Genomic DNA, 144,179 nt, shown 5'->3' with positions numbered 1-144,179 from the left:
TGGGACCAAAAAAGGGCTAAAGTATCCCCTGCCTGCATAAGAGGTAAAAGGGGGATTATAGGGTCGCAGGCGACAAGAGTGGGAGCACGAACCGCCCGGCCAGCGGCCCGAGGAAGGACGGTGGTATTTGCGGTCGCATGCCGTCGTACGCACCAGATGGTGTGGCGAGCGTCAAGCTCACCTGGGCGGAGCACGACGGAGCAACCGGCTAAGACTACTCCGGTTGCGTACCTTTTTAGATCTCGGAGCCCTCTACGCAACGCCGAGGATAGCCACCAGGGAGGGTTTTCGTGCGGTAAGAATCCCACATAACTCCGCGTCGCTCGAAAGGCACCGGGTATTTATTTATTTATTTATGCACATATAGATCACTGATACAAAAGACTTATAAATAACATTTTAAACCTTTTGAAGGTTCCCATCTTAAACAAAAAAAAAGGTTATTGTTGCCTACTACGGTTCGGGAGGTTAATCCCAGTGACAGACAGACGGATGGACAGATAGCGGAGGGTAAGTAGCAAATAGGTTTCCGTTTTTATCTTTTGCGTACGGAATCCTAAAAGAGACCAAAACAGATGGACATTCCAACAAGTAATATGAGTCAACCAAAGATTCTGACAAGGCCAAAAATTAACAGCAAACTTAAAACAGATCTATAGTTTCCTTAGAAATTTTATTAACAAAAGGATAACGATAATATTAATATAATAAAACCAAATTATAACCTTTATACATTTGTATACCTACTTAGGAAAAATAAGCTGGACTAGGTTACATTCTACTCTTATAACATAAATAATTATAGTTTAAAGACTAAAAACCACGCTAAAATCGCACAATGTAAGTCGTTAATCCTGATTCTTGACGATCCTGATGAGGAAAATGGGATAAAATTATTAAAATCGTGTATTTTCATCGGTTCTTGATAATTGTTCAAAGTTTTAAATTAATCGAACCGTTCAAATTGGGTAAAAATCGAGTTCAAAGATTCCGTCACATACAAACATACATACATACATACAACCCAAGCTAATATAAAAGCGTGATAAAAATATAATAAATTGTATAACTTTATTGTTTTAAAAAGTTTAAGTTTTCAGCAACATAAAGACCTTGAAAATTTATCTTTCTGCGTATTGTGAGAATCATAAACTCATATCTACTGTGAAGTTGCGTAAATTCAAGTTATAGTACCCCTTTTAGTACCTAATTTCAAGGAAATAACCCATTAACAAGTTTGCTTTATCGGCTTCTCAGAACATACGATTAAAATACTAAGAACGATTTGATTATGTAGTAATTAAAATTGTTGCCTACTTCTGTTATCGTTATCAGTAGCTGACATAATAAACGTTTCTGGTTCACAAGTCAATGACTCCTTATATCAACAACCGGTGTCTTTACCACTGCAGGGAAGGGTGTTGGTCTCCATCCAGAATGGGAAGAGGTTTTAGCCACAGCTCATCATGCTTTACATACTTTTGAGAACTTTTTTAAACATATAAATAGTTCAGGGCGAATTTTTCAGCTGGGCAGAGCGCTGAGAGCTGAGAAAAAACCTTTTTTATCATGTCATAAAGTCGTCCTTAATAATGAAAATTAACAAATTAAACGTATACTAGAGATGTTATATTAGGGTTATTTTTAGGTAATCCTATTATTTAATATATTAGCTATCGTAAATTATGATACCATACCTATTACTGGATATTAGTCAAATATTAGTGAACCGATCATTATTAGCTACTTAATGTAATATGTAATATGATACCTGCGTAGATAACATTATCTACAATAATTAATATGAAATACAAGATCTCCAGAATATGCACGTAAGGTGATTAAATTTTCCTTCATGCTTCAACAGGCTTAATTGTTTTCAGGCACATGTTTGTGTGAGTTTCGAACGGTTGTAGGGAGTTTCCATATTTCTACTGTGGTCGCTCGGCGAGTGAATGAGAGGAGATGACCGCGGCCGACAAACAATATTATCATAACAAGGCGACTCGCCTGCTCGCCTCGCTATTACGCGTCTCTATTATTTGACTAGCACCTTTTACTCTATATTCGCCTATCCTAATATGAATATACATTATATTATAATACCTGTAGCTATTATTAATATATTAGTTACACCTCTAACTTATACGGTCGAATTGAGAAACCTCCTTCTTTTTTGAAGTCGGTTAATTAATTTAAAAAGATATTAAAACACCCAACTGTTAACAAATATACGTTAAATCCATCAAGCCGTTTGTGCTGTGAGGCGTACCAAAGAATCAACCCCAGATAAGACTAGATTCCTATCTGAGATAAGCCACATATCCCTGAAGTAAGTTGGAGCGCCTCAGATAAGTTTGTACTTCAAAGCGGAGGACAGCGGCACTTAACACAGCTATAGACAGGAATTAAATAGGGGTCACGGTGGTGCCTCCGGAGTCAACAAAAGTTTCTACCACCTTTTGAAGCAGGTGCAATAAATATAATATATGTTTCTACTTTCTTCAGGTAGTACACATAGATTAGTAAAGATACTTCGCCGCCTTGATTGAATGAAGCCACAAACGGCTTATTAGTAAGTTCTTTGTTTGAATTCTTGACAAATAAAAACATTTTTAGAGAAAATTTACGAATAAATAACTAATACTGCGTAGTTTACATAATAAATAAATAATTATTTCAAATATTTTAGGGACATTTTAGCACGGAGACGTGGCAAAACTTTTTTACGCAACTATTTCAATTCTCAAAACTGGGTACATTTTCTCGTTAGGAGTGAGTAATCTTTACTAATATATGGTAGTACATTAGTAAGTATGGTAGATGTATATAACTAACAACTGAAAATAAACTCTGATCAGGTTTTCCAAATTATTCTCAAAATTGTGTAATTAAACATGTTGATGATTTATGCGGTTAATTTCGATTTGATTGGATGGCCTGGATGGCAACGATTCCCAGAAATTGGCTTGTGATTATGTGATTTTCATGTTTATAGCATTTAATTATTATACCCATAGATTAGTAAAGATTACTCACTCCTAACAAGAAAATGTACCCAGTTTTGAGAATTGAAATACTTGCGTAAAAAAGTTTTGCCACGTCTCCGTGCTAAAATATCCCTAAAATGTTTGAAATAATTATTTATTTATTATGTAAATTCATGTTAATTACGCAGTATTACTTATTTATTCGCAAATTTTCTCTAAAAATGTTTTTATTTGTCAAGAATTCAAAAAAAGAACTTACGATAATAAGCCGGTTGTGGCTTCATTCAATTTCAAGGCGGCGAAGTATCTTTACTAATCTATGATTATACCTAAAGATATTCGTAATATTGGCTTATAACGAGCTTATTAAAAACGTACAAAAAAAACATTTAAACTTACTTGAACAAACGTTATTGAAGGTGGTAGAACCCTTTGTGGTTCGAAACCGTCGGCACCACCGCCACACTTATTTCTGCCTAATAAAAGCAGTGTTAGGCACTGCTGTGTTCCGGTTTGAAGGGTGTGGTAAGGGACACATACTTTTTCGAGACTTTCCAGCTTAGTCCTCAGGGGTAGCGGCGCATCTGTGGCCGACCTCAGGTAGGAATATCTAATCCTATCTGGGATTCATCACAGATGTCCATGGGCGGCGGTAGCCACTTAAAATCAGGTGGACTACATGCTCGTCTGCTACTCCTATATTATAAAAAAAAATCTCTTTCATATGATTTCATTTTCATAATTATAACTAGGTTACTATACTCTTTGATTATATTGTACCTAATCCTAACGAAGTTTTTTAACACTATATATGATAATTATTTCATTTTCATTATTTCATACCTAAATGATAAATACGTAGTTAGTAACGACCGTCTAGTTTTAATGTACAATTACGGAGTTAACTAATTAGTTAAGGCAATTACCATACGTCAAAATAATTACTTTGTAATAATAGTTAATCATTGCTGACATAATTTAATTATTACGAAACCCATGATTCAAAAACGTGGTTCAGATTAACCAAATATTTGGAAAATAATACAACAATAATAATAATGGCCATACAACGTGGCGACGCGGCCAGCATTCTTGGGACTCTACCGGGAGGCAGTGATTTGGACTCATTGTTGTTTTATATTTAATTTTTTATATTTCCTTAAGTTTTAATATTTCTTTTTTTGTTAAAATTATATTTTTTGTATATATTGTATATAGATTTATAGCTTGTAAATAGTTAGATAGATAATGTTTTGTAAATTTAATTAATTGTGATAAAAATAAATGATTATTAAACCGAAAATAATTGGACTGAAAAACAATCGTCTACATTTTTTTTAAATTAACGGCGTCTAAAGGATGCACTGTTTGTGGTGAGACTCCGGTGGCACCACCGTCACATCTATTTCTCCCAAACAACATTAGTATTCAGCGTTGTTGTGTTCCGCTTTGAAAGGCGTGGTAAGGGAGACATACTTTTCCGAAGCGTTCCAGCTTAGTCCTCAGGGTTAGCAGCGCATCTGTGGCCAACCTCCGGTACGAATATCGAATACTATCTGGAGTCGATTACAGATGTTCATGGGCGGCAGAAGCCACTTACCATCAGGTGGACTGCATACTCGTCTGCTACTCCATATTATAAAAAATACTTATCAGACGCGTTCCAACTTAGTCCTCAGGTAGGAATCTTATCTGGGGTTGATCACAGGTGTACAAGGGTAGCAGCAATATAGTAACGGTTATTTGCAATGTAAGACTTCCTTTACAGATACCTCAACGTTACTGTACTACTGTTATATCATACTACTGAATTCCAAAACCATCAACATACGCCTTTCCCACCATAATTGCCTAAAATCGTCAGAATGATTTTTACTATGGAGGTATATAATATGTTATGTATGTTATTATAGATTCAAGTGAAAGAGATTGTAAAATTCTCTTTCTTTATTTTTTTAACAAAACTAAACTAAACTAAAACGCTTTCTACACTCACAGCCCCACACTAGGATTCCCTGTGTCGTGGGTGCTATGAACACACACAGAGACAAATACACAAACACCCAGACCCAGAAACAGAAATCTAAATTCATCATTTAGAAATCTGTCTGGCCGGGGATCGAACCCGGGACCCTCTGCGTGTCAGACCGGCATGGTGACCACTCCGCCACGCGGGTCGTCGAATGTCGTCGAAAAAAAAATACTTATATATAGGTTCTCACCTACTTTAACGTTTTTGGAATATTGATTTATAAGCATGGTGGAAATTTAGATACAGTGTTCGCAATAGTACGAATCCTTGTAAAAACTGATATGTGGTACCTCTTCATTTAAGCAGACATTGTCAATGATAATTTTTTAGAAAGACGTACTTAATTTACATTTTCATAATAAATATGTTTTTGTTAGCACTTTAATAAGCGTATAATTATTTCCAATTTGCGATTTCTCAAAACTGAGTGACGCCATATTTAAATCTTTGTTCTAAGATTGAGGTAATAATATTATTTTATGATTATGTTAATTACTTGAAGCTTATAATACCCTTAGATTGTTCTGTGAATTGAAAAACGAACAATAACGTGAGGTTTACGGAGAAGTGATAAAGATCTTGGTACGTAATAGCGCGTATCTAATGGTATGAATAACCTACATACAAAACAGACAATAAATTCAAGTAAAAATGCTCGAACATGGCAAAATATGAGGTAGCTTAGAAATGCAACAGTTGCCGAAACAGCAACATGATTAAATTATAAATACTGACTTATATATACCGCATGAAAAATAGATAGTAGCCGATTCTCAGACCTACTGAATATGCATATAAAATTTGGTGAAAATCGGTAAAGCTGTTTCGGAGGAGTACGGTAACATTGTGATACGAGAATTTTATATACAGTTAATAATATAGTAGGAAAGTAATTTTTTCGTAGGTAAATACATTCTTGATAATTATTACAAAAATAGCAAAAGCTTGATGTGTATAAAGGCAAACACAAAAAATGTTTCCGTACCGCCATAACCGGCGACGTCGTGTGTCGTAACGTAAAAATTTGCGTCGTGCAACGAGCCGCGCGTTTCGGCGTTTGCTTCAAAAATGGTTTTGGAATGCCATACGACAGGGTGACGCAACGGTCGTTCACACATGGTTGGATATCCACCAGAATTCAGAAGTATCTACTCGTGAGCCATCAATAGGATTGCTTGATTTTTATTGTTTAGCTTAGCCTAGCTTTTTATAATAATATAGGAGTAGCAGACGAGCATGCAATCCACCTGATGGTAAGTGGCTACAGCCGCCCATGGACATCTGGAATCAACCCCAGATAGGATTATATATTCCTAACTGCGGGCTATCCTGGAACGCCTCGGAAAATTATGTCTCCCATACCATACCCATCAAACCAGATCTCAACAGCGCTTAACACTGCTGTTATTAGGCAGAAATAGGTGTGGCGGTGGTACTGCCAGACTCGAACCACAAAGGGTTCTCCCACCTTCAAATTGTGTGATATAAAGATTATTATAGCATAGGGTTGATTAGATCGTCGTACCGCGAATAAATACGATCACTGTCAATAAAATCCATTATAAGTCTATGTAATTTCGTATGTGACTTACAAGAGTAAACGCAAAATTCTGATATTCCTGCTCGATTTAATTATAAACAATTGTCATTGAATTGAGATGCTTCTTACAGGGCAACGCGAGCTAAAGACTGGAGTTACGGAAGCGAGCTGTACGAAGAAAAGAAAAGAAAGACACGTCTGTGGGTAACTTTAACTGGCGGGCGGAAAGTTGAATGGATGTGTGCAGTAAAAACTTCGCCTGTGATCCGGTGACCTATTTTTTCGCTTCTGATACACATTTCATAAATTGTTTGCTTCTGACGATCTTTTTTTTAGCAACTGTGTTTGGATGCCCCCCAGGATTACGGGCCCGGGGCGGAGCGCCCCTTGCCCCCCCCCCCCTCTCCCACCCCCTTAGCTAAAGCCCTTAAATGTCTACAAAACCCTAAAACCCTGAGGCATTACGCTACGTAATCACGCCTCCCTTGATTTGAGTCCCACAGACGTCCCGGATTAAAAGCCCGGATTGTATTCTCTATTTCTGCCATTAGAGACAGCTCCATTAAGGTCTGGATGTAATTTATTATAACTCGAGCATATTCGCAGAACGCCAGCAGTCAATTGCAACTTTACGTTTTATAGGTTTAGAGAGTATAAGAATGTAGCAGGCTGACTAGGGCTGCCTCTTAAAAACGAAAAGTAAAACTGTAATAAAATGTACGAAACATTTTTTTTCTCTCGAGGGGTAAACCTTCAAAAGGTACCGGAGTTATGTGGGACTTTTACCGCACTAAAACCCCCCCGGTGGCCATCCTCGGCGCTGCGTAGAGGACTCCGGGATCTCCAAAGGAACGTGACCGGAGTCTTCTCAGCGCACTGCCCCATCGGGCTCCGCCCAGGACTCACCTTGGATTTGTCACCAGGATTGTGTCACCAAACCGTCTGATGTATACGCCGGAATGCGACCACACATACCGCCGTCTTTCCCGGGGTCGTTGGCCGGGCGGTTCGAGCTCATACTCTTGCCACCCGTAACCCCGAAAGCCCCTTTTTGTCGCCTCTTACGACAGGCAGGGGATAACGTAACCCTATTCTGGTTCCGAAACTACAGGGACAAGGCTATCACTGTTATCTTATATGTTTACCAACATATTTTTGATACACATATTTGTCAAAAAAGTTAATGTTTTCATATGTATAAATGCAAATATACAACACTCATGAGTGGTAACCCTAAGTTGATGTAAACAACTACCCAAAGAAACTTTTCGCAGAAGAATTCTTGTTTGTATTTATAAGTCCGGCGTAAGACATTTGTTATACCCCTAGCGACTGGCGAGTAGACATTAAGGAAAAGAGAGGCGTTGACGTGTTGACAACACATACTATCTTTTTATAAACTGTCCCACTTGGAGAATCTTTTCTCGAGCTGGGTTTAGATCTGAAATGTATCAGAATAGATTATATAATCACAAATACATTTGTGGAGCTTCTTCAATATACTTTCTTTCATCGTGAAAGAAAGCGATGACTATTTTTTTATATTTGTGAGACGGATAAATAAATATAGTAAAGCCATATTTCTTAACTGTTTTTGTAGCCATTTTTCGTGTTAGTACTGGTATAGACCGCGCAAAACTTCTAGTCCGCTCTAAAGTTGTTGCGCGCAGGTTTAGTTAGCATATACTCCGTAAGGGAACACTAACACAGCAATGTCCCGCGCTGTTTTCGTCCCACTAATATCTACAATTTGCTATTGCGACGCGACTGCTTTCTATATCCGGAGCGAAATAGCAGTTTGGCGCGGACTCTACTCAAGGGTAATATTCCTATCGCTAATATTAATATCGCTTATCGCGTCAAATGCGACAGGGTATCGTGACGGGAGCGCGGCGGGAAGCCCAGAACGCATTCTTCAGGGAAATTCGCGGACTAATTTCTAGTTGTTTATTTTCCAATACGTTACCCCATTTTGTATCTTCTCTGGTTTTGAGTATTCGACCTACAACCTTCAATAATTCGCAAGTGTGAAATACGAGTACATCCCAAGAAAGAAGGAAAATTTTATGAATTACTAGCGGTATTTTCTAGTATCATTTTTACAAGCTTTTATTTAACTTTAGTACTAGTTCATATTATGTATCAGTATGGTAGGGCCAAATCTTGTAAATAAGACCCCCTTACCTGTATTCGATTGAGCTAAAACTTTGAAAATATAAGGTTAGTGACGTCATTATAACTCAATATGGCCGGCGCCCTAAGATTGCGAACCAATTTATTACTACGCACCCTTTGATATGGGTATCAAATGAAAGGGGTTTTTACTTTACTAGAAAGCTTATTATAAAAAATATTTTTATATAAAATTTATTTGAAATTATAATGTATGAATCTTATTTTTTTTTTTTTTTTGCTAAAATTTAATTAAATTCTGGGGTTAAAAGTCGTTGCCACTCTTGAATAACTGGGGGCAGAATATAACACCCTGAGGCGAGTTCGACTACGACTCAGTTGGTCGAATCGCGGAAGTATGCGCAAGTGTTCCCGCGTCTCCACTCCCGCAGTGATGCGGAGGCACACCGTCAGGTGATGTCGATTGGAGCCCGACATCACCATCCGTCGGCCCCTAAGGCTGAAGGTACTCGTGCCGAGTTTTCCTAACGATCAAAAAAAGCCCTTGAATAACTGTAAATCATCCTAGATATTAAAATTCTGATTATACTCGGCCACATGTGCGTTGCTTACCCTCAAGACTAAATTGGAACGCCTCTTGCGTCCTCTCGTGTACTTGGCACTGCTGTGGTTAAGCCCTTGATAAGTAAAGATACTTCGCTGCCTTGAAATTGAAAGAAACCACAAAAGGCTGATTTTACAGTTATGTTTTTTAATTCTTAACAAATAAAAAACATTTTTAGAGAAAATTTACGAATAAATAATTAATACTGCGTAATTTACATAATAAATAAATAAGTATTTCAAACATTTTAGCACGGAGCCGTGGCAAAACTTTTTTACGCAACTATTTCAATTCTCATAACTGGTTATATTATCTTGTTAGGAGTGAGTAATCTTTACTAATCTATGGGTTAAGCCGGAATTACCGAAGTCCAACTACAAAGAATTCTGCCATTCGTAACCTGAAGAATGTTTACTGTAAATTTTACGATAATTAAGTTTACGAGTAAAATATTGTATTGCAACATTCATAGATTTTCATTTTCATTATATTCGATTAGAACCTGGTTCATTCCGAGTTCATGAGCCAATATTTGAACAGGTGACATTGATTTCAATGGTCATTCACCTTCTCACATTTTTCTGGTAAAGATTTACATTTATTTATTTATACAAACAATCAAACTGTCTGTTACAAAATATTTATTAAAGTAAGTAACACTACTACAAAATTTATATTTCTGTAAGCAGCCGTTTGTAGTGTGCCTAAGACTCTTAGTTATATAAGTTAGGTTAGGTTAGGTTAGTATTAGGACAGTTATAATAAAGACATTAAACTAACATGCCTCTTACTATACGAGCCTGCTTCATTTACTATATTTACACTACAGTTATGTGGTTTGATTACATTTAGTAGTAATACATCTATGGGTTTGGTCGACGGTTTCTGCTTTAATTCCCGTTATAAACATATCATTGTAATAAATATATGGTGGTAGTCTCTAATTTCAAGGTTCAGGGTTTGTTCTGGTTGGAATCTTCTCCTATTTGGGGTAGATACCTACAAATGTCCAAGGGCTTAGTCATTTGCCATAGATAGATTAGCTCTTATACAAACCTGGCTAAATTTGAAGGTGGTAGAACCTGTGAGGTTTGACTGGCACCATTGGTACACCTATTTCTGTCTAATAACAAACAAATGTCCATAAGAGCAATGTTAAGGGCTGCTGTGTTTTAGTTTGAAAGGTGTGGTAAGAGAGACATGCTTTTCCGAGGCATTTAGTCCCAGAGAACTCGCCGGAGGAAGAGAGATGCACCGCTATCCCAGAGGATAGAGAGAGATCTGTAGCCGACCTCAGGTAGGAATCTGATCTTACTTGGGGTTGGTTACAGATGTCCATGGGCGGCAGTAGCCACTTACCATCAGATGGACTGCAAGCTCGTCTGCTACTCCTATATTGTAAAAAAGATAAAAATGTCTGTTACGATAAATTATGATAGTTAATTTTGCAAGAATTTTCCACGGACAGTTAGTAGAAATGTAAGAATTACGAGAAATTGGTAATTCGGTTAAACCAACAATCGAGTCATTGACTCCCGCGATACCGAGTACATTTGAGTCGAAAACGAAATTGGTACACATTTTTTATCATCTATCTGTATTTTCATATTCTTGGAAACATTGCGAAGTTATCTATACTAATATTATAAAGAGGAAAACTTTGTTTTATTGTAATGAATAGGCTCAAAAACTACTGGACCGATTTTAAAAATTCTTTCACCATTCGAAAGCTACATTATCCACGAGTAACATAGGCTATATTTTATATGAAATATATTTGATAAATAGATTTTGAGGCGGTACAAAGTTTGCCGGGTCAGCTAGTATCTTATATGTATTTAAAATTCTCGTGTCACATGTCAGTTACCGTACTCCTCCGAAACGGCTTTACCGATTTTCACCAAATTATATATGCATATTCTGTAGGTCTGAGAATAGGCTACTATCTATTTTTCATACCCCTAAGGGTTGTTCACCCTTAACATTATTTTATTTATACGGCAACACAACGTTTGCCGGGTCAGCTAGTGTATAGTAAAATATTGAAAAGTATCTTTACAGAGATGATAACTGGAGTAAAGAGTATGTCATCATCAACCCATTACTGTCCCACTGCTGGGCACCGGTCTCCTCTCAGAATGAGAAGGATTAAGTCATAGCCCACCGCGCTGCCAAGTGCGAATTGGTACATTTCGTATACCTTTGACAACTTTTCTTAAGATTTCTCAGGTATACCAGTTTCGTCGCGATTTTTCTTGACCATTTAAGCAAGTGATAATTAATTTCTAAAATGCACATAACTTGAAAAATCAGAGGCGTTCCTGGGATTTGAACCACGGACCGGCGTCTAGGCTATTACGTCACCAGGCTATCACTGCCTTTTTTATTGACGAGGGGGAAATCTCTAAAAGGTACAGGAGGCCATGGTGGCGACGCCGGATATGTGGGACTTTTACCGCTCAAAAAACCCCTCCGGTGGCCAGCCTCGGCGTTTGGTGGAAAACTCCGGCATCTCCAACGGTATATATATACCATTAGATCCAAAGGAATTTACGCTCCTCTCACATCCCCTGGTGATTACAGCGATATGCGACCACACAAACCGCTGTCCTTCCCGGGGTCGCTTACTGGACGGTTTGAGTTTAACTCCCACTCTTGCCACCCGTAACCCCGGAAGCCCCTTTTAGTCGCCTCTTACGATATGCAGGGGAAACCGTAGCCCTGTTCTGGTCCCGAAACTACAGGGAGTAATAGCCTACAAGGCTATCACTGTCTTCTAGGCTATTACTCCCTGCCTATTACGCAAATAAAATTTTAAAATAATGCTACAAGAACGGATAATCTGAGTAAGTGTAAAGCAATTTCGCCCGCTCTTTCCCAGAGTTTCAATGCAATCCAAATGAAGCGACTTCGAAGAATCATTAATATCAAGTATAATTCTAGAAACACGTTATAATAAATGTTACCGAGAACTCTATACAATACTTTTCCGAGCATACATCAAACGGTAACAAATGACTCAGCTTGAAAAATGATCCCCGGACCAGAATACAGTGTTAGGGTTCCGTAACATTATCTATATTTAAATACATTTTAAAGGTAGAACCCTAAGCCTCAGTGGTTCGACTCTAGCGGCAACACCGCCACACCTAAATAACAACAGTACTAAGCGCCTCTGTGTTGTAGTTTGAAGGGTATGCTAAAGGACATATTTTTTCTGCGCATTCCAGCTTAGCCCACAGTGCTAGCAGCGCATCTGTGGCCCACCTCAGATAGGAATCTAATCTTATAAAATATAAATAAAAATAGTTTATTTCTTTCAAATGGTGTCTACAAAACAAGTGGCAAGGGCCCCTGAACTGGGTCGAAAAACCTGTGTTACTGGGTACCACCTATCTACTGTTGATTGCAGTCCACGGGCGGTAGTAGCCATACCATCAGGTGGACTGCTCGTCTGTCTTATGTTATAAAAAAAAACAAGAAGCGAAAACTTTGGAAGGCTGTATATCGGTTTGTTGTTTGACTAATAAGGTACCACGCCACACCTGTTCCTGGCGAATAACAGCTGTGTTAAGCGCTTCTATATGGTGGTTTGAAGGGTGTGGGTATCTTATCCATATATACATATCCAAGGTGTATTTATTTAGTATTCAGGGGTCAATCCAATCCATACTCCAGCTGCCCGGTTGATCGCTCTTGAGTATAGATCTCCATAGATTTTGGAAGACTTCAAACTTAACGTCCAGTCTTAACGCTGATCTCCACATCTGGTCTCCGTAAATCACCAAGAGGACGCTCTGATCAAAGACCTCGGTCATCAAACTATGCGGTATACTCAGTTACGTATAGATATCACAATCACGACTTTAGTTTTAAACCTTATGTGTTTAACCTGGTTGTAAGTATTTAATGGTTAACTTCTAACAACCATAAGGATAATTACACATCCGCCCACTCAAAATCGAATTAGTCGCTATAGATAAGTTCCCAACGGGTCCATTACAAAGCGCCCGCTCGCACCTAACCTGTTTGTGATCTATCATAAGTACTATTGTCATTACCCTCCGCGGGCGTGTTTATTTTTATATTTTCAGTGAAAGGGGCCACTCGAAGTACTGAATGGCGCCAAATTTTAACGAGCATTAGGCAACCGTGTACGGCTACCATACTTTACGGTGCTATTTGGACATTCCCTGTATCAAATATGGTGCAAATATTTCTTCAAGAAACAAAAAATATATATATAATTTTAAACAATCAATCCGTCCCAACTCCAACTGAAATAGAAGATAGCATAGAACACAGTCCAGTAGGTTGCCTCTTAATCGAGTTTTGTTTAGGAGATACAATGCCACAGATAGCCATACAGATACGCGTATAAATCATAATTGTACATAACAAACTATCTCATTGATATCTAGTACCCTTACACACACAAACACACTTGAAAAAGTACCACGAATAGAATAATAACACATAAACACACGCCGTAACTGAATACTGCAGCCAAAGTGAAAAATAGGTCCCGTTGAATATTTTCCCGTGAATGCCACAGATTAAATATATTTTTTCTACAACTTTTCGGAGTATCCTAGATTAATCACATTTCATAGTGGTATTATCCAAGCTCTCTACTTTTATTATCCGACCATTATTGACGAAATATGGCGCCCGGCTCTCGAAACACACGTGTAAGCCAGCTGTCTCTGTGTACTGTCGAATATAAAAGTGATATTCTGAATTGCACTTTTTAATAAATAGGCAAATCAAACCCGTTTTTATTTCAATTAATAGCCATTAAAAAGCTTAAATATTTTTAATTTTGGAGTCATAAAATTTACATTTAATAAAATAACAAAAAATCACTAAAAGTACGAAGTACCTAATTTAAGTATAAAAGTCTCTGATATCGAAGAGTAAAAACTGGTACAAGTGATATTACAATTATTACGTAAGTATTACTTTTTACATTCATGATATCACCATTAAAAAAATTATAATGAAATGAATTTGGAATGGTTAAATTTCGGCTACCATACGAACAATATTAGTACCTACCTAAAAATGATTTCGTTTGCTCGAACGAGGTCACCTTTCACATACGCCAATAAAACGCTTTAATAGCTTTTAGTTGCTATTATAACGCCAAGACAGTTTTATATTCAACTAATATTTATGTAAGTATTAAAGAATGAAAGATTAAACGATGAGGCACTGCAAATAAACATAATTTGGAATGTAAATTATAAAATTAGGTTAATAATGATAGCTAGAATCATTTTTACTCATTTTTGATTATTTTCGGAAAATTTCGATCCTGTTTAACGGCTTTCCGGCCTGTATGGCCGCTTTCCAAATTGATTTTGGTTTAAGCTCGATTAATCGAAAATACTATTATATATACTTTGGAGACTATTTACTCTACATGGATGAAACTTTATATTTAAGTTTACGCTAAAGATTATTAAAATTTATTTCTATGAAAACGTGTTTCAATTTAACGCTTTATATTTAATCGCTGACAGAATCGTAATACCAATGTACAAAAAAAAAATTTCTTTTTTATATAACAAGAGTAGCAGACTCAGTTCAGTATTGTGAGTGAGTGTACCCACGCGATATTTTTTTTTACTTCTTTTATTTATGAAGTGTGGCACATGTCAAATGTCATGTTCAAAGGACCCCATTATTGCCTATTGACTACTATTTTTCTAGAAGCACGGTTTTTATATTTAAAAAAATATGTACGCGTTCGGGAGACAACGTCAAGAAAATTAATTAAGTACTTATCGATTATTCAATTTCCTACTTTATTTTTTTACATTAAACTATTCATATAAAAACAAGAAATCCGACTGGCCAAAAATAATTAATTGAAAAGGAAAAAAAGATTTGTCTATAGGTACGTAATATTTTTTTAATTGAAAAAAAGAATTGCTGCTATGAAAGAGGTAAGTAATTGCGATAGAATTTTCCGTATTTTTTGTTCCTTTATGTAATCTAAAATTACAGAAATGTGATCTAAAATTACAATAATTACATTCACGAGAACGGCATTCACTGACAAAATGTAAACTTACATTACCAATAACAAATTGCACGTGTTATAATTTTCGTCGTAGAAATTGTGATTCCAGGAAACGCGCCATAACTTGCGTCACTTTCACGGAAAAACCATTATCTGCTTTGTAACCTGTAGTTTATGAGAGATATACAATGATACGAGTATTAATTACCAGGGTTCACAGATGATGTTACGATTCTCATATTTTGCAACATTCGCGAATATGAATATGAACGGTAGGGCATTCAATCAGATTGATTTTTAATCATTTTAAGAATAATCATATAATCAATTATAGCCTAGTGGTTTTCAGCTTATTCGGGGGTCTGAGGTTCAAACCTCAGGCAGGCACCTCTGATTTTTCAAAGTTATGCGCGTATCAGAAAGAAATACTTTTTCAAATTACGAATTAATTCATCATTTTATGTGTTTGGCCGCGAATCGAACCCGGACCCTCTGTGTATCAGACCGATATGGCGACCACTCCCCCAGGCCAATCTTCAATCCAAAAAAACTGTACGCATGAAACCAGTTATTCAGAATTATTTTAAGTGGCAACTTTCAACCTTATTCGTTAATAAATATTCGAGGAATCGAAGCACGTGCCACCCGCCCTCCAAAGACACAATTTTCCTTATCGATTTCTGCCCCTCGTGGGTGTAGGGTGGTCCCCATCCCTCAGAATAGATACTTTTGTACACATATCTTTACAGATATTCAGTTACATCCGATTTAAGCTTGTTGGGAAGAAAAATATTTCCACTTAGATCCATAGAATGTTTTGCTATCATGAAAGACTCTATTCAGTGTTAAGGGACATGAACATTTTGTTTGAGAATAATTGCAATGTCCGCTTTACGTCTATGGCTATTTAATCTATTTAGCTGTCACCAATAATATACTATAATTAAAGACTCTCAATTATTTATTATACACATAATTATACACAGTTTAAAAACTAAAAACCACGCTAAAATCGCACAAGTAAACCCGTAATCCTGATTCCTGGCGATCCTGATGAGGAGAATGGGATAAAATTATTAAAATCGTGTATTGTTATCGGTTCTTGACAATTGTTTAAAATTTTAAATTATTTGGACCGTTCAAAGGGAGTAAAAATTGAGTTCAAAGATTCTGTTACATACGTACATACATAGATACGTACATACATACATACATACATACATACATACATACATACGCTCGAATTACATTACCCTCCGCAAAGGTATATCCTAAGCCAAAAAAAACAAACAGAAAATAAAAAAGAGAATTTCATAAAGATAAGTAAAACTGATAAAAATATACTATTTATGTGAATCAAGTCAATTTAATAGTATCAGTTGATTATATCGGAGGAATAATACAACAGAAATTGTTAAACCTATGAAGTACTTTTTAAGGTTCCGTACCCAAGGGTCAAAACGGAATCCTATTACTAAGACTCTGCCGTCTGTCCGTCTGTCACAGGACTTTATCTCCTGAACCCTAATAGATAGACTTGATTTTTTACAGAATATGTATAACAACAAATACTAATAATAAAAAAAAAATGAAAATAAACGGGTGTCGCCATACAATTAACCACTATTTTTTACGTTTATCGCTTTATCTATTGAACCGTAATAGGTAGACAGTTCAAATTTTCACAATGTATTTACTTCAGGGGCTGCTATAAAAACAAATACTAAAAATAAAAAAATATGAAAATTTTGTCCGTGCGAGTTCGAGCAACACTTGGCCAATTATTCTATACTTAGTCTCAGTAACGGTCAATATAATTATGATATTTAATATCTATAGTTCTTTAATTAATATTTCAATTCTAATATTAGGTATGTTGCTTTTAAAAATCAGAGTTATTGAAACCCACATGTAACAGAAGTCTGTATAGGCGTCCGATGGTCTGCCAATACGATTATGTTCTTATCAGTACTATTATAGACTGATTCGATTGGTGTGATAAGGACAAACACGTGGTGTAGTAGGGTTGACAGAAGTCAAGCTTAGAGAGAAAATATTATATAATTTTATATAATAGTTATAACCGGAAAGTTTTAGGTAATAATATTTAATATAATATCAAATCAAATCAAATCAGTCTTTATTTGCTATTAATACAATTATCTCTTATGTTGCTAAAAAGTATGCAAATATTAATATACGGTTAGTATTAGGTACAATTATTAATTATGTTTATAAAATTAATTAATTTATAAAATATATTTTAGAGTCAATTTTTAACAATGTCAATATATATTGACGTTGCAAAGTAGTATGCTGTTTTCAAATCCACATAAAGTTAAATATCTACCTGAGGTTGATCACAATTACGTCATAACTCCTGAGAACTAAGTTAGAACGCCTTAGATTAGTAACTACTCCCTTCAAATCGGAATACAGCAGCAATTAACACTGCCGTAATATAGCAATGCCCTATGCATTAGAAGGTGTGGCGGTGCCTCCATAGTCGAAGTATAAAGGTTTGTATCACCCTCAATTTTACAGTTATATCCGACCATATATTTTTGTTTTTATACCGAATAACTGACCCGGCAAACTTTGTACCGCCTCAAAATCTATTTATCAAATATATTTCATATATATGGTGAAAGAATTTTTAAAATCGTTCCAGTAGTTTTTGAGCCTATTCATTACAACCAAACAAAGTTTTCCTCTTTATAATATTAGTGTAGAAAAATATTGACCGATCAGAATATTAAGTCATAAAATTACGTTCCATTTCAAGTAAAACTACTGTTAAAAATTAAAGTCACTTAATATTTTGTTGTTCAAACAAAGCTGAGTTCGCCTTTTTATTTGACTGATAATCATAAGCAGTCATCCCTATGTTTAAGGCATAATATTTGAACAAATATATCACGGAGGTCATTTTTTTTGCCTGGTTTACCATATTTACATTCAATGGCAGTTGTAAATCAAAATGATAACACTATAAGTACCTTGCTTTTCTTGTTATCGTACTGGCCAAAATTCTCAGCTGGGTGTAAATACTGCTATTTATTTACCTACTTAATATTACTAGGAGTTATTTCTTGAGTAAGGCAGTTCTTCTGTTCAGGTGGATGGATGTGGATATGGTCTAACTTAAATATGAGACAACCATCTTGATTCTTAGCCACCAGAAGATCACTTATCGATATTACGTAACTCCTGTTCTAAGTGGAGCTGGTTTCACATTTCCATGAGCAGTGACCTCTTACTTTCGTTGCAACTGTAATCTTATAAAAAGTAGCAATTAATTCTGCAGCACACAACGATAAGGTGACAATGGACATTCTATTAAGATTCTTATCTAAAAAACCCGGTTGCTACCTCTGAGAATAAAGTTTGAGCTCCTCTAGATAACAAGCGCTCCGGTTAGTTATCTGGTTCACTTAAATAGCCGCCTGACCTTGACACTACATCAAAACAGAAAATTGAAAGTTGATGCCACGTGAATGCAGAAAACTGTGATGCTAATGCTGGGATGAGATTTTGTGTAGCAAAGGTTTTCCCTTTCGAGTGCAAGCGGTTCCAAATCCCAATTCTTGTGATGTGAAGTCACATCTCAATTTTGTGTTATTATGATCCAACTGCATGAATTAACACGAATATGACATAATCTTTAGCTGTTATACTTTATCATCAACCCATTCCTGTACCATTGCTGGACTCGAGTCTCCTCTCAGAATGTGAAGATTAGAGTCGTCTTATCTTCTATCGAATCCACCGCACTTGCCACGTGTTAATTGGTAGACTTGACATACTACTGAAATCTTTTAAAGATATCTCATGCAGGTTTCCTCAAGATGTTTTCCTTCACGGTTAAAGGAAGTGGTGATAAATTTCTAATACACACATAATTGAAAAAGTTGAGGTGAACGCCTGGGATTTCCTCGGACCTCTCAATTGAGAGGCTCAGTTCCAAGTGTTCCAACCAGTAGTTTTAGCAGCGGAACTAGGTTATTATTGCTCTATGTGTAAAGATGTTATTATTTACAAAAATAACCATTAAGTACGAGTATACAGGGTGAATTTTTAAAACGGGCCTTCAGGGCCAAATCCGAAACTATAAGGATTAACGAAAAATGCTGAAAGGAGTTACGAGGCCGATTTTGATAAAAACTAAAACTGCATCATTACTTTTTTAAAATAACTTTTTACCTAGCCGGGAATCGAACGAGTTCATTTTGAAAAAAAATGCACCCTCTATATTATTCCACTATCTGATAGTGTTGCTTATAAGGATCAAAATCTGGAAAGTAATGATAAATAACAAACTAAAGGAAAAGCCTCAATTTTAAAAAAATACATATTTTTCCATATTAATTTGGCAGTTAAGTTCCCGCCATTCATCAATTTAAACATTTCGTGTATTGACATTTTTTTGGCTCAATGTTTCTAATCATTCGAAATGGACGTTTTGTTTCCCAATAATTTATATTTTTATGTCCGACTTAGCTATGGGCGGAGTTTCGTTTAATACAGTTGTAAAGTTGACAATTTGCGAGAATTACTTTTTAGAGTCGAATCTGAGTGATTATTAAAAAAAGAGATATAGAAAATCATATTTAACGTTGAAACGAAGTTGTAAACAACAAACAATAAGAATTTACTATTTAAACAGTTATCTATTTTCATTAAAAAATAAATCCTAAAAACGGCGGTAACTTATTTGCCAAACTATTACTTTCTCATACTAAGCCATATCTCATAGTTATAGCATTGAATAATTAGTTTTTTAACCAACAAATTCTTCAATGGTATGACTTACGTATGTTTCTAAAGAATTATACATAAATCATTTGTTATGTATAATCCTTAAGGATTAGTATGCCAATGTATGGAAAAATACGTTTTTTCTTCAAAATTTTCCTTTTCCTTTAATTTGTTACATAACATTACTTCCCAGAATTTGATCCTTATAAGCGACACTATCAGATAGTGAATAAATATAGAGGTGTATATTTTTTCAAAATGAACTCGTTCGATTCCCGGCTAAGGAAAAAAATATTTAAAAAAAACTAATGATGCAGTTTTAGTTTTTATCAAAATCGGCCTCGTAACTCCTTTCAGCATTTTTCGATAATCCTTATAGTTTCGGATATGGCCCTGAAGGCCCGTTTTAAAAATTCACCCTGTATACTGTATTTCTGGCGAATATATTTACGACAATACTTTACTTATTGTTGCTCACAACATTTCATTTATCAAGAATCCTTCTGTTTATTCTAAAACGTCTGTAAATAAATTTAATTGCCCTCCCAACAGCTGTCCATGAAAGGTTGGCTAACGGCCAAGTGTTTTCCGTTTTTCCTCTAGAACTACTTTAAACATTGATAGCAGTTACCTTGTAATAAAAAACTTGTTGGTTTAAAAAACAATGTTGAATACAATATTTTATGGTGGTTGAACCGTTTCTGGCTCAACTCGAGGCACCACCGCCACACCTAGTTCAGCCTAATAACAGCAGTGTTAAGCGCTGCTGTGTTCCGCTTTGAAGGGTGTGGTAAGAGAGACATACTTATCCAGGAATGCAGTGGTTAGTTTATGCAAGTCACAAATAGTGCAAATTACGGTGCGTAAGGATATTGTTAGTGTTGTGTGTCGTGATATGAAACCTAGAAAATAAAAACGAACTAGACGTAGGGTAGATAGATTAATCTACCACTAGTACTTGTCAACGGTTTCTCCCCTCCACTTCAGTTTCGCCGTGACCACGATCTATGCAACTGGGTCGAAATATCGGCAATAAAAAATGCATATTGTGAGTACCCGTTACATAATAAAATGTCTCAATTCCGCGATAATTTTAGTCTAAATCATAATAATATGAGACATACTTATCCGGGGCGTGGGACGTTCTGACTTCCTCAGGGGTAGCAACGCACCTGTAGCCCACCTTAGGTAGGAATCTAATCTTATCTGGGGTTGATCACAGATGTCCATAGGAGGCAATGGCCAAATGCCATCGCGTGGACTGCGTGGTTTAATAAAAAAATAATTTATATATAATTCAAAATTGACACTAGAACCACAAAGCTCTATTTCAATCACGGGCCTATTCCCGTGATTCTAGGTAAATTAGTCATATTGAAATCAATAGAGTCTAATCAAGCCTAATGCTTGGATGGTTCAATTTAATTGTCGCTGTGATCGGCCCGGATTATCTATATATTATTTAGTATGATATAGAAATGACGTCAATCACACACTCAGACATCTATACTATAGCATATGTATATATTATAGGATTTATTGAATCCCGTGGTTTTCAGAGCTAACGAGTAAACTAGTTATATTGACATCAATAGAGTCCAATTATCCACGGCTGCACAGTTAGCTATTATGCTTAGATGGTTCAATTTAATCGATGCTGTGATCGGCCCCGATCATCTCTATATAATTTAGTATGATATAGAGATGACGTAAAATCAATCACCTACTCCGCATACCTATAATATAGGATATATATGCATCAGTTTGGTACCACGACAGTATCTTTTTTGTATGCATTGATAGCCTAGTATTTTGAAATTCGGCCTCGTAGAGTCTGAGGTTCGATGTTAAGGCCTCTAATTTTTCGAAGTTACGTGTATGTTAGAACTAAATTATGACTTTATTACTGAAGAAAACATCTAAGGAACCCTATACACAAATAATTATTTAAGACAGATATACAGAGAACAAAAATCCTAACTCATCATATAAAATGTTCTTGACAGGGATCGATCCTGAAACCTGCGAGTCGAATATATACAAATATATATGTACAAAATTCAAGTGTGTGGACAGTTACGAACAATACGACATCAACAGAGTGAACAGTTTAAAACAAGTTGTGATAATAAAACTGAGTGTGTCGCTATGCACAGCTGTAGTAAGCCGACAAAGGCTCTACCCCTTATTATTATGGGGAAGGGAACTTGGGAACATGTGTCTGATAAGTTGGGAGTATTTTATGTGTTTTAAATTGTCTGGTGGAACGTAGCAAGTTCCACTCGAGAGGTCAAGTTACGAAGGGAACTACTTTCCCTTATACCATAGGAGACCCGTGGCAACTTCATTGCATGGGGTCCTAATAAAATTTTGCTCACGAATACGTGCATTAGTGATTGTTTGGTCATAGCGATCTTCTTCTTTTTGATGATGAACATTTCATGACAATCTATTATCCGCTTATTTATACACATTTTGTTTTTGTTCACTTTTGAGCTCGCAGCCTCTCGGGTCGGGGGCCTCATCAGTCCTAGGGCCCGTGGCATTTTGCCAGTTCTGCCATCCTATAGTTACGCCACTAAGGGAAAGACAATTATACGAGGCATTCCAACATAGTCTTTGGGGGCAGCAGGTAGAGACGTAACTGTGGTCGACTTAAGTACCTTTAGTATGAGTATTTACGTTTTGACAAAAATGACTGTTATTGTTTTTGTTTACGTATTTCCCATATATTTGCAATTAGTTCTGATACAATCCGCTAGAAGCGCTATTTGGAAAAGTATGGGCAAATACGTAAACAAATACCAAAACAGTAATTTTTGTAAAAACTTAAAAACTCATACTAAGGGTACAGGTATGATATGTAGAGTTGATTAAGGATGTTCATGGCCAGCATTGGCCATTAACCATCAAACGAAATGTGTGATCGATTACTGCTTCTATCCTACCGAAAGCTAGTGTTTTGAGTATCTTGAAAAAAGGGACCTTCTTTCCGCATATATAAATTCATACAGTAAGTAGATAAAAGGTAGAGTTTTATTTTTTGAGTTTTACGCATTCTGCAAATCATATTTCGAACTAACGATATGCCACTATTTAGGACCCCTTCCTTAAGATACAGCTAATCTAAATGACGATTTTGAAAGTGATAGAGATAAAAATAATGAATTAATCTTATCTGTTTCACTCACATTTGTATTCTGTTTCACTGTTGTTTCAATTTCAGGAATCAGTAATATAAATATATCTTCCTAATACTATAAAAAGGAAAACTTTGTTTGTTTGTTTGATTGTAATGAATAGGCTCACTGGACCGATTTTAAAAATTCTTCCACCATTCGAAATCTACATTATCCACGAGTAACATATTTTATATGAAATAATTTGATAAATAGATTTTGAGGCGGTACAAGGTTTACCGGGTCAGCTAGTACTATATAAAGCATAGAAGGTCTCTTTGGAAATTTCGGTGTTCTTGCCAGTTGGTGGTCCTTCGATTGTAGACAATACACGCTTCTCTAAGAAGTCAAACGGGTTACGCTAGTACTACGGCGTTCCTGCCCAAAGACTAGTATTCGTATCTCTGTAAGTCTCCATTATTAGTGAGCTAAAAGTAATATATTGTCTGAATGTCGGATTTATTAGCCTCTGTTTTGTACAACTTGAAGACAGACTTACGGGCACGGCCATCATCACAAAATAGATCAAGAGTGAATGACCTCTCTGACTTTTATTACTTCCACGTTTGATAGGAATAGGGGCGGCACGAATGATGAATAGACGACGATGCCATAATAATAAGTCACCGTAATTAGATTCACGAATCTAAAACACGGGTATTAGTACTGCACGCCGGCGTGCTTATATGCTTAAGTTTTATATAAATTAGTGACAATGGCACGAGTTAGTTCTTAGAAGCGCCAAGGTTGGTAATTCTGGGAAGTGCGGGCGCGTCGCTCACGGCCTCACTAGGCGGTGCCGGTGCTGCGTACAGCGCACGGCGAGCGAGGGAGCGAGCGGCGTGTGTCCGCGTATATACATAAACTATAGCTCGGTGCGGCGTACACGGTACACGGCGCGCTGCCAGTCGACTTTCGTTCATGAGAGAGGAACTACGTTGCGTCGGCTCACCACGCCGAACTTTCACCTCCCGCGGCGATATCGTTATCTGTGATAAATACACCGACATTGAGTGAAATTGAATGTGCGCGTTCTTAGAAAACGTTTCTGCGACGGCACGCGGACGGACGGCCGCCGGCGGCGTCGATTTCTGCAAATTAATTTCTCCTGTGCACTTCGCTTCTACGAAACTGCTTATAAAGAGTTTACCGAGAAGCGAAACGGTAATAAAGTGGATTTGAGGAAATATTAGTAATTACCAGTGGTACTGTGTGTTTCCGTGTTCTGTTGTTACTCAAGGCGTTTACATTGGATCCCAATCATCCCCTCGCACCTCCAATGGTGGTCAAACTACCAGGTAAGCTAGTTTCTTTGTAATTTGAGTTATAGTAGGTATTACGACATTAACATTCCATCGAGTCAGTTGAAAGTCGTTACGATCACGACGGCGTTGGTCGTTTAAATGGAATAAACAGCTAGCTCACATACATATGGCGCCAACCGATATCGCTAAGGTCTTCGGGTCATCAACTTGCATTACGTACGAGATGATACGCATACTCATCGCTCGAGGTTTCTATAGAGATCAACGTTCGTAATTACCTATACAAACAAATAAAAGAATAACATTATATTTTTAATTATTTGTTTGTAATTTTAAAATAACTGCCTTTTTTAAAGGACATGCTTATTATCGTATACTAAAACTATAAAACTCGTTTTTTTATTTATGCACATCTTAATCTTATAACACTGGATTGATTATAAGGTGACTTTCACTGTAAGGTAGCGCACTTTGTGAGGATAAACAATGGCTACTATTTATCTAGGGGGTAAGGTTAGGATAATGGGGTGAGGATGCTCGTATGAACTCATGAATCTATTGACTCTACCGTCTCTACCACAAGTAGATTAAGCAAATCTCACATTCTGATTGGAAGTAACGGTAACCAAAAGATGGGTATTGGTGTAATAACCTCAATAATTCTTTTCCTGTTAACTATAACTAATGGTTGATAGATTTGAGTTGCCAAATTTGAAACCGGTATTCTGTGGATGACCTCACTTGTTTGAGAAATTTTATGGCCTACACGTAGTCTCTATAAGTGGTAAAGCTGTTATTTTAAACTCACTTTGTCTCACGGTTTTGTCCATAAATATAAATGTTTAATTATAAGGTATAGAAATAATTGCATGCCTATATTTAGTAAAGCACTGTTCGCTCAATAGTCGACTCTATTTCATTCATAGATTAGTAAAGATTACTCACTCCTAACAAGAAAATGTAACCAGTTTTGACAACTGAAATTGTCACTGTCATCTATTTTCGTGTTTGAAAAATATTTAAAAATCTAGTTTTTAGATCATTTACGAATGATACGATATTTCTGCGCACTTTTTCTTCGATTTCGTGTACACCACTTAACTGCACATGTCGGCATTGTTCCGCGTAAATTACACCATGACAGCCATTAAACGGCAGACACATAATTCTAGTACGAACATTTATTTCAATAGTAATATATTTCCTAAGTGCTACCTACATACCTATATTCCATTGTTTATGTGTACAACTCTCATTAGACAGATTGCAAGCTAATGCATATTCTCGCATAATTAACGCATTGCGAAACCATTGCACTATTTCAACGATAGCAAAGCAATTACATAATTTGCCAGTGACAGACCTAGTACGTCAGATTATCTATATATCGACGATGTAGTAGCAATAACTCGTATCTCGTTTTTTTTACGAAAAAGCGATTTTTGCATATTTGTACTTAAAATGACGTATCACAGGTCGTCCTTACGACACCAGATCCTTAAGTTCAAATTTGAGCAAAATATTAAAGTGTGCCAATACGTTCTGTCTTTTTAAAGTAGCGTTTCTTCTTATGTAAAGTAGCGTTTTTTGAGTTACGATATTACCAATTTGTCGTCGATATATAAAAATGAATGTTTGTCTGTGTGTTCTTTCTAGAATCGTAAATTATACATCTGATCATGTGATGATCTTTAGCAAACTTATTGTACATGAGCCCACGAAGATTTTTGAGTTGGTACGACCAATTTTCGACAGATGGCGATGTATGTCATGTTATTTTTTTAGGAGGGTTCTTCAAACTGTAGATCCATTTTTTTGTTTTTCGCCGAAAACTTTCAGTCTTTATTAAGGACGACAACAGGTTGAAAAAAACTCACAGACTAGCCCAGTTTTTTGTCCACATCGCTTATGGACTACTGTTGGACCATTCACTAAATCTATAGCTACTCCCATGGTTGTGTGTATTAGAAACAGCAAAAACACATCGAGAGGAAATCTAAAGGCGGTAGAGTTCTTGGAAAAAGTCTCAAAAGTAAGTCTACCAACGCAGACGAAAGCTGACATAAGCACTACCTAATACGTTTAAAATATGCACATGACTTCAAAAACGAGCTGAATGAACCCGGACTTGCATTGTGAAAGGCGAAGCGATACTACCAACACTATCAAGCTATGCTCAGGGCCGGACTTAGGGAAGGGCGAACCTTTCCATGAGGTACCCCCACCATAGACAAAAAAATCCCGTCCGACCCGTCGAAATGGATCAGCAACTTACAATTTTTTTTTTCAAACAGCTATAGATATTAATAGCTGGTTTTTTCCAGAGAATTTTGAAATATTTAGCAGTATTTTTTTTAAAGACTTGACGAATACTTGTTTATTTTGATTCAGCAAATATAGGGGCCTCTTCGTTTTCACACCTCCAACTCCGGCCCTGTCCGTGCTATTTATAACTGCTAAATGCGGGTCAATAATAGGAAACGGTAAAATATGTTAATGTTTACACGAGTTGAGTTAATGACACCGCGGTTCATTCGAAAACAATTAGCGCGCCATCACGCGACGTTTCCTCAGAACGAAACGGTGGTAATCGTTGCAAACGAGATATTAATTTGTTTATTCAGTCATCGATTCTTGGAGCGTTTCAGCTAACGTCTCGGAAAGGCTTACACAACCTATGTCTGCGTTTATTAAATCGTTTTGTTTGCAATATTTCTTACTAAAGTCGTCCCTTTTTTAAGTTTTTTTTTGTATAATATAGAAGTAGCAGATGTGCCTGCAATCCACCTGATGGTAAGTACTGCCGCCCATGGGCATCGATAATCAACCCAGATAGGATTAGATATTCCTACATGATGTCGGCCACAGATGCGCCACTATCGCTGAGAACAAAGTTGATACGCCTTGGCAAAGTATGCCTCTCTTATTTGCCACATACTTCAAACAAGGACACAGCAGTCCTTAACACTGTTGTCATTAGATAGATAGGTGTGGCGGTGGTGTCGCCGGAGTCGAACCATAAAGGATTCTACCACCTTTATAGGTCGCAAAATCCTTTGGGTCACATTCTAAAGACACTAATAAGCATGAAGGGAATTTAATCATTGTTTTTACGCTTTTGGGTGGGCTGATGTACGTTTTACTTTAGTGGACGGACTTCATGGTTCATAGAAGACAATTATCCTGAATCTTAATGATCCTATTTTTAGGGTTCCGTACATAAAGGGTAAAAACGGTACCCCGTTACTAAGACTCCGCCGTCTGTCCGTCTGTCACAGGGCTCTATCTCCTGAATCCTAATAAACACTTGATTTTTTACGGAGTATGTATAAGGTAGCCGCTATAACAAAAAATACTAAAAATAAAAATAAAGTTGAAAATAAACGGGGGTTTCCATACAATAAACTAACCTTAACCTTAATAGGTAGACAGTTCAAATTTCCACAATGTATTTACTTCAATGGCTGCTATAATAACAAATCCCAAAAAAAAAACAATACAAACATTTTGGTGGCACGGAACCCGTGTGCGAGTTCGACTTGCACTAGGCCAATTATTTAAACTGAAACAACCCAATTAACGTCCAACCTCATGCTTATTAGCGTCTTTAGACCCCGCTCCGATCCCGCTTGGCTTACCTGGACCGCATTGTTCACTTCTCACGATTCGCTACTTGTCTTATCCACCTCACCAACAATCGCACATTGTTCAATACCGGGAACATCAGAGGTAAATCGCCTACCGGGAATTGATACCTTTGTTTATCCAAGGAGACAATGCATCGCGGCTATTTTAAGCGCCGCCTGCTATTGTTAGCGTTAATGTTCTACGACCAGTTTCCAAGAAGTTTATGTCTAATTTTATTGTAATAATGAAATATTTATTACCTACAACGGCACTTTTATCGACTTGTAGTGCCCGCGGCGTCGCCTGCGTTTAAATAAATAAACGCTTTCTACACTCACAACCCCACACTAGGATTCCCTGTGTCGTGGGTGCTATAGACGCACACATAGACAAATACACCACCATCCAGACCCAAGAAAAGATATCTAAACTCATCATTCAGATATCTGTCTGGCTGGGGATCGAATCTCGGACCTTCTACGCGTCAGACCGGTATGGTGACCGCTCCGTCTTGCGGGTCGCTATAAATAAAAGGACTTTGGTGAGAATTATTGCATCATTTGTTATTGTCTGAATCGCGGAAATCCTTAAATGCGGTAACGCGGAAATATTATTCTTTAACGCGTTTAATCATTATTTTCGTTATATTTTTCATAGTTGCTTTGTGCTCGAAATAGGTGGTAGCTATGGTACCTTCCCAGTTGAACTATACTAGCTCTTCCACGTTGTGTGGTGGCTACCACAGATATAGAAAGACCAGTACATAGAAACCATAGATTAGTAAAGATTACTCACTCCTAACAAGACAATGTAACCAGTTTTGACAACTGAAATTGTCACTGTCATCTATTTTCATGTTTGAAATATGTTAAAAATGTAGTTTTAGGTCATTTACAAATAAAACGATATTTCTCCGCACCTTTCCTTCGATTTCGTGTCTTAACTGCGCATGTCGGCATTGCTACCGCATAAATTACACCATGACAGCAATTAAATGGCTGACAAAATTGTCAGCCGTTAAGCCTTTTAATGGCTTTCTTCAATTACAAGGGGGTGAGATATCTATACTTTACTATGATAGAAACTCAGACAAGAGAAATCTATTCATCCCTTATTGTTTGCCTCGCCGCGAATCAAACCTGGTACTTTGCTAGTGAGACCGGCATGGTAGCCGCTCTACCGCAAAAGTCGAATAATTTCATACCTCATCATAATTAAATGGTTTTGTATAATTTTCCCCAACTATTTTATATTAATCAGCTTACACACAATAAATATAATGTGGGTACCTATTTAATTACCTCATTATACATATTTAATTTAAAGCTGCAATTTAAATAATTAATACCACAATTATTTTGTTTTTCCCACCTCTCTAATAATGGTATGGCCAATCTGCTTGTCCACAATTAAATTGCGTTAATTATTTAAAATTACTGTTCGTTCGGTGGTACCACCACCATCATGGTATCGTTCGATTTGTCTTGAGCGCAAAAGTGCTCAGATAGGTGGCCCACTGCTGGGCACTTCACCACACCTGAAGGACGCCTGAATCTACCACACGAGATTCATCGCATAATCCATATAAAAACTAGAAACAATGGAGTTGTTAAAACAATGAAGGAAAACATCGCGAGATAACCTACCGGTCAGAGATTTTAAAAAAAAGTTTCAAGAAGTCTTTGAATTCGCACTCGGACAGTGTAGTGGACCTAACCTGACCCATTTCATTCTGAGAGAGAGCCGTGCCGAGCAGTAGAACAATAATGGATTGATGTCGACAGTAATTCGTCCTTAACTGACGTCACTGTATATATTACTCTCACTATTTACTACATATTTAACTAATTCAATTCAATAAAAAAATCGCAATTAAAACGAAATTTTTAATATTACATACGAACCATATAGTTTATGATATTGGTAGCAATTTGCATGCCTATCTAAAGTAAGGCTACTGTTACACATGGACATCTGTAATCAACCAGACAAGATTCGATTCCTACCTGTACCCTTACCATGAGTTTTCAAAACATCCCACAATTTTACGTTACGTTTACTCAATCCATTATTCTGTTCCGTTTGCTTCAGTAGACTGAGTAAACGTAACAATAAGTAAGTGCTCAAGTCTTATTGTCTGCCTCACATGTTCGCAAAAAATAGAGACACAACATAAAGCGCCATTTTGTCAATTTAGACATTTAATGTTACGTTACTGACACTATAGTTCTGCTACAATCCGCTAGGGGCGCTGATCGTAATTTGTAAGGGCAAATACGTGAACAAATACCAAAACAGTCATATTTGTCAAAGCTCATGGTAAGGGTATTGAAGTCGGCCTCAAACATTACTACCCGACTCCCGAGGATTAAGTTAGAACGTCTCGGTTAAGTATGTCTGTACCGCACCATTTGCATAAAATGAAAACAATTTTATTATAACGTTTTATATCGCATTCATTGTTGCTTAATGCATTCTGGCCATCATGCATGTATTCTCGGAAGCCTGTACTATCGACGCCGACTATGCATGCTACCAGGTAAACTTTATCTCGAAAACGATGTATACTTACAATGCATTTATAACAAATATTCGACGACCGATGTGGCGGAGCGGTCGTACCGGGCTGGAGTGGGATCCGAGTTCCATCCCCGGCCAGACAGATATCAAAATGATGATAAAATCTTTTTTGTTTCGAATGTTTGTAGATTTGTCTTTGTTCATGGTTACATACAAATGTACATGGTTGTCCATGGATGTGAAGGTTTTGTGTGTGTAATGGTAACCATAGGATATATCCTAGTGTAAGGCTTTCAGTGAACAAACCGTTATTTATTACTATTGTTCAAGAATCGGGGCGTAAATATCTGAAGTTTAATGTCTAATTATCAGTTATTTCCGTATGCTGTGACATTTCTGCACTTCGATAAAACCATTTCCAACGGTTTCCATAATACTATTTCTTTCTCGTTCCAAGAATACTACGTACATAATCCGAGACAAAGGAAATTATGATAAAATCGGGGAAAATTTACCATTAAATACTCTAAGAACACTTGGATAACTCTACGTGTATACTATTGCTTTAGTACATATTCTTGTTTCAATCTGGATTTACACTTTAAGTACCTATTTATTTACTGTACGAAGCCAAGGAATAAGTCACAATTTGCTTACAAACAAAATGTCTACTCGACAACAATTTCTATTTCAATAACCATCGCGATCGCGCAGAACTCAATAAACAAGAAATAGAAAAAAAAACAAACAGGAATATGAAAAAGAGATATTCGCTCGAACAAGAACTACTAGGAAAATGTGCGTTGGATCGAAACATCGGAACAAGGTGGGATGGTTGCGCGGGCGCAGGTATGCGTGTTCTCGGAACGCGCCGCTCCGTTTTTGCTCCTTTTTCGATTCGAGTTTACCAAGAATCGAATGGGCCCGGTGGCGGCCCTACTCGGAACGCGTAATTAATCCTTGGAAGCCTCCGAGCCTCGGAACCCGAGGGTTGTTATGAGAAATCACCAGCATTATGGTTATTTTTTTCACCTTTTTTGCATTGTATCATTTTGAAAATTGTCCGCGGGTTATTGTTCGCAGAAGGACGGTATTATGCACAGCTGTTAAATTTTATGTAGCTCGCCTCTGACCTCTACCTCTTAGAAACCTTCGCTTATATATTACCGCTTCTAAGAAACGTATTGCCTTTAATAACTGTTGTAGTTAGTCACTGATGGATGGAATGGAGCTTGAGACTCGATTTTGCTATTAGAATTCATTAGCATTCAAGATCTTATTAAGATAAAATGGCGATGTTATTATGAAACTCGATACAAGAAATATCAATAAAGGATACGATAATATTTAAATTATGTTATGATTCACTGTTGTTTGAACACATTACACACCTGCATCGTTTGTTGTAGTGTAAATATTTACCTGCGTGACCGAATTCTTCGTGTTAAAGAATTTTCGCTTTAATTTTACGTCATCATACATGAAAAACAACTCAGTGTACCTAGATTAAAAACAAGATTTATTTTTTTAAAAGGAAATATTTTTTAAGAAGCAACTATAAATATATTTCTAAATATTTTCAAAATAATACCCGCTGTTTGGCGAAAAATATTAAGGTTTTTAGCCATGATTATATTATTGATGTTACTTGGTTTATTTTTTCACTTTTTAAGTATTTTTTTCTTTTTTTCATTCGAAATTACTGGCCGGCTAAAATTTATGTAATTATTAGCTGATCCTGCAAAAGTTGTGTTGCCATATAAATAAAAAAATGTTAAGGGTGAACAACCCTTATCACTTAGGTGTATGAAAAATAGATAGTAGTCGATTCTCAGACCTACTGAATATGCATATAAAATTTGGTGAAAATCGGTAAAGCCGTTTCGGAGAAGTACGGTAACTAACATTGTGACACGAGAATTTTATATATAAGATATGTAACTATAGTCCGTTTTATTACTTCTAAAATTAGAAGTTCAAACATTATCACTACGTGATCTAATTTTGTATCGATATTCTGTTATTTAAAGCGAATGCAACATTATAAGTGCACTAAGGAGATTAGATTACTTAAAGCAAACTACCTGTAGTTAGTAGTCTTGTCTCGGAAATAGGTTATCTAAGTATTAAACTATGTCACAACGGCTTAATGTCATTTTAAGATTTTTTTAAATTTTAGTGTAAAGGTTTTCATATCTAAGCTAGGATTTTCTGTGTATTATGGCACTAACCATGGACACACACAAAGATAGTATACAACACCGAATTTACAAAAAAAAATACCATTTAGATTTAAGTTTGGTCAAGAATCAAACCTGAAACTTTCTGTGTGTCAAATCGGTATGGTCACTGCTCTTTTATTTTCGGCATAAAAATAAATATGATAATAATATAATAAGTTTGAAAATAGGCAATGTATTGTTCAGTTCAGCTAATTATACAACAATTCAAACTATGTGTGAATACTACCAGTTGTTGCGAATCATTAATAAACTCGCAAATTCCAATATTCATTTGAATTCAATACCTTTCGGGGAATACAATTTGAAGTGATTATAATATTGTTATAGTTAATAATAGTTATAGAGTATAGAGCAATAATTATGCAATTCTATGCTCGCCAATTCTGTACCTACAAAAAGGCACAAGTTTTCATTCGAAACTATGAAAAGCTTATATTAGCTCACTACTGCTCCAATACGGATTTACTGACATTAAGCAAAAGATAGGCATTAAACTAGAAAAAAGCGTGTTAAAAAGAAGAGATTCGTCTCAGACTTCGAGTTTAACAAACTACGTAGTCAAAAATTACAAAACTATAACAAAATTCTACGAAAAATCAACACTTCCTAAAACAAAAAAAAAATAGAACTAGACTAGACTAGACTAGTAGAAAAATTGGCCAAGAACGAGTCGAACTCGCACATGAAGGTTTCCGTACCACGAACATTTTTTTTTTTTTTATTTTTTATTATAGCAGCCACTGAAGTTAATACATTGTGAAAATTTGAACTGTCTATCTATTACGGTTCAATAGATAAAGCGATAAACTTCGAGAAATAGCGGTTTCTTGTATGGCGATCCCCAGTTATTTTCAATATTCTTTTATTTTTAGTATTTGTTGTTATAGTGGCAGTCATTATGTATCCTATGTAAAAAAATCAACTGTCTACCTATTACGGTTCCAGAGATACAGCCCTGTGACAGACGGACAGACAGACAGCGAAGTCTTAGTAATAGGGTTCCGTTTTTACCCTTTGAGTACGGAACCCTAGAAACGAAAGACAACAAAAATGAAGTATCGTTTTACACGTGTATTAGCGATGCATCAACTGGATTGGTATATCCAATATTGCATAGAATTCCCCGTACAACCAGGGTAGGTTACACGACAACAAAGGAAGGGTTTCCCATCCACTCACTATAATTATTGGCTCGACGACAATCATTCGAATGAAAAATTGAAAGGCGCGATACGAGTAGTATTTCCTTTAAAATGCTGACACAAACCTTCTTGGAATTGTAAATTTGAGAATTATATAAGTAAATTATATTAAACTCTGAAATTTTATATATTTAACATAGTTGAGGAAAGAAATGAAAATAAGTTTTACTTTTAATTGGCCTTCAATTAAAGACAAGATAAAAAGTAGAATCAGTAATTAAAGGATAAAGGTAAATAAGAAACCTTGAGAGAAGGCATTTCATTCTAACAATTGGTTGTTAGACAATAAAATTGACAAGGGAAAGTTTTATAAAAGCGTTAGAGTTAAAGGTGCACAAAAAATCGAGAAATAAAAAGAGAATTAAGCATTAATTTCGTTTGTACCTGTACAGGTACTACTGGTATATTTGCTATCAGCGTCTTTTTATCCGACTCTCCGACGTGTGTTAACAATTCGTTCCCGATTTTTATTTACAAAAAGCTATACATTTCTCTTTACACAAGCAAATTGGAATCACAAAATCCCGATTAGGTTCGTCCACAGGATATTAGGGTTAAAAAAATGTATTTTTATTTCAAATTCAAATTCAAATCTCATATATTCAAAATTGATTCATATAGAATACTTTTTAAAAGCAACAAACTACCACCGCTTCGGAACGTGTTTCGCTATGGAGAAGAAGCGGCGCAAGAAACTCCATACGTGTGCAAATTGGCATCTTTTAAATTTATACCAAAATACTTCCTCTCCACAAGTAAATTGGATTCGCAAAATCCCGAATCCGGATTAGATTCGTGCGCAGCTGGACTTCACTGTGGGGATAGGGCACAAACAAAAAGGCCTCGCTTCGCAGAATAGCGCTAGTTTAAATTTCAATGGCCAACTACTGCGAACCGCCAGTTTCGTCTAACGAACCGATTGAAATACTGCTTTGATCTGCTCTGGTTCGGTGGGCTATTTTAAACCCTATTGTGCGGGCGCTGGGTCGCTTAACCAACGGCCGAGCGATCCTTAATTTGCCGATTTGTAACTTTCCTCCTATTTTTTACGAATCAAAAGCTCTGACGTGGTTTTAGGAATACGTGGTTGGTCTACACGTAAAAATTTAAGTCTGTGATTTATTGTATATAACGTATTGTATTGTATTAAAAATTGTATTTAGATAAAAGTTTTTTATCTTCTGTTCTCTTGTTGGATGATTCAGACTTATACCTGATAATATTAATCATATTTTAGTCTGATATTCACGGGACGGTTGAAGATTTTGTAGAGAGACACTCAAATCTTTCTAAAAGAAGGACAGGATAAAATGTATGATGGGAAACACTATTGTAACAGATATTCCTGTAGGTCTTTAAAAAATAAAGAATTTCGTTTCAAGCAGGCGAAACCACGAGCAAAACCTGTCGTTTCATAAAATAAAAATATAACAGCGTTGGCCTTTATAAACTGTCGTAATTGTATTCTTAAGTATTTAAATGATTATGGGTTCTTGAAAGTGACAATAAGGAAGTTAGGAAAAAACTCGCTTGACCATGTGCCGGCCGAGGAGGGTCGTGGGTTCGATCAGTTCTCCTTCATTCTGTACTGAATTATCCTGTTTTTAGTTCTGTTTTCAATATCTTTTTTGGGAACCAAAGTCTGAAGGAAATACTAGGATATTCCTTAGAATATAGTATAGTAGTCCTTAGACTACTGGGAAAATATTCAGGATAAGCCAAAAAGCAAAACATATCCTTAAAACCTCCTTTCCGATGTGGTTGGAAACTCTACCTTAGATATATATGTGAAGGGTTTTTTTTATTATATTAGAGTATAAAGCGACCATGCCGTCTGTAATCAACCCCAAAAAGTTTAGAATATCGGCCACAGGTGAGTTGCTATCCTGAGGACTTGAAACACCTCGGAAACGCCATCTTCCATACAAAACCCTTCCCTTGCTACTTCAATATGAACGACATAAAAGCGACACTAAAAGTCACTTATTTTAATAACAAACGCTACGATACAAATTAGATCACCGGTAAGGGCCGGTCAATCGGTCTGAGCGTAGTGACGTCACCGAGTAGGTATAGACGACACATGAATAATACATGTATCGGCTGATAACACGCCACATGCGAGCGGTACGCCATCACATCGTTACGTACGGAACGGAACGCGTAACTAAATTATTAACGTATTTCGTACGAGAAACTGTTTCCTCGGAAAGGAGTGAAAATTGCCTTTGTTTTGGTTATTTTATTGGTTGCCTTCACGGCACCACTGACACACGTATTTCTGCCTTTTAAGATGTAGACATTGTCACTTAATATTTAGCTTAACTTATTATACCGTACATACAACGTAAGGATAAAATTGTATATTATTATGAAATTTTGTAAAGGATGTGTAATGAGTTCCTTTCGCCGCTTATTCTCCACAAAGAACACTTTTTGAATTGATGGTAAATTTTATGGCTCAAAGAGAATTCTGTACTTTGATTAATTTTTTTGAATTTCGTTTTGTAATAACGGGTGTCGCCAACCTCATGTAGTCTATTTGGGTTTGATTAAAGATGTCCATGATCGACAGACACCCACCATCAGGTGACTACTCCTAAATCATAAAATGGATCGTCCATAAATCCAACCATAGTGGTAACTGGTAACGGAACGGAACGTTTATTTAAAAATCGAACGGATCGTCGTTCCGAGAAACGCAACGTCAACCAAACGACCGGTCGCGAGTTCTCGGAAGGCGCGAAGGTTGACGCTAATACAGTCGAAACGTATCGCCAAACTTCTTGCTCACTAAAATCCGTATACAGCAACTTTAGCAAGCAGTTAACGTGGCTTCGAATGGGTCATGCTGGAGATCTGGGCTTCAAATACTTTGGAACTCGCTGTACATATCGTACCGGAGATTTATTATAAAGTTCTGAAAAGTGTATCAGTCTCAAGCCTTATGTTGATCCATTTAATTAGGATTTAGAAATAATTCAGAGAGGAGACCCGTACCCAACAGTGGGACAAAAATAATTATAGTTATTATAAAAACTAAAAACTCGTTACAAGGAAAATCGTTAATTCTGATTCCTGACGATCCTAATGAGGAGACTGGGATAAAATTATTAAAATCGTGTATTGTCATCGGTTCTTGATAATTGTTAAAAATTTTAAATTAATCGCACCGTTCAAAGTGGGTAAAACTAGAGTTCAAACATTCCGTTACATACATACATATATACATACATACATACAACCCAAGCTAATAAAAGCGTGATAATAATAAATTGATTGTAAGGACTAAGTAGCTTTGTACGTTTCTTTCTTATCACACCCTTTAAATCAGACAACGCTAAACACTGCTTTTTAAAGCAGAAATAGGTGGTTAGTTGTACTCCTAGAGTCGAACCACGTTCTACCCATTCAACTGTGGAGACTGGATAAGGGGAGGAAGTAGCCCCGATTTACCAATTGGTCATAAGTTGTTCTGATATGTAAACAAACACTTGTTGGACCTTAAACAATCCGAGATGGTGTCACTGTGAAGCGGGATAAAAAAAAATGTATGAAAATTTTGACGATGTCCGCTTTATGGCTCTAGGTATTTAATCTTTCTCGTTTTACTACCTTTAAATTAACTTAAAAAGTATGTAAACTATACACTATTTTAACAAAATAAATCTTTATATAGGCTAATGCATTCAGTTGGAACTACAGACCTGTATTTGTTATGTACCCAACAGTACGTTTAGTATGAGTTTTTACGTTTTTAACAAAAAAATACTGTTTTATATTTGTTTACGTATTACCCATACATTTCCTATCAGTTCTGATACAGTCCGCTAGGAGCGCTGATTGGAAATGTATGGGCAAATACATAAACAAATACTAAAACAGTAATTTTTGTAATAACGTAAAAACTCATACTAAGGGTACAGGTCTGTGGTTGGAACAGCTGAAATTTGCGAACGGACGGAAAAGAAACTGAAATATTAATAAACATATTTTTTTCCCCTAAATATTTTCTAGTGTTGTCTATCACAAATTACCAGACAAAATCTTAAAGGATTATTATGATTTTATACAATATCAATGTTATCAATGTAATTTATCAAATATTATAAATGACTGATTACTAATATCCAATTATAGAATATTTTTATCTTGTATTCTATTATTATTACTATTTGCATTATTGAGTTGTGTAGCGATGTATAGAATTGACATTTATAAGTTATGATCAGTAAATTAACATTAAGAAGCAATAAAGGCGTTCATCACGACTACTGCAAGAAAGCAGTTACAATATATATCGAATACGTTGAGGGTTCGATCTCTGGCAAGACATTTAATGCATTTCAATTTTCTGATTCAAGGTACGTGTTTTTGTATCCCGATCACCCACAACACAAGGACCCTAGTGTAGAAAGGGAATATGAGTGTAGAAAGCGTCATTGACCTAAATATGACGTCATTCTTGAGTAATCTTGACGTCATAACTACTTCTCTGTAGAGGAAATGTTTTACAAATATCGATTACGATCTTAAGTCGGTATGCACATTCGGTAAAATCTCCGTGCTTACACGACGTACACTGTACAGTCACGATCTTTTATCGTCTGTATCGAGGTCAATACGAGCATTACGACGAATCGTGTCGTATACGTGTGGGAGAATGCTTCATTTCATATACATATATAAATATTCCGTTTTTAAAATCACATGATATTAATTTCGAACTACCGCTCCGTATTAACAATTGGCTACCCGTATCATGGTATAAAAAAGGGGCGCGCAACTGTCAACAGATCAGAAGTTGTCCAATAGTGGGCACGGCACGGTGGTGCTCTGAACTGTTTGGTGTTTTGCTTGGGTGTTATTGTTACTATGGTGGCATTAACGCTTATTCATTTAATTATTTTAACTATATTTTTATAAATATTGGTTAAATTAGTTGAATCGAAATACCATTGTAGATCTACCTACCGGCGCGCCCACATACGCTAAAGACACGTTCCGTATTTCGGGCGATCTAGATTCCTCGAGTGCTCCACAGGTGCCACTAGAGATGGGCAGAGGGTTTAAACCCAATGGGTGGATACGGGTTTAAACCGGGTATTTTGGGTGAAATAGGGTTTAAACCCAAATAAACACCCAAACAGCGGGTGTAAACTATTGTCATTCATATTTTTATTTTCTTCGTGTAATATCATTTTTAAAATAATATTGTAAACAATTCACTAAATATGCGCTCTAAAAGCACATATTTCATTTAACTACGCTGTTATAGTCATGTTATAGTCCATTTGGATGTGTTACATTTGGGTTGCAATTTTCGAAGACCCGATTTTATTTTATAGATGTGAATGATTAGTGTAAAGGGCTTAGTGTACAGTTAAATCCTAATTTGTGGAGTCCCAACTGTTGTCCCTCGGCCGCCATCTTGAAAAAAGGGGCACTAAGCGTTTTTACGCTCTACCAGGCAAACTATTCGTCGCACAGAAATTTAGTAAGAACAATTATGGTTTCAAATTGATTTATCTATAATTTTAGTTCTATAACTTTTTGTCGTTAAACCAAAAATAACAAAGATAATAACAGTAATAGATTAAACTTTGGGAAGACTTTTTTTAACTTTTTTCTAATTAATTTACAGAAAATGACATTGAAACATTTTGATAGAGGAGTTTTTATAGTCCGGTCAATTTAGACATAAAAATAGTAATCAAATAACATAAAGCTAAATTTCCGTAGAGACCTTGGGTTTACCATCACAAGTAGAGTTCTAAAAGTCCTCATTGATGTGTGTGTCGGCACTTATTCGGGGTCAAACGTCAAAATTTTCGGCTTTCTGGATTTTTCTCGAAAACGGTAAATTTTATCGAAAAGTACCTTGGACCAAAGTTGTAGCACTTAAAATTTTCTATAAAATAATGTTTATATTTTTTTTCTTAAAGCTATAATTATTAAGATATTACGTAAGAATTACATTTTACATTATATGCCCATATTCCCACACCACCTGTGCAATAGTATACGAGAGGTATATTTATTTGTTTTAGTTGTGCAATATTTGTTGTAAAAATGTAATAAAAATAGATGAACCCCTAAAAATGTTATATTTAAAAATGTAAAAACATTAGAAATACAGTAAAAACCTACAAGTACATTTGAACTATTTTAAAAGCTTTGTGTAGATTTTATTAACTCATTTTATAAACACCCAGATAAATACCCAGTGGGAGGAAATAAACGGGTATTTATTGGGTTTAAACCCTGCACAGGGTTTAAACCGGGTTCTTTGCCCATCTCTAGGTGCCACCCACATACCTACATCTATGATAAAGGTCACGGAAGATGAAAAGTCACTTTATACAAAACGATACTGCAGTTAATAAACTTTGCCGCATTACTTTTGTAGGCTGTAATATGTAATATGACTATGGTTTATTCATAGCCTCTCATATTTCAAAATTGTGGAAGTAATGTTTGAGCTTCTTGTTCTGATTTCATAGGACTGGTAAGCGTAATTCACTTCAATGTCTTCAGGTGTTACAACGCACATATATACGCACACATATATAACCGCCTTAAGTAGTAAATAAAGCAAGCATTGCGCCCCGGCTTAGGTTAGGTTAGGTTGCTTACAATTAATTTCCTTCACAATCCGCTTTGGAGTAACATTAAGGTTGCAAATAAAAACACTTTACTTTACGCCAATGTTATCCATCAACAGTACCTTTATATCAGGTTTACTTTTTTATAATATAGGAGTAGCAGACTAGCATGTGGTCCACTTGATGGTAAGTGGCTACTGCCGCCTATGGACATCTGTAATCAACCCCAGATAGGATTAGATATTCCTACCTGAGATCGACCACAGATGCGCCGCTACGCGTGAGGACTAAGCTGGAACGCCTCGAAAAAGAATGTCTCCCTTACCGCACCTTCAAAGCAAAACACAGCGCTTAACACTGCTGTTATGAGGCAGAAATAGGTGTGACGGTGGTGCCGCCGGAGTCGAACCACAGATTGCAGATAGCCTGCAATACGTGCAAAATTTCCATTAATCGCTGGTGGGGCAGCGATTTGTGTATCCATTAGTACTATCTACGCGAAACGTTAAAAACGTTAGCGTGTTAGCGGAAAACTATTTCGGGAATATTCTAGACACGCTAACGGTGATTCGACGCTAAATAGCTACGGTACCGGCGATGGAAGCCCACGCGTTTTCAATATCATCTGCTACGAAAATAGTTTCGGTGCGGTATTTATAACCGGGCGCGCTTCCGAGAATCCGAGCGACCACAATTCGTGCGGCCAAATATACGGATCTTTCGCGGTTTGTACAAATGTTTGAAGTTATTATTCATTAGCCCACTGGTGGGCCTGGATTACAATGCCTCTAAACAGTTTAAACAATTGATTTCGATTGTTAACCCGTTACTGTCCTGCGGCTCCAGTCCCTCATAATTGTGGTTCATGGTTAAAGGTCCGCGCTGGCCAATTGCTCCGGTCTCCTTTCTGAGTCCATTCTTAAGTATAACGTAAATAGAATGTTAGTAATTTTAACCTCACCCCCACCCCCTTTCCTTGTCAGCTTTTTCATCTACGCTTGCGTACACATGGGATTGAACCTACTAACTTTTCAAATAAATTCAGAAATAGAAATATTTGTCGACCCAGCTCCCATGTCTAAAAAATAAGTAAAGGAAAGACCCACTCCCTTTGGTGCTTACGTAATATTTGTGACCGCAAATATGCCTCGAGCATTTTGTGGCGAACCCACCGTACGAACATCTCTACTATGTACGAACACTGTATGTACCCTTACCATGAGTTTTCAAAGTCCCACAATTTTACGTTACGTTCACTCAATCCATTATTCTGTTCCGTTTGCTTCAGTAGACTGAGTAAACGTAACAATAAGTAAGTGCTCAAGTGACGACGTTTTTGTCTCCCTCACATGTTCGCAAAAAGAGACAAAACATAAAGCGCCATTTTGTCAATTTAGACATTTTTTAACGTTACTGACTCTATAGTTCTGATACAATCCGCTAGGGGCGCTGATTGGAAATTGTATGGACAAGTACATAAACAAATACCAAAACAGTCATATTTGTCAAACGTAAAAACTCATGGTAAGGGTACTGAACAAGCCTTTCTAAACCTCGCACACAGCTAGCATAATCTAAAATTCCCACTGGCTTTGCATGCGATATTCCTAGAATTCTCGCTGTATCGAAATGCGAATAATGGCAGAATATTACATAATCGCTGCCTAATACTCGTATAACGGCAATTGTACATTAGTTAGTAGATTTTGCGCATTACTGTAATATTACTGTTTATCATGACTCAATTCAATACCGCAGCTATTTTAGTTCCAGTTTGGAAGGACTTGCTAACTGATAGCGAAATGGTTTCGTGGCTAGTTAATTTTCATTTGTGTCCACCTTTCAATATGTGATCTAAAGATAGACATATAAAACACATCAACTTTAACACTGGCATTTTGAGGTTGATATTAAGATACCTAGGTATGGCGATGGTGTCGACAAGTTTAGGTAATTCAGGAGTGGAAAGGAAACACGAACATCTTTAAATCATTCATATTTTCAACCATTTAATTATAAGGATCTTATGTACTCGTATGAATTACTTATTTTAAAAATATACCTTAATCTATTTTCATTGTACGCAGACTTGTGCGACTTTAACAAAGAAACCTTTGTGCGATTACCACCTAAGTTTAAAATCCGTCAAAGTAAAGTTTAAATCAGTCTTTGTTATTTCTCGTAATCCCAGACTAGACAGCTAAAATAGGCTGTATGTAAAGGTTCCCTTTGCGTTTTATATCACAATGTGTCTTTATTTAAACCGTGTTTAACTTCAAAAACGTTTAATCTCTAGCTTTTAATCTCTAGCTTTAAATCAATTTAATCGAAAAGAATAAAAATACCACACCACATACTAAAGAAGTCTGAAAAACTATTGATGCAAAAAAAAAACAAATTACCCGTCTATAAATAACGTTAACATTATATTAATAAAAAATCCCTTTTTATGAAAACTAGAGTTGTTTAGACTCTGAACAAAAATCATCTTATTCAAGAAAAGCAAACTAAACACCTTTTAAGTGCCTGAAAGTGTTGCTGCACAAAAAAATAAATGTCCGAGACCAAAGCAGTAATATAAGAGAAAAATGAGTCGTCATTTGAAAGCGGAAGAGCGAAATGAGTTCTTAAAATAATTGCCGGCGAAAGGCGCCTATAATGGTTGGAAGCGGCACCTCCGCTATGGACGTCCATTTTTCTTGCTTTTGCTCTTCCGGCGTTCGTGAAATTGTTGGAGCAAAAAATCTACAGGTTGCACCATTATCTCCACGCTTTAAGAGTGTACCACCAGCGATTTTTATTTTAAGGAGAGAACCGTTTGTGATTCGACTCCGGCGGCACTACCCGCTTCACCTATTCTACTTATTCTCAATATTATACAAAAGGGCGTTACCTATATAATAATCTCTTACTTTGAAACAGAAATAATAGAAAAGAATAATTTATTTGCATAGAATAGGTACATAATCAGGTGGTACAAAATTTAGGTCCTCTTATTCTGCTAATAATATGGTAGCATGCAAATTAAAGAAAATAAAATAAAAAATAGTTATCATAAAAAATATACAATTATAAAAAAAAATGACAATGATAACGTTTACATACTCTGTTAAAATTTCAAGTACTATCTGTAAAAGTTCAAGAAATAGAGTCCTATGACAAACAGCGAAGACTGAAGGAAGGGTTTCGTTTTACCTTTTGGGTACAGCACTCTAAAAACAAAAGTTAAAGTAATGATCTTTATTTTAAATCCTTATTTCAGAGGAATATCTTACTTACCTCAGCTTCCGTGTATTTAAGACTATTGTATTCCGTGTATTGTAGACGTGGAACTTCACGAAGTTTCCCTCGTTAAATAGAATGTTAGCGAGGCTCGGATCTTAATTAAAGCTTGGAAAATGTTGAGACTTAATTAAGCTTCTCTCCTAGCGCCGTCTTCGAATCATTTGGTAGGAAAATAATAATTACGAGTATGATAAGTCTGTAAATAATAGAAGTAAAATTTATTTATTGTGTAGTTATTGATGATGATTTTTTTAATATTTTGAATCTTTGTATATCTAAACAATCTTTAAAATATTTCTTAAATATATTAAACCCTTTTGTGTTTCAACACCGGAGACGTTTTTCTGTCTAATAACAGCAGTGTTAAACGCTCCTGTATTTTGTTTGAAGGGTGTTGTAAGGGAGAGACATACGAGTATAACAAACGTTTGGCCATCAAAGGTAGCATCTGTCACCATCAGATAGGACGCTAAATCTATCTAGGGTAAGTACCATAGTCTTTATTACTTACCATCGTCTTAATTACTATTGCTTACAAATTGCTACTTTGCCACAACCGAACCGCAATCCGAAACTTCGAGAATAACAGTAATTGTGACCGTTAGCTGTTGAAATCTAAACTAATGTGAATAACGGTCAGTTAGGCGCTCAATTAGCAGTTATAATGCCTGCTAGCGCGGTAATTCGCAACTAGAGCCTCGCTTCAGGTTGCCATTTATGTCGTAAAATCTGAACAAAAGACTGTTTGGACACAAGGATTCAAACTTTTTTGTTATAATAGTGAAGTAATAAAAGAATTTGCAGTTTACCTGGTTGTAACTGGCCACTGCCAGCCATAGATATTTGTAAACAACCCCAGACAACATTAAAACATTACCTGAACTCGCAAATGAATTAGCATCACTTTTGTCGAATATACGAAAAATTAATGAAGTGAAAAAAAACCTTCTAAAATTCAAACTGTTTCTATTTTTTCTCAAAACTAAAGATAGTTTATGTTTTAATTGTTCCTTTTTCGTTTTTAATATGCTTATATATTTTTTGAGGTGCATTACATTTAAACAAATAAATTGTTTAAATTTTATAAAAACAGCAATCTAGAGATCTGTTCCCGTATGGTTGAAAATTTAAATGTTTCTGTGTTCATCAAAATAATTATATTAACCCAAAGCAGATAATTAAAATATTAAAATTATTTACACAAATATAAAAATAAACCTCTCAAAAAACTCGAGCGTCAATTTGCAGATAATTTCATTTGCACGATGATCCACGCTATATCCACGAAATTCACATGTCTATAATTTCATTTAAAATTTTAAATAAACTTTTTTTTCAAGATTGAATTACAAACGAGATTACATTCTACCTGATAGACATCACTGCCCATGAATATCTGTGACTAAATCCATATAAAACAGGGTCTACGGGAAGCTGATCTGATGACTGCATGACTGATACATTGTCACTCCTGAGGACTATGATAGTCACTGTACGGACAGCTAGTATCCACATCCTTCCACCACAAAATAAAACTGTTTCACGCTAGAAATAAGTGTGACGGTGGTACCTTCCCGGTTGAACTCTGCTGGTTGTGTTCCCCTTTTATATTTATACGATACTAGCTGACCCAGCAAACTTTGTACCGCCTCAAAATCTATTTATCAAATATATTTCATATAAAATATACCATATGTTACTTGTGTATAATGTAGCTTTCGAATGGTGGAAGATTTTTTTTAAATCGGTCCAGTAGTTTTTGAGCCTATTCATTACAATCAAAGAAACAAACAAAGTTTTCCTCTTTATAATAGTATAGATTCATTGACATAACTGTCCTTCTGCTGGGCATGAGGACTCAGAATGATGAGAAGCATTAGGCCTTATTCCACCATGCTGAGCGGGTATACATTGGTAGACTTCATGTACCTGTAAAGACCTCTCATGTATATAGGTTTCCTCACGATGTTTACCTTCACCGCTAAAGCTTGCCATAATTAATTTATCCAAGACGTGCCGGTGATTTGAACCCTGAACCCTCGGCAGTAGAGTTCACTACGCTATGACAGACTACGATATAACGTTCACAGAAACTGCAACTTTTGAATAAGCATACGCGCATGGCGTTCCATCTAACTTAGTTAAACTTATGCGAGACAAGTTCTATAACTACAAGTTATCGTAACATAATCTTATATATAAAATTCTCGTGTCACAATGTTAGTTACCGTACTCCTCCGAAACGGCTTTACCGATTTCCACCAAATTTTATATGCATATTCAGTAGGTCTGAGTATCGGCTACTATCAATTATTCATACCCCTAAGTGATAAGGGTTGTTCACCCTTAACATTTTTTTATTTATATGGCAACACAACGTTTGCCGGGTTAGCTAGTAATATCTATATTTACCAACTACAGAAATAACTTACAATGTTTTGTTTTTGTGATACCAAATTAGCGATATCTGAGTAATTAAATTTGCACGTTTCATACAAGATGATAAGTGGTTGTGTACTATAAATAACTACGTATTTGTCATGTTAAGGAAATATGGTTCTTCATTTTTATCCGACTAGAGCAAAGCAAGGAGGGTTATACGTAAATCTGTTCTCTCATAACTTGTGAATGACTTAAAATAATTTGACAAATAATTTACAGTTGGAAGCTTTTTAATCGTCCGCTCATTATAGGGCATGTGAGTTAAATTGAATTGAATATGAGGCCCTCTACAGGTCATTAAGTAATGAGCTGAAACACGACCGTCCTTCGCCGCTGCCGTATGAATAATAAATAATGACAATGACCCTCGATAAATAGCGAGTAGCAATCTCAAATTTATTATTTAAGTTCATGGCGGATTATTTAATATTCAGTCTATAATAATATGCAACGTCGGCAGTTGGTAGAACCTTCTGTAGTTCGACTCCGGGGGTACCACCGCCACACCTGTTCCTGCCTAATAATAGCAGTATTAAGCGCTACTTTGTTTTGATTTGAATAGTGCGGTAAGGTTGAAATTTTTACGAGACATTCCAACTTAGTCCTAAGAGGTAGCAGTGCATTTGTGGCCGAACTCAAGTAGGTGTTATATCTTATTTGGGGTTGATTATTGACGTATGTAGGCGATATTTGCCACTTGTCCGGTGGACTGCGCTATCTTGCCTCTTGTATATTGTAAAAAACAAATATCAGACCAACATTGTTGAAGTAAGGCCTAAACTCCATTAAATTTCGAATAATCCTGTGCCCAACTATGAAACATTGGCTAACAATAGTATTATTTTTATAATAAAAAAAAAAGTAATGAAAGCCTTAATTGCAAAACGAGTAAATGAACTGCGAGTTCAACGTAATAAAAGTTTCAACTCACTAGGTTCAAGGAAAATCGACCATAACATTACTATCATACACAGTTTATCTCAGTGTTTCTCAAAGGCGACAATGACCGCTTGTGGGTACTGAAGGACTACTGTGGAGCAGTAAATACTAGGGGTCGCAATCCGGTATTCGAGATTTCGAAAATACCGGGATACCGGGCCAAATTTAGGTCTTATTAATACCGGTTTTAATTTCACAAAAACCGGGATATTCGGTATCTTCGGTTTTTAGTAAAATAAAACAAAATAAAGTTATAGTCATATAAATTGACTCCAATGGACTCTGGCACAATGCAAAAGTCCATATTAAACAAGCGTTACAATCGACACAACCTATGAAAATCAACAAACATCAGCATTGGATGTCAGGTGAGACTTGGCGTATTGTATATTGCTTCGTCGGAGAGCTAAAGAAAAGGTTCGATTTGAAATAAAAGATCTCTTAAAAAATCCGATGTATAACCCATCAATTTAAATCCAGAACATGGGCTATTGAGGATTCTGATGGTGTGTTACCGAAATTAAGGAAATCGTCAATGTATGGCAAAATACTTCATATCTCTTTTCTCTAATAGTCGACCTTATACACAACATATGCCAAAAAATTATATACAAAAAGAACCATCTATGTATATTCAAAGATGAAGTACGCGCTGCTATTTAACTTATTAAAACGCGACAAAGCAATTAATATAGATGATATTCCTATTGAAGTGTTTCGATCAATGGATGAACTCGAGGTTGACATGTTGCATACCATATGTAATCGCGTCTGGGAAAATAGACAGTGACCACGACACTGGGCCCCCACTATTTTCATTACACTTCATACAAAAGGGTCGACAAGGAAGTGCAGCAACTATAGTTTTATGCTATATTTCTTGAGTGTATCACAATAAAAGAAACATTTAGAGGAAGATGATATATTTTCAAAATATTTTATAACAATGACAATTATGACAATAGGCGTCAAGAACAACCCGCCAACACGATCTTCGCTTTAACAAGATCTGCTGTCGATAGGCTTGATAAGATTTGGAGGAACCGCAACATATCAAAAAACACCAAGACAGACCAATATGGTTGTGGCAAGGGCCGATCAGCTGGTGATCTTCTTGTGTACCTCATTCACCTTTGGGAACAAGCTGTTGAGAGCAACGGGAAGCCATTGGCCGTAAGCCTGGACATCGCTAAGGCCTTTGACCGGCTCTGGCATAGGGTCCTTCTCGCGAAGTTACCATCTTAAGGTTTTCCCGAGAGGTTGTGCACATAGACAGCCAGCTTTCTGTCTGAGCGGCATATTAAGGTCGTAGTTGACGGGTGCTGCTCAGACACGGAGCTCATCAACGCTGGCGTGCCCCAAGGGTCTGTATTATCTCCCACGCTTTTTATTCTGCATATCAATGATTTGCTGCTATTAACCGGTGGCATTCATTGCTATGCAGATCATAGCACGGGAGATGGTATGTACACAGGCCGTGCGGACACCTCTCGGACATTCGTGGAAGAAAGCAGAATCCGACTTGTGTCTGAAATCGAGAACTCTCTGGAGCAGGTCTTGGAATGGGGTCGTCTTACCCTTGTTGAGTTCAACCCCATGAAGATACAAGTCTGCGCGTTTACCGCTAAAAAAGCCCCATTCGTCATAGCGCCTAAGTTCCAAAGTACCCCGCTCACCATTGGTAAAAGTGTAGGGATTCTGGGAGTTGACATCTCGTGTGACGTGCAGTATCGGAGTCATTTGGAAGTTAAAGCCAAGTTGGGTTTCAAAGAAACTGGGCCTTCTGAACAGAGCCAAGGAGTACTTCACTGGGGGCCAACTCTTTCTGCTTACTGAAGCGCAAGTGAGGCCCCACATGGAGTACTGCTCGCATCTCTGGGCAGGGGCACCACAATACCAGCTTAACCCACTTGACTCCGTACAGAAACGCGCGGTGCGAATCGTCGATGACCCATCGATCTCTGATCGGTTAGAACCCTTAAGCCTGCGGAGGGACATAGGTTCCCTCTGCGAGTTCTACCGACTTTACAATGGTGAGTGTTCTGAGGAACTGTTTGATCTGGTGCCTAAGCTGCCTTTCCTTCATCGCACCTCTCGCCGAAGGATGAAGTTCCATCCACATCAACTGGACCCGTGGCGGTCCTCCACGGTTCGGTTTGATCGTTCATTTTTGCCGCGTACGTGCAAAATGTGGAATGAACTTTCTCCTGAGGTATTCCCTCAGGACTATGACATGGGGCTCTTCAAGAGGGGTGTAAAAAGAGCTCTCCTTCAAAGCCGGCGATGCATTGGCGACTCCTCTGGTGTTGCAAATGTCCATAGGTGACGGTGACTGCTTTCCATCAGGTAGCCCGTCTGCCTTATCGTTAGGTTACATATAAGACTTATGAAAAGTCTAGTTTTTCCTATCCTTCTCTACGCTGCAGAGACGTAGACGATTCGGATGCAAGATCGCCGTAAAATTGATGCCCTAGAAATATTATTCTCTGGATCTACGATTATCTGGATTAGAATACTAAAATATTTCGGCCGCATATTTAGGGACGAGAACTCAGTAGTACGGTTGTAGTTCCGTGAAAGGTAGATGGAAAGAGGTCACGCGGCAGATCGCCTACTCGCTGAACAGACCTTATAAAATCTAGCACACAGTGTTCCCTCGTCGAGTGTTGCCGCAAGGCCAGCATAGAAGGCGGTGGCGAAGGATCGCAATAGCGTCTGTTCAAGGCAGCTGTGGATGACTGACCAGTTGTCATCATCATGCCACGATCACTCTGTCAAGAGTGCACGACTACAGAGATATTTTTTTCCAGCTTTCCACATATATTTTTATATAATTCATTTATTGATGAATTCGGAACTCATAACGTCGTTAATAAATCATAAACTTCTCTAATTAACTTGGTATTAAGTAATAGGACCTATTTTCCTTCGGAATTCCACTAAATTAGCATTACATAGTAAAATGCTTAATAAAAATTAGTAACTTTATCTTAATCTCGAAAATATCGAAAAAACCGGAATACCGGGATTTGTCTGGGGTCAGTACCGAAAATACCGGTTTTGCTTAGATGGTCCGGTATTGCGACCCCTAGTAAATACCCTAAAGAAAAAATAATTATTAAAATCGGTTCACTAACGGCGGAGTAATTCGTGTACATACATAAAAAAAGCTACCGGCCGAATTGACAACCACCTCCTTTTTCAAGTCGGTTAAAAATGGAGAGGATGACGTGGATTTTTGGCCGTTTAGGGGTCAATTGCTCATTTGTCTTTCTAATATTTTATACCTAATATCAAATTTACCTTCTACACCGATTGTTTCGTACTCCCATTACGTTTATGAAATCTATTAAAAATTACGGCGCCGACAGGAAATACTTTACTTTAAAGCTGGCTAAAGTTTGAGCACCTCTGGTTCATCTCGATTCCGCAAACTAATTACGAATTTATCGGGAGTCTAACAAACGTTTTATGTCCGTCCTTCCCGGAACGCCGCTTAAACTGAACTATAAAACGACGTATGTAATTTTTTGCAAGTTGTTAAATTCGATTCGTTTTAAATTCGACATGATGTGATTATTCACGGAACATCTGAATTTATTATCGTGTACGTAGAACTGAGGAGCTCATGTATGTTAATTGTTCGATGACTAGATCCTGTTACAAGATTTTATTTACACTTATCTCGGTTGAGGACATAATTATCTACTATGTCATGGACTATATAAGGGTTCTAATTCTGGCACGAATTTTTAATACTATATATTTTGAAACAGTACCTACTTTTAATTGTCACATAACATATTAAAAATAATCTCTACCTACTACGGCTCTATAGATAATCCAAAATAGCTAAAAATACAGTTCTTTATATGGGCATTCACCATTTTTTTTAGTTTTTGCCATTATAATGGCTATGGTAATACGAGTACATGTTTTGTGAAAATATTAAGAATTTGTTTATTCTTGTTTCTTGGTACATCAGATGGAGTCCCATTTTTATACTTCGAGAACTCTAATATTGTTTAACATTTTTCATTAATATATTAAACTCCTTTAAATGTTATATTTTCTTTATTTTAACTTATCACTGTAACTGTCGCCATAAAATTCTAGAATAATTTAAAACAGCATTTTCTTGCCTTACTTTGCAAGTATAAAATCGTTTTATCACTTTTACGGAAATTCCGTTTGCATGATACGTCCCCGAGTAAATCCGAGAACTGTGCTATTTTAGGTATTGTTAGCCGCCGCCTTTCAAGCCATTCATATTAAATGATAGTAGAATATTATCTAAGTAAAACATTAGTAAGATAGTGTAACATTATCTAAATATCAAGAATCGAAAGTACCTAAGTACCTACTTAAAACATTTTCTAGTGTAGTGCTTAGTCTAGTACTACTTACATGCGCTTTGTTCGTTATTATTGTTGCCATGGACATACATAAGGACAAGTACACAACACCTGAAGAACCTATTTTTGCCTTATATACAGTGTTAAGCGCTGCTGTGGTTTGGTTCTAACTTTAGTCCTCAAGATTAGCAAGGCACCTGTGGCCGATCTCAGGGAGGACTCTAATCCTATTTGGCATCACTTACTATAAAGTAGACTTCATGCTCGTTTACTACTTTTATAACACAATCAAAAATGACATCCGTGCAGATGATTCACGTCTGGGAACGAACCTGGAAACTTCTGCTATCTAAGCAGTATAGTGCCCGCGGTGCCATGACATCGTCTCAAATTAATTATTCTATTCATCATAGGTTTGAAAAAGCTGAACATACTATTTCTGTACACTCTACTTTTCTCAATACCTAAAAATTTACTTTTCATTTCTCAACCAATATTACAATACATTTCGTTACATTAATTTTAATATTTTAAACCAAAATAAATGACTCTTCGCCGAAAAACAAAAGCCGCCATTTTGGATACCATTATTAAAACAAGTAACACGCGTCACTGACCATTAATAAACGTAAATATAGTATTAAAAACAAAGTTATTTTCGTCCAATGTCAGGAATAAAATATGAAAGTATTTCGTCGTATTTTGCAACGCAAGGCCATTTCACTATAAATAAAACAAAGAACGCCGCCAACCTTAGCCCTGCATGAGTCAGATTTAAGTATAAACTGAGAACTAGTTATTCTACGGAACCCACGATATAATTTTACACTATGACGCGCCGTTCCACGTATAGCAAGACGCAACGAAAAGCTTGTTTTTATTTTTTAAATAAAGAATAGGTTTTTAATGAATTTGTGCCAGTTTTATGTGCGTATATAAGAAAATTTGTGTTTGTAGTATAAATGCTGGTATGAACAACTGTTAAAACATTCATACTCATTACTCAACCGGTTAGCCAATTAACCGTCTTTATAACAATTAGAAATAACGATAAATTATATATCTATAAACTTTTGTTAATATAGAAATTTAAAAATCTCATTGGCCACAAGCATTCACATTAATTTAGTAATTTCCAGCCAGTTAAAATTATGGTTTATAGATTATATTTATGTCACAATTAAAAAAGAGGAGTTTTTGCCTCGTTAAAATAAATAAAATACACTTTAATAATTTTGATGTAATTGAACAAATACTCATACTCTCTACATACTCTACTATTGATCTAGTGTCCAAATAAAACTAGATGCGCAATTCCGGAATTTGCTTGTAAAAGATTTTATAGGCCCATAAACCCTTGGAACAAGCAACTGAATTAATATGCAATAAAGTGCGTACAAAAGTGGAGTTTCTCCGTCATTTCTTTGTAGAGAAAAGTATAGTTCAACGGGTCCCGTAGAGTTAATGACAGTAACGTTTAGAGAGAGTCACTTTCTCTACAAGGCTCGGGCATTAAGCCGCGTACGTTACAGTGTTGCAACACTATATTTATAATCTGTAGAGAAAGCAACTTTGTAATGCCCACCACATTTATCTTCTAAACGACCTCGTTAATACTAAACTAACGTGCGATAAATTAATTTAATGAATATTTTGTCAACATAATTAATATTAGGTTGACACCGTGACTTCAAATGGGAAAAAACTATAATAAAAAGTAATAAAACTGAAATATTAAATCGAAAGTGACATGCTGTTTGTTCCACGGCATATAAACAAGATGTCATTTAGATTTATGACTAGATCATACAATAAATTTAAATATTTATGTTGAATTATTTGTAGATTTTTCTCATTTTTTATTCGATTTTCCATACCTATATTTACTGTTTACGTACTGTCTCATTCGCCTTCCATAAATATAATTATAATCTGTCAGTGCAATTAGTAACATATTTAGTCTGTAACCGCGCCAAAACGTCTGCCAGTGACGTCAGAAATCACAAGCCAATCGCAAACAAACGTAAGCGTAATGATTAATAGAATTGAATCACACGGTCGCGATTTTACGTTTCCGTGCGTGATTCTTCATTATATTTATCTAGTCTCGACTCTCGACATACTCTCGAGTCGTAGTTGTCATGTCTACGTAATAAGTTCGCTGACATTACGCAATGGCTATTCGTCATTCATTTGTCGAATGAAAGTACCAAATATAGACATAATTGAAGTACCATCTTTTGTCATACAACGAAAGTCGTATAATCTAATTAAGCCATACCACCGATCAATGATATAACACGATGGACTCTCTCTTCTTTTAACGAATGATTTGTAATACGCACATTTACCGGATTTAAACTCTGATTGTCTAAATGTATGCTAGTTAAATACGCGAGAATCAAGAATAAAACGAATTATTATCAACTCTTGAGCAGTAGAGTAAGTTTAAATTAGTTTCGCCCGACTTCAACTCACAAGAACAATATAGTACGAACTTCATGCCAATTCAATTTCAAGCTTATATTTTGCTATCCAAACTCCATTAAAATGTAAATCTCCATTAATATACAATCTGTTAAATATTAAAAATAGTATAAATGTTTTTATAACAAAAATTCGGCAAATGCCTCGGCTGTTCGTCATCCGTATTTGTTATGATATGTCACGTTCATCGGAACAACAGTGTTTTGTTTTAAAACTGAAATTCAAAGTAGGAACTCGTACGCTTTTGTCATACTATAATGACAATGACAAAATTATGCATTTGCAAATTCCCAACCTTCTTATCGGAATTAAATGTTTCATCTTGAATAACGATTAAATGTTTACGGTATATCAATTAATATTTTACTTATTTAGTTAAAACTGGATTCTACTGGGGCAGATAATAAAAAAAACGATTGTCTATGTTTCTTTAAAACCATAATCTTTCTATCATTAATGGGGTGGCCAAGTATTTATGTCCCAGAGGAATATTGGAACGCCTCAAATGCAATGCAAATGCGTCCTGCTGATTACGTCCATCAAACTGGAACACATTAGCGTTAATTCAGCCGCATAGCAACAGTAGTTGCGGTTTCAAACGTTGTGGTTGACAGAATATGCTAGTTATTACATAAAGCCTAACAGGATATATTACCCTATTCTCATAGATGTGCCTATTATATGATGAGTATTATTCATCCCAGACCAAAATGTATGAGTTTTAGGTCGCTGGTTTGATCCGAAATGAAATTTTGATCCTTGTGCACTAGTAACAATAATGTAGGTGAAAGAATGTATAAATACCGCTGAGTGGTGCGCAGCTCCCTTCGCCGACCGGTCCTCCTTGTTGCACACATACTCCCGAATAGGTCCTCAGGAATCCGAATACCGACTATGATTACATATTAATGTATGTTATGACAGATATGTCAACATTTCAAATTTTGAATTTACTTTTTATAATCAGTATTTCGACCAGTTCTAAACACTGAACATACTCACTTAACATAGGATTCGATTTTAAATCTTCAAAATGGGTTACAAGTTATGGTTATTACGTGCATGGTTTGTAACGATTACATAGCATGAGAGGTCATTCCCGCTTGCTACTTCCATTACATAAAAATGAATAACATCGCATGTTGCAAAACTATAGAGGGTATACCAAGTTTAGAATTATGTTGATTTCATTAACTGGTAGCCAAGCTTATAAGCAGTTCACTGAATAACCATTGTATTGTTGTGTAAATTGGATGGTAATGGATTCAAGGGGCAACGATCAGTGTGTCATTAGCATCGGTAAAGTTATTCATCATTTTCCGTGTAAAAGAGTCAGAGGTGCAACATGGCCACCTTCTCGCTACGCTCTCGGGTACATAGCGACAATGCTATTCTTGGAAAGATATCGTCACTCAACAGAGAATTTCAAGAAAATGTCTTAGTAACAATACAAAGTAGGACTGGGCCGAGCTCGAAACAATGTGGGCGTAGTTCCTTTTATGTGTAAGATAAAGTGCCGTGTTACGCCATATTGTAATACCATACCTGGGCCAAGCAGTTGTAATAAATATTTTAAGTCTGTGGTATTATTTAAAACTACGCAGTAAGTTTGCTTGTAATTCCAAAATATAAAAAGTGCTATTTATACTAGTAATATTCATTATTTTTGGTTGCAGATTTTTTTTTGTATAAAGTGAATAATATTTAAGACAAGAGTCGGTGGGACTGTTTAGTGGAATGCCGTCTATTTTTTTTTCAAATGCACAGATATTGAATATGTCAATGATATAAATTGATACATACACATACCTATGTTACGTATGCCTTGTCTATGGTTTATATCATAGATAATTTATATTTAAAAATTATGATAATAATAATAATGACCGGATTGAATCCAAGTCCGTAAAACCATGGCAGTATCTATAAGAACGAAGTATTACATTGATGCATTCAGTTTTATTTACAGCATAGCAATAATAAAGCAAAGGCAGCCTCACCACGTGATGCAATCTCGGCAAGCGAGACTAGTTTGAAGAAAAGATTCGAGTTTAATTCGATTCGAATCGGTTTGCCAATAAACGCGGAATTCTTGCACAAAAGTAATAAAATAAGAGGTTCTTGCACAAAAAACGCTAATAAAGTAACAATAAATTGTGAGGTTTTGTTTTTATTGTTGACGTAAATTTTGTCTTTTAAGTCACGAAAGATTGGAACAAAATAATATTAAACGATATCTTGTATGTAGATATCATGTAGATATAATGTAATTTCGTTATTGTAAATATACATGTTTTAAAATAAATTTTAATAAGCTGTAGTTAAGTGTATTTTACTAAAGCCACGAAATATTCGTCTGGATATTGATTTTATTTTTGGTGTCGTAACCGATTTCCAGAAAAGAGGAGATTACCGATTCGACCTAACTTATTGTATATAATAATTTTCCGTATAACTGTATTTTTCAATGTGCAATATTTAGTTAAATTAAATTGATTTCTTATTAAATACAAAGCTCGATCCAACGCCGCATCTAAGTGAATTTGTATCCGCAGAACTCAAAGAGTAATTTATGTGCTGACTTTTTTAAGAAACGATGCATTTATACAACAGAGTATTTAATTCCAAAATTCCCGCGGAAAGGGGGGTGAAACTTTTATTTACTTCCCCAATAATAAATATTAGACTAACAACTGCGAAGCGGTTTCTTTGTAAGATTTTATCCAAGAGAATGTAGCTTAAATATTAAATGTTGCTACGTGCTTTAAACGTATAATGAATTACCACCACTTCTTACTTCTACTTACTGAACTACGACCTTTCGCCCGTTATAACATATTCTCGGAATTATCGCATTTAGTCATCACGCTAAAACGCTTATTAACTTGATAATAATCAGAAGTGACTAATGAATCAACTTACTGATAAATGTAATATAGGTATCTAATATATCAAATGGTGTTAGGTATCTTATGTTATAAGAAATATCAATTCAAATAATATTCTATGAACCCATCAAATATGAATCGCCATTTTTGACAGTTTCATAGAACTCAAGATTCTTATTAATCGTACCTAATATGTTTTGCTGAAACTTAAGAGGAATTTGCTAGATGTAAATTTAAGTAGTTCCATAAAAATGTATATACCTAATAAAGCGCAGAAGCGCGTATAGCCAAGGTTTGTGTAGATCGGCACTGATGGTTAAGCCACATCAGGAGTTCCATGGATGATCACTGGCTACATTTTATGCGCCCTACCGTTGTTTATAGGGCATGTTAAGTCATCGGTACCAAATGTCCGTAGAAAGCAGTACTTTGCGGGAGGACTAACATCCATGGTCCAAGCCTACAGTTTCAGTGAGAGTGAGAGTTTATTTACACTTTATTACTAAGCTGCGACGTATAAAATTACTATTTAATAAAATAATGAATTCTCGTTCAGATCTCTGGACGAACATTTGATCCTCTTACAGGCAACATAAATAAACCATAGCATATACAATACATACAAGTTCACGAAGGATCAGTGCCTGTTTATTTGTCTGTGGCTGGTGTGTTGTTTACCACAATATTCCCAGAAGTGCTCGTTATGGCGCGAAACCCATACAACCAACCAAGCACGCTTCTGCATACCTAACCATTGTTTTATCGATTGCTTGTGTAATGAACGTGGTATATTGTTTAAAAAGAAACCCTAACGTTATAAATTCGAGTGTTTGTACAATTAATTACTTTTCTTAATTACTTCAAGGATTTAAAAAAAGTGTCGTCTTCTCATTGTCTATTGTTTAACAATGGCTATTAAGAAAATAACAAAATAGATTTTTTAAAATATGCCTCATTACATTCTTCCCAACAAATTTATATCTTATCGTTAATATCGATACTATTGTATTTTATTCGTTAAAAAGTCGTAGACGTAGTAACTATTCCTAAATTCTATTATCTTTACCTACCACCAAATAGGTTCATAATTCGTATAAGGTACATATATATCATGTACTTTTTTACACATAATATGTTATCGTAGATTAAATTGTACCTGCCTACTATAATTTAATTTATATCTGACACACCATAATAGGTACAAGAATACTAAATGCGTTATTTGCAATTTTAATTGCCTTTTGTGTTACTATACTTACCCAGCACAAGTACCTGACAAAAATATAGACACCAACTTATAGATAGATTAAACAGATATAATTTATTTCGAATTCATAATTTATTATAAGTTTTTATAATAAACGATCGTATTATATTGTTATTACGATGACATCGATTCCATTTACTTCTATTCGACTTCCTTTTCCGTATTGTTACGACGATATCTTTGTACCTTTTTTCGTGACTGCAAAGAATGATCTGTGACAAATTCTAATGATTGTCACGAACAGGAAACGACCGTCGTGTAGACCATTGTGTATTATTTAGGACACTTTCCAGTTCCGAGTCGGCGGACTTAGAAAACATTATCGGAATGAATTCCGCGAATGTGTTTGTTCTCCGAGACACCCTCCGTTAAATAAAGAAGTACCGAGAACAACGGTATTCGCTGTGAAAATGAAATTGAAGTGTGTCGAGTTCCACGAACGAGTGTCGACAGCCTAAATTTGCGTTCCCTACGCGTTCTACTGCGTATTCGAATTTTGAAGACGACTTTATTGACAAAACGTGAAAGCGCGCCACACGGATAGCGGAATTCCTCTCGGCCTTGAGATCGCAGGCCGTGGATCAGACGTAATGCAATAAATGAGTCAGTCATTAATCTTCCTGTACGCGTAGGCCTGTCGTTTAAAATTATACCTACGAGTGATACCCAGAATCGAATGGCGAAACGAATGCAGCAGATGGCGACACAATGCCACGAATAAAGGTAATAAAGTGTGGATCGAGGGTTTATTTATAGTAATAATAGGAATGAATCCCATGAACGGAGAGCAGCTGCGTATCAAGTGTGTTGACGGTTGACGCGAGCGGCAGATGGCTGTGATGTGAAAGCTTCGCAGGTAGGGATTTCCGAGAACGCCAAATATAATCGCACTACGGGGAACTCGCTCTCTATAGAGTTACGAACGCACGATACGACGAATGAGAAATGAGCACCTGCGTAACTCCATAGCGTCTAATACAAGCCTATCAGATACGCAAAATAACATAATTACCTGCCTACTTCTATAGAATTATTTGATTCGATATCGTACTAATCGTTTCCTTGAAGATAATAAGCCATTATAGCAGTGTAATCGCTAATCTGAACAATTCCCGAAACACAATCATGTTATTTTTTACTTCTTTTGCGTGGTATGTTAAACATATTAAAATAAGCTTATGTAATTAAATGTATGCGGGTCTGTATATATTAATATGCTTTGTAAATAACTACGAACGTAAAGTAATATTTGATCATAAAAATAACATCATTTTATGAAACTTTCTATGCAAAATGTTAGGAATGTCGTAATTCTATGTCCATTTTATTCAACATTACATTCTAATGCGACTTTCATTCTGAGAACCACTTGCGGAATTCTGTTCCATTACATAATACATCAGTTTTCTAATAAACTCTAGCGTGATGTAAATATGCTTCGCGATTAGAAGTTAATAATAGACATAAACGCTATTTATCATCGCTATTAGCCACATACCTTTGTAATTCCACGTAATTTCAACTATTTATCATCGCTATTAGCCACATACCTTTGTAATTCCACGTAATTTCAAATTATATTCTAATGCAGGATAATAAAATATAAAGCTATAGCATAAAACACCGTTGCCTATCAAGAATAAAAAACAAAAAAGTTCAACGAAACAGCGTGCGTGAGCGTGACTACAGCTGCACGCATAGTGTTATTAGTGTAGTCGCTTCAGTAACCGGGTCACGCACTGTGAAGGTAACTCTTTTAGAGCTCTTTTTCTAATCTATCCTTGGAAACCACTTGATTAACATAAAGGTTATTCTTACTAGATAGCGAACAAATGAACTCTAAAAATAACTTGATGCACTATATAGAAGACAATTACTATTTATTACAACAAATACTTTTAAAACACTTCATTCCTCTTCTCATTACTGATGGTATAATTTAAAGGAAACATTTCATTAAAAGCATATTAGCGCCTCAATTCTCGTTATTTTACAGGAAAGTAAGATAGAGATAACAAAAAGTAAAAAAAAAACATGTCATTCATTGTATTCATGGTATTCTCTATAACAAATTTACTATTGAAGAGGGACGGGAGTTACGCAGAATCGCATGTCTCAACAATCCAATACAATGAAGATAGCAAATGACTAGATAACTCAAGATAATTATTGTTGGTAGTGAATGAATTCTCGGAAGTTGTGAACGTTCCGAGTTTCGTATCACTTCACTCGTATTGAACGAGGCCCGCGTTGCCTCCCGCGCAGATCCCCTCTTAAATTCAGTCGGTTTTGTGCGCAGGCCGCGTAGTGTTGTTTGGAGTGCGGTGTAGTTAATAAGTAGCACGCACAACGTTGAAGCGGACGGTCGTATTCGGACTTCGATAGTGATTCAGTAAATACATCACTACGCGAACCTTCATCCAAGTTATAGATCATTCATATCTGTCATAGTGATAGTATTTTTGTCTGTGGGCGGAGTTAGCAAAGTTACAACACTAGTTTTGAAAGCGGCTTGAGTCAGTGAGCACCTGATTTTGACATTTTGTTTTTTGAGTTTTAAACGTTGCGTTAATTTTGTTATTTTAATTTGCGTTGGAAGTTAATTGTGTTAATTTAATTGTGAGGAACAACTGGTTTTAAACGGACTGAGATTGTTACAAACTGGAGTTATTTAATAATAAGTGGTGCAGTGTTTTTGTTGTGGATTGTCTAAGTTTTGCGGTGTACGTTTTGTTTTATAAACGTGGCCTCTAGTGACGAGGCAGGTGGAGCACTCCGCAGTCCACCGAACACACAAATGTGCTTGATCGAAAGGCGAGAGGCAACTATTTGTCCGTTGAACATGACTTTGGCAGCGAGGTTATCCCCTCAAAGTGAGTTTTAGAACTATTAACTTTTATTATTGCAACTAGCCTATTAAAACGTACTATAGAATAGGAATAGAAGCTGTAATCCATAAAAATAACAAATGAGTAATGGTTATTTATTAAGTTGTTACTCCAGACCATAAATTAGTTCCAGACTAACAAAATTGATTCATGAGAGAGGTTATTGAATCTAAAATGTTTTGATAATTGTTTTTATAACTAGTACCTCCTTTGTGCCACCAGCAAGTTTTTAATGTATTGTTATACAATATTATATTATTTTTATTTTCAATCAATTTCAGGAAAAAATATTTTGTCACATGTAGCAGAATGGGAAATCAAGCTTACATTCAAATATCAATATTTAATCTGTTCCAATTTCCATTTTATCTTCTATTTCCTTATTCAGCAGTATAGCTTGAGTAAAATTTGTGAGGCAAATAGCATTTTATTCATTGGAATTGGTTTATAAATATTGATATGTGTAAATCATGTAAAGGTCATGTGATAATATGAATATGAGATGTTTTTATTATCTGTAATCCTCCAGAGATTTTTATAAAAAGTAAAAGTAATTTGGTTAGTTGAGTTATCTGTGATATGATTTTCAGAATATAAATATTTTTAAACATGTTTTTCCTATAGGTTATATTTAAAGTTTTAGGTTTTAGGATATTGGCATTTTATTAGCCTATAACCATAAAGATATTTCAATGTATTTTATGCCAAGAAACGGCTGACAATTAATATTGTTGATTTCCACCAAATATAGCTTGACATATGGTTTTATTCACAGAAAGTAGATTATTAACTATAGAGAATTAATTTAATAACAAATACAAGACTCATGAATAAATACTATCAATAAACATTTTGTACTTTCTAAAAAAAGTTGCATAAAGAATAGTTAATATGAAATATAAGTTACTGGTTTTATTGTAGTAGCTAAATATAAATTAATAATTTTCTAAAATAATTTGCAAATATATTAGAAAATTTGCATGTGAAGATATCACACTACTCCCACACTTTATCACAATTCTAAATATAGTGTGATAAGCAATGTTTGACATGGTGATAACAGACTTAGCATTAAGAGGCTGGTATAGTAATATTTTCCATTAACAACACTTATGTAATATATTTAAAACATTCATAGTTTCATACATAGTTAATTTTTTATGTATATAGTTTATTTGTTATAGATATGTTACTTAAAATAGCATCATCTTTTTCTTAGTTAGTCTATAAATATGTTAAGAGCTATAAGAAATGCATAAATACGATATTAATATTATCTTTATCTGTACCCAGAACAGGGACAAATTTGTTAAAATAAAAAGAATTAGGTTTCCTTTCTACGAGAGATGTGTGAAGTAACTTAACTATGGATGTGTGTCAAATATACTAATAGTATTACTATTGCTGGATTTGCCAGACACCCATAGTTATGCTAGCACTCACTTCTGTGATAGAAAGGCACCCTGAAACCTATAGTACATATTGATTGTGCTAACATATAAATGTTAGTTGCCACACTCAAAAAATATTAAAATTTTATGAACATACAATTTATATCTCTGTTTCTTTCTTTCAAGATGCATGCGTGGAAGTGGGGGTGCCGCTCAGCTGGTCCGCGGGGGTGGCATGCTGTCCCAACTGCAGACACGAGCTGCGCGTGTCGCTCGCGTGCTCGAAGCACGCCCAGAGCCCGGTGACGCCGGTCACGCCTCCGTTCCTGCCCACCTACTTACCGCACTCGCCACTGTATGCCGCGCCGTCGTCGCCCCTGGCGTCGCCGTTCAATGACGAGTTGAGGCGGCTAGCGGACACTCTGAGAGCGTTGAGGCTCTCCGGATGGTACTACGGCAACTTGGATTGGCAGGTATGCTTCATGCCTTTAGCTACTATAATTTACAGGCAGTGCGTTTTAAGGACTATAGCTTTGTAGAGAGGGGGTTCTTAGGTCGTGGGATCGTGTTTCATCAGGGCGGATATTGAATTAACCGTCCCTCTATGAGGAAGGAAAAAAAGCTCTAGAGTTCCGCAATCATTTTTCCGGCAAGTTCCGACTATGCTAAATGGTAGCTATCATCTATAGTAATTAACATAATAAAGGGTTTTGCAACACCAAAAGAAATGTATAACTGATTTTATAAAAAGCTTTATTGCCCCATTTAATTTATTCAAAAAAACCTTAAGTTGTATCCTAATTAAAATTACTCACGAAAATTAATAAATCTGACCATGAATATAATCTTATTTTTTTATCGTATTACATCATGACCTATAATGTACGCATTCAATTAGAATTTACAAACATTGAATGTAAGAGATAAAAAGGTAGAGGTCAATGTAATTATTGGAAAATTTTACTTATTAATATATTTATTGTTATCCTGGTGTGGCCCCTTTAGTGGTCTATTTATGTGGCCTCAATGTGCTCTTGATAAAATATTTGTTACGTCATATCGGGTGTTATATCTGAATGGAGTAAACGGACATTTAAAAACGTACATTTCCTATATTGTGGTTAATTTGTCTTTAAAACATTGGTATTACAACAAACAGTTTAGTATATGTTGAATATATGATGATATAATCTAATTCATCCCTAATTTTTCTCTTCCATGACATTTAAAAACAAATTATTATAAAATTCCATGTTTTGATAGTAGTCCTCATCTGACTCTATTAAAATGTGAACAATTTGATTCTAAAAATAATTTATTATTAAAACTCATTATTTTTCCAATAATCGATCAAAATTTCCAATTTATTGGATCTCCAAAACAATCGAATGTTACTGGTAGAGCTAAAACTTTAGTATGAAATGTATTGACCATAAAATTCTTCTATTGCAGGGTGCCCGGAGTCTCCTGAAAGATGCGAGTGTAGGTGCCTATGTAATAAGGGATTCTGGTGACAGGAACTTCATCTTCTCACTGTCTGTGCAGACAGAACGAGGGCCCACCTCAGTGAGATTACACTACGAACAAGGTTTCTTTAGGTAAGCCTTACATACATGTTTAATATCATCATGATAATCCTGTGTTTTTTTTTATAATATTAGAGAAGCAGACGAGTATTCTGTCCACTATGATAAATGCCGACTGTCGCCCATGGATATCTGTAATCAAGATAAGATCAGACTTCTAACTGAGCTCGACCACAGATGCGCCGCCACCCCTGAGGTCTACGCTGGAATGCCTCGAAAAAGTATGTCTCCCTTACCATACCCTTCAAACCACAACACAACAGCGTTTAATAGGCAGAAATAGGTGTGGCCTGGAATAGGCGGTGCCGCCTTCTTAGAGCCGTAGTTCTTAGAGGTGGCCATGTGTAAGTTAATGGAATTCATAAGAATAACAAAGAGCTTAAAATTTTATCTATACGACTGTAATAACCACTTAAAAGTAGTAACAAGTCAATTTCCTTTTAATATTTTATTTTTTTACACTATTTCCAATAATCTGTATACATAAGGAAGGAAAATATAATATTAATAAATTGAGCCCAATATTTATAAAAGTTATCTTATCATATATCAGACTAGTTATCAATATCAGACATTTCTAATCTTAGCGCCTTTGCCTTAATTCGCTACTGTAACACGTATCGGTTTTGACTAAATTATACAGCAATCATAGTATTGACATCATTGTATTATCATTAAATGATAAATATAATTATTATTAATTATTAATGGTGGTGCAAAATTAATTTTATTTTCCTCTTTTAAATATCAATTGCGAAAATAGCTGCATTCATTGAATTTTTTACACAAATATAGTTGTTTATAATTTGGGGGCCCCAACATTTTTATGGAAATCTGAGGGCCCCATCACAAAAATGTGTGGGGAAGTAAAATACTCGTTTCAGTTTCCTTGTTGTGCTAAAAATTCCCCATATCCAATGAATATTAATGATAGTTATGTAACACAGTTGATATGATATGTATGAATGAAGAACGTCATTTTACTTATGAAAGATGTCATTGTAACATGTGTCATTCAATATGTTGATGCTGAATGGCTACAGAATGAGATTGTCATAAAAGTAATCAATTAAAATTAATGTATACCTACAAACGATTATACTTCTATTTTATTTCAACTCCACTTGATCTTTTCTGTCAATATAGGAGTATTTAGATATAGATTTTGAATAATAAGATCAATATATTTTCAGTAATTTCTGTGGTAACGACAGTTTTATTATTGAAATATAATACAAATATATAATTTATAAATACGTACTAGTAAACAACTCCAATTCCGGTAACAGATGACAATTTCAATTCAGGAAACGAATGATTTCAGATTAATTTTAACCTAATTTAAATGAGAAAACAAATGAAACATCAAATTTCAGTATCTTCAAGATTCTCCCTGAAGTCACGGGTTAACCCGAATTTATGACAATAGTATGATTTTATGAAATTACTGGAACACCTCCAGTCATTGCGTAAGAATAGTTTGAATCAGCGTTTCATTGGTAATGAAACAATTTCCATTCAACTTGTAACATACCTATTGTTTACAAACTTTACACGACATGTTGACGCATTCACGTGTTATTTGCGACTGCTTTGTGATTGTAGGGCTGTGAATTATCGAGGGTATATCTATAATGTCTGATACTAGAATGTTATGTTATAAAAATGATGCATCCTTGATCGACTTGAGGTAGAGCTTCTGTTCTGTGTGGAATTGGTATTAGAAGTCCCTCCAGGTAAAAAATAAAAGAAAGACTTTAACAGAACTTATTTTTCAAAACTTTTATTTTTGAATAGTAAATAATATATTTCAATTGTGGATATATGTGCTACTCAAAGGCCAATTAATGACCCATACTTTTTCGGTATTTATTTTAAAAAATAATATCTTAACCTAGTCCATATAATTTTAATTTGTAATAATTATTTAATTAAGTCTGGATTGCAACTGAAGATGCAAATCTTACAGTTGATAGCCCTAGTTATGCGTCACACTTCTCGTTACAACAAATTATCTTATTTTATTCGGTATAGCGTTACTGATAAATATTTTCTAATGAAACATGATAAGTGTTTGTAGGTATATTGTAATTTACGTATATGTATTTCCAAGTAATGGCATGCACCGATGACTGTATCGTGTGTTGGTTATACTGAACTGTTCCAACTCAATACTCGTACAGTCGTATTGTTGTCCAATTTTTTTGTGGAAATTAAGTTGCTAACGATCTATAGCTCTCATAAGTTGGGGCCCTTGATATATCTCAGCCTTTACCTAAAGGAAGGTAGCTTAGCTTATACCCATTTTTTTCAAAATCTTTTCATTATCTTTACAAGTTCCTGACTTGTGTGTGTACATATAATTTCGGAAATATGGAATACATTTTTACTTTCTACATATTTCTATTGTTATCCTTCGTACTATCTTCAACAAGTGTGTTACTACGTGATCCCAACAATACGGTTGGCTAAACGCCAAAACCTTAGCACCACTATTTACGTGACGTCAATAATTTGAGGTCTAGAACAGTTACAAATACCTGTGTGTCTTAAGTTAACATTGTATCCTACTTAATCGGGCACATTCTGTATTTTCTATTAAATTGTGGTTCTTAGATCTTGGAAGATATAAGGCTCTATATTGATCTTTCCAAGATCTTCTTTATATTATTTACTCAGAAAACCATACAGTTCTATCGAAAAACAGAAGCGTTTACTTAGCACGTTGGTAGAACTGTGTGGGGATGATAAAGAGATGCCTGTTCTAGAAATAATCCCTGATAACATAATAACCTACAGACTTTACAGCTAATAGCAACTAACGACGCATGCCGCAAAACTTCACAAGACTAAATTATACTGTATTATTGGAACGCTGGCACAAATGTAGAGCAAATTAGCGATTAATTACGAATGTAGGATAAAACGGGCGTACTTGGCGTAGTCTGGTTGGCTGTAACTAAGAATAATGTATCAATTAAACGTTAACATTTGGCACATTTATTTGAATTGAAATAAGTGTTCCTACTTGTAAGTGTCTTGTTTTTAAATTAACACCTTAAGCCATTTTTTATATAGATAATTGCGAAAACAAGGTCTTACTCATACTCAAGACCAAAACATATTATTGTCCCATAATATACTAGACCCAGACGATGGTTACCTTGATCAATTCTATTCTAACCAAGTAGTGTGGAATTATCGCGATAAGCATTTTAAAACTCATACATTTAGTTCCCACACATTTTTACTTATCAAACTTTTCTATCTTTACAGGTTAGACTGTGACAGACCGTTGGCGAGGTTCATGCCTAGATTCAGATGCGTCGTGGAACTGGTCCAGCACTACACGAGAATAGGGGAACGAGGAGCCGCTGGCACCGTGTGGGTGGACCGCGAGGGCTGCCCACACTCCCCAGTGCTTCTCAAGACACCCCTCAGGAAATCACCACCATCCCTACTACACTGCGCCAGGCTCGCAGTTCACAAAGCCTTGGACTCCAACCCCCTCACCCCCAAACTCTGGTGCGCCCCCAAGCACAGGCTCCTCCCTCTTCCATCAACCCTCATAGACTACCTCGGCGAATACCCCTATTCAATCTAACCAACGAATCTGTACTTTATATTTATTTAGTCCAATCGCGTCTAAAGGATGCCTAGTGAAGATATTAGTGTCTTAAGTATTAATTACAACAGCCTTTTAATATAATGGATCTATTTATCAGGAGTTCTAAAAAGCTAGGTCTACTAAGGAAGCTCGTATACAAAAATATAGAACGTTCTATTTTAGTCCTCGGAAGTATTAGAATATTGGGCCTCTGATTGCAAAAGGGAGTTAAAGGATTTTTTTAAGTATAAAAAATGACTGAAGGGTTTAATAATTGGGGGCCCCACAAATCCGTGGGGCCCTATTTCATGTAAAGCATCAGATCTACTGCTATCAAATTGATTATGGGGGGAGGGGGGGGACTGTGGGTACTATAGAATATATGCCCTAATTATTTATCACAAGGATTGTTTTGCTTTGTACAAATGTTCAACATAGTTCGCGGCTAGCACGGGATGCTAGTTAAAAGGCCGGCTCCTTTAAACGTGTACTAACTAAACGTTATTTTTTATTATAGTTAAATTATAACATGTGTATTATTATAAGTATTTGAATATGGGACTCAACTATGGTATTTAGTGAAATATTCACGCAGATGTCTTAATTTAAGTAAATTCTGTGTCTGTATATAGCGATACTTTGAAAATAACGCAAGACTGAATCCTCAAGCATCTATAAGTGTAACAATGCGTGTGATTACATGTTTTTTCACAATATAGTTAAAATAATGGTGGATTGAGAACAAAGTCAAGATATTACAAAATGCACTAGTATAAAACAATTGTCTGATAATATGTCATTAACTTACTGGAACGATGTTCGTTCTTGAGTGATTGCCGAAAACAAAATCAAATATTACGAAATAATAAAAGTAAAAAATATAGGAAAACAATAATTATTGTTGTTCATACATATTGAGTATTGTAAAACGTAATTAAGATTAACGAACAACAATCAACAACATATTTAATCGAATTTTTATAGCCATATTTAATCGAAAACAAATTATTGAATTTCAATAATTTGTTTTCGCTTAAATATGGCTAAAATTACGGTTTTACCTACTAAAACCATCAGTCCTTGGTCGAGATCCACCATTATGTGTAAAGAATAAAAACTTGGCCTCTTGTTATTAACATTATTTTTAGCAATTGTTCACTAATGCCTAATCTTGTCCATTATGTTAAGAATCATCACAATATTTTGTAGATGTATATTATTATTTATTTATTCTTCAATTAATAAATAGGATTATGATCAATGCTTAAAATATTGCAGTAATTTTTATTTTTTTGTTCCTATATATAATTTAATACACCTTAGGTTAATATTCCCCGAGTGTAAACAATACAATATACAGGCACGATACCTAGTTTCAATTTAGTAACTGTTTGTCGTAAATACAATATTATGTCGTGGTCACTTCACTAGAGTCATCGTTAACTGCAAATTTAGCATCTTTTTCTATATGTATCATTGAAGAAGTAAACTTAAGATCAATATTATACATGGTTTAATATTTTTTCTTTGTTTTTATAAAGTCAGGGCCAGTACTTTGTGTGATTATTAAATTATGTTAAATAGATATGGATCTAGTTAGTTAGCGATGACCATAAATTAAACAATTAATAAAACAGAAATGTGCCATCAATACTGAATTTTATATGTAAATCTGCAAATGTATTCTAAAATTGTAGTATTTTGAGGCTGAGTATGTAAATAATTCTTGTTTTTGTTTTCCTATTTATTTCTTAATTATAAATTAGCGTAATGTTTGATTGGTTTTGAGTGACAAATATACCATGTAATGGCTATTTGGATATAAGTAAGGTTTTGGCTAGTGACATTCACTAATATAGAGTAAACATGTATCTACCTTGAATAATCTCAATTAGAATAATTGTAGGCTTCATAGATTATTTTTATTAGGAAAAATGGTAACATTATTCAAAATCATAGGATTAAATTGTAGAGAATCATGCTCGTTGTATGTGAATTTTGTGGCATAGTTGTTATGTGAATACTTAACAATTATTTCTTTATCAACAAAATTATTTTTATACCATTGTGTAAGGGTAAAGCACCAATTAAATAAGTGTGACATAATAGAAAAATCTTGTAGACGTAATGTATGAAAAAACTACAAATAATTTATATACAAAACAAAATATACATTCTGCCTATAATTATGTGGTTTTATTTTAATTCCTAAAAGTATAGTGCGTGCTCTTTAGAGAATGATTTTACAGAAGTGTATTTGGCGATAAAAAGTTAATTATTCGTTAATCTAAAACAAAGAGTGTAGTAACCTAGATATCTTAATCGTTTTATAGACGTATAACCAAACCAAACCAAACCAAAATATTTAGATGCTTTACAGAGCCTTTCTGGGCAAAAATAATGTTGCACTGCTATACTATATATACAAATATAAAATTTCGATCTTCTATTATAAAAGCATAGATTAGTATAAAAGCGAATGTGACAAAGCGATAAACCTACCGACCTAACAAGTAGTGGGTTTCAGGTTCGATACGTAACAAGAAACATTAAAAAAATAAGTTCAGATTTCTGAGTTTGGTGATTCTGCATTCGTCTTTATGAAATTTTATAGTATCCACGAAAGGAAAAAATCTAGTGTGGGATAAATTAAACGTCGTTCTAGTTTAAAAGAAAAGTGGTAACAATCAAAGAATATAGGAACCCGAAACTTTAAAATTCTCTAATACATATGAAATTCATCACGAACCGAAAAAAGAGACCCATAAAGGTATGGTATGATGATCATTATTTAAGAGAGATGGAGAACCTACTTCAGAATTATCTTTGTCCTTCTAGACCATTTTAAATAAACAATGATGACAATGACATTGACAGCGACAGTCCAAGTACCGGGGTCCGGGTGACGTTTTTGCTATTGATTTTATTTATAGTAAGTGCAATCAACCTTTGATCTGTTATTTTCTGTTTCTAATAAGTAATATAGTACGATAGTAGCGATGTAAATTAATTAAACTGCTATCGTGTGCGCCATGTCAGCAAATGGGAACGGCGGTAACTACGCGCCGCTGAAACAAATGCTGTCCGATTCGGAGTCCGACGATGACCGCCAAGTACGAGATGCACTTCGTATCAATTTTCCGCCGAACAACTGCAATAACCTGGATTACAACAGTGGGCTGCAATCAACAAAGAACTACAGCAACAGTGATATGGATGATTTGAACACAAATTTAAATACAATGGAAAGTACAACGGATAATGTTAGTTTTCTACAATCCGACGTGTCGACTAAAATGTCATTCCAGCGCCGCTGCGCATTTATTACGTCTATCGTCGTGTGCATACTTACTGTGTTGATATTTCTGTGGGGTATACCGTGTTCAGAGGTCGGCAGCTGCGCCAACGATTGGCAAGACAAGACGACGAGCTGGGAGCTGCCTTACGATGAAATTGAGTTATCTGGCGCGGTCCAAGTTGTTGAAGGCGCTATACCTAATACCAAGAACCTCATATTCATTTATCGTGGAAACCACATGAAGGAAGTTGATGAAAAAAGTCATGACGATGTCAATGGCGTCCTCCTTATTGTTGGTAATTCTGGTAAAGTTGGCTGGTACACGAGGGAGAGCCGAATCCCCACAGAAATTAACTGCCATCTCATAGATGTTAACCGGGATAAACAGAAAGACTGCATAGTTTCTGGTTCAGAGGGCTTATTAGCAGCTCTAAATCCTTTATCAGGCACATATTACTGGTATATCCACAAACAGGGTAATGTCTTCAGTAATATTGCTGCAATTGATTTCCCAATTGTTATGAAGGACATGGATAAAGATAAAGTGAATGATTTACTCACAGTAGCTACAGTATATCCAAATATCAATCATAACTCATTGCTGATTATATCGGGTGCTACTGGGAACATAATCGGTGACCCAATGACGGTAGACGAGTGCTCTACAGTCAAACTTCTCCCTGAGCCGGATGGCATAACATATATTTGCAAAAATGATACATCTGAAGCTATACGTCAAATCACGTACCCTGTACTGTACAGAAAGCTATTAAAGCTGGATCCATCTAACCATATGGCATCTTCTGCTCCAGTGAAGAAAAAAATAAATTTGAGCTTGAAAAAGAAGAATGGAAACACTAGGGAAATATTTACGAACGGGCCAGGCAAGTTGATTGTGGAAAATACAGGAGAATGTCCCAACTCATGCCAAGTCAACTTGAAGTTACTGTTAGAAAGAAATGGTACAACGAATGTCAGTTGGGAATATCCAGCGAATCACGTCTATGCCATGAAGCCCAGCTCTTTTGCGTTCACAAACTCAATCAGAGGGTTTGTGCTAAAATTATGACAGTGGAACAGTGCACACCTGGCAAAGGGTGCACTTAAAGTCGACGAAGTCAGATATAATATACAGAATCAGAGTCCGAAGACTGCTGATGTATTTTATTATCGCCCTACTATTAATGTTGCTTCTATTTCATCATTCATCAAGTATTCAAACTTCACAGCTCATGATATATCGGAAAGGATTGTATTAGTGTCGTTTGATAAGCTTCAAACTCATATTGTTAATATAAGCCAGACAGACATAGTACAGATATGTGTCCGAGACTCCGTAGATATGCTTGCGCCATTACCGCTCTGCCAGCCAGATTTGGAGTATCAAGAGAAATCTTTAATGATTGCAGACTTGGATGGCGATAACTCTCACGAGTTGATATCGTACTATAGCACTTTTGTGGCTCCCGAAACTTATACACCAAAGAACACGAATCCATATAACAACTGGCGTTTGACTTCCGTCGTCAGGGTCATTCGATTAGAGACGGAATTACCAAAATTATTTGTTGCAGATGTTTAAATGTTTAATCAAATAATCATATATTGTGTACTCCAGTGCTTGTTTATAAATTGTACTCTTATATCCAATCAATGTATTTTTAGAATTTGCCAAATCTTGCTACGCTTGCTGTATCTAGCTTGGGATAGCTCGTGATGAAAATTTTCTAGTCATTAAAACTTCACAATTCATCTAATCTCTGGTAACATGCATATTAATATTTAATATAAGGGTAACACAAGCAAATAGCACAATAAAGTGTCTTGAGTGTTCTGATAATGTTATATAATGGATTTTTATTGTTAGTTGAATTTCAAGTTTACGTATATACTGCGATTTGAATCTCTGGAGTCTGAATGTATTGTAGGAAATCTCAAATATATAATTAGTTTTCACTAATAGTTATGTATAATCGTAATCAAGTTTTTATCAATTACAAAGTATATTTACCATGTTTTCTGTAATTGTTAGAATACACTTATCATATCATTATTATTTAATAAAGCAAGATGTGGTATTGGAAGTGTTTTTTTCTTTATTTTTTTTTCATATCAGAAAGAAAATTGTATGTTGTATTCGCTATGAGAACATAAGCATTTAATTTATTAGGAGGGTATGGTGACTCAACTTAAAACCACTTAACTGTAATCAATTCAAAGTATGCAAAGAATAAAAAAGGTTACAATTGGAATCTCTTTATTTACTTAAATAGTTAAAAAAAGAACCTTGCAGGTTTTTAAAACATTAAAAATATTTGCGCAAACGCTGCATTAGTATCCAATTCGTTTTATGTTGACTTAACATAAAAATAATGGTTTCTGCTATCATACCAGAAATACAGAGGATACACACCATTTTATCATACTAAAAATCACAGGCCGAAAAATTAATACCTTGTGGAACAGCATTGAAGCAGAAGTTGCTTGCATCCAACATTCAACTATATAGCAGAAATAAACTGACATGGAAGGAGTGGATTCAGGAGATTACAAATTTATAGGAAGTCAATCAGAAATATGTCACCGCTCAATCAATCTGCATTGATCTAAGCATGAAGCTGGATGAAAGTTTTTATGACAATCTTGACAATGTCCACTTTACAGCCTATATATTGCAATTCTACTTGTATTTCAGACATTATTCTCGAAATGCAAGCAATTATATTTAGTCACTATACCGCCACATGATATACATATAGTAATGTATAGTATGTAACTTATTGTAGAGTAATATTGTATGGAATGCCATTTGCATGATTTGCATGGTATGTGTGCGTGATTCGCGTATAGGATATCTATTTCTTTATTGATCTGGGTACAATATAAGCTTATTTTACCAGATTCGTTATCTCGATTAAACAAAGACAAATTTTCCTTTAGATTTGGAAATCTCAAATTTTGACTTCATTACTTGAAGTAATATCTATCTAACTCAAAATTATCACGACAAACTCGATCACAACTGTTACTATTAATCACTAGAAATAATTAAATAGTACCTAAATAATAATTAGTAAAAAGTACCTAAATGTTTATAAGTTACTGATAGATGTTTTACATTACCAACTAAAATGACTTATACTTCTTATACATTAAAGTATTATAGTAACATATAATGTTAATGTGCGCGTTATATAAGTAATGAACAGTAGACTATTATACTTACATTAGTTTTTTACAAATCATATTTAAAGTAAACTCAAATAATTAAAATTATAATTTTTGATCTTATTATAATATTCGTTTCAGAATAATCTCTTTAATGTAATTTTACAACAATAAGAAAACAAATCATAAAAAGAACATTATGCAAAACATAGATACCTACAATAAATTCTACTCGTCAATCTGAGAAGACATTATTTTTACAATAAAGTGTATCCTTTTTATTTCCTTGTATTTTCTATTTCCATTGGTAAGCGAATAAAATCTTATCGGAAAGAGAGAAAAAGATTTAAATATCTTATGGCGTTGGTAAATTATCATGGTAACGTTAATGCCAAACATAGCACAAACATTTGCACAAATATTTGAACACAGAGAAGCACGGGTATTTGTTCAAAGCTTGTTTAAAATAATTGCATTTGCCATTTGGTGTCGGTTTTTCGAGCGCACATCAAAGCGTTCAAACTTCAAATATGTGCGGCGCCTGCGACACATGCGCAAAGTCATGAGTAAAAAATTAAAACAAATGTGTAAGCAAATTCTTTGTTCATATATTTGATTATGTCTGGCGCCGGGGTAACAGATAGTTCTTAGGACATCCTAAACATTTCATATGAACTTTCAACAACGTCCATATTTAATAAATATGGACTTATTACAAAAACTCTACACCTAATATTAAAAGCTAAATTTCTTTGTCTTAAGCATCATATCACTCATTTAGAACCTTACAAAACATTTTGATTGGGTTACATATTTATATACAAATCTATGTATTTATTAAATTATTCAAAAATAAATGTTGTTTGATACATTTTATTATTACCAAACATTTTTGCAATCACATCGAAATTTTGCCGGTCTGTTGCTAAATAATGACATAGAAATATTGTGTCGTACATGTAACATACAGTATGAAATACAAACAAAACATATGCTATGTGACTGATTAAAATTGTTGCAATTTTTGCGAGTATGCTAAATGTTTTTAATATTAAAGATTTAGGTCCCACTTATACCTACAGACATTCAACGTGTCGTGACAGACAAGTAATATATTTCTATGCAATATTTTTGACAGACATTGTCCGTGTCAGCACGGTCGCCTTACAGAAGATGTATACGTTACGGAGACATGCATTTCCGAGGCGTTCCAGCTTCGTCCTCTGGAGTAGCGGCGTAGGTGGTCGACCTCAGGTAGGAATATCTAATCCCATCTGGGGTTGATTACAGAAGTCCATGGGCGGCAGTAGCCACTTACCATCAGGTGGACTGCATGCTCGTCTGGTACTCGTATATTATAAAAAAAAGACATTCCTAGACATTATGATTATGTTTGTCACGTGCCGTGTCTGATACGTACGATATCTGTTTATAAATGCACCTAAACATGCCAACATACCAAATGTTTATAAGTGAATACATATATTTTTATACTAAACATGTGTACAATCACATAGTCACAATAGCTTATAAATATCAGTTCATAAATCTTAATCACAATTTATTCATTATCTTAAAGATCACGCGATCTAATATCGATATTCGATACAGCCATCGAAGCAAACACACCATTCGAACGTATACATATTCTAACATATTTGTTATTTTTATTATATACCAAAAACCAGTCAAATAATTTACAAAGATCACTACCAATCACTTATTTCTGCCTAATAACTGCAATGTAAGTTGTAAGGGAATCTTTCAACCTTGGGGTCTAACTCCGGTTATCAATAATCAATCTATCCAATGAATTATACATATCGATACCTTAATTTGCAACTCAGCCAACTCCACTTTTTGTCAAAATGGTTTTTTATTTATTTTGATTTCGTTCAACGCCATTTACTATCAAAATAAATAAAAAAAAAACATTTTGACAAAAAGTTGGCTGATTTGCGAATTAAGGTATCGATATATTTATTGAAGATGTCCGAATGCCTACAATTACAGCCCTTATCTTACCATGCACACGCTACCGACGTGCGGTTGACCTGTACAGACAAATCTGCGCATGTAAACTGTCCGGTAGAACGTATAGTGTATGGCTTACATATGGTACGACGTCTTTGGTGTTAACAGTTAACATTCGACGAGTTTGTAACTAAGGTACGACGAGTTTTGTGGTAACAGCGGTGTCGTCGATAACAGCGTACTCGGTGAGCTCGAGCGAGTCGCTGAGGTCCACCAGCTTCTCCGCGACGCTCTCGCCGGCATCGTCGAACACCTCCACTGTGATCTCGTCGTAGTCTCGCGCGCTGGTGGATTGAATTGAGTGTTATTAGGCGTTACGACGAATGCTATGTTTACTTGTCTTATTTTCTATAATGAACATATTATCGTGTACCTACCCTAAGGAAGTATAAATGTGCCAAATTTACGTTGGAAAGTAAATCACTAAAAGATAATAGTACATGCTATACGAAGCATATAAAATAATTTGATAAGTGGATTAATTAATAAAATGGTTTTCCAAATCGATAAATAAAATGAATTTTAAGAATTTACTATTTGGAGTCGTCATTTTGACAAATTAATGATAATTTTTAACCTGCACTCGTAAGAACGGTCGTTGAGAACACCTTGTCCTCTTTCACTCATACGCTGTTCCCGTAATTTTCTCATACTAAAGCTACTGGTTGTGTATATCGATGTATGTATACGTACCACGTACAGAAAACGTGCCCGCGCACGTCTTCCTACATACCTTATTCTTGTAGCCTACTGCATTCCGGTGTATAAATACAATACTGTTAGATCACCGTCATGATATGCATTCGCACAGTGCGGTCGCGCACGGTCAGCACGCGGTACGCGCGCCTCGTGCACACACTGTGTACACACTCTTTTTTTTTTGTTTACGAAAGGGACACCTTCAAAAGGTACCCTATGCCGTGGGAGCGGCACGGGATTATGTGGGATTCTTACCGCACTAAAACCGCCCCGGTGGCCGTAGAGGACTCCGGGATCCAAAGGAACGCAACCGGAGTCCTCTTAGAGCGTTGTCCCATCGGGCTCTGCCCAGGTGAGCTTGACGCTCGCCACACCGTCTGGTGGGCACGACACATACCGCCGTCCTTCCCGGGGTCACTAGCCAGGCGGTTCGAGCTCCCACTCTTGCCGCCCGCAACCCCGGAAGCCCCTTTTAGTCGCCTCTTACGACAGGCAGGGGATACCGTAGCCCTATTCTGGTCCCGGAACTACAGGGACATGTGTACACACATCCAGCGTCACCCATAGATTAGTAAAGATACCTCGCCGCCTTGAAATTGAATGAAGCCACAAACGGCTTATTTTAGTAAGTTTTTTTGATTTCTTGACAAATAAAAACAGTTTTAGAGAAAATTTACAAATAAATAACTAATACTGCGTAATTTCCATAATAAATAAATAATGATTTCAAATATTTTATGGTCATTTTAGCACGGAGACGTGGCAAAACTTTTTTGCGCAACTATTTCAATTCTCAAAACTGGGTACATTTTCTTGTTAAGGAGTGAATAATCTTTACTAATCTATGGCGTCACCACGTACATGACGTGCGCGCGCACGAGGCGGTCGTCGAGCAGCGCGGCGAGCGCGGCGCGCGCGGCGGCCCACTGGCGCGAGCAGGCGGTGCGCGCGCGCACGCCGGCCAGCGCGCAGCGCGCCGCCTGCGCGGGCAGCGCGCCGTGCCGCGCCGGCAGCGCGCGCACCTCGTCCTCCTTCACCCACATGCTGTTGCCGTAGTCTATGTACTGCACCTGTTGGTTACATTCATTATGCACATATAAATCGAACACTTTTTCAAGGTTAAAGTGATATAAGTCCACTAAAGTAAAGGTGGTAGAACCCTTTGTGGTTCGACTCAAGCGGCGCCACTCATAACAATAGTGTTGAGCGCTGCTATGTTCTGCTTTGAAGAGTGTGGTAAGTGATATATACTTTTCCGAGGAGCCCCAGCTTAGTCCTCAGGGGTAGCGGCACATCTGTGGCCAACCTCAGGTAGGAATATCTAATCCTATCTGGGGTTGATTACAGATGTCCTTGGGCGGCAGTAGCTACTTACCATCAGGTGGACTGCATGCTCGTTTGTTATTCCCATATTATAAAAAAAAGACCAGCTGAAGGAAAAAATGGGCACTGCCACATATGAATATCTGTAATCAACTCCATATAAAACGAGGGTTCTAAGTCAATCCAAATTCGGCTGAGGACTAACGCCGTCCGATAAAATTGACACGGAAGCACATTCAAGTGTTTGTAGTAGAAAGTAATACAACATATCACAGGCGCTCGAGCGTGCGACGGATTCAACACGCGTGACAAGCGACGCGCGTTCACGTTTCTCCACATTAGTTGAGTGTCGTCGGTACGTATAGTGATCGCCAAACTGCTAGTCCGCTCTGAAGTTGTAGCGAGCAGGTGTAGTCATACAATTTGCTATGGCAACGCGATTCATTTCAATATTCACAGCGAACTAGCAGTTTTACGCGGACTATACCACGAATTGCATGGGAAGAATGCCCGCATGAGTCTCAGCCTGTCCAAAGCAGACGTCCGCTCCGTGCATACGCACCAGTTTTAGCAGACGCCTAAAATGGTCGCCACAAATAAATGTCAGCTCGTATTTACACCCTACCACATAACTGCAAAAACCGCTTCATGTTAAAGATAGATGTGGCTGCAGTACCTTCTTGGTCAAAGTATATTTCATTTGTATTTAATAGTATATATTTATATTTAAATGTAATTTATTTACAAACCTCCACATTTTGATCAGCTCGCGTCATGGATATCACGCGTGCTCTGTACCACTGGCCGTCAAGTGGATACAACGCCGCCACTAACTCGCCCGGGGCCGGAATCGTCTGAAATTTAAACACAACATCATTTAATCATATGAATAAAACTATTATAGTAATTATTATAAAATACGGTGAAGGAAAACATCGTGAGGAAACCTGGATACTACTCGACCAAGCCAACGACGTTACTCGCAAGATATGTGCGTACCGCTAGCAAAAAAAATATTACTTGTGAAATGTTGATTTATACCTAAGAAATTTAAATTTTAATGAATTTCTGTCTAATAATATATAATTTAACGCATGCCACCCGTTCGTCTAGTTGACTTGGTCGAGTAATACTTGAGAAATTAAAAAAAAAAAAATTTAAAGGTATGAAGTCTACCAATTCGCACTTGGTGAACTACGGCCCAATCCTTCCCATTCTGTTTGACGTTAGCAATAAAATGAGTTTACCTTCAATGGTTTATACGACAAGCGCGTTGCGGGGCTGTTCATATCACGGATGAGACCTTCGAGGGTGGTCGGTGGTAGCACCACGCCGAAACTCGGCACCGTTTCTGAAAGGAAGTGTTTACTAATAGTATTATAATAGCGGAGGCACAACTATAAGATGATTTTTAGGATATTAAAATTTAGCGGCAAGGTAACTGACGCTGGACTCATTTTCTTTTCTTTTCTTCCCTATATTGTTCTTTTCCTTTTCTATATTATCGGAGATTGATTGCAAATGTCCACAGGCAATGCCTTTACCCACAGGTGGACTACATGTTCCTTTGCAGCTGCTATATTATAAAAAAATATCGTTTTTTAATTATGTATAAAGTTAGATTATACTTCTTTGTATAATTTACGTGCTTACATAATAGATATTACAAACAGTACATATCAAACAGTATTATTTAATCATAAATAAAAATCGTGTCTTGTCGGATCATACCGTATCATATTCATAAATAGAAAAACATATTTATTTTAAGCCGCTTCCACTATAAAAATTATTTCGACGAGACTTTGTTCTAGGCGCGTGTAACGTATATGTGTATATTCCGCGCCAAACTTTTAGTCCGTTCTGAAAATAGATAGTCGTAACATCAAATTGTAGATATAAGCGGGATGAAGACAGCGCGGGATCCCCCGGCCCCCTCCGCTGTCTGCTCTCGCTCGCGGGTGTTCTCTTACACTGTTTGTCCACCGGCACCGTCACCGAACCGATAATGTTAGTTAATGACGGCGTCGAAGTAGCGTACATACATTTACTATAGCCGCTTGTCCACCGCACGTCCGTCATGTCGGCCGCCGATATTTCGAGTAGAACGGCGTGACCGCTAGATCGGCACAGAGATTTTGACGGGCCGATGTGCCGGTAATATATTGAAACTTGTCCATACAATGCTGTCACATGCTTGACACAGCAGAAACAAAATAAATCGCCGATATCAGTCGCGGTGGACAAACTATCGCCGTCACGACACGTTAAAATCGGCCCCAAATCTAATTCGTTCTCGGTATCGGGTCGGTGACGGTGCGGTGGACAAACTACCTTACTGTTGCTACGGAGTATATGTTTGTAGTTGTGTTCTACCGCATTGGCTCTCTGACTACACCTGCGCGCAACAACTTCAAAAAAGTATAGTCCACGTCATACTGCTAGTCCGCTCTGAAGTTGTTGCGCGCATAGAAATGAGTCGCGTCGCCATATTAAATTGTATGACTACACCTGCGCGCAACAAAATCTGCAGTTTAGCTACGGGCTAGCAGTTTGACGCGGACTGTGTGTCCAAAAGAGTGTGTATGCAACACACCCTTCTCCCGATCGGTGACGAGGTGCACGTAGAAGCGGTCGAAGTGCGCGACGTGTGTGACGCGCACGCGCAGCCACGCGCCCGGCGCCGGCAGCGGGGGAGCTCGCACGCGCACCGGCACGCACACGCGGTCCAACGTCCAGCCGTCTGGCGGGAACACAGTGATGAGGGATTAGAAGAGATTATGAGGGCAATGATAGCGTAATGGTAAAGAAACTCGGCCTCTCGAACGAGGGGTCCGAGGTTCAAATCCCAGGCACCTGTGATTTTTCAAAATTTTGTGCGTATTAGAAATTAATTATCACTTGCTTAAACGGTGAAGGAAAACACCGTGTGTTTTCCTTCACCGTTTAAGTGAGGCCGTGAGGCCGAGTTTCTTAACCACTAGGCTATCACTACACTACGGAGAACAAATAAATCAAATCAAATTTTTTTTTTATTCAAAATATTTTCGTTACAGAACAGCTTTTGAATGTCAATACAACTAGCGCCATTTCACGAGGTGTTTCGTTATGGAGAAGAAGCCACAGAAGTTAAGAATATATCGATGGGAATTTATGGGCAATATGTGGACAAAACAGCCCTCTGGGAAAAAACTGAATTAAGAATTAATTCAAGGGAAAATAAATGTAATATGTGAGTAAGAAGATTATATTAGACATATTTTATCAAGAAAGTAATATGAAAAAGATTATATTATTGATGAGTACTTAAAATATGAAAAGAAAAAACAGAATGTTGATAATAATTACAATAAATAAAGTCATATTGTGCTGAAAGGAGTTAAAGCACAAAAAAAGCTGATTTAATTTTAATAAAAATTAAGATTAAAAAGGACTTAACAAAGTAAGGCTGCCTAATTAAGTAGGGATAGCAAATATATAACAAATGTAAATAGAATAGCAAAAAAAAATTTTTTTTTGGTTACTTACATTTTTTATTTTTCATAAATAAATAAACATTTAAATTGCGAAAACTAATAAAAAAGTTTTAAACCAGAATTCGTATATGCAACTTAAGTAAATAATACGAAAAGTTTTCACGATTTAGAAATATATTGTGCATTAATTTGTATATGTATTACATGCCTGGGTGTTTGACGACATGTCTCTTGTTGCACCGGGATCCCTTGAAGCAGGTTTTCTCTGGACCACCTTTGTAGTGCTTGCAGATGTCTATTTCGTCTCGGTTGTGGTAGCCCTTAAATTAAATATTTACTTTATGAAACCTAAGAGTAGTAACTGTAACCACTACCTATCTATGTGTCACCTGACCACTAATTTCAGGTCATTATTCTTAAGTTTTTGTTTCACAATACGCGTATAAATTTGAAAACGTACGTAAATAACAGTTTTCTTTTTCACTGCGCGATTTATTTTCGCGGCGTGCATGGTAATAACATATTATATTGGTGTGTTATGACTTGGGATTCGACATTCGACCACAGGAGTTGAAAGTCAAGGAAACAATTTGTTCGTGACGCGGGCGCTCGCGACACGTCCATCTCTCGCCGCTACCGAAGTACGACTGACCCATCCGACGGGTTGCAATCTCATATTTTTATACAAACCGCGGGTAGTATAATATATCTTATTATACAAACGACGAGCACAATATTTTTCAATTCAACTTGTGCGTCTCTTACGGGCTTACGTCAACTTACGGGCGTCTCAATAATTCAATTTCATAATTAATTGGGTAAGATTAAATGCATGAAGTGAAAAAATAATAATTTCTCCTACAGACTGAACCGATTATCTACTTAATTGGTGGTATTTTAAGTGGTAAATGATTTATATAACTCACGGTAACCGCCTCAACTGGATCCTCGTACTCGGGTCCCTGCGTGATGTCCAGGTCAACGTCAGTCAGTTCTGGTGGGCCTCGGATCGCTGAAGGGCGTATTGGCGCCTGGGTTTTGTCTGCTGGAATAGTCTTATGATTTGAATAGCCTTTTCAAATTTGCGCAATAGATAACCCGGGGTTCACGAAAAATGTATAGGTTATTTTTATGTTCGATAAAATACATCTATTTGTATAGATTATTTATAATATAAGTACATATACAAGGTGAATTTATCAAATAGGCCTTCAGGGCCAAATCCGAAACTATAAGGATTAGCGAAATATGCTAAAAGGAGTTACGAAGCCGATTTTGATAAAAACTAAAACTTCATCATTAGTTTTTAACGGATAGACAGCGGAGTAATTAATAAAGTAGTATTTACTGTCCAACCTACTTACTGGATTAATTGATAACTATGAAACATATCATTTTTCTTTATTATAATTAACATCGACATTGTGAATTTATATAATTTATTTTTATCTGTCTATAGAAATGTATTATTCATAACGATTGTTAATAAGTGTAATTGGTGCATAAAATAATAAATAAATAAATTTTTATGTTTAATCTCATGCATTAATTAGTTATTACTTATTAGTTTCAGCCAAAAACAACTTACCATCTATCGCCAATCCTTCCTTCACGATCACATCGTTGAGAGTCTGCCCTGAAGGTAGGGTGACATAGACACCCAGTGACTCCGAAGTGCTGAAATATTATCTTATATATAAAATTCTCGTGTCACAATGTTAGTTACCGTACTCCTCCGAAACGGCTTTACCGATTTTCACTAAATTCTATATGCATATTCTGAGAATTGGCTACTATCTATTTTTCATACCTCTAGGTGATAAGGACTGTTCACCCTTAACATTTGGCAACACAACAATTGCCGGGTCAGCTAGTTATAACTTAAAAAATATACGATTCAATTCAATCATTTGCCAGATTATATAATTTCCATATTGTTAACAAGAGACTTATTTCTAGTGTTAGTAGCAATCATTATTACATAAATTATCATCATCATCATCATCAGCAACCTATTACTGTCCCACTGCTGGGCACGGGTCTCCTCTCATGAGAAGGATTAGGCCATAGTCCACCGCGCTGGCCAAGTGCGTATTGGTAGACTTCACATACCTTTAAGATTTTTTTTTTATAAATCTCTCAGGTATGCAGGTTTCCTCACGATGGTTTCCTTCACCGTTTAGCAAGCGATAATTAAATTCTAATACGCACATAACTTTGAAAATGTTTTTACGTTGGCTTTGTCAAATCTAGCTTACACATACAGAATGAGCGAGAGGCCAACAGAAATGCCACTACATTATTATACATAATTAGTGTAACAAGATTTTTTAATAATTCTCATTAAAATGTCGACAACACTTTACTGCCCCATTGCTAAGCATAGGTCACTTCTATAAGAGAGAAGGATTCCATAGTCCAGCCATAGTCCACCATACTGGTTCAGTGTTTATTAGTATACTTCACACACCTTTGAGAACATTATTTAAAACTCAAAGGTATGTAGAGTAACCACCGCACGATGTTTTCTTTCATTGTTTAAGCAAGTGATACTCGTAATTAAATTGACGACCCGCGCGGCGGAGCGGTTGCCATACCGGTCTGACGCGCAAAGAGTTCTGGGTTCGATCCCCGGCCAGACAGCTATCTGAATGATGAATTTTGATATCTGTTCTGGGTCTGGGTGTTAGTGTTTATGTCTATCCATGATACAGTGAATGCTAGTGTGGGGCTGCGAGTGTAAGAAGCGTTAATTTACATTATTTATTACTTTCTAATACACGTACTTAACTTTAAAAAAATCAGAAGTGAGTGCCTGGGATATCAACCTTGGTTTGGTTTCAAAACCAAGTTTATCCACAGCTTCCTTTATTCTAATTTCACTTTTTTCTAAAATCTTTATATCATAGGCCGTATACACTTACTTGTCATCAACTTCTATGCTGCAGACTGTACCAATGTAGGAGTTCATAAAATCATCCTGTCTCATCACCATCTGCTTTTCTTGGTAACTTATAACTTCCACCTGTAAAGTTGATGGATGTATTAAACCCCAAAAACAAAAACACAAATAAATTTTATATGTTATAGCCCGCGCCAAACTTCTAGTCCGCTCTGAAGTTGTTGCACGCAGGTGTAGTCAGAGAGCTAATGCGGTCAAACACAACTACAAGCATAATTATGCTCTGTAGTAACAGTAAGGGCACACTAACGCAGCTACGTACCCGTGAGCGAGAGTGGGCAGCGGAGGGTCCCGCGCTATCTCCATCCCGCTAATATTTACAATTAGCTGTTGCGACGCGACCCGTTTCTATATTAGCGGACTAGAAGTTTGGCGCGGACTCTAGCTACAAACTCTATGAAAATATAAAACTTAAAAGAACATATCTTTTTTTGCTATATTTGAAATTTTAACTGCCTTAGAATAATGTCTACATTAAATTGTTTATTTCATAATGATAATATACTTTAATACCCTTTTTCTGTATTGATTAAATATTGCATCTATTGCAGCTTGTTGTGATACTAGACAGTAAACATTTTTTTTGTGACTTTAACAGTAGGTCTAGTAAATTAGACGTTTCTTTAGAGTTCACACATTATTGCAGTAAAGGACTGATTTTCCTAAGTTTTAAGTTCGAATGAATAATTTAATCCCTATGTATAGTATGTATGCCGTTATTATTACTTACCCCCGCTAGGTGGCAGCAGCGCGCATAGGGAGGTTTAGTGCAAAACGCTGGTACCAGTGGCTGTATATTGGTGATCGGTGTCACTCGCACCTCGCCAGTGTCTACCACGAATAGTTCCGCCATACTCATGTCTTCCTGGTAAAGTTTAAACAAATATTTTCTTATAGTATCTAGTAAATAAATTATCCTATAAATAAAATTAATTACTACCAAAAAAAACCATATGTATTGAAGTTCCCAATTAAGTTGCTTAGTATAATGAAGCTCTCATAGATATCAGATATATCATCTATGGACATAGAGCATGGGTGTATATATGTCTATGTGTGAATACGTGCGTGTTAGCGTTCGTACATGTGAGCGTGGATATGAAAGCGCGCGTGCATGTATTGTGTCTATGAATGTTTGTTTGTAGACGTGTATATATAATCGTTTATGCATTTGCTAAGTGCTTACGTAGTTAAATATGCTTTAAAAACGAAAGCGCAGAGATACTAACCTCAGTGAGCCGAATGAACAGTGCTCTGTAGTAGCAGTCGCTCTCTTCGTCATAAAATGCACAGTAAGTGAGTGTCATCACATCGTCTAGTGTCAATTCTAATTGATTAGCCTTGTAGTAATTAGTCATATCTGTCATCAAACTGGAAAAGCCAACATCGATTAATTGTATATAAATCTAGAATTTTCCAATTAAAAAATTTACTTACACATACAATTGTAAATAAATTCAAATTAAAATTGCCTATTTAAATTAGACAAATTATTATAGAAAAAAAATCTGGCTGATTAAAGAATTAACTGATAAGGGAAAAACAATGGAATATATTCAATAAAATATTTCAATTTTTTTTCTCTAAAAGAAAATGTATACTTTACTCATAAACATCATCCACTTTGTCGGTGATGACCCAGAAAGAGGGGCAGTCCACGTGCATTATGGTCGCATTGTACACATAGTCCACTTGGAGCACTGTCTGTGCGGGAAGATTGCATGACTCTATTGATTTTTCAGCATGTTTTGTATCTGGAAGATAATTGTAATTTTTTTCTGTTGATTTATGCATAGATAAATTAGGTAGATAATTAAAATAAAAGGTGCTATAGTAAAGAGTATTATGTACACCATAGAAATTAAACTGTTTAAAAATAAATAAATACAAATTAATGAAGTATGTGGTGTATACAATATGCTTGACTAAATATAGATTTTTAATATTCCTATGTGCACTGTTTGATATTAAATATAACTGCTTTGCATATTCATACATTTTAAAAAGTTAGCAAGACCCTGTATCCTTTTCAGGCACACTCAGTTACACTCTTTGGCCTCAAAAGTGAATCGGATGGGAAACATCATTGTTATAAATAAGATTTTATTATATTTATTTATTTTTTAGTTCGAATAAGGATTCATTAACCTACTGAATTTTATATTAAAAAAATGAGAGAAATATGTATTGTAGTCATGAACATAAGCTTAAGAATTACCTTCATTTGTAACATCCTCAATTTTCTCCACCTTACTGCACTGAACCTCCCTATCGCCCACATCATTCTTCGCTATCACACTTTCTGATGAGCAAGAGTTGCTTGAAAACATGATTAACATTTGGTCTTCTCTAGGAACTTTCTTCCGTCTGGGCTGTTCAGAGGGACATTGATTCTGGCATGCCTTAGACGTTGAAGGAGTTGGCTCACTTAAAGCGTCTATCAAGTTGAACGCTCCACTAGATGGCAGTGGTAGTACTGCCTTGTTTTTTATATCTTGTACTGGAGTGCTCTCCATCTCACTAGTTTCATCTAAAAAAGCAAATAAATGTTTGAAGTATTTCTTTAAGCATGCCATGAGTGGGAAAGAAGTATTTCTTGATATAAACATTTTCATAAACAATTATGCTGGAGTGTTACATTACAATAATAATACTGCAATTATTATCAATTTTTAGATATGATGATGATATGTTACATAATGATTTGATTTTATACCATAGGAGAAGAAATCATTTTTAATATTGTTTTATTCTTTATTAATATTGAAATTTAAAGAAAGCATGTCTGTCACATGCTTTCTTTTTCATTTTAAATTAACAGCCGAAAGTGCGGTTGTAATAGATCATCATGGGTCATACATCATCAGCACATTTTCGTCAATTATGATTGCAGGTCTCCAAATGAGAAGCATTTAGGCCATAGTTAACCATAAGATGCAGTGCAAACCAAATGCAGATTGGCCAAGTTCACACACCTTTAAACATACAACTTAGAGCTTCTTCTTATTAAGATCCAAAAGGTGCAGGCTGCAGATGTCTAGAATTCAATTGTTGGCATCATAATACTTATAATAAAACCTCATCTTACCTAATTTTGCCATAGCAAGGTTGAAATCAGTAATAAGATACATAAACTCGTCCAACTGCTTCATACAGTTCAGGAACCTGTCTTTCAGCTCAGATGGGTCGCAGTTCAGCTGCTCCACAAAACCCTGAGCCTGGAATCATTAATTTACATTTTACTTGCTGCAACCCACAGATTGATTTGCAGCACGTCATCCTATTTTACTTCTGGGCAATGTAGATTTCTAATTATAAGAGTAATCAGATCTAATTCAGAATTTATTGATTACACACAATTCTTACTTCTATATCCTTTTATGTATTTTCTACTGAGACGGTACCACCATCAGACCTACTTCCAACATGAAACAGTTTGGTATTTCGGTGGATAGGGGTGGATGCTAGCTGACCTACAGTTAAAGCGACTATTTTAGCCCTCAACAGTGGCAATTATCTGTGTTTGGCTTCAACAACTATTTTTAATGTAGTTGGGTACAGATGTATGTTTCCTATCATGAATCAATACAACTAATAGTAATTTTAAAAAACAATTACAATAGATTTTATTTGGTTTTAATCAATATAGAAAGTTTAAAAATACATCCATCTTAAAAGGTTTCATTAAAACTGTATTTATAGAAATTTACTTATCAATATGCTTATTAAAGTACCTCTTATTTTTTATAAAATGTTCAACATACCTTCACTTGTAATGCCATAACATTTTGTATAGCTAGATCACATTTTTTCAAAAATCCGTTTATCCTTGCTTCCATCTCATGTCGCCGATGCACCGCCAACGTCGCCAAATCCACAAAACTCCTTAAAAATACATTCATTATAACTTTCAAAACAAAAAACTATATCAAAGAAATTATATCAACTATCTCACATGGTTTCTTTTGGCCGGGTAAACTTTGTTCATGTAAGGATTAAATAATGTCCGTCAATTTCCAACGATAGAGTAATATTAATGTTATAAGAAGCAATTTACACAAATTCAGAATCAGAATGAAATGAAACGATTACTATATTTTGCAATTTTGCTATTTTGTAAACATGAGCCGAGTTGCTAGAGAACTAGGGCATAGGGATGGGGCAATGATACCGATTAGTGAATATATCCAATGCTCGATAATATCACATATGCAACTGATATCGAAACATTCATTTGCGGAATTTAAATGCTTAATTTGTGGTATTTAAATGGTGCTTCAATTGGTTTTATTGTAAACTTTCTCTGCTTTTGAGTACAAATTATAAAATGTTTCAGAAAATATAAAAGATTAAAAGTGGGGAATTGTTTAGCGGATAACAATTCAAAATAGTTCGAATGATCAATGTTTCCTATTTATTTATTTTTTTCTTCTAATTTCTAAATAATGACATTTTATGTGAAAGTTTTATTGCTTCTGATATTATTAGTATTAGGTATTAAATATCGATATTTATTCAGTCAATATCTTCATTCATTCTTCGACGTAAGGAACGTATGGAAGGAAAGAAATTTAAAAAAAAGGTGGGAGTTAATATATTTAAATTATATTTATTTTAATAATTTAAATTTAAGCCAAGTTTAGTATTTGTGTATGTGCTTAAATTCCTTTTATTTTATTAGGGAATTCATATTTTTAACAGAATTTAGTTTGATTGGGTAATGTCAAAGAGTATAGTAGTCCATATAAGGTAATATGAACAAGACTTTATGAAAACATTTGAAACTATATTTTTTACCTGACTTTTGACAAAAATATTATTTTTAAGTATAAACTCAACAAATAAACTAATCAAACTTATGAATCAGTAATCATAGGGAGAATCTTTGTTTTTATTGCATTAACATTTATATAATAAGTATGAATCTTAGCTTTCTTTGATTGGAGATTTTAAATTATATTGTGGTTTTAAATAGTCTGATATCTAAAGTCTACATACGGCATAACATTCTTATTTCTTATATAGATGTCGCTGCTTAGAACTTTTGTGTAGAATTTTAGATGGCAACTTTACGGACAGCAGTTCATAATGCATCTGTATTTCTGCGCCCCCCAACCTGTCGGTCGGCCATATTCTCTTCGATCTGCCGCTCGCGGCGTTAACGCGTGTGTTATTACGATCGTGTACAAATCGAGCCAGGCGGGACGTTTAACTTAATTTAAGGTAATATTCCTGGACAGATAGTTACGCTGATCGATGCTAATAGCTTTTATTGATATATTCTAGGTGTTATAGTTTACTAGTGCCTAGTTATCTAGTGGTAGTTACGGGGTCGTAAATTGCGTTAATATCTCCATTTGAAGCAGTCGTGAGGCTCTGAAATTGCAGGTTGTTGTGTATTTTGAATTATTTGATAATTTCCAGGCTCTTACTAGAACTTTACGGCGGAGGGAATGTAATTGTTGATTTTTGTTGGTATTTTACGATCTGTCATTGAGAACAGGCAGCTGATGACTCGCAGTTAGGTTATATTTTGAGGTTAGTCATTTTCTGTCATTGAAATGCGTAATAATATTGTCTTTCTGCTATTATAAGTTGAGGATTATACTTGTATATTCACTGTAGTGTGAGATTGGAGTCGAATAATTGTGTTGGTAGCATTATTATAGGTATTGAGATGTTACCACGCGCGCGTGAGGTATGGCGTGTCAAGTTTACAAAGATTTAGCAAAACATTGTTCTCTCATATCGAGAAATTTGATAACCTGCGTGTTCATGACTTTGTGTTTTCTATCTTGTACTTGTTGTTTATTAGTTATTTGTATATTTTATTGTTGTAAAATTTTGTGCAACCTTTGTATTTTGTGGTTTGTTTGGTAATGGAATTAAGGTTTTTTTTAAACATCCTACCTCATAAGTGAGGTAGAGAATCATTTATTGACTTTGGCTTTTAGAAATATTATGTTTATATCCATAAGGTGCACCATGTTTGTATTTACTACCAACAATAATACCATTGTTAAACAATGACACAATGCAAGGTCTAATATATAAGGTCTATTATATATTTTATGTTTGATGGAGTCTTAAGTTATCTTACTAATGTGTCAATGTCTCAAGAATATTATACTGACCCAAAGTAGATAATTATTTGTTTCCTATGATAGTTAATTATTATGCTCAATTTGAATAGAATTTAGTATGTTTTTAATAACTTCATTAAAATCACCATTGACCAAATGTGTCAAGAAATTCATTCCACTACAAGTTATATAAATTCTGCACTAAATTAAGTACAGACAATTCTTCATATTACTTCCTTGCCACTTTCTTAATTAGTGAAGGCTGTGGTTCATTCTGGTAATCCTTGGTAGATGAGCAGCTGTCTTTGGCTTATCTGATAGCAGCTGTCACCGGGATCTCTACAATCTCTTATACAGGCAAACCATTGGCCAGGTGATTGTCCTCTACGATTCTCTTCCGTCCGTACTATTCTCATCAAAACCAACTTTTAATTTTAGTTATCTGGATCTCTTCCTGCTGTGTGGTTAAAGTACATAATTAATAGTAAGGTAATAAATATTATTGTCCAGTTTAGGACTGAAAACTTAAAATAAATATAAAGTAGTATTGCTAGGATGTGCTTGAGATCTAAATGTAAAGTAATATCAATCCAATCAATTAGATTCAATTGACCGGTGGCAAAACTGCAAATTTGTGTGCCTATGAATATCATTCTAACTGCAACAATTGGTGGTGGAGATAATGGATTTAAAAAATTAAATTCTTTATTTTTAATATAATAATATCATAAGTGTGAAATTCCCTCACATGCTTATTGATATTCTTTTTCTTAAAAAACAACTGTCCGTTAAAGTTCCTGTAACTTAATGATTCTTGTTAATATTATGATTTTTTACTGATATTTTAATTGCCTTATTTATATAAATTACCTAATAGTCTTAGTATAACCTCCAAATATATTATTTTCACTCACTTGTCACTGGTGGCATTATAGATATAATCTAATTAAAAATAAATTTATATTTGGCATCTGTCATATTCAAATATTTCAGCATCCATTATAATAAATTCAGCAAAAAATAAACAGAAAAATACAATAGATATAGACAAAATTTGAATTGTAAGTATTGTCAGTATATTATTATCGTTTTAACATTGTTTATCCCTCTTATTTTCAATTAATATACAATTACTGACCTACCCTAAGATATTAAATACATAGCATTGTAGTGGCCATTGTCAACTATTCATTATAAATATGTAACTTATAGTTATAATAAGAATAATAATTATTTCGGGTTGTATTTGGATAATAATTATTTGGATAGGTTCCTCATTGAGTATATCAATTATAGATATTGGGTCACATATTACTATAAGAAATATGAGTTAATCATGTTATCACTAAGATATATTTATTTTGCTTTAGTTAATATATCTCAAATAATGGTGATGAGTTAAAGATTTTCAATTTTCATAAAATGTTCATCAACTATAAGTCTAATTATTTCCTAGCATTTACAAGTTAATGGATGGACAGAGTAAAGCGGTAGTGTAGTTAATTATAGCTAGGGAATTACTCGAAAGCTAATTACCTTGCCTAATTATGTTCGCAGTAGAAGGCTTAAACGGTTTGCTTGACTGCCTAGAGGTGTTAAATAGACATTATGTCTAAAGTATCTTCTACTTGTTTCATTATTCTTTCGTGTTACAATGGTCAGTACAAGTGACATATAGGTAATAAATAATCACAATAATCTGTTCGAGTTAGTAAAGTCAGGTGTTTGGATAAATTTAGATATCCCATGTGAGTGTGCAAAATAATACTAAATCTGTATTATTTTGCACACAGACATAATCTGTTATACTTTTAAAATTTAACACTACTTAGGTGTTACAAAATTATAATTTGCCACAGTTGTAATGTCCATGACAGTATATGTAACATATATTTTAATTTTAATATAAAAACATAGAATTGACTAAATATAAAAATTTGGATTTTTCATTGGTATACATACATGACTATTGGTTTTCGCTCTTCAACCTTAGATGGTGTTAGCTGTTTGTCTTGTTGTAACTTGTCCATGTTCATTTGGATTTTCCAGAACTTAAAATTGTATGCATTATTAATGTATATTATGTTTGTGTATTGTGTTAATTTTCAGTATACACTTACATTAATCAACGTTTTTATCATATAACATGACATTTATATAGAACAAAAATGTGCTTTCCAGTTTAGCAAGTATGCCCCGAGACCCTTAGAGGGACATGTGATGGTTACATAGGGTTGCACTTCAATACCCCAAATGATTTTAAAATGTTGTGTTAAACATTTTACACACGTATTAACTTTTTTCCAATATGTACTTTAAATTTTATGTGCACGACATTAGACCAAATTTCAAATCGGGTCCCTTGCATAAATCTGTAAGATTTTAAACAATTATTTTGCTAAAAATTAATTTTATAAATATCAATTATTCACTTACCAATATGTGAAGGACCAAAAGTAATAAACTGAATCTGAGTTGTGTATCGCTATTTCTAATTGTCTTTCAAGAAAACCTTTTGAACATTCACTGTTTTGCTCTAATCTCTGGAAACAAAACATTCATTATCTGGCAACCCTGAGAGAAGACAGCGTTGTCGGTACGCAGTCTGTAATTATTATCAACGTTCAGCTGTTTCGCCCGTGGCCCGTAATTAAAACATAGTTAGAGGAACGAGCGCGGACGCCTCCGTCGGCCAGATTAATGCCTTAATAGAAATGTAACACTTGATTACATTAATAAAGTACAGGGAATTATCGCGTTTTTACACCGCGCCGTACTCACTCTGATGGTTGATTGATGACGTCATTTGTAACTGCAATCGCCCGCTTCTTTTGATTGCGTGCTTGTATTTAAATAGGTACGGCGGTGTAACGGTTTCGTGAGAATGAATCTTCTTATCAATCGCTAACATTCAGATCGCTATGAAGCGTTTCAATATAATAAAGCTTCACGCCTTTTAATTAGTATTGATTGCCGCGATTCTCTGTAAAGATTTATGAATTAAAACTCTGTATTAATCGATATACGCCGGAAGTCAATCATTAAGGTTCTGCAAAGCATCTTTCTCTTGCAAACGGCTGTGTCTTGTGGGACTCAAAAGGTTAAATAGATAGGTAAATTAATCCATTTATTTTTCGCATGAACATGTAACTTTTTATGCAATTGACATTTCCTTATAAGCATTACACCTCTTAATGACAGTTGTACGATCGTATATTTGATTTCGTATCGTAAAGTTCTTGGAAACCTTGATTTACTTGCAGCTACTGACATTTTAATGAACTTGTTAGATACTACCGTGTGAATCTTCATGTTTTGCTCTAACAACGAAGTACGATGTTAAAAAAGAGGTTCTATCGAGTCGCCGGTTTTTCAGTAGTTTCCATACACAATGATATTGCGAAACGACCCTTCAAGCCGGTAAGTCGAGTGTTAACAACTCAGTCGAAACAATGGAGTCTTTGTCCGCTCGCGCGCATGGAAGCCAGCTTGTTCGTGCACTCCACCCCCATGACATGTTTACAGCGTCCTCTCTTTCGCAATGACATGTTAATAAAGTTGTTTGTGCCTCCATCGCCCCGCCCCATTGTGTTGAGCATTGAACGTCTTCATACTTGAATGATTGGATTGGCTAGGGTCGCATGCTTTGTGTTGGTTCCGTATGGTTTAGTAGGTTGACGCTTTATTTCTAGCTGGGTTTTACTCGCATTCTTTATTGTGTATTGTTCATCGTTGAATTGACTTATCTTTTACGAAGCATCGTTATAACAGCTATTTCCGTAAAGTACGTTGATTTCTTTTCTCTTAACTATCACTAGTTTTTTGGTCAAGTGATTTCGATTAATCTTGAGTACTTTTTTTTATTCTTGGATTTAGATAAATTTAAATTAAGACTAACGTAGCGAATCTAATTAGGTTCCGGCTAGCAAATTAATTATCGTTTCAATCTATTCTATACCTACTAAAGATCGATTTTACATTGAGTCTTCGTTTTGTAGTAGTTTGGGAAAACCTTTTATATTGAGGCGGTAGTGAAGAGGCCGTGAACGTAGACCTTTAAACATTTCAGCAGCCATTGTTCATCGCGCCATAATGGCTGTACTGTCGCCGAACAAATCGACGGGCATTACGAACTGTCAGTGTTGTGTCAGGAACGCTAAATTAATATGGGAACGCTCCGGCTAGTGATTGACATTCAAATAAAAAGATGTAGCGACTACATACGTTCTGCGGGTTTGTTTGTGTGCTGTTATATGAGACGGTCTAGTTTTTAAAATCTAAACTATTTTATTAGTTGTTTGGGGTTTTGTTCGGCTGTTCAGTTCACTTTTGGCATATTCTGCAGGTATCCTGAGTTCATTTCCACGAAACAGCATATTTATAGCCAATTTCTAAAGGAAAGGTAGAGAGTTGAGTCATGAGAGAGGAACAAATAATTAGACTAATCTCAATAATTATTTTTGAGTGTTTTTTAAAATATCGTTATTTTCATTTCAGATTTATAAAACTCCACAATGCAGATCTTCGTAAAGACACTTACGGGGAAGACAATCACCCTCGAGGTCGAGGCCTCCGACACGATCGAGAATGTGAAGGCCAAGATCCAGGACAAAGAGGGCATTCCCCCGGACCAGCAGCGTCTGATCTTTGCTGGTAAGCAGCTGGAGGATGGCCGCACTCTCTCCGACTACAACATCCAGAAGGAGTCCACCCTTCACTTGGTGCTCCGTCTTCGTGGTGGTACCATCGAGCCCTCGCTCCGCATCCTGGCGATGAAGTACAACTGCGAGAAGATGATCTGCCGCAAGTGCTACGCTCGTCTCCACCCCCGTGCCACCAACTGCCGCAAGACCAAGTGTGGACACACCAACAACCTCCGCCCCAAGAAGAAGCTTAAGGATTAGATTTATATTATTCTTTCCTCTTTCCATCTCAAATTCAATGTAAAACATCTGAATAAAAGCTTGGTTTTCTAATTTAAAATATGACTTTCAATTACACCGGTCTACAGAATTTTTGAGCATGGGTTATACATACGTTATTTTTATTCCTTTTATACCTAGAAATAAGAAAAAGAACAGAAAATAGTTCTGAATTTACTTTTATGTGTACAAATTGGAAAATTCAAATCAATGAAAATATAGGGTCTTCTAACAAGGACTTCCGAACTTTGAAAGTTGATAACGGTCATCTTACTGAAGCAACATCTGTCAAATTAGTTTTAATTTATTCAGTTTGTTTTGCCAAATTACCATGGACGTTTATAGCATTCAACAACATGAACAAATAATAAAATTATTGTATCAAAAAGCTATTCTGTTCGGGCAACGCGTGCTACAATCGTCCGCTACCGCGTGGTCGCCATAATCGTCCTTCCGAGAGGACTATTCGCAATCTGGTGGATAAATTAAAGTCTACTGGGTCATTAAATGATTGACTAACATTCGTATATCAACGAAACGGAAGATCTGCCGAAAACATCGCCGCTGTCCGTGAGAGTGTGCACTAGAATCTGAGACAGTCGATTTCCCGTCGCCCATAAGAACTCTGCCTTTTGCAGACCATAACCATAAAGGCCGTGCGGACATTTGAACGATGTTATATTCTACACATAATGGCAGCAATAAGTCCTTCAAACGAATAAAAAAGATCGATAATATATCACACACAATTTGTTTTATATAATTTTAAAGATAGGAAACGCTCAATAACACATAAAAAATGGACACAGTTGATTTATTAAAAGATACACAAACATCAATTAATGATACATTCTTATAACAGAAATTTTAAAATAGAATGCAAGTACTTATTAATCAACACTAAACAGTCGTTGGTAGATCCGGATAATATGTTTTCTTTGATTTTATTATCTTTGTGTGGATTCACAATACAAAAATAACAATCTATGCGATGATTACTGAGTATCCTCCAAAATCTTGGCACTGCAAACTTCATTGCTCTTTTTTCACCTCGGTACCAACCTACAATAAAACGTACCATATTATAACCTAATTAAAGTTATTATAAAATAGCTATTAAATTAAAAAAATGAATATAAACTCACCGTCCAGAATATTTCTGCAAGTGTTACCTGACACAATATGTGAGGCCCATTTTTTATCTTGATTTTTAACAGGTATACAGTATACAGATGGAAGTAAGTTGGTATGCCTCGGAAATCTTTAAATTTGTACATAAATCGTCCTTTTTCTCTCATTTTGTCATAAATTCGCCGCAAATATAATAAAATATGTCGGCGTCTCGTTTACAACATCTCGAAGTCATTTTGTACAGACTGATACAACGAAAAAAAAAATGAATTACGTTATTCCACTGAAATAAGCAATCACTTACTTTCGTACACAAGGAGCGATGCAAGAAACACTACACTCCGCCCCCTTGCCACTCTTTTGACAACGTTAGTGTGCCAAGACCGACTTTATTGGACTCGAAAATAAAAAAATGTTAAATTGCTCTAATTTCTATAAAAGCAAATATTATCGATTTGTAATTTCATTTTTTTATATATATTTGCTTATATAATCAGAATATATTAAGTAAAACTCATGCACAAAAAAAAAATTAAAAATTGTTGACCTATGTTATTCATCACAAAAGCAGTAAAACTTAATTTCGACCTAAAACAATGTTAGAAATGATAAATTCACCAAACATACTAATAGGTACATGACATTTCTGGTCTTACATCACCTAAATAGATCATTTATTATGTAAGAATACCTTTAGTCTCTTAATCTAGCTTTCAGTAATTTATCTAGTTCAGTGTTGTAAAAATAGTTATGTATTAAATTCGGTGTTTACCATGTGGCATTTAAGTAAACATAAAATATTAGTTTATGTAAGATACCACTTTTACAGAGAAAGAGTAATGATGTTATTATAAATTGCCATTATATTTTTTTATCATTTTAATAATTCAGTAATATTATAATTTATTATCTTATTTGAAAAATGCACTCAAATTATCATTTCAATTGTTATTCAATAAGAGGAAAGTTACATCCACCGTTGACGACATTCCTGTCAAAGACATCTTACGGATCCTATTAGCAGGTCGTGAGCAACTGAACGAATGAGCGGATCGGCGTTCTCACGAACGAGTTGCTCAAATAGCTTTAATTCAACTTTAATGATCCGTTCGCGTGAATAAAATTGATTTGATGGCATTATGTTTTGACTTTCTTCACTGTAAGCGATGATGTTTGAGCGCGACATCTGATCTTATTCAAGTTAATTGACTTTTTCGAACGCAAATTGCCGACGTGATTATGACTATCTGGTTAACGTGATCTCGGAAATGATATCGTTTCAACTTAACGATTCTGAGTAGTATTAATGTAAGTGATTGTAGGTACAAGTATTTCATTATTTTAAATTATTTTTCTTGTCATTTCCTTACACGATCCTTTGAAAATGACGCGTTCTACACTCATAGCGCCACATAAAATATTATTTGGTCTGCCATGGCAGGTTTCTGAGGTGTCTGACGTTAAAGTGTGAGTCTCCCTTAATTTCCCTAGGTTCCTAAGCTCATATGACCCACCTAAGAATTTGTGTTTCAAGATTAGTTGCCATGATATGTCTTTGGTATTAATTTCCTGACAGAAAATATTGGCAATTACACGTAAAGTAATAATTATGCCAAGCCCATGAGTTTTAATAAAGTTTTCCATATGTAATAAATACGTATTTTATATGAATAAAAGAAGTCACTTAATATAAATACCTATATGTTATTTGGAAAAACAAATATATTTTTAAACATTTAGATGAAATTAATTAGCCTGTTGGTAAAAGATAGGAATGGATATAATGGTCATACAGAAACTGTTGTGAATTTTTGTTTTATGAATTTTTCGTTTTAAGATTTTTTGGGTCAGCAGGTAGGTAAGTAATCCAGGTTTAAGACAATCGTATAAAATTGTATTACAACTTCTCATTTTTTTTAAAATGTAAACATAGTGTTAACACAAAAGTTTATAACAGCAGCTTAAGCACTAATAGCCTAATCATACGCACAAGCATGTGCATAATAGAAACTGTGAAGGAAATAATGAAGGGAAAGTTATGCCTGGAGTGCTAAAAGAGTAATCTGGCTGAAATAGTGAATTACGGCCTTAAAACCTTCTCATTTTGAGCAGAGACTCATACAGCTGTTGAACATTGCACATTTCTGACGGTTCAGGCTAATCAATTACAAAAACTAGGACCGAAATCTGGCAAATATGGTGAACTCATCTGAATTTGAACGGAGAATCGTGTCCAGCTGTTGAACATTTGAGTAGTGATGGGTTAAGGATAATTAGGTACAAAAACCACAAAGCGAGGACCAACAGCTACACACATTTCCAAAACATAAACATTTCTGTATTAATATTAAATTCGCCAAGTATTTTGATCATTGCTCATTAGTTAAAAGACACGGATACAACAACGAGAGGACAAAAAGCTATCATTAGGGAGGTACTCAGTGATTGTGGAGTGGAAATGACTCAATCTCGCTGCACTGGGCAGGTGGTGAGCGTTTGCATGTAATTAGATCGTGCTAGGGTTGACTGTTCTTATTAATTACGATACGTCTACAACCCACTGCTGGGCAGGTCTTCCCTCAGAGTAAAAGGGGAGCTATAGTCCGCAGCGCTGTCCAAAGACCAATTTGTAGTCTGTCATTTGAGAACTTTTTTGCGAACTCTTTGGTTTGTGGGTTTCACAATGCTTTCCTTCGCGGTTATAGTTTTAAAAATCAGGTTTGAACCTCGGACCTCGTAATTGAGAGGGCGAATTTAAACCACTAGACTATCAAGGTCTTAAGATACTTATTTTTATTAAGTAATCATAAACCGATGTCACTTTACTGGATTCTCCCAACGAACGCCACTCTACCTATCTACCAGATATTCAGCTTTCCTGAATCTAGTGAAAAAGTCATCTATCAATTGATAGTTATCTTAAAGTTAGGTATTTAGAATTTAAATGAAAATAAGAAAGAGCAGAAAGAAAGGAATTTATCCATACTAAGTACCTATGTAAAATTTGTGTACCTACCTATTTTTTTACTTTAGTTGGCTTGTTTTATCTTGGTAACACATTTATAACTTTTTGATAGATAAGCACCTCCATATAGGCTTTAGGCTACAACATGAGAAGTTTAGAATGTCCCACAAAATACTAACTGCTTATTTTTCCTTCTCTTTGACGATTTTAAAATTATATATACCTAAGTATGTTCCTTCAAATGTTGGCAACCCTAAACCGAGGTGCGCCGGCGCAGGCGTCAAGTGGTTAAAAACGCATTAGCGCAGTGATAACGCCCTAGACGGCTTTATTTGAGAGTAAACGTGTTTTTATTTACTCCAGGCTTTATATTTATTTTCCTAGATTGAGCTGTATTTTAATTTAAATTGGTATTTTGTAATGGCAACACGCCATAAAAGTAAGCGCTTAAGTACACTTTTAATTTTATTAAAAAGTGTAGTTAAGTACCTACTCTATACGGAATATCTTTTGGTCATTTAATTTAGTAAGTCATTAGTAAAAAGAATACAAATAAAATCATAAATTATTTAGTTGTAGATATTTCTACGGAAATCCTAAGTCGCTAAACTATATTTACCTAAAAATAATTAATGTCTAGAATACAAATCTAGATTATAAAATGAACATCTTAAAATCAAATTGTGACTTACGTACGGTACTTACTTATTAAAACATAATGTAATGAAAATAAAAGGATTGATGCGACTTTGTGTTACTAGATGGCGCTACATGTCGCTAAAACAAGGCATCTATATAAGATGAATAAGGCAAGACTCATCCACAGTAATATATGCAATTATGCGCTTTTAAAAATATATTTCATAGAGAATAATGAAGTATTATTAATTAGTGATGGTCTTGTGATTCTTGGAGAATATACAAATTATATAATAATAGGGGAATATGGGATATACGCACTCCTTGAGGTTTGTTCTTCTAGCCCCTTGCTACGACAATAAGTTTTCAATTTTCAATCTTTAACATATTTCAATAGAAATCTTTAAGTTAGTTAAAGTGTTTTAATTATTATTATTTTTTTTATATTATAGGAGGAGCAGACGAGCATGCAGTCCACCTGATGGTATGTGGCTACTGCCGCCCATGGACATCTGTATCAACCCCAGATAGGATTAGATATTCTGACCTGAGGTCAGCCACAGATGCGCTGCTACCCCTGAGGACTAAGCTGGAATGCCTCGGAAATGTCTGTCTCCCTTACCACACCCTTTAAACCGGAACACAGCAGCGCCTAACACTGCTGTTATTAGGTAGAAATAGGTGTGGCGGTGGTGCCGCCGGAGTCGAACCACAAAGGGTTCTACCACCTTCAAAACGCTGAACATTCCGCTATACACGGACATTCCGATTGTTAAGCCTATCAGTTTTTCTTAAGTTCCCACAAAGGAACATAATTGGGACTACTTCATGCTACTTCACTAAGTATGATACACGATATCGGATGAGTTTTCGGGCATTAGCCAAATAATTTGTTGGGAGCTTTTAAATCCAAATATTCGCTAGGATAATTGACGCAAGAATATTTTGATGAATGAACAATGAATGACTTTTCACTTGAGCACTTTTCAACTTAATATTTAGTGATTGTTCATAATACGTAATTTACGTAATAGGTAGATACTATTGGATATAACTAGTTAGGTATTGTCCGCGTAAAACTGCTAGTCCGCTCTGAATATAGAAAAAATCGCGTCGCCATTGCAAATTGTATTACTACACCTCCTCGCAACAACTTCAGAGCGGACTAGCAGTTTGGCGGGGACTATACAATCATCCAATAGGCTATCCAATGGCGTATTGGCTAACGTCATATTAATTTAGTATTATCGCTTATAACTTATGAGAACTTTTCATCGATGTGTCAAAAATAATGAAAAAAACATCAAGTAGGTACTGTAATATACAACATAGGCAAAACTTACGTACTAGGTGCTAGACTCTAGATAGAGTTCTTTTTGTCTAGATAGATTTTCCTTTTGTTTAATTTTGACACTTTTTCTATTCTATGTAGTCCGGTTTGTACTTTATAACTATATTCATAACAAAAGTGTCTACTACTATTTGTTCCTTCAAACACATAGGTATCTATTTTCAATCAGCATACAGTTTCAATCAACTCTGTGCTTAAATAGGTACCTACAGTTTTAAAATCAACACCTTTTGCAGAAAGCTAAACCAAACAAGTTTAAAAATCTATTCCCCGGAACCATTTAACTCCGCTGGCAACAATTGGATGATAAAATTAGAATAAAACCATTGATTCGAGCGCTAGCTTCGAATTTTCAAATTTGGAACGAGCGCTGCCATCTTCTAAATTGCCGCCATAAATGCGATAATTGGATAATCTCATGGCCAGTAGCTAACTGAAAACGATTTTATTGGCTGTTTTTAACGTTATTTACCTAACTTTTACAACTCGGTTTAAATAAACTGTCAGATTTATTGTTTATTGATATACAATGCACTATTAATTGTTCCTTTTTACACAAAAAATACGACAAATTATTTTATGATCTTTTTTTATAGGTACGTGCCTTTGATATGGTAAAGCAACATTTATCAAAATGGTTTAATTTAAACACATAATATATAAAAAGCGAGAATGATCGCTCCATAATTTAAAAGTAAAATTAGCAATTAATCAGTATATTGTTATTCATGCCCCACCTTACTTAATCACCTTAAATAAATTCACACGGCTTATACGTTTATTCATTTCTCACGTGTCTACATTGGGTATTTTAAATACCTATCGTGACTCAGATCCGCTAAGTGAAAAATATAAAGGTCTAAAGATGAACCTTTTTATATCCCTAATTACACGCAAGACGCAAGGTATAATCTTTCTTTAAGCCTGTGACAAATATAATCAACATTAATTTAAATATAGACAAACACAAAGACTTCATAAAGTAATTTCATAGTGCGATTGTACCTTTACAATCTATACGTAGGTAGAGTATCGTCATTTAGTTGAATATTACTTTTAATCAATCAAACATTTTAATTTACAACTTCCGTTTGTCCAATAAGTTATCATGTCTCAATTTTACAAAAAAGGTGTTTAAAAAATGAGCTCAAAGGTGAGATCACATAAAAAAAGAAAAAACAAAATCTATTCTCACTTCTCAGTTAAAACGGCAATAAATTATAACACTGGCTGCGACAGAGCTCATTTCGGCCTGTATAGGCGAAAGGTTCGAAAAAAATGGAGCGTTCGAAATTTAATTTATTCAAAATTGAAACGTCACGGCGTACAAAGGCACGCACACAATGGCGGCCGGCCGGTGAGTGTTAACACGAAAATTAAATGCTGATATCACAATTAATCAAGGGCCATATTAATAATTGGCTATTCAGTACGGCGAGGTGTCAAATTATATAGCTCAATTAACCGCCCGTGGAATAGAATAGGGCGTGTTTTGCTCTGTTTATAAATACACGGAACTTGTTTCACTTTGTAAAGCGTTTCAATGCTCGAATTATTTGGAATATTTAATTTTGTGATTTAGTCTTGTGTGAGAGTTGAAAGCATTCTAATCTGAAAACGGATTTGGCGGCAAGCTTCAGATTAATAAACATAATAATAAATAATCGTCCGAGCCACTTCTTTTTTATGAAGTAGGAACGAAAATCGCAATCTAGGATTTTAAAGAATTTCTTTAAATTCTTGCATTAACGTATTGTAACCTTAAAAACGTTGTAAGTTATAAAACATTTCAATAAGAGAAGAATAGAATTGGAATTATATTTGGACACTACCTATATTATGTCCTTTTTGGACGATAACTTTAAGAGATAGACACAATATAGTAAGAAAATTACATATTTGTTGCGCGATATTTAATCGGAACTTGTAGCAAAAGGTAGAGTCAATCTACTAAGAAAATTCCGTATTTGGTGCGCTATATGAGTATATGTAACTTCTAGAAAATACTCTATTATCAAAAATACAGTGAATCTTCCCTTTGAATTTGGTAAAAAATAGACTCTACATCTTGCACTCTATGTGCTAATAACTCTTGCGAGCCAGACTATTTAGGATTATCACGGGATCAAATACCAATATTAAAATACCACAACATATAGGTACATCTAAATATAACATTAACTTGTATAGAATACGGTACAGCCGTAAACGCTGGCTATTAAATAATATTTTATTATCAACTAATACCTTATTAACTTACGGTTCGTAATCTTCACAAATGTCTTTAAGTTATCGATGTTTTTGAATCTATTACTCGGTTAGGGATGGGACTATACGTACTTATGTAAACTGAATAAGTTTAAGTTAAATATTTGATGTTAAGTCGAGAGAGATGATTTTTAGATACTACGAGAGATATAGGTAAATTATATTGTCCCTGTAGTACCGGGACCAGAATAGAGCTACGGTATCCCCTGCCTGTCGTAAGAGGCGACTAAAAAGGACTTCCGGGGTTGCGGGCGCTTGCCGCCCAAGCAGTGGGAGCTCAAACCGTCCAGCAAACGACCCCGGTTTGTGTGGTCGCATATCGCTGGTCGTTCAGTTCAGTGGTCGTTCTCCACCAAACCTCGAAGACGGAAGGTAAAAGTTCCACATACCCTGACGTCACTCCCATGGGGTCGGGTACCTTTTGAAGGTTTCCCCCTCGTCAAAAATAAGGTATAAATTATATAATGTGACGGACAAACTGTTATGGCATATTAGTATAGTCGGTATGGCGTTTGCCAGCTGGGCTCGACTGCGTGAGCCCCGGCCTTACTTATCCCTTGGTTGGCCTTAGTCAAGTAGTTCAAAGGATCAATTTTAATCATCACGATTGGTGATTTAAGTATCACAGGATAGTATTACAAAACTTCATATTTTTAGTATGCATTATAAAATGTTGATAACAAAATCTAATACGAGTTGCAGAAATTTATATAATAAACATATATCTTAAAAGTTAGTCAATCTGTAGAAACCAAATAAAATAATTCTGAATTGAAATTGAAAAGAAAACTATTTTACAATTAATTAAACGCACATCACTATGCCCAATGGGTTTGGACAGTCAGCGACACAAGTGATTATTTATGGCCGATATATTTTCGGGATTAGTGAGAAAATTATTTCACACCAGACCCGTTTAGTTAAGATGAGGTGAGCGAGGTGTTAGCTTGACGAGGGTATTAGTTTCTTCATTTGTTATTGTCCGGAGAACTTTGAGACATGTTTTTAGGTGTAATAGGTAAAAGTGGCCATAGACAATACTAGTTAATTTTTTATTAGCAATCACAACGATAAGAGTCTGATGCGTTTAACATTTAGGGGCTCAATAGACCTTTAGCATCGGTGATCGTAGATTCAGCTACTTTTCAGACGCTGATTGCAATGACCCAACGCTACTCGTAGGTACATCCCACACACATTTGAGCGCAAGTTGCAGATACCTTTGTAGCTCGATGGAGTACTCAATGCAAGATATGGGATGCAGCATTTTCGCACCCTCAAAAGCAGCAAGTATCTAGATAATATGATGTACCATTGTACCATACGCAATCGCTAAATAACGAATCGAGTTTAAGGATCTTTTGTACTTTAAGTCAACACAAGAAAAGTAGGTATCTCATATTGCGTGCTGAACCTTATGAGTTTGAGTCACGTACCTACTTATTTTTACGAAAATGCTTCAACATTAATATCTCTGGGTTTAGGAGTAAAAACTGCAGTGACGATGCTGCAGTTATGCAGATGGGTAAAGGGCAAGTTTTTTTTATAATATAGAAGTAGCAGACGAGCATGCAGTCCACCTGATGCTAAGTGGGTACTGCCGCCCATGGACATCTGCAATCAACCCCAGATAGGATTAGATATTCCTACCTGAGGTCGGCCACAGATGCGCCGCTACCCCTGAGGAGTAAGCTGGAGCGCCTCGGAAAAGTCTGTCTTCCTCACCACACCCTTCAAAACGGAACACAGCTGCGCCTAACACTGCTGTTATTAGGTAGAAATAGGTGTGGCGGTGGTGCGGCCGGAGTCGAACCACAAAGGGTTCTACCACCTTCAAAAGGTAGTAAGGATTGGTTTTAGTTTCCGATCCCACCTTTCTGTACTTTTGAGGTACTATCTAATAATATATGCATACCAGTGATAAAATGAAATGAAAGTGCCTTCTTTATTGCGTTGTACAAATTACAATCATCTCCGCACCTCTAAACGATCGATTAAACAGAAAAATCTCAATCGATTTGTTATTGCTACGTTATAACGTTTCCGGCAATGCTTTGGAATCGAAAAACACGACTAACGGCGCGGATAAAGTTATTAATTAATCGAAAATTCCATATTATAGACTCGTTATGAATTTTAACGCGCGCGGTAATGAGTTCATACGCGTGTTAATATATCTTCGTTAGTTGACACGGGTTTAGATAATTAAAATTATGCAGTCGTATTTTGTATTAATTTGAATAGAGGCGTGGATTTCACACATTTTTTGGCAAATATATTTGATTGATAATTGATTTTTTCCAAGCATTATTTTTTATAATATAGAAGTAGCACACGAGCTAGCTGACTACCTCATGGTAAGTAGCTACTGCCGCCCATCAGAAGATATCAGACGTTTTGGCACTTCTGAGGACTAAAAAGGCCGCCTCATATATAAGTCAGCCGGTATCCATACCATTCTACTTAACGTAAGAACTGCTTTACTTATTGATGCTAGTAGTATTCTGATTAAATCAGTAAAATTATCGCGACACGTGGATAGATAATTTTTTAATTAATTTGATTTTGGGAATCTATGTGCATTCCTCTTGCAATGCAACCTTCGACATCTGTAATCAATCTATACTAATATTATAAAGAGGAAAACTTTGTTTGTTTGGTTGGTTGTAATGAATAGGCTCAAAAACTACTGGACCGATTTTAAAAATTCTTTCACTATCGAAAGCTACATTATCCAGGAGTAACATAGGGTATATTTTATATGAAATATATTTGATAAATACATTTTGAGGTGGTACAAAGTTTGCCGGGTCAGCTAGTTTTTAATAAAACTGAAAACCTACCTTAAGTAGGTCGCCGATGTTATTCATGTTAGAAAGTTCAAAATGTTAAACAGTAATTGTAAACGTAAAGATTTTATGAAAATTAAGAAAAATGACGCTCATGTTACATTAAATAACCCTAGTTATTTGCATCTAAAACCAAATTTGACATGTCATGAATCTCATTAAATTTCTACGTATTATAATAATATTCACATTTTTTATGTATCGATTTCGTTTCACACTCAGAATATTAAAAATAAGCTGCATTCGCGTCATTAAAATAAAATGTCGACATTTCTAGAGCCATTTTAGTGCCTTTTTCGAAAACAATAGTTAGGTATAATTGATATTGAGTATATAACTGAATAAGTACCTAAGATATATTTTATATTTTAACTGTTTTAATTTGAATACAAACGTATTCCTTGGACTTATATCCGTATTGGACCAATTTTGAATAAATTTTCTAAAGCAACGATTACCTATACGTTTATTATTTTTTGTATCTTTGCAGTCTTGACGACCCGCGTGGCGGAGCGGTTACCATGCCGGTCTGACGCGCAGAGGGTCCCGGGTTCGATCCCCGGCCAGACAGATTTCTAAATGATGAATTTAGATTTCTGTTTCTGGGTCTGGGTGTTTGTGTATTTGTCTCTGTGTGTGTCCATAGCACCCACGATACAGGGAATCCTAGCGTGGGGCTGTGAGTGTAGAAAGCATTTTACAAGCGTTTACATATTTTCTGCATTCTCAGACAACTCATTAACATTTTGTGACGTTTTTCCAATCAATTTAAGACCTTGGGCGATTACCGAATAAATGACTGTTTAATCCCAAATATTATATTTATTGCGTGTAGGTATATGTACAAAAATACATTTGTCTATGTGTTTGGAATTGGCAATTGCTAAAGGCCATAACAGATATTTGATTTATGTACCTACTTAGTACTTATACATAATATGATTAAATTTACAGGTGTGTTTAGGTAAGATATACCTACAAAGGTGTTTTAATCTTAATCAGTAAAACTTACATGTATGTCGGACCGTGGACTTTGCAGTTTTTTGGAAGAATGGAACATGACAGGTAGAAGGGAGCTAGCAACACTGGAAGGGAGCTGGCAACACTAAAAGGGACAAGAGGATATAAGATGGCGGAAGTAAAAGGATTAGGTGTTCAGTATAAAAGTGTAATGTTTAATTTAGTCCTAATAAATAAAAGAAGTAATAAAGTACAAAATTGTGTTTCAACTAGAGATGTTATATTAGGGTTATTTTTAGGTAATTCTATTATTGAATATATTAGCTATCGTATATTATGATACCATACCTATTACTGGGTATTAGTCACATATTAGCGAACCGATCACTATTAGCTACTCAATGTAATATTGATAACTGCGTAGGTAATATTATCTACAATAATTAATATGAAATACAAGATCTCGAGAATATGCACTATATTAATCACGTAGGTATACCTATTACACAAGTATACCGGTGAAGGTGATTAAATTTTCCTTCATGCTTCAACAGGCTTAGTTGTCATAACGAGGCGACTCGCCTGCTCGACTCGCTATTACGCGTCGCTATTATTTGACTAATACCTGGTAACCTATTACTCTATATTCGCCTATCCTAATAGGAATATACTTATTATAATACCTGTACCTATTTCTAGGAGTTCCACAGTTCTTTCTAGGAGATGAACAACAGCATTTTCCAAAGTTATTCATCAATTACGGCCACTAACACACAAAGCGAAGCGTGTCGACCACTGCGAAACTATTTTGTTTAGTGGGCTATATCTAGCATTGCTGTCCCACTGCTGGGCACGGGTCTCCTCTCAGAATGAGAAGGATTAGGCTTTCACCGCGCTGGCCAAGTGCGTATTGGTAGACTTCACATACCTTTGAGTTTTTTTATATATCTCTCAGGTATGTAGGTTTCCTCACGATGTTTTCCTTCACCGTTTAAGCAAGTGGTAATTAATTTCTAATCTAATACGCACATAATTTTGAAAATCAGAGGTCCGTGCCTAGGATTTGTACCTCGGACCCGTCGATCGGGAGGCCGCGTTTCTTAACCTCTAGGCTATCACTGCTGAATATATTTCTCATAAATATTTAAATACGATCTTATACGTAATTAAATAATTTAATGACATATTTATAGTGTTATGCGACCTGATTAGAATTGTTATGGTATAATTCGATTTGTTATTTAATATTATAAAACAGGTGTCATAAAATGTTATTGGAATGTTGTAAATGTCATATTAATTGTTTATTTATGATGTATATTTTGTTAAGCATAATAATTATATTGTTTTTTAGGGTTCCGTACCCAATAGGTAAAAATGGAACCTTATTACTAATGAATGAATGCTTCCGCTGTCTGTTCGTCTGTCACAGGGCTCTATCTCTTATGAGTGTGTATAAAGCTTAAAAATAAATGAGAGTCGCCATACAAGCAACCGCTATCTTTCGCTTTACCTATTGCTCTATCTTTCTAACAAATATTAAAAATAAAAGATTAATGAAAATTTGTAGGCACGGAACCCTCTGAGTGCGAGTTTGACTCGCACTTGGCCAATTATTTATAACATTCAAGTAGCCAACGGCCATGTCACTGTCGCTCATAGACATCTCTAATCAGTTCCTTATTAGCTATATAGAATTAGTTACATTTTTACCTTTTTTACAAAAATGACTGTTTTGGTATTTTTTTACATATTTGCCCATACATTTCCAAACAGCGCCCCTAGCGGTATCAGAACTGATTGGAAATGTATGGAAAATACGTAAACAAAAACAAAAACAGTCATTTTTGTGAAAACGTAAAAACTCATACTAAACAGATGTCCATGGGCGGCCCATGTCCATGGGGACGTGGTCCCTACCTTCTATGTGGTGGACAGCACGCCTGTTCACTATCATCATCATCAACCCATTATTATCCCACTGCTGGGCACGGGTCTCTAATTTTTAAATCAGAGGTGCGTGCCTGGGATTTGAATCACGGACGTTCAAGTTCCTTAAGCACTAGTAGAATAGTATCACTGCTTGTTGGCTTGCACTGTGTTGACTATGTACTTAAATTTTATATAAAAAAACAATCTTCATTTTATAATTTCTCAATAAACAACACCTTTAACATTACAATACATTATCTAACAAATGTGTTAAGTGTGATAAAAACATTTACATGTATTTATAAGGTGGGTCTCGATGAATATGATCGCTCGATTGAGCTCGCTTATTCAGATATTGAAAGAGATATATTAATCGGTCTATCAATATAAAAAGTTGCACAATTTTTTATTTGTTTGTTTGATACTAGCCGCACAATTTGGTTTGTTTGTAGTGATAACTTATTATAGTGTATGGATAGTTACTATAGATGTAAAATAGGTTATGGGTAAAATGTTTGTACAAATCATTTAACTTTTAGAGCTAAACTTTTTTAAATTGTAGAATGTTTATTTAAGTGTCACTTGCATAAAACTAAGTTGTTTTATTGCACTTTTCGTAATGAATTTCTTTAATAAAAATCTATACATTACACGACCACGAAATATGACGTAATAATGATTGTTTGACCGTGTTGTAATCGCCTTATTTAGACCCAAAAAAATTACACCGTCTTTCTTCATCTAGTCCATGGTAAAATATCTAATCTATGTCATTTACCGTAAAGTCCTAGATGATTATTACTGATCATCTCGTCAGTCTTAATAAAATAGTTTCTATTATTTCTTTAATAGTCATCTACGCAGAAAAAAATATAAGTACCTATACCTATTACTTAAATAAGCATGTAAGTTTCCAAAATAGGAATTACTTGCGAGCACACACATACATCAATTTTATTAAGTATCTAGATATGTAGACATGTAGGTACATTTGTAAATAAATTGGTATGACATAATACGTCCCGTATAAACATATTTCAACATAAATTTAAACAGACATGTTCATAAAAGTCGATCGAAAAGTGTTAATTCAGTTATTTGTTTAAGTACATGATAAATTATGGAGGTCTGAATAGGCCTCTGAATAAATATTAATTCGGCCATCGGCCCATTGGGACCAGTTTTTTGATATTGCCCATAAATCTTACTTGTCCTCTAGCATTTGAGAAATATATCTTATTTAATTTAAAAGCGTTAATCCCATTGGTATACAGAAATTAACATGCCGATGTTAAAATTGTTATTTTTGTGGGTTTTTTTTTATAGAAATTATTATGTTGCAGCTTAAAGACTATCTTCTTATACGAACAAATAATTGATTCGATAATAAGTATTCTGTACTATTGATCCCTGTGTGTATGTGATAATATTACTTACCTGTATCCTAATTATGAGTTTTTATGTTTTTACAAAAATTACTGTTTTTGTATTTGTTTACGTAATTGACCATACATTTCCAATCAGCGCCCCCGGCGGACTGTATCAGAACTGATTGGAAATGTATGGGAAATACGTAAACAAATCCAAAAACAGTATTTTTTGTAATTACGTAAAAACTTATACTAAGGGTACTGAATCTAAGGTAGGTACTTACGAACCGCTTAGTAAAATATGTTTGAAAATCTTAGTAGCTATACCTCCCTACCTATTTACACTTTGAAACATATACAAAAAAGAAGTAAATAGGCAAGCGGGAGTGTAAGAAAATCGCACTTACCCGTCCGGCTTAGATTATTTACAGCTGACCATACAGATCGCATTCATAAGCAGCGCTGTTTCTTTCTTTCTTATATTTATAAAGCTGTCAATTTCCAAGCCATTTCGGGCTAAAGGCGCAGATGTACAGACGATCGTAACTCAGGAAAAAACGTTGAGGCGGCGACCGGGAAAGGCCGACTCGGTTTAAATTATTATGATTTATGTGTTTTAGTGTAGCCAACTCGCCTCCTTAATTATATATGAAGGTTTAACGAACAATGCTTGATGGCTGGTTAGTTCGGATAACCTTCTGTTGCTCAATCGTTTGTTGGCTACCGATCTTCGTATTAGTGTATCACTGATTGCGGATACAGAGATAAACAATGAGTAATTAAGCCATAGTCCACCACGCTGCTTGGATGCGGATTGGTAAACTCCACATATCTCTGAGAACATTGTGATAAACTCATGGTTTGAAGTTTGTGTTAAGGATCTCTTGAGACATTTCATAATTATATTAAAAGCCTCAGTGGGAGATAACAGACCGTAACACTAAGACAGAATGAATTTTGACTTGATTAGACTCTTTAAATATATGAGTAGAGTTAATTGTATGTATAAGGTAATCTACATAAATAGGTTGAGTGACTTAAATATTTCAAAATTTATATTTTAATTAGGTCATTGGAATTAATCTCTTAATTTTTTAATTTAGTCTTTTTAAATTTATTTCTATATTTACTCGTATATACAATTGCAATTACTTAATAGGTTACATTTAAAATAAAACGTAAAAAAATAAACCATACACTAAAAAAAGTATGTAAGTAATTATTTACAAAATTAAAAGGCGAACAGATACAAATTATTTTTATAATAAGCGTTATGTAGGCAATCATTGGTCCTTATTATAAATTCAATATTTTTTTTTATATTGGCTCCATAAAAATTGCATTGTCTTCTATGAGAAGACGCCCTAATACAAACACTCACAACATCGATATCAGCAAATAAGTACTTTCTTTAATATACTTTAAATACTTTATATACTAAACTACATGTCAGAAGCAAATTGAAACTCTTTATACACAAATAATTTAATGGACAATTTGGTACGGCACAAAAAGTTTACAGCCAAATATTGGTTTGTCACGGTATGTCTATATTGATAAAGTTTGCAATTTAGTGCCGTTATTGCATTGTGCGGGCATTGGAAATGTCTTCGTTATGACTTAGGAGTCTTGTCTGGGAATATTGCCTGCCTATTTCTGTTTAAGCAATATTAAAGGCATAATCTATGAAAGACGGATGTGGAAAAAAATGTTAGTGTAAGGTTGTTAATGCAATTAAAGCAGCACACTTAAATTTCAGTCGTCATTTTTACCACGTACCAGATTTCAAATGGATCTGTGATCGAAGCCTTCTTGAAGGTAGTCATGTATAAATATTGTCACATATACGGTACAGAGTAACGATATTACAATTACACGTAAGTAGGTACACCCTAGTAATTAGAGGTATTATAACTATTCCCGTTATTAAACTGTTCTTGCTGAAGTCTCCGACCAGAATGTCGCTCTCTGTTAACTCGAGCTTCGCCATGATATCATCCCCCCTTGACATCCCCACTGCATCTATGTTTGAACTGTAGTAATCAAATGAGTGACTTATTATTTTAAAGTACTAATATAAAAATGCGATATCGTTAATATTCAAGCTTCGTATTAACGATGATAACAGATCATATATAGGAAGGGATTACATTACATCCTATACAACACTTACATATACCTTTTTTTGTTTACGAAAATAATTTCACTAGATTTTGTAGTAGAATGTAGAGCAGTTTTTTTAAAGTAGAAATAATTGATTCTCAAAGCGTAAAGGTAATAGATGGAAGTTTGGGAATCTCTGATCTAGAGTCTAGATTGTTGGAGTTGTTGGAAGTTCTTTGTCCTTTTTAAAGAGGTCTTTAGGTCAGTTTCTCCAGGGTATTCCAAAAGATTTGCACATGTTGAAATTAAGCGAAATCGCCTTGCCTCGTGTCTCCATAAACACTCACAGAAATTACATCGCGTTTTATGTAAATGCATGTACTCTAAGTAAAATGTGATAATAATAACCTTCTTACCTGTCAATCCGATTCGCCATGCCACAATCACGAGGAAATTCTGAATAGACTGCACCGTCTACGGCGTATGTGATCACGGATGAAAAGGAACTTAAACTTCTGCTCCTCAAAATTTACTTTTCAACGAATTCTATCTTTGTTGCATTCTTGTATTTTTAACTTTATTACTTTGGGTGTAAAGTTGTTAATACAATACTGCGTCTCGAAGTAAAGTCAGATAGGAATCTCTCCGAGCGAGCCGGTGACCGCGGTTATAATGACGATGTCGGCAAAGAAGTCATTATTCATTTTTTTAATACAGTGTTTTGTTGAAACGACATTTTCACTAGCGTAATCACGATTTGTACAGGCAATATATCAAGGTAATAAAAGCCACGTTATTACCGCGCGGTAAGTGCGCTGATGATTTTCAATTTGATGTCTTCATCGAAACGTTGTTTTACTTACATCGATTTATTGAAGAATGCGTTGTGTTGCTTGCTGTTGCCCGCGACTTTACGTGCAAAGTTTAAAATAGTACCCACACTATAAACATTTATTTATCCCCTTAGGGGTTGATTTTCCAGAAATGTTGAATCACGTGGTTATTTGTAACTGTAAAGTTAAATACTATTTTTCATATTGCTTGCTTCAAAATTGTCAGCTTTACAAATTTGAACCCCTATTATTGTCCCTGGGGGTGGCATATCGATGAAATCCTTAGTGGACTACATTATAATGAATACATAGCCCAACTTTTATAGTTCTAATTTCAGTTGCTTAGACTCTGGAATGATAAGTCAGTTAGTGAGTATCCTTTCGGTTTTATATATATAGATTTTATAAGTATAGATTAAGGCTGAGTGGTCATTAACTATGTGTATGTATGTAAGCCCCGTTTTTTATTTTGTTCGCTATCGTTTTTATATAGTGCCATCTAGTTGATTAATTTACAGTATAGGTTATGTGTCGTATCCGCCCAACCGCCTGCTTATTAGTTTTTTATATGGCTTTTGCTATATACTTATAATCAGGTAGGCCGTCACCTCATTTTCAAGTTTTTGTGAAAGTGATGATAATGATAAGTAATGATAAAGAGGTGTGCCATATAGTGTTTTATCACGGTCTCTCTCCGGATATTTAGTGTCGAGAGATCTGCACATCTCGATATTATAATGAAGGTATAAGTTTTCACTCGTATAAGCAAGTGTGGGGTCATTTTGGCAAAAATATTTTTCAGTATGGCTCACGTAAGCACTACGTAGGTATTTATTGGTACATTTTTAAGTACATTCTAGTGGCTTTTTGTGGAATAAGAGTAAGAAATTATCATGTACCATCTAAGGCCGTGAACACAGGCAATTATGAATATTTATAATCATCTTAAGTGGCATATTACCAGCACCATATTAACAGGATATTGACCATTTCTAGCGTTTTGGTTTCGGTGGAAGTTACGAGGCGACTATCTTAGTCTTTAGGTCAGGTCAAGGCTTCAGACAGAGCTGACAATGGGCGACAGTGACCAATTAACATCAGGTGGACTGCTTACTTAAACCACACAAGAAGAAGGTGGTAGAACCCTTTGTGGTTCGACTCCGGTGGCACCACCGCCACACCTATTTCTGCCTAATAACAGCAGTGTTACGCGCTGCTGTGTTCCGTTTTGAAGGGTGTGGTAAGGGAGACATACTTTTCCGAGGCGTTCCAGCTTAGTCCTCAGGGGTAGCGGCGCATCTGTGGCCGACCTCAGGTAGGAATATCTATCCTATCTGGGGTTGATTAAAGATGTCCATGGGCGGCAGGGGCCACTTACCATCAGGTGGACTGCATGCTCGTCTGCTACTCCATAATTTAAAAAAAAAACACAAAAACACGAAGGTACCTTATTTTGAACACAAATCCGAATGGTCCCTCCATTAAATAAAAACCAATTTTCTCATTCCAATAACACGTAAACTTTCTCATTCCAAACAAAACTGAAAGCTTTTAACTCACAATACAATGTATTTGAACCGCAACAAATAATAGTTTCCGACTGTATTTGAGTTACAACATACTTCAGAGGGACCATTTTACTTGTGAACCTTTATACACCATTTTCTCTCAATTGTAAGCCCTATTTGTGCTTTTCTAAGGGTTTATTGTGTTCAGTTGCGTGTATTTTTATGATGGTTAAGTGCGTAAAGCAGCTGAATTTGCGTCAGTGATGGCTCAATCATCGACGGCCGACGCTTAGTCTAAGAGCTTGTAACGAAACTGGTGCTGGTATGAATGCATGGACTAAAAATTTTGTGTAGGAATATTTGCACGTTTATGTGTCACTATTAGAATAGGATTTCTACTACTGAGGGAGGCCTGGATCGTACACCATGATGCTTCTTGTCTATGTGCACAGGGGGAGTGACATATTATAGAAGTTTGTAAAGTCTAGCTTTACATTATGATGTTTGATACAGACGGTGTGTAGTTTATATTAAGACGCTGTCTGATATTTGCTTGGATGAGTTCAAAGCCGGAGCATGTCATGACTCTACAAATTTTTCTTTTTAAGCAAAAATAACACAGAATTCGATTACTCAGTCATATTCGTATCGAGCTCTCGGTCTATAGGTGAGTCGTATAGATGTGTCGTTGTGAAAACAATTTGGTTTACAATGTACCGCGTTTAGGTGTGAAGATATTTGTAAAGAAGTTTGTTGTAATTGTAAAACCATTGGTAATAACACCCTTTTGACATATGACCTATTGGAGACTTATGATAAGCGTAAATATATAGCCAGTGTCCATAATAAAATAAATAAGTAAGTATACCAGGTTTATAGATTTTACTATTTGACCATGTTGTTTATGCTTCAATAAATTTTCTTCCATTGAGTGAAGTATGTCATAAGGTAAATGGTCTTAATTTTCCTACAAAAAGTTGCTAAGTCAGTAATATCCAATTTTAAGGGCACTAGCAGCAGTAGCAGCCCTTAGTATCCTTTGGTATCCGCGATCTATATAGTTGTGTTTCAAAATCACTACACCTGTACACGCCTGCCTGCTGGTCGCAGTCACTTTTGGGAGCTTAATGTAACTGAATGCGAAAATGTGATGCAGCATTAACCGTCATCAACTCATTACTGTCCCACCGGTGGACACAGGTCTCCTATCAGAATGATTAGGTCACAGTCCATCACACTGGTCAAGTGCATATTGATGGACTTTACTTCTTTTTTTTGTTCTCTTAAGTATGTAGGTTTCCTCGCGATGTTTTCCTTCATCTTTAAAGCTAGTGATAATTATTTATTTTTAACACGCTTTATTAGCTTGGGTTGTATGTATGTATGTATGTACGTAACAAAGTAACGGAATTTTTAAACCCGGTTTCTTTCCACTTTGAACGTTCAGGTTAATTCAAAATTAAAAAAAATATATCAAAAACCGATGACAATACACGATTTTAATAATTTTGTACCATTGTCCTTATCAACATACTACTGTTCCTTAATTGATTCCTAGATTGAAAATTATTTTCAATCTAGGAATCAATTGATTTTATCATAAAAGCGTGTTTTTTAGTTTTTTGAACTATATTTTCAATACGCATATAACTTCGAAAAATCAGAGGTGCGTGCCTGGGATGTGAACCAAGAGGCCGACTTTCAACCACTAGACTATTATTATACAACATCTATTCAGTCGCTGAAACAGACGTTTTCGATGTTGCGATTGAACGCAGCAAGCAAGACGTGATGCAGTATTTTTTTTCATTTATTCAATAAATTTGACATAAAAAACATAATTTAAAATCTGCCAAACTGTAGGACAGTTTGTCGGCAGTATCGATGTATGTAATCGCCAAATACGAACATGTAATTCTAAAAGTAGTTAAACGCAAATATTTGTGGCTAAAAGAAGTCTGATAGAGCGGTAAACTGATAGTATCGATTACAACTAATTGTGTCACGGTACATTTTGAATGAATTTTATAAATATCTCATAGTAGATTAAAAGCCTAAGTCACAACTATTACATTATATTTAATCTCATCATCTCGATTAAAATTACTTAAAGAACTCGAGATCCGGTGATAATGTGTTCTAAAGATGGTTGAAGACTTCGTGATTCGATGATGACTTAACCTTACTTTTAAGCTTTTAGGAGCAGTACTGTAGTGTTATGGTTTGAAAATTATTGTAAGTAGTATGTACCTGCTTGAGGAGTTCTAACTTAGTCGTCAGTACATACCTAAGCTCCTATCAGAATGATTAGGTCACAGTGCATCGCGCTGGTCAATATAATATAGCGTTTATATGCCAGTGATAGCCTAGAGGTTAAGACACTCAGCATCTGGATCGAGGAGTCCGAGGTTCAAATCCCAGGAAGGCACCTCTGATTTTTCGAAATTATGTGCGTATTAGAAATTAATTATCACTTGCTAAAACGGTGAAGGAAAATATCGCGAGGAAACCTGCATACCTGAGAGATTTATAAAAAAAAATCTCAAAGGTATGTGAAGTCTACCAATACGCACTTGGCCAGCGCGGTGGACTATGGCCTAATCGTTCTCATTCTAAGAGGAGACCCGTGCCCAGCAGTGGGACAGTAGTGGGTTGATGATGATGATGATGACATACCTAAGAAAGTAAATGTATTATTAGGTAGAGCACTTCCAAGTCTCTTAACATAGGAACCTTATATTCTATTTTTTCTGTCTCAAACATTTCTGGCGTTTTAAAGGATAAACATACTTTATCCCAAAAAAAACGCTGCTGTGGATAGTAAAGGTATCATCAGGCAGGCTTGAAACGCAAAATGTTCGGGTTCAATCCCGAGCCCAATATGTGACTGATGAATTTAAACTGGTTCTGAGTTTGGGTGTTTCTGTCTTCTGTGTTCGTCTTTGTGTGTACGGTATCTACAACACGGAATCCTTTTGTAGGGTTATGAGTGTAGAAATCTCCAAGCGTCGCTAACATAACTAACTAAACTTAATAACATTTATTCCCACACAGCGCATCCAGTGTATAAGTTTTAAACAATATTAAGAAGATATCCTGGTACGAACATAACCGGGCGTTTATCAGCGATCTCGGCGAGCAAGTGTTAAAGTACGGCGATAGCGCGATCCGTGATTATAGTTAATAGAGACCGCGCCGGAGACGTCTTACTCTCCCGGTAGGGTGAAGGCACACGTTATCGGACTAAAATTCAGTTCTGTAATTTACAATGTTGCAGGTTAATATAATTTGAAATTAAACTTAAGTGTTAGGGAAACATATCGTAGAATTTATATTTGTGGTGTTGTAGTAATTTATTACTTATTATGCTTAATTACAGAAACTTAAGTTACATAATATATGTTACAAGTGAAGGTTTCCCTTTTTTGTTTACCAAGTATTTTGTCTTTAGCAACCTTTGTCTAGATGGGTCCGAATTTGTCAGAAGAGTTGTTAGGTTTACTTGTTAGGTTATTTGTATGAAATAGATTTATTTTTAAATTAATAGGCTTGTACTTTGTGCCTACTTTTAAGTGTCAAAAACAAATTTATTATCAATAAGGTACCATGCACTGGATGTATTATCATCATTATATAATTTGTTGACGCGCCCTACTAAACAGCGTGTAAACATTGATTTAAATTGTAAAAAATGAGTAAAACCACCGAATATTTATACTATATCAATGCCAATACATTATCAATAAACTGTATAATATGCTGCGTATATATTTTGATGTACAACAGTCAGAAACAGGTGCATTTACCCGAACATTCCTCTCGCAGCGGGGTGCGCTTGCGCCGCGGGTCGCCTCGTTATTAGCACCTCGCGGTTCAAAGCGGGCCGCGGCCCCCCGCTCCTCGTCCCCCGCCCGACACGCAATCTGTCAGTCTGTCAAACCGAATTAGGTAAGTGAAATAATTTTAATTACGATCAAAGAATCCTTTATAGCCGCCAGAGGTGTGAACGAAATCGCGTAACGAATACGAAATTTACGGACAAAGGTAAATTGATTTTTGTTGTTTGTTGTTTTGTTATTATGTATAATGTCTTGATTTTCCTTGTGTTGTTAATATTTATAAAACACAATCGGTTCATTATAACCTTGTGTTTTATTTGAATATTGTCCAACTCTACTCTATTTATATTCTATGGCTTTAAGCTCGTCGAATAAATTAAATTTGACTGTTCATCGGCTCATGATCACTTCAAGTAATTTTCTTTTAAGATTATACAAAATAAGTTCTCAGAGTATCTAATGAAATTGTCATTACTAATCTGAAGGTGGTAGAACACTTTGTGGTTCCATTCCGACGGCTTTACCGTCACACGTATTTCTACCTAATAACAGAAGTGTTAAGCGCTGCAGTGTTTTGGTTTGTAGGGTGTGGTAAGGGAGATATACAATTCCGAGGCGTTCCAGCTTAGTCCACAGAGGAAGCGGCACAAATGTGGCCGACCTCAGGCATTTAATCTTATCTGAGGTTGATTGCATATGTCTTTGGGCGCAAGCCACTTACCATCAGGTGGATAAAAAATTTAAGAACTACTTCCTTATTTAGATTTGGTAACAAATTAATGCATGTTTTTGTCGTTCTATGTCTAGACTCAATCTACATTTCTAGACATTATTTCCTTCTTTCTAGACAGTTTTCCTTATTTCAAATATTATTTAGAGTAATCATTTGTATTTTTTGTTTATGACAATGCTGTCTGTCCATCGGAATAAAAGAAACGCAGTGCATCTTTTTACAACAGCTGTGGCAAATACGAAATTGATCGTCCATTTGAGATTTCGGAAAAAGTTAATTGATTTCATACTTTTTAGTCTTATCCTTCAAGATCAAACTAAATAAATTGATCAAGTTTTCCTGTTAGATATTTAGTTTAAGTGCATTCAATATAAGCATAGATACAAAAAAATAACGTATGTATAACCTTTGCTGTCTGTATCTACATGCATTGATATATAGTTTTCATATTGGCATAGATTAGTAAAGATACTTCGCCGCCTTGAAATTGAATGAAGCCACAAACGGCTTATTTTAGTAAGTTCTTTTTTTGAACTCTTGACAAATTTTAGACAACATTTCCGAATAAATAACCAATACGTATAAAATTTACGTAATAAATAAATAATTATTTCAAATATTTTAGGGACATTTTAGCACGGAGACGTGGCAAAACTTTTTTACGAAACTATTTCAATTCTCAAAACTGGGTACATTTTCTTGTTAGGAGTGAGTAATCTTTACTAATGTATGAATATTGGTATCATTGTCTACATGTGTATATATTTCTGATATATTAATTATGTTATCTTAACTTCAAAAGATTTACAAAAACATTACTTTCTTATTATATTTTTAAAAACTTAACTGCTAAATTTAATAATACGATTAAATTACGAATTTATAAATAAACCTTCTTTATCTAAAACCGACTGAGGCAAAGCAGGTATTTCCCAAATGTAGCTTTAGAAAGCAATTGTCACTAATATTTATCAGCTTGTCGACACTTATTTTATAAAATAAAAAATAATGACACAAAAATGTAAGCATTCCTTGAAACCTAAAAACTGTACACATTTGTAACACACACCTAACCTCACCTAGGTAAAAGATGCAACACACAGACGTCCCAAATTGCGCTAAAATAAATCGTCATAAAAAATAAAGCAACATCCATATATGTGACATAAGTAACTTAATATCTCGGAATGTGAAACATTAGAAGAAAAAAACCTCACCTAAGTACCACAGACGAAAGAACTCAAACTTTTTCATAATTCCTTACCCACGCACAGTCGCCGGTAGAATCTATTCTAAATTCAAATCTACAAGCATCCTCTGTGCGCGTGCGCTGATTGGTCGGCGCTCCGCCCAGCGGGCGTGGGGAAACAATGGCATACCGTTAATTGAGATTAACTATGATGTACAGATAGAAGCAAAAAATAAATAGTGTGAGGTGTGATGTAATTTGGGAACCGCTTTGTTTTTGTTATTAGTACCTGGTTTATTATAAGGTACACGCTGTCTACTAGATTACTTTCGATTTGAAATGTATAAAACAACGTCGTATTTATATATATTAAGTTTGAAAAAGTAAAGTCCTTAGATTTATCTAAATGGCTGTATACCTATTTAATTGAATATAGTGGCAGTACATTCACTCTCCCATTTCGTTTACTGGTAATAAAATAGTTTTAAACAAAATTGCATATACGACAATCAACAATACAAGTATCTACCTAATATAAAAAAAAATCAAAAACCTGCACTAAAACGGTCGACGTACAATTTCCAAAAATTGTGAAATGGGCGTTTCCTTTTTTTATCCAGAAAGCCAAATAAAAAATATAGTGTTTGCTTCAAGACCGAAAGATTTTCAAACAATCTGTCAACATTACCTACCTTAGTGAACCTAGGTAATTACTTTTCGCAAATAAAATTACATAAACGAAATATTGCTTAACTATATTAATTACCTTCAATTATAACAAAATTTGTGAGCTTGTTGGTAAGGAAATATTTATTACTAAATAGTAAGTACAAGTAGGTATGTACAAGTAAGTTTTTGTGTAGATTACGTAAATAATATGTTATAGTAAATTATAAATGGTATTCCCACAGCATTTTGAAATGCGCCCAGATGATATTAATATTTTAAAAGGTTGACTTTACAAAATCGAACGGCAATAAATCTAGAATTATATCGATAATCGATTCGATAATCGGTAATTTGCAACATTATTACACTAATTAGTCAAATGAAACTATGTAATTTAGGGATAGTTGGTTAGTTTACTTACCTGTAAGTAGGTAGCTAAGTTTACTTCGGGAATTATTATAAAAATAATTCATACTTAAATGCCAGTATAATCCTTTGGGTGTTGTAAGTAGACTTTTGCCGGCCAGAAAATAAGTCGAAATTTTGCCGTTCCCTAAATCGTAACTGATTTCTTATATGGAATATGTCGTTATTAGACAAAATGCCAATAATCGTAAAAATTCAAAAAATATAGATTATCTTAGTTGCCATAGAAGCATTCATGAGAAGAGGAGTGTCGCCATATAAGGAGTAGGTACACGATAAACACAGGGTGTTTTTATCTATACCCTTAGTATGAGTTTTTACGCTTTTATAAAAATGACTGTTTTTGTATTTGTTTACATATTTCTCATACATTTCCAATCAGTTCCGATACAGTCAGCAAGGGACGCTGATTGGGAATGTATGGGCAAATACGTAAACAAATACAAAAACAGTCATTTTTGTAAAAACGTAAAAACTCATGCTAAGGGTACTGTACACAATAAATATATTGAATTGTGCAGAACAAGTTCTCAGGAAGAAAAGGCTTATACGACTGAAGCGTGATTTCAAGCACGAAACTACAAGTTGCAGAGCCATTTATATTGAGTTGCGATAACCATCTAAAATTATATTCACGTTCAATTTATTAAGGCAAGTTTACATTATCTCGTGCGTGTGACTGTTTAACAGCTCTCGTGTTATCCTGGCGGCGGCTCAAAGCGATCGTAAACCCGGAATTAGGGATGCAACGATATATCGAGATTTCGATACTGTCGAATTCAAAATGTCGATATCTATTAGAAAGAAATTATTGTTGATAGTCATATAGATCATGTCGATAAATAAAATAAATATCGATTTCGAAAATTTTAAATGATTTAATTCAGGAACATGACTAGATTGGTAAATTAGTATGAGTTTTTACGTTTATACAAAAATGATCGTTTTTGTATTTGTTTGTAAGGTTACAGGTCGTCATAATTGATTCATCGGCATAAAAGAGATCTCTCTTCTAAGAATATTTTATTTTTTTTCATATAGATAATATCACGTTGAAATTCTCGATATTAGCGGTAGTTATGTTTATTTAATATTGCATTTTAGACTTTCGATATACGTAGATCGATATTCACATGGATAATTTTACAAACTAACATCCCTACCCGGAATAAAAAAGCTAAGAACTCAACCAGACGTTAGTCTTGACTCAGACTTGGCTATATTACTAAATGATGAAACTTTGAGATCTGCGTTAACGTATAAATTAATTAATAAGTTTCAGTCTACTTTTTTTACTTTTACGTAAAATTATTATTTCAAGGTAAAATAGCTTGGGTTTCAGCTTTTTCATTCCGTCTAATTACCTAGAAAAATAAAATGATTTTTCTATCAGTTTTATACGGAAAGATATAGAAAATGTCTATAGGTACCTACTGTACACCCCGGGAAGGACGGCGGTATGTGTGGTCGCATACCGTCGTGCACACCAGACGGTGTGGCGAGCGTCAAGCTCACCTGGGCGGAGCCCGACGGGGCACCGCGCTAAGAGGACTCCGGTTGCGTTCCGTTGGAGATCCCGGAGTCCTCTACGCAGCGCCGAGGACGGCCATCGGGGGGTTTTAGTGCGGTAAGAGTAACACATAACCCTGTGTCGCTCCCACGGCACCGGGTACCTTTTGAAGGTTTCCCCCTCGTTAACAAAAAAAAAAAAGTACCTACTGCACGCAGTCGCTTAAGAAGACTATTATTAGTTTGTTAATTACTAGATTATAAAATAAACCCTAATTTTACAGCTCATCCTTGATTCGATCCTTTATGATGTAAAATAATTTTGAAAATGTTTTTAGTAACAGACGTCATATAAGTAAATAGCTTTTCTAATCATAAGTGGATTCTTCAAATAGATCCTGTATAGTTATCATGATACAAGGGATAGTTTAACTTAGGTCCTAAGGCATAAATATTGAAAATGAATACCTAAATTATTTCACAAAAACAAGCAATTGAAACCGAGTAGGGAAATAATTTACCTAGCTTAATTAGAGTTAACGTCAAAAGGCGAAGATGTGCCATGTAAGTCACATTGGACTGATGGCTATATTATTAAGTGGTATAATTTTATTAATAATATTACTTGTATAATAAGGAACATAAAAGAAACATTCAAGATGACAACAAAACAATTGAAACAAAAGATGACGAGGATGATTTCGTACGCGTGTCCTGTCATGCAGGTTTTTTTGGTTTTACGCTTGTTGCATATTTCCGTTTTTATTTTACTTATAATCGGAATTCTAACTACTTCTTCTACTTATAATTAGGTATTAATTTTTTTACGTACTTGCGAAGTCTATTGAAAATTGGACCGTCATAATAATTTCAGCCGTTTCAGACAGATAACTGATTTTAGCATTTTATTATCTTACCTATGGGCATTAAAGTTTATTAAAGGGCAATTTAAATAACACATAGACATTTAAATTGTAATTGCCATAAATTATGTAGGTACATACAAGATTATTTTTTTAAAACATAGCATATATCGTTAAACCCTCAAGACCTTACAAAAGTAGTCAAAAGTAACTATAAAAGTAGTCAAACTAAAACAAAAGCAACATCGAAGAATTAATTTCATAATGCAAAATATATGTGAGTTAACATGACAAGTAAACGTAATAACATCTAAAATATAATCTTCATATCGACGTGGTACCTCATGAATGATAGGTCCATTATTAGCCGGCTAAATAATACACTAAAACCCTCCATAGACTACCAATTTCTTACATTTTGTGATGTTTTATTGGTAAATATTTCTTTATTTTTTCAAAGTATTATGGGACTATGTTCATTTATACCTATTATTGAAAAAACTTTATTGTATGCATCAGGCATTAGGAATCACGATAAGAATAGTTTTTCTAGACGTCTAAAGATAGAATCGTAGTTTTTTTATTTGGCAAATTTGTCAAGAATAAAGATTGCGTAAGACTTTTAGGTATAGCCGACATAATAATGTGCTAACATACAATATCTCCCATTCATATATTTTATAATGTAGCAAACAAGTATGCCGTCCACTTAATGGTATGTGGCTACTACCGCTTCGACATATGTAATCCCAAATAGAAATTGCCGTCTCATCTGAAGTCACCTACAGATTTTTTTAATACAGAAGTAGCAAACGAGCATGCGGTTCATTTGTAAGTGGCTAGCGCCCCTAGCGGACTGTATTAGAACAGATTGAAAATATATGGGAAATACGTAAACAAATACAAAAACAGTCATTTTTGTAAAAACGCAAAAACTCATACTAAGGGTACTGAGTACTAGTTGGAACGCTTCAAATTAGTCACTCTCCTACCACACCTTTTTAATTTGAACACAACAACTTAACTCTGTAATACGGTAGAAAAAGATAAGCTACGTTTCCAGCCTCAATCCAAGAAGAGTTGTACCAACAGACACTCGAGCGCTCAAACCATTTTAAAATCGGAGAAAACAAGGGAGCAAAACTAGTATTCAATAACGTTTAGCACGAACCAAGGAATGTACGCGTATACTAGTTGTCGGCCGTCCGAAGGTGTGAATCTGTCACTACAAATGATAGCTGTATTATTAGCCGCTAAATAATAATCTCCCGAGGTCCCGTTTGACGCTAAATGCGTATAAACGACGCTAGTAACGTTGTGGATAAGTATGTGTTTTTAAACACTGTAGGGCTGGAACAGGGGAATTGTATTGTCGGTTTTTTTATTATTGAGTGTTTTACACGCGTCTAAGTATATTTGGCCTTGTGTTACTTTTTAAAATGAGTGTTGCAATGAATAAGCTATGTAATGCTACTTAGGCGTGGTAAGGGAGACATACTTATCTGAGGCTTTCCAATTTAGTATTCAGAAAGAACTCTGTGCTTATCAGGGGTTGTTTACAGATCTCTATAGGCAGCAGAAGCCACTTACAGTCGGGTAAACTTGCTTGCTTGCTACTTTTATCATTCATATTTCAGAACATTTGAGTTATTAAGTTTGCATTAGAAACTGTCTTTTATATAAGGGTTAGAACTCACGGAGCGTTTTTCTTTCAACTGCCCTCCAGGCGCCGGATAGCTGTTTTTGTTCTGAAAATGACATCATAATTTTTACCTACATTTTCATACGCACACATGAGCGTATTCAAACTTCAAACGGGTACGTGTTGTTCAACATAACCACGAAAGGGTCGTCCCTTATGTTTAGTCCCGTTTAGTTACCAGTTGTGATCTAAGAACGCAACATCTCTACGTCGATTACCTCTTTATTTTAAAGTACTTAATAACGTTTATTTCCCTTGAAGTGCCGCAACGCAAAGAAAGAACGCATGCCACTTACGGACACGCATGCCTGTTGCAGCTATTTATTTACCTATTAAGTTATTACCTGAACATGTTTAAATTAATTTACTGTGTGTTGTTCTTAACACGTAATACACTGAGTGTAGGATATCCTGTCAAGATACATGTTCGGTGCGTTTTTGAAAAATGACAATGATATAAAATTATTATGTGCATGTCATCGTCGACCCATTACTGTCACACTGCTAGGCTCGGGTATCCTCTGAGGGGTTAAGGTCATAGACCCTAGCTCACCGCGCTGCCAAAGTGCGGATTAGTAAACTTCACGCAGCTTTGAGAAAATCGAAGGGAAACCTATACGCCTGAAAATTATTTAAGGTATGTTCTCACACGTGCTTTATGAATTTTGTTTAACTTAGAACTAGCAGATAAGCTTACGGTACACTCGATGGTAAGTGGCAATGACACCCATGGACATTTGTAAACAATCTAGATAAGATCACATTTGTACCTGACCGTACAACCACATATTTCAAAACACCCCATCGCTGAATAATGCTGTTTGGGCAGAAATAGGTGTGGCGGTGGTGCTGCCAGAGTCAAACCACAGACGTCTACCTCCTTGATGATTTTGCCAGTAAGGGCGACTATGACCTCTGAAAAACGATTCGCGCCCAGCAATGGGACAATAATAAGTTGACGGCATCGTAGAAAGCAATTTATTACAAACATTACAATGTTTTAACGGCTTCACCATATTCGCCGCGAGATCGCTTACACCGATCACTACAGCCCATTGTCATCAACACAAAAGCTCCACAAAAAGAAAACCCAAATAATAACAATAACAGTCGATTTGTGCTTAGTTCAAAGCTTGTTTGAAACCGAGCCGAGCTTTTGTTGTCATCTTTTTGTTACGATACAAATTGAAGATGATTCTTGATATTTTTTGTGATATAAAAATACTTAGTAATTTAAGGCTTAATTTAATAAATTTGCAGAGAATGGTTTAGTTAGCAAAGAGTGGGTATAAATAAAATAACGCTAATTCTTTAATAAAAGAAAAACAGAGTCTCAATTATTGCCTATACATGCTTGTTTTTGTTTTTGTGAAATTGTTTATATAATTTAACCACAAGTCTGAAGTAGTGTTGCCAAACGTCTAATCTTTCATGGGACATCCCATATTTCATTAACAGTTTTACATGTACCGCCTGGACTAACTCTGCCCCGTACTTTAATAGTGCTCTATATTATGTTACTGTAAAGTCAATTGTACTACAATAAACAAATGACTATGTACAAAACATTCGTATGCATCTTTCGTCAGTAAAATACTCGTATACAGTAGATAATGGTTTTGTTATTTCGTCTTGGAAATTCCATTTTTTGCACAAATAATCATTTGTCTCTGAAAGACTGACAAAATAGTGCAGCCCTTGTCTGAAGATACTCTCAGTCTTGTCTTGACAAATACTCAGAAGCTTATTCATAACTTTGTGAAGATCAGTGCGTTCCTCCTAAGACCACAGCTTAACACACTCGTATTTCTGCCTAATATCAGCAGTGTTAAGCGCTGCTGTTCAGCTGTGGAGGAGACATATTTATCGGAGGCGTTCTAACTTAGTCCTCAAGAGGAGCAACGCATGCTTGCTGACCTCAGCCAAGACTAATCCAGTTTTTTTTTTGTTATAGTATAAGAGTTGTAGACGAGCATGCAATCCACCTGATGGTAAGTGGCTACTGCCGCCCATGGACATCTGTAATAAACCCCAAATAGGATTAGATATTCCTACCTGAGGTCGGCCACAGATGCGCCGCTACCCCTGAGGACTAAGCTGGAACGCCTCAGAAAAGTTTGTATCCCTTACCACACCCTTCAAACCGGAATACAGCAGCTCCTAACACTGCTGTTATTAGATAGAAATAGGTGTGGCGGTGGTGCCGCCGGAGTCTAACCACAAAGTGTTCTACCACCTTCAAAAGTTTGTTGTTTACCTATATATGTTCTTGAGCGCACGGGCCATTTACCATCAGGTAGAGTGATTGCTTAGTATACGCTTACGCTTTACGCTTTCTACACTCACAGCCCCACACTATGATTCCCTGTACCGTAAGTGCTATGAACACACACAGAGACAAATACACAAACACCCATACCCAGAAACAGAAACCTAAATTCAGCATTTAGATATCTGTCTGGCCGGAGATCGAACCCCGTACCCTCTGCGCGTCGGACCGATATGGTGTTCGCTCCGCCACGCGGGTCGTCGAGTATGAATCATATTTATTATTAAAACGCGGACAGCGTCACGGGCAAACCACTAGTTACAATACAATAGATCTTATCATCCATCGTTTATATTGTTGCATTGTATTGATTAATCGGTTATTCATTGGGTTTTACGTAAAACACCTTTTTTATTAAAAATGAACGTCAAGTGAAATTGCTGCCTTAATTAACTATTCCAATTATTGTCTTGTCAGCCGGTCATTTGTATGTATGGAATTTTTGTTATTAATTGTATATTTTGCTTTCGAAAATGAAATTAATCTGATTATATTTTGTTACTTAGTTGCATTGTTGCAAGACGGTCATTGAACTCGTAATTGTTACTGAAACGTGAGCATGTAATTTTCAGTTTCTATATTATCAATTAAATTACTAAGAGTTTAAAATACTTACGTAGGTATAAGCTTTATCATTAATATATAACTATCATTAATATTCAATAAGTATTTAAAATACTTACGTAGGTATAAGCTTTATCATTAATATATAACTATCATTAATATTCAATAAGTATTTAAGGTTTAAAATAAAGAAACAATAAGAGGGATGTCAGAGGCATTATTTTAAAATTATAGACAACGCGCGCAAAAAAAAATCTACGCGCTTGGGAACTGCGTTGAAGTCTTTTATATGGGGACATTTGATTTTCTACGCTTCTGTGATAGTTATTTTGAAATGAATCGTATGTTTTTTATCATTTTGTCAATGAATATCTTCTTGTGAAAATGTATACTTAATGTCCATACCTGTCTTACACGTAATGAGTACTTTTTGCTTTTTACAGGACACTTATAGAAAATGTGATCATTATGACGTATTTTTTATTTTTTTTATATGTAACCTAACGATAAGGCAGACGGGCTACCTGATAGACAGCAGTCACCGTCGCCTATGGACATTTGCAACGCCAGAGGAGTCGCCAATGCATCGCCGGCTTTGAAGGAGAGCTCTGTTTACACCCCTCTTGAAGAGCCACATTTTGCACGTAGGCGGCAAAAATGAACGATCAAACCGAACCGTGGAGAACCGCCACGGATCCAGTTTATGTGGATGGAACTTCATACTTCGGCGAGTGGTGCGATGAAGGAAAGGCGATGTGGGCACCAGATCAAACAGTTCCTCATGTTAAAGTTCAAGGTATGTGTATAACGTGTTTACTCCCATTTCTATCGTCACCTCTTTGCCTTTAATGTTATCTGTGACGTCTACGAAAATCTACCTTGAATAGGTCTCCTATTAGAAAATAGATTTCATATTAGACCTTCATATTTGCTACTTTTGTTGACCAAATTGGATCACCTCATTTTTAACTTCCTTCTGTAATCTGTCTGTAATGAAATCACAATAAGAAAATAGTTACAAAACAAATATACGTGCTTATTTACGTCGTGCTTGTAATAAATCATTAACGTCATTAAATGCTTATTATAATTAAAATTCTAGGTACCCTGGTTTGCGCACTACATAATTTTTATTCATACGATATAAGGACATGTTTGAACGGCGGCGAATATAGGGTAAGCGAATATAGCTTTTACAACGACCTCTTACATAATGTTTGAGTATAATTATTTAAAATATTTATTTGGTAAATTATTTGACACTACAATTTTTTAGTGCATTTAGTGCGTACACTATTAAATATTCGTCGAGTACGGACAAATAAGCGCGAATACGGGCATGAAAATAACTTACTCGGTATATACTCGTACGTCTGTTTGCGGCGCAGTATCCGAATCAAAGGAATATACGCCTGGATCTTGTTCGACGTTTATATACGTTACATTATTGAGTAAGTTGTTTGGCATTGCGTGCTACTACCGGATCTAAAGACCGCAGCAGTGACGTCATAAATCTATAAAATCAAAATCAAGATTAAATTTATATATTTTATTCCAAATATATTCTTTACAGAACTCTTTTTGAACGTCATTTGCATAATTATACCTTTGTATAATTTTGTAGTAGGACAAAATCATTTTACCTAAAATGCGACTTAAAATTATATTTGTACGCCATTTATGGCAGAATGAGCAAAAAATTCTTGACTATAACACCAATGTATACACCTTATTCTACAAATAAACACTTTTGTATTTGTATTTGTACCTACTACAAAATATTGAAAAGTATTTTATCGCTTGCCGCTCATACACAGTAGATGCTACACGACAACAAGAGTCTGACAACAAAAATAAGTAATTAGCAATAAATTAAATATTCAATTACTAGTTTCAGTTTAATTAAGTCGTCGGGCGAGGCGAAGGCTAATTTAATTATAATATCTGTCAGTTGGCGGGAGTGCGCGGGCGCATAATTCCGACTTAACTTTTACCGCGCTCTATAACGGTCGGGTTAATTCTGCTGCTTATAATTATGAATTACGTGTTATATGAAGTAATAAATTTATTTAATTATTTCGTAACGTGATTGTTTTAAATAATAAATTGGGCTTATTTAATAATTTGGTAACAATTGTTCTAAATATTTGGAACTTATTTCATTGAAGGTTACAATCCAAAATGTGTTTTTTATTTATATATAGCTAGTTACATATAGCTAGCTATAGTTGATAATAATGTGTGAGTGAAAAACTTGTACAAAGCTGTTATTCTTAAGTACAATCATTATTAAAACAAGTTACCTATAACTATTATTTTAAATGAATGTATAGTACTTGCAATTTAAATAACTTAAAGACTTTTTGTATGAAAATGTAACTCACTTCCATTTATGCACAGATAACCATTTCCATTGCTAATTTCGTCCCGAACCTTTAATTCAGTAATTACCCGCTTTAGTCATGTAAAACTTAAGATCTGACATGAGATGGTATCTACTATTTATGGACAGTTGACAAACCGATTTAACTTACCTTAGCCCTTAGTCCAAAATTACTAGCCCCAAACACTCAGTATAAAAAGAGCATGTAACGATATTACAACGAAAAATACTCTAAATCCTTATTAATTCGAATTAATGCAACCAAAAGCATCATAAAAAGACAAAAATGTGCTAACAAAATAACATTACTGAGTCTAGCCAGCAATTGTCCTGAAAAACCTGCAATATAAGAAATTTACGACGACACTTAACATTAGCTTGTTTTCGCGGTAACATGTCATCGTTGCAACAGACAGACAATGGACGGACAACATTGTGTACTAGATATATGAATAAGTTTGTAATACTTAAAGGAGGATTCTTAATGGCTTGTGTCACCGACTGTACATCTATTCCTTATTATCAAAGCATGAGTATACCTACTATATTGTATTTGTCGTGAAGCCATTTCTGTCCCACTGCTGAGCACAGGTCTTCTCTCGAAGTTTAGGCTATATTCCACCGAGCTTGCCAAATGCGAATTGGTAGAACTGATTTTTAAAGGATTCTTAGGCATATTGGCTTGTTTGTATTGTTTTTCTTTCGCCGTTTAAGCAAGTGATAATTATTTTCTAATACGGAGTGAGTGACTTAACTGAGAGATTAGAGATAACTGAGAAATTAGAGGTACACGCCTGGGGTGTACAAGTGTACACCTCAGATCACTGATTGAGAGATAAACCTGAGTCGAACCCTAGATTGGGAGGACGTTATCACTGCTTTTTTTACTGAAGAACTTCATAGGCTGAAAATAGCTACCATATATACTCGTAACAACAAGAAACCATACCATTTATCTTTTCCCAACATGGCATATAGAGGGCATTAAAAATTGAAATACCTTCAAGATTATTCCTTGCGTCCGTTTAATTAATAAGAAGGTACTAATTACTTATTAAAAATAAAGCACTACCATTGTTCGCACTGATCCGACGCATTACTGTACAACCTCCAAAATAAGTACCGAAATGAATGTATTTCAGTGCAAGCAAATATGTGTCTTCATGTGTTGGTAGAGTAAATAACATAAAGATCAATATAGCGTGCAAGGTTTAGTGAGTAATAAAGGTTTTCTTGGTGTTAGTTGTACATTGCAGCCGAGGCACGTTCGATGGTAATCGTAAAAACTCGCCACGCCTCACTGAGCCTCATATTGCCCCATGCGTGTTTAAATCTAGACAAAAATATTTTTAAAATTGAAATACTTAAAATACTTTTCCTTTTAATGAAAATGTTTAATATTGGAATTTAGTTGTTGTATAGATTGTACAGATGGTGCTAGAGTTACATCAATTTCTGAATCACGATGTCAAACTTTTATAAAGATTTGGCATATTTTAAAGAAGGATTTTGTTTATGCGTTAATTAAACAGTTTTGGTATTGTTGTGCAATTATTATTATGAATAGGTATTAGTCTAATTAAGCAATATGTTTGACAAACAAGGATGTTTGCCGAACATATTTGTCAAATAAATATCAATTTTATTGCCGAAAAAATTGCCGGAGAAATTTTAATATTAATATTTCCTTTTCGCAAATTATTCATATTGTGCTCAGTTTATTAAAATCGTGTCCAGTGGGTTTGTCCGGTTTAGTAGAATTCTTCTCCAACGTGCGGTCAGAGAATTAGCTAATTATATAAAGCATTTCATTTGCGAAGTGTTATTGTGTGACCCCGGACGATACCATCGCGATCGGGTCAGTACTGGTTCATTCCACACTGGTCTCCTCGAAGCCTTAAGCGGAGCGCCCATTGCCGGACTTGAGTGATAGTTTTTAACTTAACAAACAAACTGAACAACTAACTCCTCAATTTCTTAAGCCACTGCTACTCGGTCGTTTAATTTGTTTCTCGAAGGTAGAAAAGTAGTGATTGGTTCATCGCTGCTTATACAAACTTCAAACCAGAATACAGCACCGTCAACACCACTTCTGATACTGACAAAACAACATACTGACGGATTATTGTTGTTATTACCTCTGCAGTCCAATCGTGAAGAGTTTTACCACCTTACCACCTTACGAACCTATACTTTCAATATTTTTTAATCTTTTTCAGTCCACCTTATTTTAAATGGCCACTGCCACCTATGGACATCTGTAATCAAACGCACGTAAGATAAGGGACCTACATGAGGTGCGTTGCTACCCTTGAGGACTAAGTTGAAACTCGTCAGATAGATACGTATGGCCCTTGTACAACATCCTTCCTACACACAAAGTTGATAACGCAGAAATAGGTGTAGCGGTGGTGGACTTCTAGAGTCAAACCACAAAAGGTTTAACCACCTTCAAAATATATTTTTAACCGAAGTCAAAAAAGGAGGAGGTTTCTCAATTCGACCGTATATGTATATGTATGTTTTTTATATGAACTTATTGCAACTAAAGCCCAAAGTGGAATAAACAGTTTTGCTCGGAGATAAGATTAGATCATGTGCGTATGGCTGTGTGGCATATTAATTAATGAACGTCATTATTCTTACGATCTTTCGTATTTAATCCTAGCTCTTTAACGTTTTGCTTTGTTAGATGGTATCGAGGGATATTACGATATGATATCTATTACACAACGTGGGAATCATTATTGTATCTTAGTTTCTTGGAGTTTTTCAAGTTTTATATTAGTGTTTCTTTTTATATATTTAATGATTTCACTTCATAGATGCCTACTAGGTTTTTTTTATAATAATGGAGAAACAGACGAGCACCCAGTCCACCTACTAAGTGGCTACTGCCGCCCATGAACATCTGTAATCAACCCCAGATAGGATTAGATATTCCTACCTTAGGTCGGCCACTGATGCGCCGCTACCCCTGAGGAGTAAGCTGGAACGCCTCGAAAAAGTATGTCTCCCTTACCACACCCTTCAAAACGGAACACAGCAGCGCTTAACACTGCTGTTATAAGGCAGAAATAGGTGAGGCGGTGGTGCCGCCGGAGTCGAACCACAAAGGGTTCTACCACCTTCAAAGGTATAAATAAGTAGTTTGTGATAATTTGACTGCCAAAGAAAATTTTCATCGACCTTACGATGAATACTGAAGAAAGATAAAATAAATACACATTTATGAATTAAATTAATACACGCGTATTGAACCATATTATTCTAGAAAATATTTTAAGAACACGTAATACAATATTAATTGGACATTTAACACGTTAGCTGCGGAACGCGGCTTAAAACACCTCGTCCATGTCTGGTCGTTATAGCGGTAAGAAAAAACTTTAACTTCTCTGTGGTGCGAGAGGCATAACTTCCGTCTGGTTCAGTGTAGGAGAGTGATAACTATATGTTTGTGATGTGCTACTGATTCCTAGTTCTATGGTACACCAACCTAATGTCGGGTTTGTTAGACCTCGTACCGCACTGAACAAATAATAATGCTAACACAGTGCGGAACGAGGTTGGGAACGCCACGTTTCCCCACGCACCTCGTACCGCACCCCACGCTAGCTTCACGTGGTTAGTGTTGTGCAACGCAGTCGAGGCTGCGTAGCGACGAAGTAGGACCGCTGTCTTTATGTTGAAAATTATCATGTCGAAACGTTGCCGAAAAAAGTTGATCATGGAGGAAGATGAAGAAAAACCGGTTGAAAAATCTGAGCCAGAATCAGTATACAGGAAGATATTTCAAAAACAGGTAAGTCACAAATATACTCTGTCTAGGTGAAAGTCCAGTAGTGAGACTTGGCAGGCTAGGCGTATATCCGTATAGTAAGAAATTAAATTATAGATAATTACGTTTCCTGTTATGGTTCAAACAAAAGTTAAGTAGCTACATTATTGATATAGGAAACGTAGGCAAAATCGTTACCGAGTATTCCGATTACTCTTTACCCTAATCTACTCGCTCCTACTTTTCAGAATCCACTGCAAAGAAAGCACATCATCTCGATAAGGGTCCAAAGAAGAAGAGATGTGTCGGATGCTACGAAAAACTCCGCACATTCTTGACATGTCGTGAGGCAGACAAAAAAACCAAAAAAAAAATCTCACGGAATGCACTGTTTGCAAAAAACCTTATTGTCTGAAATGTTTCAATGAAAAACATCCATAACTTTTCCCCTTTTTGTATTCATTCTGTCCATAACGTTGATAAATAAAAACAATAAAATAAAATCAATAAAATAAAATCGATATTTATTTTCCCATCACTAAATTATATGGAAACCTGCCATTTTTCAGTGCGGTCCGAGGTGCATTAGACCCACATTTTATTTTACCCATAGAATCTAAAGTAACGAATTTAACCAAGGGCGGCGGCAGGTTTAGGTTAATCAACTCATTGTTAATAATAATCAAGACAAAAGCCGTCGATTTTGTCTTATTTGGCGCCAAAAAAAGGATTTTAGTCTCCTTCGGGCGGTGGGATTTAACACGCCTCGTGCCGCCACAATGTCGGATATAGGACGAGGTTTAAAACAACTCGTAACGCAGTAATGGAAAGTACAGAAAAATCTGTGCCGCAGGGAACGTGTTAAACATATGCAAACATGAGATTTTTATTTACCTAAGTATACTCGTATCTAACTTAAAAGCTAGTTCTATAAAAGTAGCTTCTAAGTTAAATATACTTAGGTAAGAAGCTCTTAGAAGTTTTTTTTTAATATAATATAGGAGTAGCGGACGAGCATGCAGTCCACCTGATGGTAAGTGGCTACTGCCGCCCATGGACATTTGTAATCAACCCCAGATAGGATTAGATATTCCTACCTGAGGTTGGCCACAGAAGCGCCGCTACTTCTGAGCCCTAAGGTGGAACGCCTCGAAAAAATATGTCTCCCTTACCACACCAAAAAAGTTAGCGCACTTATGTGTGTAATAAATAATAAATAATAAATTTGAAAACAAACTAATTTGAAGCACATTTTACATTATTACGAATATATTACGTACATATTACAAACTTCACACTCATATTACGAACCGCTTATTAATATTACGTTATAAATGCTGTAATATGCCTGTCTTGTGAGAATAATTTCGTCCGTCAGTCGAAACCAAAAAAACAACTGACAGAAAGGCGAGATAAGTCGAAATTAACACGCCGCTGTCGGCCGTAAACATGTACCATTGTTTCTGACGACTGTATTACTGGGAGATCATATATTATCTTGTGTTAATAACAGGATTTGTAAAATAAAAAATATATTAGTTGAATTACTAGGCGCGAATTAGCAGACATCGGGTACCTTTTGAAGGTTTCCCCCTCGTGAACCAAAAAAAAAGGCGTCACGCAGTGTCTGTTTCTGTCTTAAAACAGCAGAGTTAAGCGACAAAACGGGACACAGCAGCGCCGAACACTGCTGTTATTAGGTAGAAATAGGTGTGGCGGTGGTGCCGCCGGAGTCGAACCACAAACGGTTTTACCACCTTCAAAAACATGACTTAATTCTGAAATTAATATCTGATATTTCGTAAACTTTATATGTGTACTGTATACATAATGTAGGTAGGTAGGTATAATAAGCTCTTATTAAGTTGAACTAACAGTTATAAGTAAGAAAAAAAGCGATAAATAGTGAAGCTAAAGAGTATAATTGTTTAAAATTCTATAGTATTGCGGCGCGGCGGTGCGTGCAGGAATGCCGGCTGCAAACCACATATCATTTAGCGCTATTAAGCTTCCAATGCTGATATTTTGTATAAATCTCATTTGAAAATCTTTATTGAGGTGAAAACTTCTTTAGCGGCGTTGTGCACTTTTTGTGAGATAAAAAATGTTATACTCGCATCAGAACATGTGACCTGATCGACAATTCGTAAAACTGTCATGTTTGTGTCCGATAGCGCAACAAATGAGTATTGTGTTTTTCCACAAAAATGATAGTACTTTTATACTGATAATTAAAGCAAGTGGTGCAAAATTATTCCCTAACCATTCCAAAATATCAAAGATGTTCGGAACTATCGGAGTGCAACTCGTTGATTTTTTTACTGTTTCAAAGATATGTTTCTATAGCTGTAGCTTAGATTAGTAGTGGCAAAAGTTAGAGTGCCATAACTATGTATATCACTTAATTTATGTTTTATGGTTCGATTCTGAAGGCACCACCGTCACATCTATTTCTGGCTTATAATAGGAGTGTTAAGCCTCGCTGTTGTTGAAGGGTTGAAGTTGAACTGGGTTGAAGAGCGTTGTAAGGAAGAGACGCCAACTTACTCCTTAAGGTTAGTAACGCATTTGTGGGCAACCTTAGATAGGTCTTCAATTCCATCTACAGTTGATGTAACTTGGACACTTACCATCAAGTGGACTTTATACTCTAAATTCTCATAATAATATATTTCTAGACAATAATTTTAACAACGGTACTTTTACCAGCACACAATTATACAAAAGAAAAGGCTCTTAGCCGAGTGGCGAGTTATCACGAAGAGGCGTCGAGATGAGACCTTTAATAGTTTGCTAAGCGCCGCAACGCCGGCATAATGAGCGGGGCAATAACAATAACAGTGAAAAATAATAAGCTGATAAGGAAAGGGTGGCCAGTTATGTACGGGAAAATTCGGGATATTCTTTCCTTACTTTGTTGTGTAATTATGAAGATTCATGCGCGCGGCGCGGTCACCATACCGTTTTGATTATGAGGTTTGATCCCTGGTCAAGCAGATTTTAGATGATTAATGATTTCTGTTCTTCGAGGCGTCGAGAGACATTTAATAGTTTGCTAAGCGCCGCAACGCCGGCATAATGAGCGGGGCAATAACAATAACAGTGAAAAATAATAAGCTGATAAGGAAAGAGTGCCTAATTTTGTTCAGGAAAATTCGAGATTTCCTCTTTCTTTGGATGAAAATGTTTATTGCGTAATTGTGCAGGGTCGTGTTGCTGGGCGGTCATTATTCTTGTATGATACTTATAGGCTTTGATTTAGCTACTAGATTTAATCCTCGGACAAGCGGATTCTTAACGGTTAATGATTTCTGTTCTCTGTGTGTAAATGAATGTGGGCATGAAAGGTAAATTTTGAATACATTTGTATATATATAATTTGTAACTGAATTTCCATAATAAAAAGCATTCTCAATATGTAGTTCTCTTATTCCATGTATAATATTGAGGCACTCCTGTATCTATTAAATATCATGGTTACCCTACAATAATACAGGCCAGCAGTTCTCTTCCAACTTTGTTGATGAGATAAATGGAAAATATTAAGCTCTACACTGACTATATAACTTTGGTTCTTTGTTGTTAACATTTCTAAGTTCCTATTAAAATGAAAATCCAGGGAAATTATAAAATACTTCGGAAGTAAAACTGTCATTTTCAACATAATATATGATGACAAAAATCATCGCAACAAAAAGAACGGTTTTATTTTTTTTCCTTATATGCTTATGATTAGTTTTCGATTAAGTTTTCACTTTGAAGTAGCTGTTTTATCAGCAATAGGTTTGTTTTTATATCCTTTTTTTTGTTAACGAGGGGGATGCCTTCAAAAGGTACCCGGTGCCGTGAGAGCGACTCAGGGTTATGTGGGACTCTTACCGCACTAAAACCCCCCCGGTGGCCGGCCTCGGCGCTGCGTAGAGGACTCCGGGTACTCCAACGGAACGCAACCGGAGTCCTCTTGGCGCGGTGCCCCGTCGGGCTCCGCCCAGGTGAGCTTGACGCTCGCTACACCGTCTGGTGTGCACGACGGTATGTGACCAAACATACCGCCGTCCATCCCGGTGTCGCTGGCCGGGCGGTTCTAGCTCCCACTCTTGCCGTCCGCAACTCCGGAAGCCCTCTTTTAGTCGCCTCTTACGACAGACAGGGGACACCGTAGCCCCATTCTGGTCCCGGCACTACCGGGACATTGTTTTTAAATATCTACCATACTCGTAACAACATAGCCGCGTAGACACGGGCCGAGCATTTAAATAATTGTACCCATACAAAAATATAAATATATGGTTTTGCCTGACACATACTATGTCTGACATCTATATATATAAAAGAAAGTCGTGTTAGTTACTCCACTTATAACTCAAGAACGGCTGAACCGATTTAGCTGAAAATTGGTAGGGAGGTAGTTTAGAGCCAGGAGAAGGACATAGGATACTTTTTATCCCGTTCGACCGCGTTTCCTTGAAGTCATTTTATAACTCAAGAACGGTTGAACCGATTTAGCTGAAAATTGGTAAAGAGGTAGATTAGAACCAGGAAACGGACATAGGATACTTTTTATCCCGTTCGACCGCGTTTCCGTGAAGTCATTTTATAACTCAAGAACGGCTGAACCAATTTGACTGAAAATTAATCGAGAGGTAGCTTAGAAGCAGGAAAAGGACATAGGATACTTTTTATCCCGTTCGACCGCGTTTTCGTGAAGCATTTTATAACTCAACAACGGCTGAACCAATTTGACTGAAAATTGGTGGAGAGGTAGCTTAGAACCAGGAGACGGACATAGGATACTTTTTATCCTGTTCGACCGCGTTTCCGTGAATAAATAAGAGTTGAAAGTTTGTATTAAAGTCCCCCAGTTTTGATGCAAATCTATATGAAAATTGGTATTTGATAGGATTTCGATAGAAAGTAATTAAATATCTATTTTACGATATTTGCAAAATCAACCCTTAAGTTGGTTAAGTAGGGGTTGGAATTTTATGTTAAAATCCGTTAATTTGGAAGCAAAAACTGTAAAAATTTGCATTTGGCTTTAGAAGACACTTCGTTTAGAAATCGGCAGATTTTGAAGCAAAGTCTATGAAAATTGGAATTTAGCTTTTTGATTCAAAATAATAGATCACATTTTTCACCGTTTTTGGAAAATCAACCTTTAGGGTCGTTTAATAGGGTATGGAACTTTAATTTAATATCCGTTAATTTGGAGCACTAAGAAAATTATCATAAGACATAATGAAGCATCTGAGTCACTGTTTGTTTTTTTAGATCAACCCTTAAGACTGTTATAAACCGCCTTTCTATTTACACACCTGTTTCAGCATTTTTAGCTATTCAACAACCCGATTAGAGTACTATAAGTAAATAAACTTTCTTTAAAAAAAACCGTTATTGAAGTTATAGGTACTTCTTTTCGCGTGTTTGTAAAAAAAATAACAAAAAATACAACCGACTTCTATGTCACTACAAAGTAAAAAATAATTCGAACGAAATATATTGAGCGCCGACTTCAGAAATATGTACTAAACCAACATTTATTTGAATTATTTTTTACTATGTAGTGACATAGAAGTCGGTTGTATTTTATGTTAAAAAATTTTTTACCCTTTTTAGTGATGACATAATAACATTTATATTAATACAATATAAAATTGTATAAACGTGATCATGAATTAAGGTACGGTCTGAATTTACATTGATTGGAACCGCCCGCTCGCAGGGCGCTGCCGCGCCCTGCCCGCTTAGTTTTATATTGTCTTATGTGTTCCAACCTAACCTAACTAAATAGTCAATGATGAACTGGCTTTGCAATTTCATTAGAACCTCCTACACCAAATATCTTCAAACACGACTCAATTATTCCCATCGGTTGAGGAGTTACATATTTTGTCTCCGAGCCACATTATCAGACCCTTAAATAGTCAATGATGAACTGACTTTGCAATTTCGTTAGAACTTACACCAAATATCTTCAAACACAACTCAAATATCCCCATCGGTTGAGGAGTTACATATTTTGTCTCCGAGCCACATTATCAGACCCTTAAATAGTCAATGATGAACTGACTTTTTAATTTCATTAGAACCTACAATAAAAAATAACACAATAAAAAAATAATTATTAAAATCGGTTCACTAACGGCGGAGTAATTCGTGTACATACATAAAAAAAAGATACCGGCCGAATTGATAACCACCTCCTTTTTGAAGTCGGTAAAAAAATAACAGAGTGCAGAGAGGTAGAGTGAATTTTATTTAATTGTATTTTTTATTTTCCTGTTCTCCTGTGGCCATTTCCTAATATTTACCAGTAGTTTATGGACGTAATACATAAATTACACGAGTGAAACCACGAGGTACAGATAGTCACTCATAATTAGGTGGTACGAAGTTCACCGGGTCATCTAGTATTTAATATTTTGTAGATATAAATGCGCCTAAAAGCAACTATTATCATCATCATCATCATCAACCCTTTACTGTCCCACTGCTGGGCACGGGTCTGCTCCTAGAATGCGAAGGATTAGGCCATTGCCCACCGCACTCGCCAAGTGTGAACTAATAGACTTCACATACTTTTGAAAATTAATTTTAGGGATTTCTCAAGTATGCAGGTTTCCTCATGATGTTTTCCTTCACCGTTTAAGCAAGTGATAATTAACTGCTAATACTTAACAAATGCACGCAACATTAACATTGTTGTACGCAGGTGAAACTACGAAGTGAATCTTGCCTCATATAAATTACATTTGTGTTCTATATTCTGGTGTCATATGTTGCAATCCACTGACATTTCTATTAACAAAATGTTACCTTAATTACGGATTTGATATATTGTATGAATGGTAACCTTTTTTTTTTGCTATTGGTTCTCAAATGTTCATTTGTTATTTATTATTTTATTTTGTTTTATTTTATTTTATTTTGTTATTACGATTTTTCTAGACTGTGTTTTTAATTTATGGCATTTAATTCGCGTAGACAAATACACAAGATTAGGAAAATATGCAACAAAATTCATATTACTTAATAAATTATTAGTTACTAGATTTTTTTTTCAGAACATTTATATGATTTTAACAAGACAACATGTGCTAAAAATCCTTATATTGAAGTACCTAATATATAAGTACGAGGAATCCTTATAATATAGAAGTAAGGTACGAATTCAACTTTCAATAACGAAGGAACTCATACGTACGTTGTTATTGTTACCTATTTTGTAGGTGTTGTTGTTATAACAATCATTTTTTACAACATAGGAGTAGCTGACGAGCACGCAGTCCGACTAATGGTAAGTGGCTACTGCCGCCCTGCCGGGCATCGGTAATCAACTCCAGATAGGATTGGATATTGCTCCCTGAGGTAGGCCACAGACCCGCCGCTGCCCCTGAGGACTAAGCTGGCACTCCTCGGACAATTATGTATCCCTTATCACACCCTTCAAACTAGAACACAGCAGCGCTTAACACTGCTATTATGAGGCAGGAATAGGTTGGCGGTGGTGCCGCCGGATTCGAACCACAAAAGTTTCTTCTAACTTCGCAACGTAGCAAATCGCTTCTGATTCGCTACTGTAGTGGACTAAGGGCTCTTTGAGTAACGTAATATTAATAGCGGTATTCTGGTAAAGAAAAAAACATTGAGTAACAATATTCTCACCGCAGCGTACCGGGAACAAATGTCGGGGCATTCTGATGCTCGATAGCGTTTGGCCGCGAACTTGATTAATATTACCAATAATTCCATAACTAAGCACTTTGAATGGGACATTATTACTATAAACAGCGTTAGTTATTAACATAAAAAACACTTAAATATAAAAATATCACATGAACTGGAACCTGGAACCAACTGATTGTGTCCTCCGAAGTAATCAAGTATACAGTATTTGTTGTTGTTGTTTACGTTTTGTTGCTGTTGTTGAAACAGATAGTTTACGTAGCAAATCGCTTCTGATTCGCTAGTGCATTGGACTACGGGCTCTTTGAGTAACATTATTTAATAGCGGTATTCTGGTAAAGAAATAAAATCATTTAGTAACAATATTCTCACAGCGCACCGGGAACAAATGTCGGGGCGTTCTGATGCTCGATAGCGTTTGCCCGCAAACTGGATTAATATTACCAATAATTCCATAACTATTCACTTTGAATTATTATGGGGCGTTATTACGTTAAACAGCACTTTATTATTAATGTGCAATTAATAAGAGCACGTGAAATATATTTAAGTGAGGTATTTATTATTTTTAATTAATTTTTTACATTAAAATAGGATATTTTAAATGTTTGAGTTATAATGTAAATATTTTAAATATGAAATTTTTATTTTACTATAAGAAAGGAATATTAACACTGTACTTCACGCAGTATTTATAATACTTGTCTCCTATACAGCGGGTTCCAGTTTCATTCCCTGACTAAGCACAAGTTCAATGATGAATTTAAATTT

General features: G+C 35.6%; 4 protein-coding genes and 1 long non-coding RNA gene across 7 annotated transcripts; 3 read left to right on the top strand and 2 right to left on the bottom strand.

Annotated features, from left to right (window-relative positions):
• Positions 1-24,148: 24,148 nt before the first annotated feature.
• On the top strand, positions 24,149-70,047 carry SOCS2-12 (protein). 2 transcript variants are annotated; one of them, XM_073076065.1, is made up of 4 exons: positions 24,149-24,562; positions 62,855-63,141; positions 64,121-64,266; positions 67,531-70,047. In XM_073076065.1, exons 1-4 carry the CDS (start codon positions 24,544-24,546, stop codon positions 67,856-67,858), a joined length of 780 nt encoding a protein of 259 aa, XP_072932166.1. In that variant the 5' UTR covers positions 24,149-24,543; the 3' UTR covers positions 67,859-70,047. The 2 variants fall into 2 exon arrangements, with proteins under 2 accessions (XP_072932166.1, XP_072932165.1); XM_073076064.1 differs by lacking the exon at positions 24,149-24,562 and adding an exon at positions 60,612-61,262.
• On the top strand, positions 69,456-72,379 carry LOC140744461 (protein FAM234A). The gene is made up of 2 exons (XM_073076063.1): positions 69,456-69,595; positions 70,795-72,379. Exon 2 carries the CDS (start codon positions 70,894-70,896, stop codon positions 72,226-72,228), a length of 1,335 nt encoding a protein of 444 aa, XP_072932164.1. The 5' UTR covers positions 69,456-69,595; positions 70,795-70,893; the 3' UTR covers positions 72,229-72,379.
• Positions 72,380-74,756: 2,377 nt separating this feature from the next.
• Positions 74,757-88,982, bottom strand: LOC140744463 (uncharacterized). The gene is made up of 16 exons (XM_073076066.1): positions 88,777-88,982; positions 88,586-88,706; positions 87,900-88,039; positions 87,040-87,341; positions 86,428-86,575; positions 86,051-86,192; positions 85,552-85,686; positions 84,784-84,884; positions 83,448-83,536; positions 82,786-82,904; positions 82,068-82,179; positions 80,980-81,126; positions 79,631-79,734; positions 79,133-79,237; positions 77,922-78,130; positions 74,757-76,645 (listed from the first exon to the last, which is right to left on the bottom strand). Coding segments are annotated over exons 1-16 (2,130 nt in total). The 5' UTR covers positions 88,779-88,982; the 3' UTR covers positions 74,757-76,491.
• A 912-nt stretch (positions 88,983-89,894) lies between these two features.
• Positions 89,895-95,887, top strand: RpL40 (ribosomal protein L40). 2 transcript variants are annotated; one of them, XM_073076061.1, is made up of 2 exons: positions 89,895-90,044; positions 95,402-95,887. In XM_073076061.1, exon 2 carries the CDS (start codon positions 95,419-95,421, stop codon positions 95,806-95,808), a length of 390 nt encoding a protein of 129 aa, XP_072932162.1. In that variant the 5' UTR covers positions 89,895-90,044; positions 95,402-95,418; the 3' UTR covers positions 95,809-95,887. The 2 variants fall into 2 exon arrangements, with proteins under 2 accessions (XP_072932162.1, XP_072932163.1); XM_073076062.1 differs by lacking the exon at positions 89,895-90,044 and adding an exon at positions 91,842-91,965.
• A 739-nt stretch (positions 95,888-96,626) lies between these two features.
• LOC140744460 (uncharacterized) lies at positions 96,627-97,503 on the bottom strand. Its single transcript, XR_012102548.1, has 2 exons — positions 96,972-97,503; positions 96,627-96,888 (listed from the first exon to the last, which is right to left on the bottom strand). It is a non-coding gene; the product is annotated as an uncharacterized LOC140744460 (long non-coding RNA).
• Between the last annotated feature and the right edge of the window lie 46,676 nt (positions 97,504-144,179).

This window comes from Epargyreus clarus, unplaced genomic scaffold (assembly GCF_041222505.1).
Source record: "Epargyreus clarus isolate Ecla_fem2 unplaced genomic scaffold, WU_Ecla_fem_2.2 ptg000008l, whole genome shotgun sequence".
NCBI lineage: Eukaryota > Metazoa > Arthropoda > Insecta > Lepidoptera > Hesperiidae > Epargyreus > Epargyreus clarus.
Note: the sequence above shows the minus strand (reverse complement) of the source record. Positions and strands in the feature narration are given on the sequence as shown.

Excerpts from the sequence above, each read along its gene's own strand:
- SOCS2-12 (XM_073076064.1), top strand. The coding sequence starts at position 61,187 with ATGTGCTTGATCGAAAGGCGAGAGGCAACTATTTGTCCGTTGAACATG. Across the intron at positions 63,142-64,120 it reads ACGGCAACTTGGATTGGCAG|GGTGCCCGGAGTCTCCTGAA; the intron begins GTATGCTTCATG and ends CTTCTATTGCAG. Across the intron at positions 64,267-67,530 it reads TACGAACAAGGTTTCTTTAG|GTTAGACTGTGACAGACCGT; the intron begins GTAAGCCTTACA and ends CTATCTTTACAG.
- LOC140744461 (XM_073076063.1), top strand. The coding sequence starts at position 70,894 with ATGTCAGCAAATGGGAACGGCGGTAACTACGCGCCGCTGAAACAAATG.
- LOC140744463 (XM_073076066.1), bottom strand. Across the intron at positions 88,040-88,585 it reads TTATGGCATTACAAGTGAAG|GCTCAGGGTTTTGTGGAGCA; the intron begins GTATGTTGAACA and ends TAATGATTCCAG. Across the intron at positions 86,576-87,039 it reads TGAGGATGTTACAAATGAAG|ATACAAAACATGCTGAAAAA; the intron begins GTAATTCTTAAG and ends ATTATCTTCCAG.
- RpL40 (XM_073076061.1), top strand. The coding sequence starts at position 95,419 with ATGCAGATCTTCGTAAAGACACTTACGGGGAAGACAATCACCCTCGAG.